This window comes from Uloborus diversus, chromosome 3 (genome assembly GCF_026930045.1).
Source record: "Uloborus diversus isolate 005 chromosome 3, Udiv.v.3.1, whole genome shotgun sequence".
Classification (NCBI taxonomy): Eukaryota; Metazoa; Arthropoda; class Arachnida; order Araneae; family Uloboridae; genus Uloborus; species Uloborus diversus.
Window position 1 is genome coordinate 147,370,993 of NC_072733.1, and position 144,179 is coordinate 147,515,171.

Consider the following 144,179-nt stretch of genomic DNA (forward strand, 5'->3'; position numbering starts at 1 on the left):
ATAACACATAAGTTTTATTGTTGAAGAGTTCAGAAACTCAGGCGCGAATCTATGTACCCGCAGGCTCCACAGCACTCTCGTATGGGATGGTAAAGGACTTCTGCTCTAAAAATAATACGCTTGATGAAAACACATGCTATGGTACTGTGGCTCCACTGCAATTGATTTCATTAAAATTTAACAATTGTGGACATTTAGAAAAAGATCCGCATTAACTTCATCACCCTCTGAAATAGATATTTCTTTTCTTATGCTGGGTTTTTGCTCAAGGACTAAATTTTGGATAAAAATGATGTCTGTTGAATATGTGTTTTGCGGTATCCAATTTGCTGTCCCCAACTTGCATTGATAATATCCTTGTTGCTTCATTAACGTTGGTCAATGTATCAGTGAATTTGATTCATTACGGCAAATGGTGATGCTGCTTGATTTCACCAAGTCACAGTAAAAGTGTTTGGATAACTTCGCTAATTTTACCTCTCACTTTAAAGAGGAATTCAAAAACATGAGCTGATTAACTTACTGCACTGTCATGTGAGTCATCCTGTGTTTCATACAAGTTTCTGCCGCCCCTTTTAAAGTCATGCCGAATATATAGAATGGAAAGTATTTTGTAGTATCTACAAATGAATCAAAAGTTAGATGTACATTACAGAACTTTAAAAATCGAAAGATCAACGCATATTTTGTTTAAAGATTTTTTTTAAAGTTATGAAACATGTAATTTATTTACCTAATGTATCAGTGACAACAATTATAGAAACAGGACAAGTAGGTTTTAAAAAATCATTATGTTTTCGATTTTAGACACTTCTTCTGGTTTAATGCATTTAGGAATACAATTTTTTTTATCCAAGAAAAAAAATTAAAAGCCTTAGTTAGAAAATACTCTTTTGAGATATTTTACTAACGTTTATTAATTCCTGCACCATTCATACATGAGACTTATTTTATTATATTGGGACTAAAAAAGTTCTTTGAAAGGTGAAAATTTGGCATTCACTCTTTTTTTTTTTTTTAATAAGAGCACTGAGTTACATATATATTTTCTGTTTTCATAATTTTAAATATTTTCTTTTCTTGCTCTGACTGTGTGTGTGCATCGTCTATCAGGGATGCAAAAAGTCTGCAGGTATAAGTGCAATTTTATGCTTACTCTAAGTGTACTTGGACGTAAGCTATTTTTTTTTCTCTTGTGATTTAAATATTCTAGCGTTAAAATTTATATACACTATGCATCATTTCAATGGTACATAATCTATCTCAATAAATCTTAAGTAATCAAGCAAATTAGGTTGTAAATGAAATTTTATTGAAATATGCTCTTTGAACTATTTTGAAACACAAAAGACTGAAAAATAATGATAATTGAATTAATAAAAAAAGAGAGCTACTTGGATTTTATCTCCATGTAATTTTAGAAAAACGTAGCTGGTTTGCCTTGTATAAAGATGAACCTATTAGTAAAACTGCATTGATTTTAAATAAACGAGCTGATGTGTGCCTCACATGACTTCCTTTTACTCCATTTTAATGTCATTTTCCCATTATTGGCAATTTTAATGTGATTCAATAGTTTAATCTCTAAATATTAAAAACGATGGCCAAATTAAAACCAGATAAAAAAAAATCGCCAAATTTTCCGCCAAGTTGGCGACAAAACTTGGCGACCAAAAGACTGGCGATATATCGCCAAGTGTCCGCCAAATTGTAACACCACTTAAGTTTGCATTGATATTAACAATGATTTCCCCCCAAAAAGGTGCAAAAGACCCCCTTAGGAACATCCGAAAGCAACCAAAAGGGGAGGTGCACAACTAGACCCCACTACGAGTCTATGTACCAAATTTCAACTTTCTAGGACATACCATTTTTGAGTTATGCGAGATACATACGCACATACGCACATACGCACATACATACAGACGTCACGAGAAAAGTCGTTGTAATTACCTCGGTGATGGTCAAAATGGATATTTCGCGTGTCTATACATTCTTAGGCACTTTTCCGCATGTGGTCGAATCGAAAAAAAAACTCAACATTCATTTGGGGGTGAGCAAAATGGAAATTAAGGGCGATTTTTGAGTGAAAATTTTTTCGCGAATACAATACTTCCTTTTTTGTAAAAGGAAGTAAAAAGAAAACACAAGAAAAACTATTTAGCAAACTTGCATTACCTTAAAAAATTTAAGTTTCTAAATTTATGAAATCTAATTTATCTATAAAGCTTTAATACAGGGTGGCGACAGGAATTGTGAAAAAAAGTTCCCTGACTTTTCCCTGATTTCCCTGATTAAGTTCACCAAATTTCCCTGATTTACGTTACCAACGATAATGGTTTTCTTTCTTTGCTCTACTTGAAATTCATTGTATGTTTGTATAAAATGCAGTATTTTAAACGTTTTAAGTTGTGTAAAAATGTTGAACAAAAGATATATTTTAAAAAGATGCTACTTTTTTAATAAAATGGTAAAAAAAAAACCCAAGACAATTTTTTTTGGGAAGGGGGGGGGGGAACCTACAAAACAGTATATTAATTTTTTATACATGGAAAAATTATAGAAATTAAAAAAAAAACTTTACTTCCAGAAACCACTTAGAATAAGAATTTTAAGAAACTATTAAAATTACTCTTAAAAACATATGTGTATTTATGATAGAACTAAAAAGTAATCGAAATTATTTTGAACTAAGTTTTCAAACAGTATAATAATTGTTGCTAGAATAACAAGCAATAGTGAAAGAATAGAAGTAATGTAGTTATTCTTACATAACTAATTGACATATTTATGCAAAACAGATGAAACCATTTGACATTCATTCACAGGGAGCTTTTCTCTAATCAAGAACATAGGTTTTAATGAATGATACAGCATTTTAACAATAAAAAAATAAAGATATTTGCTTAAGTACACAAGTTAATTCTATTTCAAAATGATTTCAGTATGTAACGAAAAAAATTCTTAGATTGCTTTTGTAACAAACAACTTTGAAATGCAAGAAAAAAAAAAGTAAAAAAAAAAAAGCAATTAGTTAATTTTAAAATATATAAAAGAAGAATACAAATTGGTTATAAAATTAAAGAATCACTTAAGTCTGAAGAAAAGAAAACCTTTACAATCTGCGGTGACAACAAACAGTATAACGGCAAAAAACAAAGCTTTTTTTTAAATTGAAAGTTCAACTTTAGCAATTAAATTAAAAACGCGAAGAAGTAATAACTTTTAAGCTTTTATGGTATTAATTCAAAAACCAAAGATTTCTTCTTGAAATCGTGATTACAGTAAGCTAATTACTTCGAGACAATGGAATAAAGGCAAAGGAGCTAAGGCATTAATGAAGGCTAACCTCTTTGCCTGTATGGTTGTTTATTTTACGTAGCATTGAAAGCGTAAAAGGAAATTTCAAGCTAGGTAAAATAAAAACCTAACAGACATAGAAACAATCTTAGGAAGTACATCCTGTGGTTAATAAGTAAGACTCAATACTTTGACGTTGAGGAAAAAAGATGCACAAATATGCGGCAGTGTATAATCGCACCTCATTAATTTACTTTTTTTTTTTTTTTTGAACAGATAATTGGCAGAAAATGAGTAGGGAATTAGAGTACTTTATTTTGTAAAGCAAAAAAAAATTTTGTTTCTTCATAAAATCAATTTTCCCTGATTTTTTCGTTATTTTTTTCAAAATTCCCTGATACTTCCCTGACTTTTCCCTGATTAATAAAGTTCCCTGACTTTTCCCTGATCTCCCTGATCTGTCGCCACCCTGTAATAGTTACTTTGCATCAATTAGATTTTATTCTTTGGTATAATATGTAAAATTTATGAAACCATTTGAGAGAAAATGAATATTTAAAAAAAAAACATTTTTGAAAAAAAACCACATTTTTTTTTTTTTTTACCATTGTTTAAACTGTGGTTTAAACCAAGGTTCCTGATTTAAAAAAAATAAAAAAAGTCGGATTTTTTAAATTTAAATCGGATTTTTTTGATTTAATCAGATTTTTTTTTAAATGTTGAAAAATTTGTAGATATTAATTACTTTACATTTATAAACATAATATATTTCATACAATAAATGAATCCATTCATAATACTTTTAAAATTAAGATAAGTTCTCTAACTATTCAATAATATTGTAAGATTAATAAATACTTTATAATTCTTAGATGTGATTTTGTTTTATGCTTTGCTTAAAGATAAGGTTTCCATTATCATGTATGATTTTAGAATAAAAAAATATGTTGAACAATTACTTTTCTGAACGCTATTAGTCATGGTGTATAAGAAAAACTCCTAATTTTAATTTTGTACTAAACTGTAATTTTGGAGTAAAAGCAATAGAGTGAAAATCTGTTACACAACAGAAAGAGGGATTTACAGTGCGACGCAAAAGTTTAGACAATGAGCAAATTCACAGGTTTTGAAATCTATTTATTCAGTTTTCGTAAGACTACTTCAGTCTAAGGTGCTATGCATACTATATAATATTTATAGCAATGAAAAGTTGACTTGTGCATTTTACAAGTTTTTACATTGTAACAAAAAATTAACATTGTCTCAAAAGTTTAGACACAAACAAAATAAAAATTAAATAAAAGTTTTAAAACCTGCTTGTGCATCCATTCTTCTTTATTAGTTCATAAATACGAGTTTCCATCGAAGAAACTAAAGCTTGCATGGTTTGGGGCTCAATTTCGTACCTTACTTCCTCAATAGATCTCTTAAGTTCCGATACAGAAGTGTATTGTCTACCATTGCCGTAAATTTTGCGACACATGATGCTCTAAAGATTATCTATAGGGTTGAGGTCTGGGCTACACGCTGGTCAATTGAGAATTTTTATATTTGAATTTAACCAAGATTTTGTGTTTCCTGCAGTGTGAATCGTAGCATTGTCTTGCTGAAATTCCCACTGAGGGCTCCCTATAAGCTTAGCAAATGGTAGGAGATTATCCTCTAGCAGGGTTCATACACTTTTGTTTAAAAAAAGTTCCCTGACTTTTCCAGGTTTTCCAGGTGGTTTTTTAGAAAATTCCAGGTAACTTGCTTCATTCAAAATTTAAGTTTAAATAGTAATATTTTCAAAATAATTAAAATTATTTAGAGTAGCAATGCAGAAGAACTGAAACTTCTCCCCTTAGATTAAAAGAAAAAAAAAAAAAAAAAAAAACTTGGATTTTTTCCCCCTTTGTTTTCTCTGTCAAAATGTTAAGTTTTTTTTAAACATTTTGTTCAAAATTGTTTTAATTTGTTTACTATTTGTTGAAAACAGAGTACTTTCAACTTATTTTAGCGTTTCTTTGATGTCACGCGTAATATTATAGCGTTTTGCTGTAGTCCTGCAGCAACTTTTTAGCATCCACTTTTGGTTTACAATACTTTTTTATTTTCTTATAAGTAGGTTACACAAAACATATTGAGAAAAATGCAAAGCTAAATTTCAGTATAAATACGATTAACTTGTTGCATCAATCGGCATACCATGTAATGCATAGTAACAAAAATCAACATCCGCCGATCATAGGTCAATGCCAATAATCTCTTTTTTTTTTCTTTTTCACATATTAAAGGACGCTTACATTAAAATTTCAAATTTTCTTTTCCAGAAAGTAATAGTTAATTTTCAAAAATTCATAACTTTTTGCACATTTAATGTTATTTTCAATATTACGCATTGATATAAACATCCAATTCTGTTTCTGGAAGTTTAAGTCTACTTCCATAGTGCAAACGATCAAATATGGTGACAAAGTGAAAAATTTAAAATAATAAGTAGATTTCTGGATTTGTAGTATAAAAGTAGTAATAAATAATTAATAATCCTTAAAAAACTACAATAAAAGCAAAATAGTCAGTATTTAGCACATAAGAGTCTAAATCAATTAAAACAAAAAAATGTTATGAAGATTAAATTTTGCATTTTTCCAGAAAATAATTATAAATTATCCGAAAAAAAGGCACAATTTGTGTTGTTTTCAATAGTTTGCATTGCAATTAACATCCAATGCCGTTTTCGGGAACTTAGGCACTTAAAAAGTCTTGCGTACTTCCATCTTGGGAATGACCGAATATGGCGACTATGCCCAAAAATAAGAAATAACTTTTTTGTCACATGAAGACAATTAAAAAATAATAAATCTTCATGAAACTGCAATTCATTGAAAAGTTTCTATCACATTTGCGTCCGAGGCAGTGAGGATAAGATTAAGTTTTAAGAACAAAATTTTTCATTTCTCAAGAAAATTATTTTAAATATTAATAGAAAAACAATTTGCAGACCATTTTTTGTTATTTTCATCAGTTTTCAATTAAAGAAAACATCCAATTCTACTTTGTTTTTAGAAACTTAGGCATTTTAGGATCGTATCTACTTCCATCTTGTGAATGACCAAAGATGGCGACTCCGTTTCACACGTAGCTGAAATGATTTTCCGATCAAAAAAAAAAAGATTTTCCCCGATCGACCCTCCCATCTACAGGTTGTGCTTTCGAAGCAGTAAATTGTCTTCTCTCCTGTTGAGTTTGCGCATAATAGCTGTTCACCTGATTTTTTTTCCTTGGGAACTACTGAGAGCCAAAAATGGCGACTGCTGAAGACGTTTTGGGTCGCCACTTTTGTCATTGCTTTAAAATTGTTACAATTTTTTATAAATACATCGATAAAAATGAAGATTAGATCTCATAAAACAAAATTCCCTGGGAAAATTTGGGAAAAGAAAAGTTTTGGGAACACATTTGGAAATTTCCCTGACATTTTTGACTAAGCTATTTTCCTTGATAATTCCAAGTTTTCCCGGAGCGTATGAACCCTGAACCCTGAACCGAACAGAATGTTGTGGCAACCCATCTAAAACTTTAGGTAGTAGAAAGAAATGCGTTCCCCTCACTGACTCCATGCAAGAAAATCTTCGCTCTTTTGGCGCATCTTTCGTTGTGAAAAAAAACGTTCATTTTTCGATCGCCGTTTTTAAGTGCCAGCGTCGGTTTCGATAAAAATTTACAATTTTTTTCGTGAAATCACAATAAAAACGAAGACTAGATCTCATGGTACTTAATTCCTTGGGGAAAAAATGGGAAAAAAATTTTTGGAGGACAAAATTTGAAAACTCCCTGACTTTTCCCTGACATTTTTGACAGTGTCATTTTCCCTGACAATTCCCGGTTTTCCCGGAGCGTACGAACTCTGTCTAGTGTCTTAGTGCAGTGGTTCCCAACCTTTTCAGTAGCGCGGCCCACTAATTTCGTCAGAAAAATTTGGAGGCCCACTAACTGCTTTGTATAACTTCTAATGGTAAACAGCATATGTATTTGTGTGTATGTATATATATAATGCATTTTTCAGCAGTAAGTAAAAGATAATGTACCAGAAGAATTTTAAGATTTTTTTTTTAACGAAAATAATTTTATTATTATCCACGTAGCTGACAAAATTGTAAAAAAGTCAAAAACAAGTATTAAAAGTCAAAAGATTCTTAATGGGTTTTTTGACACTGTTTGTCTTCCACCAGCGATTCAATGTCTGGATTAAAACCAGACAGTTTTAATCTCAAATCGCTCTCAACATTCAGCTTGTTTTTGTATTTATTCTTCAAAAATACTAAAGTTGAAAAAGCTCGTTCACAAAGATAAGTTGTAGAAAACCCCATCAAGTGTGAGAGTGCAATTTTGGCAATAACTGGATATTCTTGCCGAGCGTTTATCCAAAACGGGACCAATGGTGTTGTTTTGAAAAGCGATTTTAAAGATTGGTCACATGATAATTCAATTAATGAATCTTCTTCACTTGAAGATAATTTCAGTTTGGAAAGGTAGTTCTCTTCAAAGGGATTTCTGATCCACTGAATTTCATCCTCAATTTTAGGGAAGTGCCTAAGAAATATGAAAAATCTTAATACTGCTTCAGTTACTAAAAGCCTCATTCATATGAATGAATATTCACTCACACTATATTATACAAAATAGTTATCATTTGTTAATATTAGTTTTAAAATCGCATCATTTGAAATATTTAATTTTTAAAGAAGTTCTTAAGAAAATTAATGTCTTTAATAATAAGACGTATTAAAATACTGGCAAAAAATTAAGGAGAATAAAATTTTCAGCTTACCTGAGGCTAGAGGCCATAGCGTTGAGGTGATCTTTTATGGTTGCAGCTGTTTTTCTATCGACTTTAATTTCGTTGGTCTCAATAAAGTTATGCAAAGTAGGAAACGCATCAAAAGAATCTTGGTCTACTTTTCGAGCCCATCTCTGAAGTTTAATTATCATAGCTTCGATTTTGTCTTGCACAAAAAACTTATGACAATCCTTGCCCTGCAGAGTTAAATTCAGAACATTGAGGGAATTGAAAATATCTGCCGAATAGGCCAATCGTTTTAACCAATTTTCATCAGTTATGCAGTCTAAATGGGAACTTGCTATTTTTCCATCATTTACTCCATCCGTTAGGAAAATCAAGAGTTCATCGCGGAGTTCGAATAACCTTGTCAAAACTTTTCCTCTCGAGAGCCATCGAACTTCACAATGAAGCAAAAGTTGCTTGTGCTCACCGCCCATTTCATCGCACAAAACACTAAACAGTCTGGAGTTTTTAGGTCTTGCTTTGATAAAGTTCACGATTTTCACTGCGTCGTCAAGAGTTTTTTTTAAAGACGCGTTCAAGCCTTTTACTGCAAGAGCTTCTCTATGTATGCTACAATGCGTCCATTGAACCAAGGGAGCAACTGTCTTAACTTTGGCGACCAAACCAATATGAATGCCTGACATTGCTCGTTCTCCATCAGTTGTCAATCCTACACATTTCTTCCAATCTATTTCATTTTCTTTCATGAAATTGTCAGCAGCTTTGAAAATCTCCTCTCCAGTTTTTCTTGTTGGCAAAGACTGACAAAACAACATTTCTTCTTGAATATTTCCATTCCATTCAAAACGACAGAAAGCTAATAAATTAGCCTGGTCAGCAATGTTCGTACTTTCGTCAAATTGGAGCGAAAAATATTCACTTTTTCTCAGAAAAGTAACGAGATCTTCTTTTACGTTTTCTGACATTTCATCTATTCTTCTTTTCACTGTTGTATTTGATAACGGAATTTCATTAATTTGTTTTGTACATTTTTCATCAAACAAAGCATTACTTATAATTTTTGCGGCGGGTATGATAAGTTCTTCTCCCACGGTGTGAGCTGAACCCTTTTTTGCAATTAACAAAGCTAGTTCATAAGAAACTCTGGTGCTTAGAGTGCTTTGCTTTGAGGATTTTTCCATGGTGGATTTTGTCATAGAAAAATTTCTTTTCTTCGTTTGAAAGAAATCCAAAGACTTTCCCACACATTCAGGATGCTTAGTCGAAAGATGTCTTTCAAGTTTTGAGACTTTCATACATTCGTTTGAGAAAGTTTCAAAGCAAATCACGCATTGAGGCATGGGATCTTCTTCGGAACCAGAAGAAATAAAGCCGAATTTTATAAAATCTGGGTTGTATTTTCTAAAGTATGATTTACTTCCTGAATGAACAAGGTGCCAGGGAAGCTTTTGAGCGATGACTCATCTCACTAGCGAATCGTCCCGAGAAACTGGTATCCCAAGATTTGTCTTGGAATGCTTGGAATAGACTTTCTGTACTCAGCGTCCGCGGCCCAGTTCCATGCTGCCCGCGGTCCAAGTGGGCCGCGGTCCACGGGTTGGGAACCGCTGGATGCTGTGATGTTTGGCGACCACTGGTAAAAGTCAAAGACACTTGTCTATTGTAGCAAAACACTGCCTAAACCATCACAGAGCCACCACCTTGTCGGCGACTAAAAAAAACATCTGTGTTCCTTCCGTAAGTTATGCCAGTACGATGTCCAGCCATCTGGACCATCCAGATTCCACTTTTTTTCGTCGCTAAATATTACTGATATCCATTTCGATCCATATGACATATGATTTCGAGCCCACAAAATTCGTTGTGATTTATGATGTGGCTTTAGAGCTGGTTTCTTTTTCATTTTGCAATGAACCATTGTCCCTGTTTCCAAAATTCATCTACGAATCGTATCCTTTGATACCGAAAGCCCCAAGGAGCTTTAAACTTCACAAACAGTCCTTTGTTGGGTACTTGCTAGTCTTTGGATCTGACGATTATCCCGTTTATTCTTCACACGCGGCGTCCCAGATCTGCGTTTTGCTTTATAATTGCAGTGACTTAATAAAAGTCGATAAATAGATTTCTTTGATCTATTAATAATAGCCGAAATTTCAGGAACAAGCTTACCTTCAGCTTTGAATTGCCAAATCTTAGTTACCTCATCCGCTTTAATCTGCTCAGCTCACGGCATCTTGGCTACCAAGTGTTACCGTTGGCAGACCTTAAGTACAAGAGGTCTGTGATGTCGTCTCTTTTAAATTTGCATATACGAAAAAAAATTCACAGAAACTCGTAATAGTGTCTAAACTTTTGCAACAAGCAAATTTCTATTTTTATCCGAAACAGTATTGTTAAAGCATATCACACAATTGTATTTTGGTTATAGTATTTCAAAAGAGTTTTTGAATATGTTTGCAGACTTTTGTATTTCTACTATCGCAATTCTAAATTCTATAGCTGAAGAACGTCATTGTCTAAATTTTTGCATTGCAGTGTATGTAGTTTTGCCTGTTGAAGTTAAGATAATATAATGCAGTGTAGTTAAATTTAGAGTAATACATTCTAAAAATGCAAAATTTATTTATAAAAGTAAAATCAACTGATTTTAATTAATGATTTTGTTAAAAAAACTCACTTAATTCAAATCAATTGATTTAAATCAATGATTTTTTAAAAAATCACTTGATTTGAATCAAGCTGATTTAAATCAACAAACCCTGGTTTAAACCAAACAAACCTGTAAATTAGTATTTTTTTTATGTCCTCTGAAAATAAATCTCCCATACAAAAGAAAATGACATGTTACAAATACTGTAAATAGTAATTATTGTAGTAACGTAACCTGTAAATAGTTTCCCGTAATGAATATACAACCCCTTAACATATGGCTAAAGTATACGACCCCCTATTTCTTTTTCTGTTCATTGATAAAATTTGATAACGGTCTACTATTTTCCAGTAGCGTTTGGAATATTTGAGAGATTTCTTTCGGTGTGTATATAAACCGTTACGCTGGATAAAGAGTGAGTTTCGATTGAGATTTCGAACGGAGAGCGTATTTGCTCTGTTTATAGCGAGGCATTTCGCTGTGTTGTTTTCGTATTTGGAAGTAAATACGTGTGTAACCGTTAAGTTTACGGTGTTGAGTGATATTTGCTTAATTGCTGATGATTAATTTAGCAGTTGTTAACGATTTCTCCTGTACATAGTGTAAATAAAGCTCCTGTGTTTTTATCAAGAACTGTGTCTTCATTTCAAGAAAGTGGAAGTCGCACCGAATCCGTTACAATTGGCGCCCAACGTGGGGCTACTTCAGGACTTTCTTGCAGTAAGTGTGACTTTGGACATTTTCATAAAGACTTTTTAAATTTGGACTTTATTTTTATGGTGATTACTCGCGCAATGGATGAACAATTAAAACAACTGCTTGATGCAATCAACTCTGTGAAGAGTGATATGGCGGCTAATCAAGAACAATTAAAAAATGATATGGCGGCTAATCAAGAACAATGGAAAAGTGATTTAATGGTGCTGAAAAATGATTTAGCTTCTAACCAAGAGGAAATTAAAAACGACCTTACTTCGGTAAAAACTGATGGAAAATAAATTTAATGAGATAGAGCATCGAGTTGATGCTTTTGATGAAAAATTTGAAACAGTAGAAAACCGTATCGCAACAGTTGAGAATCATGTGCATGAGAAAATTAAAAACATGGAAAGGAGATTGGCGACCGCGGAAAGCAGCTCTGTACAGTTTGGCGCTCCTACATCGGTTGCTCGACCGTCCATTAAACTTGCCACATTTGATGGGAAAACTTCGTGGCAGGTTTACAAAACTCAGTTCATGATAGTGGCGGAAGCGAACGGATGGGACTCTGCTACCAAGGCCTGCCATCTTGCAGCATCCCTGAGAGGTGACTCAGCGGACATTCTTCAGACCCTTCCGGACAGCCAGCGCCTGGATTTCGCCGCCCTCACAGCTGCGTTGGAGCTTCGCTTCGGTGAGAAGTGCCAGAAAGATTTCAGCCAACTCCAGTTGAATTCCCGTTTCCAGAAAACCGGGGAAACCCTGCAAGAGCTAGCGGCGGACATCGAGAGACTGTCTCATCTTGCTTTTTGCGACTGTCCTGCGGATGTTCGAGACAAACTGGCACTCAACTATTACATCGACGGGGTTCGAGATCCGGAAATCCAGAAAGCTCTACGGATGGCGGATGTCAAAGACCTGAATTCTGCTGTTGTGTATGCGATGAGATACGAGGCCGCCCAAGAAGCAACCCGTGTGGATCGCCATCTAATCCGGACTCAGGAAGCTGATGAGTCTTATTCCAGGTCGTCCCACCTCGCTGAACTTGAGAGACAACTCGGTGACTTGACAAGACATCTGAGCAGCATAACAGCCCAAAAGAAACAAGAGTAGAAGTGCTGGAAATGCGGTAGTGAAGGACACCTGCGAAGGAATTGTCCGGCTCGCCAAGCTACGCGAGGGAAGGAAATCACCACCACCAGAGCTCGGCAGATTTCCTCTTCTAGTAGTGGCAGTGATGGACTTTTCATTTACGCACATGTAAATGGGAACCCCTGCAGACTGATTGTCGACACTGGAGAAAACGTGACAATCATTAGGACAGATGTGGCTCGTGAATTTGGATTGAAACTGCAATGGACATCGCCACGCGTAAGTCTCCAGACTGTGACAGGTGACAAAATCGAGATTGACGGTAAAGTGGACTTGGAAATAGTGTTTGGGAATGCCACCTACCATCATACGGCATTCGTCGCTGATATCACGGACCCCTTCATTCTCGGATTTGACTTTTTGAAGAAATATGACTTCACTCTCGACTTCAAGACTAATGAGCTGCACACGATGAGAGAAGACATAGCCGTTTTCCCTGCAGAAAGTGATGTAAAATCCGCTCATCAAATAATAGCCCAAACAGATTTATCGATTCCCTCAAGGTCAGAATCATTAATACCTGGCTCCCTTGAAGAAAGCAATAGTTTTCGATTTGGACTCATTGAATACCCTAACCTAAGCAATAACCTAAAAGGAGTGCTGGTAGCATCTACGCTTGTGGATCTTTCTAAGGATGTAATTCCTGTGAGAGTCGCCAACGTGAGTGAAAGGCCAAGGAATATCCGGAAAGGTGAAGTGTTAGCAACTTGTACTCCAGTAAACTGCATCATTAGAAGAATCAATTCCCCCGAGACTGTGTCTTCTGAGTCCTTGACATTGAAGTTAATTGGGAGTGCACCGTTAACAAAAGATCAAAGAACTGCTGCGGAACAATTGGTGGACGACTTCAAGCATCTGTTTTCATCTACATCGGAGGATGTGGGCCGGACGAATTTAACGCAGCACAGGATCTACACTGGAGAACACCCCCCTATTAAACAGCATCCAAGACGACTACCGTTTGCCAAGAAGGAAGAGGTAGAGACCCTCCTGAAAGAGATAAAGGAGAATGATGTAATCGAACCCTCATCCAGTCCTTGGGCCTCTCCCATCGTCTTGGTCCGAAAGAAAGATGGCTCCACCAGATTTTGTGTCGATTACCGACGACTGAATGAAATCACCAAGAAGGACAGTTACCCTCTTCCACAGATAGACGACACCTTGGACACTCTTTCCGGACACAAGTGGTTTTCGACCCTGGACTTGAAGAGCGGCTACTGGCAGGTTGAGATACACCCTGATGACCGAGAAAAGACAGCGTTTACAACTGGACAAGGCTTATGGCAGTTTAAAGTGATGCCCTTCGGCCTCTGCAATGCACCAGCTACGTTCGAGCATCTTATGGAGACAGTGTTAAGAGGACTTTCCTACGAATCCTGTCTGGTCTACTTAGACGATATCATCATCGTGGGACGCAGTTTCGAAGAACATCTGGCAAACCTTAGGAAGGTGCTGCAAAAGCTTAAGGAAGCCAATCTAAAGTTAAGCCCGTCCAAATGTAATTTGTTCCGCCGGGAAGTGAACTACCTTGGTCACATCATCTCTTCTGAAGGTGTACAAACCAATCCAGAAAAGGTATCTGCGGTCAAGAGTTGGAGTCGTCCCGAAAACATCCATCAGCTGCGAAGTTTCTTGGGGCTCTGCACGTACTACAGGAAGTTTGTAAAGGGTTTTTCCAACATTGCACGACCTTTGCATAAGCTGACAGAGAGCAAGCAAAAGTTTGAATGGTCCAAGGAATGCGAAAATGCATTTCTACGACTGAAGGAGGCTTTAACATCAACGCCTATCCTCAGCCTGAAAAATCCTTTATCCTGGACACTGATGCGAGCAACGAGGGCATCGGAGCTGTTTTATCCCAAGAAATTGACGGAAATGAACATGTCATCGCTTACTGGTGCAAATGCTTATCAAAGTCGGAGCGAAATTACTGCGTCACCAGAAAGGAGTTACAGGCCATAGTGAAAGCTGTAGAACACTTCCATCATTACCTCTACGGCCGAAAATTTCTGCTTCGGACAGATCATGCCTCGTTAACTTGGCTTTTGAACTTCAAGAATTCAGAAGGCCAGATAGCCAGGTGGATACAGCGGCTCCAGGAATATGACATGGAGATCAAGCACCGAAAAGGGTTGTCTCACGGTAATGCAGACGCTTTATCAAGGAGACCCTGTCCTGAGAACTGCAATTATTGTTCCCGAATCGAGAAACAGTATGGAACGACTAGCCCTACTGCCTATCAGGTGACAGTGACTCCAACATCATCAGAACCTGATGCATGGAGTGATGACCAAGTTCAAAAAGATCAACTTGAAGACCCCGACATAAAACCAATTTTGGAGTTCATGGAAAGTGACAGTCGACGCCCTAGCTGGCAGGACGTTTCCATCTTCAGTCCAGCAACAAAAAGATACTGGGCTTTATGGAACTCACTCCATTTACGGAACGGCGTACTGTACCGAAAATGGGAATCTGATGACGGCAAAACATCTAGGTGGCAGTTACTACTTCCCCGATCAAGGATTTCAGATGTTTTGAAAGAAATACATAGTAGTGCGACTGGAGGACATTTTGGTGTCTTGAAAACCCTCAATAAAGTTCGGGAGCGCTTCTTCTGGAGCAAGGCGAAGGATGACGTGGAGAAGTGGTGCCATTCTTGTGACACCTGTGCTGCTCGTAAAGGACCGAAGAAGAGAAGCAGAGGGAAGCTACATCTGTACAACGTTGGAGCTCCTTTCGAACGAATTGGGATCGACATCCTGGGTCCTCTACCAAGAACTGCTGATGGGAACAAATACATTCTTGTTTCCATTGACTACTTCACCAAATGGCCGGAAGCATATCCCATTCCAGATCAAGAGGCTACCACCGTAGCAGAGACTCTAGTCCAACATTGGATCTCGAGATACGGAACACCTTTGCAAATTCATTCCGATCAAGGGAGGAATTTCATCTCTGCTGTGTTTAAGGGCCTATGTCACATTTTCGGAATTGAGAAAACTAGGACAACACCACTAAACCCACAATCGGACGGCATGGTGGAGAGATTTAACCGCACAATCCTGAATAATCTCTCGCTTATGGTATCCAGAAATCAACAGGATTGGGACAAGAAGCTACCTTTGTTCCTGCTGGCCTACCGCAGTGCTGTCCACGAGACTACCGGATATGCCCCATCTCAGATGCTCTTCGGACGAGAGCTAAGGCTACCTTGTGATCTCGTCTTCGGTCATCCTCCAGATGCGCCTGCATCGCCTGAGGAGTAGTACATCCAGGATCTCCAGGCTCGGTTGGAAAACGTTCATAACTTCGCACGAGAGCGAATCAACATCGCGGCGGAGAAGATGAAGACCCGATACGACACAAGGTCTACTGGATATGAATTCAACGAAGGCGACAAGGTTTGGTTATGGAATCCCATCCGACGGAAAGGTCTTTCACCCAAGTTGCAGTCGCATTGGGATGGACCCTACAAAGTCCTTAACCGACTGAATGACGTAGTAGTGAGGATCCAAAAATCACCTAATGCAAAACCTAGGGTTGTACATTATGATCGGTTAGCCCCATACTATGGCCATAGTTCATGAGTATTACGTAAACAACCATGGTTGATAACATAAAAGTTGTAGATAATTTTTTTTGTTTTTAATGTTTAGTAATATTTCTTGTTATTATTGTGTTTCCTATGCATTATTGGTTATTATTTAATGTGTGTATTTGTGAACTTGTGATAGAAGTTTGGCACCCTTTCTGGGGATTGTACTGCCCGGGACGTGCAGGTCTTAGGAAGGGGGCAATGTTACAAATCCTGTAAATAGTAATTATTGTAGTAACGTAACCTGTAAATAGTTTCCCGTAATGAATATACAACCCCTTAACATATAGCTAAAGTAAACGACCCCCCTATTTCTTTTTTTGTTCATTGATAAAATTTGATAACGGTCTACTATTTTCCAGTAGCGTTTGGAATATTTGAGAGATTTCTTTCGGTGTGTATATAAACCGTTACGCTGGATAAAGAGTGAGTTTCGATTGAGATTTCGAACGGAGAGCGTATATGCTCTGTTTATAGCGAGGCATTTCGCTGTGTTGTTTTCGTATTTGGAAGTAAATACGTGTGTAACCGTTAAGTTTACGGTGTTGAGTGATATTTGCTTAATTGCTGATGATTAATTTAGCAGTTGTTAACGATTTCTCCTGTACATAGTGTAAATAAAGCTCCTGTGTTTTTATCAAGAACTGTGTCTTCATTTCAAGAAAGTGGAAGTCGCACCGAATCCGTTACAGACACTTTTTGTGAAGAAGACCAATGAATAAACATGAGGATTCAATTTTCCTCTTTGTTTTTTCAGAATAAATAATGTGTGTAAATATGTTTTAGATCTTTAGTAATGGTAAATGTTGCACATTTAATCGATTAGAAAAATGTAGATTCACAAAATTAACACTTTTACAAAAATAAAGTTTTAAGGCGATTCCGTTATAAACAAAAAATTTTATCGGCCCCTTGGAGTTTGTTGCAACAATATTTCACTGTATTTTAAAATATTTTTATTTATTGTTTTCATTATTTGTGTTATTTGGAATAGAAACTCAAACATTTTTACTTCATAAACGTTTTAAAACTACTTTGTGTTATTAAATTACACTAGCTTCTGAGCATTGCAGTCCAGCAGAACTTGCTTGTAAGCAGTTTTGTCACTTAACTTGTTAAAGAAAAAGCTGAATAATAAAAAAAAGTCATTTTAATTCCATCAGATATACAATGTAACGTATGAGTTAGTAAAACTATAACGTGTCCACTTTACAATAAAAACAAAATCTAAGTTGAAACATAATATGTGCTTTATGCTTTAAAATTTGATGGAGAGACGCATATTGAAGTTATACAAAAATTGCATGAATTATTTAGTTCACCACTGTCCGCCTTGGTATCCTCCATTTCCAAATCCACCTCCAGGATTATATCCTCCTCTGTTTCCACCAAAACCTCCTCTGTTATATCCTTCACCGCCACCTCTGTTTCCATAACCTCCGTGGCCTCTTAAAGCCATCATTTCCATAACCTCCTCTACCATAATGTCCTCCCCCACCATAACCTCCTCTATTTCCATAGCCACCAGAATTCTGTCCATATCCGCCTCCTCTTCCACGGAATCCTCCACCACGACTTCCATAACCACTGCTGGAAGTGAAACGGCCACTTGCACTATAGCCTCTAGGTAATCTGCCACCGCTTAGACGAGGCAATTTCCTTGGTGGTCTATAAAGTAAAGAAAAATTATGTGTAATTTAATGGATGGAAATATCTACTTTTGAAAATTATTAAGGCACATTAGAACTCAACATTAAACGAATAAATGATTACATAGAATGATTAACTGGTAAATAATACAAAGGAATCTAAGTGAAAAAAGAAAAAAAAAAATTAAATAATTTGCATTTAAATTTTTTACATCATTGCTCATAAACTTAAAATTGCTAGTAATCCAGAAAGTTAAGTTCCTTTCCAATTTTCACTATGCAATAGCTGTGCTTCTTGTCTCAAACACATGTTCTTTCAGCTAAGAAATAGACAAGGGAGGAAAGACTCTTTTAGATCGCTGACTAATACAATGCTTGTTAATTGGGAGTTTAAAAAACCTAATGAATGGTCACTGAAAAGTCACAGGTAACATCAATGATATTATCATAAATTCTTGAATTGACATTTTGGATTTTTCTGGCTAATACGTGACATAAAAAAGATACCACATCAATTTAATTGGAATTTAAAAGGAAAATGAAAAAAAAAAAACTTTAAAAACAGCTCAATTGTTTTTTTTTTTAATCTGCAATTAGTATGACAACATTAAAAAAAATAATAATAATAAACCCACAAAGGAAAATTAAGTCTCCTATAGAAATTTAAATGAACAATGATTTTTTTGGTTCACTCTTGTCAAGTTTTTAAAAATGGATAAAGCTGGTTGTGATACTAAATCAACGTGCAAAATATATGAACAGAGTGAAGACCATAATGTAGTTGCCAACTCTCCTGATTCGTTCAGGAGCCTTTTAATTTTGGTGCCATTTTCTGAACTCTAATGAATTAAATCTCCCTAACTTTCATCAAAGCAACAAAATTCTCTGAAATATGGATTTTTCAATCAATTTTTTCCGAATTTCGGAAGAAATCCCTAAACAACAAATAATGAAACCTTTTCAAACACTAGTATGAAAATTGTACATATCTGATAATTTTTTAACACGTTAATTTTGTTTTCCTTTTTATTTACCAAGAAATTTGGTTAATTGAGGCAGTGAGAAGCAAAGGGATGCAAGTGGGCGTTTTCAAGTTTTGAGTAAAACGAGTATAAAGATAACATCCTAGGTAGGCTTTCATTGATTCCCCCCCCCCCCTCCTAAATCATGCTGCACAGCATGGCTACTGCTGCTACCAGGGCTACTACTACTACTGATACAAGGGTTCAGCCATAGTTGAGTTGTGAGATTTTTGGCGAAAAACAAGGAGATAGATTTTGCTGTAAAAATTTAATGTGGTTATTCTGACTTCTCACCTCTGTGAACTCAAATTTCAGGGATGTGAATTATTGTAAAAAAAGAAGAGAATATGTTTTTATATGCTTGATATGTGCAGATTGTAGCAACAAAGAAAAACACATTTCTCTGAAAAATGTATCCATTAGGCCTAAATTAATGGAAAATTCCTTACCTCCGTGACAGACCATATCAATTTCATTATTTGTGAGGTGAAAATAAATTATGTAGGTTAAATACACCAATCTTAGGCATTCTACCACAATTATAAATTGCCAGTATATTCTCAAATTTACTAAGTACTATTTTTAACACACATTTGAACTAATATGATAACTACTAATTAAGCTGTATTTTAATTAAGAGAGCTTAATATTAAATTCCCACTAATCATTAAAATAGCTCATTGTTTGCACCAATTAACAAAATTACTACTTTGATATTAAATTGACCTCAATTTTTAAACATTAAAATTTTTTTTTAAAGTCCCTGAACAAGGCATTTTTATTTTTTTTAATTTGTGAGTAAAATAATTGGAACTATGCTGGGCCATTGTTTATCGTTACTTCTAGTAGGTAACACTTTCATGTAAGAATTTAAAAAAAAGAAAACAAAAGGTTTCAAAATTTAAAAGTATTTGTGTTCAAAAGTTGCGTTTTCTGGAGAATGACCATATGTTAAAATCAGAGCTGCCAACTTTTGAAAATCCAAAATCGCAGCAGCATTTTGCAGTGGGGGGGGGGGGGGTGCTTCCGAAACAGTAATGAATTGTCAACAGCATAAACAACAAAAAATAAAATGATACTTAACGAATCTGAAATATGATACAGAAAATATTAATACAGAATTCGAAGAAAAAAAATATTCTTCCCGGAATTTTTGGCAGTTTTTCCGCACTTTTGCCGAAGATTCAATAACTGGCGTTACGCAGCAATGCTTGTTGCGCAGAGGCCGTCAGCACACGTTCAGAAGTTTGATATTCTGAACTTAAGGCTCTTCTATACCGTCCATCTTGGTTTTAGACGCTAATGCTTTCTCTACGGGAAAATCTGCTACCTATTCCAAGCATAACACGAGAAATTACTGGAATATTTTCATGCGGTTTGTTTTAAACGATGGCTATGACACAGAGCTAGAGATGTGCTTCTTTATTTTTTCTGTGGTTATTTTGAAATTTTTTTATAAAATTTTAAATTTTTAATCGACAATTTTCACACGTTTGAAAAATGATATGGAAAAAGTGAAAAAGGCGTGATGGAGATAAAATACGTTTTTAAAGAGAAATGTTCTAAGTTTGTTTCTGAGACAATTTTTTCGTTTAATATTTTCCACTTAGTAAAGCCCTGTTTTCGAAAAACTATGAAAAACTGTCAAAATCGCACCTTCCACCAGCCCACACCCATTTCATTCTACTTTGAGGGACTCTCTTCTCCCCTTCGCCTGAAGTGACAGGACAGGCAATAAACTACTGGATCTCTAATGAGCCTTCATCCCCCCTGCTTCGTCGAAAATGCTGACTAAAATGTAAACACTCCTAATAAGAAATGCGAATTGAGATGAGAGAAAGCTTTGATTTGGGGGACCGGAAAGTAATGTCGTTTTATTTAAACTTTTTTTTTTTTTTTTGAAGTTTCTATTAGTTTGAAATCTTTCATGTAATGACAAATTAATGGCGGAAAAAAAAAAGAATTATATATTTTATATATTTTGGAAGAAAAAAAAAAGCAACTCTGATCATTTGAGGCTTGTTACATAGTCGCGGCAACATCTTGAACTTTATCTGACTTCTTTTACTACATCGAACCAAACGCACATTCTTTAATTTTTTTTTTTTTCGAATTCTATTTGATAATTTTCCGAAGTTATTTTATAAACTTTTATTAATTTATTAATTTTTTAATACTTTCTTAAAATTAGTATTGAAAATGCTAACACATAAGATTACATGCTCAATGATGTGATTTTAAAGACATTTTTAACCTGGTTCAAAGTTATCCTGACGGAAAGAGTAACTTTGAGCCATGTGAGATAAATTATTTCAATAAAAGTAGTGCTACTTTACACCAGAAGAATAAAATTGTTAAAATATAAAGGCGTCAATGAATTAAATCAATTTATGAAATTGGTGGTTTTAATCCTGAATGATTTTCTTTTTACATTACTTTACTTTTCCTTTTTTTTTTGCTTTTTTTTCGTTTTTTTTTAATTCAAATTTTTTTTAAACAAGTCATTATATGGTCTGTCAATTCTGCTATGCACCACAAGTCATCCACCCCAGACAAAACACTTCATAACGATTATAATTGTATGCAGGGACGTAACTAGAGGGGGGCAGACGGGGCTCGCGCGCCAGATTTCAGGGGCGCAAAACTGACGAAGTAAATGCATGAATATATATATTTTTACCCAGGGAAAAAGTGAAACAAAGAAACAACTTAGAAGAAATTAAAAATAAAAACCCCTCAGAACAGGCACAGGCTGATAATGAAAAAGATAGACGGAAAGCAGTTGGGCGCAGTAAATGGCATAAATGTATTTTCTTAGAGTGACCAGTTCTTATTACATCTCATCTAAGAATCACCCAAAAGCAGCGGAAATGCTTAAATCTGCTTCATCCACAATGAAACCATAATAAAACTGTCAACGTGATGTCCCTTTACTACATAAGAACGAGAGCTAGTCTACTCTACTGGCCTCAGGTAAAACCGTTTTACAGCGTTCCCTCGGACGTAGCCCCTTTTTAAAAATTGGAGCGAGTTTTCACCCCCACAATCTTGCTCCTATAGAATAATTCTCTAAAGAGTTTCTCTGTGGTACGATGTTAGACCACTATTTTCACAGCTCCATCCTAATTTAATTTACATTTGTTATATAGCCAAAGAGTGGCAACACTATTTTACTCTTTATTTAAATTTTATGTAAATTACCTTTTTTTTATATATGTTGAAATAAAATAGAGGTCGTCTCTTGACTCAGAAAATTGGTTCATGTCTATTACTTATTAGACGTAAGTGTTGGCCTAGCGCTCCTTTTATAATAATTAACGAATTCATCTCACCACTTATCCCACCATAATATCAGTCACTTGCCTAATCATTGAGAAATTTTCAACGATGTTTTTCTTTCTTCTCATGCGGACGCCTGAAGACGTATCTCGCACGTGCAGTCGCCGATCTATGACGTCACGACCTTCACGTAATCGGTGATGCATCGTAACAGATCGGCACGTGCCTGATGCTCATTGGCCAGGTGCTATGCTGGCGTGTATCATAAGGTGATTTGGCGTCCGCATGCAAATGAGTTCACTTACGATAAGAGGAAATGTTTCGAGTAGAAAGGGGACTTCTTCGGTGTTTTCTCTCTGGCAGGTTGACTTGAGCGTTCGTTTGCTTTTATGCAACGATGCGGGTTCTTTTTAATAGATATATAATAGATTGATATAGCTCAGCTCTAGTTCGCGTTGTTTCAAATGTTTTTAATTTTATTTAACTAACTTCACTAAATTACCAAATAAATTTGGTTTTTATTTTTAAGCTGTCTTCAACTATTTTTAATCATGCATTTCTAGTCATACATTTAATTAGGTTATTGCATTTGGAGATTATTAGTCTTGAGCATTCTCTTGCTCATTAAAAGGTTATGGGCTACCTGGACTCTGTTTTCGATAGCCTATATTTTCAGTAGGACTGGAGATGGAAATGATGTTTTTGACGTCTGTGATAATTTTCGATGGGGGGGCCGTATAGAAGATTTTTTTTCGACAAGAGCATACTGATGATAATTAGATTATTAGTGCTCATTGATATTGTCTTCCGAATTTCTGTCGAAATAATGGCGAATCCCCAGATAACTATTGAGAAATTAAATGGCACAAATTATGTGTCATGGGCAGCAGACATGAAATTTATCCTGATGGAGAAAAACGCCTGGGACATTGTAACTGGTAAGGAAACAGTGCCAGTAGTCTCTAAAGATTCAGGATTTACTGAGAGAGACGTTCGTGAGTTTTTGGCCAGAGAACGAGCGGCATTATCTTTAATATATTTGTTTGTAGACAACGAATTCAAAAGGATAATAGAGCATTGTGAGTCGCCAGAAAAATCGTGGGAATGTTTAAAAGCACACTTTTATCCTGATAACAGGTGTGTGCATATGAGAACTTTTACTGAGTTAACAAACTGTCGAATTGAGCAAGGCGAATCCATAAATCTCTTCGCATCAAGAATTCGTCTAATTTATGACAGGATAAAGGGAATCGACAAGAATTTTTCGGAGTCATACTTAAATTTTCAAGTTTTGAGATATCTTCCATCGGAATATGACAGCATTTGCCAATCAATTTTGAGAAAGAAACCCGAGGATTTTTCTTTTGATGCGATAGTACAGGACTTAATTCTGAAGAGAGCAGATTAAAGCTGAAGGACGAGGATAATATTAGCGCCAACTACGTTGCTCCAAAAGAAAAAAGATCGTGTTATAATTGCGGACGTACAGGCCACATCCGCAAAGATTGTTGTTTTCCAGAGAGGAACCGCGGAGGAAGTCCATCCACAAGCTCCAAGAAGTCAAGTTATGGCCAGAGGAGGTCAAGAGGAAGAAACAGGAACCAGTTCACCAGAAGAGGCAGCTCCTCATCGCCGAAAAAGTGTGAGTACCCTTCCAAAACATTTTTTATTTCGGAAGCGAACTTTAACGAGATAGACTGTAATCCTTCATCATGGGCATTTGATTCGGCGGCCAGCCATCACTTTGCAAATAATAAGAACTTTTTCCATAAATATGAACCTGTAAATGATCGAAAGATGGCCGTAGCAGTCCAAAATCATGTTTTTCCAATTGAGGGGGTTGGAGAGATAAAGTTAAAGTTCGGTCCTAAGACCATTAATTTGGTAAATGTAATGTATTCGCCGCATTTGCGAAGAAATTTACTGTCTGGTCCCAGATTTGACCAAGCGGGAGCATGTTTTAAAGGGGGAAAAGGTTTGGTAACTGTATCGGATAATGGTGAAACAATTTTTAAAGCTAAACTATCTAATGGCCTTTATTTTGTTAACCCAAAGGTAATTTCAGAAAATGTACATAAAAATGTTAATTATGAAGCTTGTAGTACTGAAAGCTTAGAATTATGGCACAAAAGATTTGCTCATGTAAATGTCGATAATATAAAGAAAACAGTTGAATATAAATGTACTAGGGGTCTACCAGTTTTTAAAAATGATAAAGTAAATTGTGAAGATTGTAAATTAGGAAAGTTCAGACGCGTATCTTTCAAACCAATGGACGAAATTCGATCAAAGAAACCTTTAGAATTAATTTATAGTGACATTTGGGGGCCATCGAGTATTGAAGGTAGAAAAGGTGAACGATACTTTCTTTCAGTTGTTGACGATTATTCCCGTAGAACGTCATTGTACCCATTGAAAAATAAAAATCAGGCAGCAGAAATTCTCATTAATCATATTAAAAGGGCAGAGAGATTTCTGGGAACAAAGCTGAAAGCAATAAGAACTGACAATGGAGGGGAATTTTCAAATACAATTTTAAGTAAATTTTGTCAAAATGAAGGAATAAAACATGAATTCACTAATAGTTATACCCCTGAGCAAAACGGGGCGGCTGAAGTATTTAACAGAACTGTGGCAGATGGTACTAGGGTAATTTTAGAAGAGAGTGGTATAGGTAAAAACTTTTGGCCTGAAGCCATGTTGTATTTCACGTACACGTGGAACCGCGTATGTCATAGAGATCAAAAACTAACTCCTTTTGAGCTATATGGGAGAAAATCACCCTCAATCAGACATTTGAAACCATTTGGATGCGTAGCCTACGTTGGTGTGCCGAAGCAACGTCGGCAAAAGCTTGATCTTAAAGCCCAAAAAGGGATTTTAATTGGGTATGCATTTCGGACAAAAGGGTATCGAATCTGGATTCCAGAAAATGATAAAATTATAGAGACCATAAATGTCAGATTTAATGAGGGAAAATTTTTCAAAGACGAATTAGAGTCTAAACGCAGTGAAGTCGTGATGGGCACCATAGAATGGTTAAATGTACCAAAATCAGATGAAGATGAAATTCCTGATGAGGAAATCTTAAAAATTCCCGAACTACCACCTGTTCATTCAGAAACGGAAGAATCAGATGGGGGGGGGGACTGAATCATCAGATGATGAAAGTGATAAATGTTTAAAATTAGCAAAATGGGAAAGAAAAGTCGTACCAAGACCCGATGGGTCTCGTAACGATATCTATTATTTTGAAAAAGGAAGCAACAAACGATTGAGATCAATTTATGATAGAAAGAAATATTGCAGAAAAAATAATATTGTTTATCAGCCAGATATATTTTGCTTTAAAGGTAAAAATACTACTGAAGGAGAGATTGATAAGTCTGTAAACAGCAACGTAATTAATGAATTTTCTCAAGCATGACTAGGACATCAAATCATTATTCCTAACACTTACAAACAAGCCCTTAAATCGCGGGAAAAAGACAATTGGATAAGTTCAATGCGGGAAGAATTAAAAGTGATGCAAGATCGCAAAGTGTGGAATCTTGTCGAATTACCGCCTGATTCTACTCCAATTGGTTCTCGCTGGGTTTTTACAGTCAAAAGAAATGAAAATGGGGAAATTTTGAGATACAAAAGTCGCCTAGTAGCTTTAGGGAGTTCTCAATTGAAATATGAGAGTTATGATCTTACGTACTCGCCAGTTGTAAATTTCAGCATTATAAGATTTTTCTTTTCTCTTTTGGTGGTAAAATTAAACTGGGTAAACATCCAATGTGATGTGAAAAATGCTTACCTTTATGCACCTATTTCAGAACCTATATATATGAAACAACCACCTGGTTTTGTAGAAAAGGGGATGGAAAATTTATATTGTAAACTAAATAAAGCAATTTATGGACTCCACCAAAGTGGACGATTGTGGTTTTACGGAAATAGAAGAAAAATTGATTTCAATAGGTTTTTGTAAATTTGAATGGTGTAACTGTGTCTATATTTATAAATCTTCTGTAATTTTACTTTTGTATGTAGATGACATTGTTTTATTTGGAAAGAGTCAAAATGATATACAAACTGTTTTAGAAATGTTACAAAAATACTTTGTTTTAAAAATTTTAGGTAAAACTAAAAAATTACTAGGCGTAGAATTTGAGGAGGATTTGAATTGTTTTTCATTAAGTCAAATTGGCTATATTGAAGAAATTTATGAACGTTTTGAGAAATTCAATATCCCTATCTCCTCATTGCCGATAAGTAAAGGTATTATATACACTAAACTAGATTGTCCAAATAACGATCAAGAGGTACAAGATATGTCAAAAATACCGTACAGGAATTTGTTAGGTTGTCTTTCGTTTCTAGCAAACAGAACAAGACCAGACATTAGTTACGCTACAAATATTTTTAGCCAATTCCAAAATAACCCCGGTATAAAGCATTGGGATGGTTTATTAAAATTATTAGGCTATGTTTCTAAAACTAGAAATTACAAACTTAAATTACAATGCAATGAAATTCAAGTTGTAACATATTCTGATGCAGATTTCGCCTCTAACAGAGACGATAGAACTTCATTCGGAGGTCAGATTGTTTTCATTAACAAATCGCCGATTTCATGGCGAACATTTAAACAAAAGTGCATTAGTTTATCAACGATGGAATCAGAGTTTATTGCAATGACAGAGGCCGGCAAAGAACTTCTTTGGTTTGATAGAATCATTGATGAATGTGTTAATAAGGGGGTAATTAATAAGGAGCACAAAATTAAATCTGTGTTAAAAGTTGATAATCAAGCTACAATAGATTTTGTGAGATCACCGATCGAAAATTATAGGACAAAACATATTGATGTAAAGCTTTTTTATATACGCGATTTAATTTATAAAGATATATTTGATGTTGAATTTGTTAGAAGTAAAAATAACATGTCTGATGTATTTACTAAGCCTTTGTCTCGATCTGAACTAATAAAGTTCAATGAAAATCTTTTTGTAATGTAATTGTTTTTGTGATATTTTTAGTAATTTAATTTTTTGAAAATGTAGTAATGTGGGAAAAGTAAACTATTTTTAACTATTGGGAACGGGTTAAAGTTATATGTATATTTTTTGCGTTTTACAGTTTATATTTGTACTGTTCAAATGTGTTTATACCAAGTATTTGTATACTCGCCAAGGTTTTTCAATTTTTGCAGATTGAATGTGTTTATATGACATTGGACTGATTTTTTTTCGAACTTGTTACTGACTTGGAAAATGGAACAGTTTGAACGGACTGGAATCGGATTGAGTGATATTTTGTTATAAAAGAATTTGCTTGTTGTTGTATTTAACTAATCTACTAATCATGTTTATATTCAAAATCTTTTTGTAAAACTAGAGCTGGTATTGAGATTTGTTAGGAAATGAATTATCTTTAAATGTATAAGAAAATAATGTTCATAAGATGGTGAGAGGGGGGGGGGATTGTTGGCCTAGCGCCCCTTATATAATAATTAACGAATTCATCTCACCACTTATCCCACCATAATATCAGTCACTTGCCTAATCATTGAGAAATTTTCAACGATGTTTTTCTTTCTTCTCATGCGGACGCCTGAAGACGTATCTCGCACGTGCAGTCGCCGATCTATGACGTCACGACCTTCACGTAATCGGTGATACATCGTAACAGATCGGCACGTGCCTGATGCTCATTGGCCAGGTGCTATGCTGGCGTGTATCATAAGGTGATTTGGCGTCCGCATGCAAATGAGTTCACTTACGATAAAAGGAAATGTTTCGAGTAGAAAGGGGACTTCTTCGGTGTTTTCTCTCTGGCAGGTTGACTTGAGCGTTCGTTTGCTTTTATGCAACGATGCGGGTTCTTTTTAATAGATATATAATAGATTGATATAGCTCAGCTCTAGTTCGCGTTGTTTCAAATGTTTTTAATTTTATTTAACTAACTTCACTAAATTACCAAATAAATTTGGTTTTTATTTTTAAGTTGTCTTCAACTATTTTTAATCATGCATTTCTAGTCATACATTTAATTAGGTTATTGCATTTGGAGATTATTAGTCTTGAGCATTCTCTTGCTCATTAGTAAGATCCACAGAAAAATACTGCGCATAGCTTTTAAAGCTAACAAAATGGCAGCAGAGTGTTGTTTAAACCTAAAATGTTTGAGTTTGGAAATAGCGCAGTGAGAAATAACTTCTATCCATTACTGGGTAACAATGGCGCACGCTGAGGAAAGTGGCGTATTTAAGTTTCAGAAGCTAAACAGAGACAACTATAAAAGTTGGAAGTTCAATGTTAAGATGTTATTAACGAACTATGATGTGTTTAGCGTAGTAGACGGTACGGAGACTCTGGCAGAAGGTGCTGACGAAAAAGAAACGAAATCTTGGAAAAGACGCGATTCTAAAGCAATGTCAACAATTTGCCTGCTTGTGGACGAAGAACTGAAAATTTGGTCATAGACTCGACTAGTGCAAAAGAAGCATGGGACTCGTTATGCAAAGTGTTTGAACCTACAACTCGAGCTCGAATTGCCGCTTTGCGTTCGGAATTTACGAAACTAAATTTAAAAGACGAAAATATTTCTGTTTTTATCGGCCGCATTTTTCGAGCTGCAAAAGACTTGGAATGTGCCGGAAGAAAAGTGGAAGATGACGAAATAGCGTATCAGATGCTGTGTAATTTACCTCCGAAGTATGACAATGTTGTAATTCAACTGTATCAACTGAGTGATGAAAGTTTTACCTCTGAAAATGTGCGAAAAGCCTTAATATCTGAATTTGATAGACTTCAGCATAGGGAGAATCCAAAAGAAACTTCAACATTCCCGCAAACTGCATTTGTTTTCGACAGACACAGAAAAAATATGTGTATCGCTTGCGGAGAAGAAGGGCACTACTCTAGGAACAGTCCGAAAAGGAAAAATAATTCTAACTACAACAACTGGAAGCGTGAACAACGTAAAGGTCAACAAGATATGGTTACGGAAAATCGCGGAAAACTAAAGAAAGTCCAAAATTCCAATTTCCGAAAGAAGGACGGAGATGCAAGTTCTTTTCTCGCCGGAGCAATGACAGCAAATACAAAAACTGTTGAATTCGCGGTAGATTCTGCCGCAACAGAACATTTCTGTGCTGATTTAGAACTATTTCAAGACTGAAAAGTTTTCCTAACTCAAAAGCTGTAATTGCGGAAGGAACAACGAAAATTTGTGGTTCGGGTGACATTTCTTTGGAGATTATACAAAAGTCAGGTAAAAAAACTCTTTTACTGAAAAATGTAATGTACACTCCAAATATGTCGCGAAACTTGATTTCTGGTAGATTAATTGACAAAGCTGGTTTTTCATTAAAAATTAAAAACAGTAAAGCTGTAATAAGAAAACCGAACGGTCAATTTTTCGTAGAAGCACCTTTGGTAAACAATTTTTACATTTTTAAAGCAAATTGAAGTGTAAAAACTTCTGAAATTTGTATTACTGAGAAAAACTCAATTATGTTAATGCATAAGAGATATGGGCATCAAAATGCTCAAGCTTTAAAGAGCTTCAGTAAATCTGAAAATGTTTACGGTTTAGAAAACTTAAGTGGTAAGATTGAAATTTGTGACACTTGTCCAATTTCAAAGTCCACTAGAGCTAGTTTTAAAAGTATAAATAAAATTACTACTAATAGTGTTTTGGAACTACTTCATTTAGATTTATTTGGCCCAACTGCGGTAAAATCTTTAGCAGGTTCGCGTTATTTTTTAAGTATTGTAGATGATTATTCTCGATATGCCAATATTTATTTCCTTAAGCATAAAAATGAAGCGTTTAAATATTTTAAAATATTTCAAGCAGAAGCGGAAAGACAGTTTGACAAAAGGATTAAGCGCATTAGAACTGATAATGGGCTTGAGTTTTGTGCTAAATATTTTGAAGATCATTTAAAGTCGGAAGGTATTAAAATTGAACGAACTAATATTTATTCCGCAGAAATGAACGGAACAGCGGAACGTCTGAACAGGTCAATTACTGAAGGTGTTAGAGCAGTGTTAAGTGAAACTAATTTACCAAAATCATTGTGGGCAGAATTAGCTCATACGCAAAACTATTTGAAAAATAGGTTTCCGCATAAAAGTTTAGGAAATGTAGCACCACTAAACATTTGGGGCAATAAAAAGTTCTCGGTAAGACACTTGAAAAGTATAGGAAGCGTTGTTTTACTGAAAAAAAAAAAAAAAGAAAAGAAACTGCAGGCACAGATACGTGTTTCCGTGTTACAAGGAACTCTTTTTTCAAAAGCTGATTCCTTTAGACTGAGAAATGACCCTGCTCTTGTAGTCCCCAAAATATGTGTTTTTTTAAAACAAGTTTTGCGGTATGCTGGAGACAAAATGCTTTCCTATTACTATAAAATGCAGGAATTCTGGTGCCTCTCCCCCACCCCCGCTCCTGTTTTTTTTTCTTTTACTCTTTTATCAGTTCTATGGAAACATCAAGTTCATGCAATTTCAGGAACAACACGCATTTGTTTTTGTAGAGTAACAAAAGTTACTCGTACATTACAAGATAAGCATTGAAAATTAATTTTGAATGCATTTTATGTAAATTTTACGCTTGATTCATATGTAACTGCATCATCTGCACAATAGTGTTCTCTATTTATATTTGATAGATAAAATATAGATTAAACTGCTAGGGGTCTGCCGCCATCTGCTCGCTAATGTTCACCTATCCCCCATTATTGCTTTGAAATCTTATTTGGCTCTCGATGATTTAAATTGTCTGTTAGGAAGAATTAGATTAAAATATGTGTTACAGTTAAAGCAAAATGAAATTCCCGCTCCCCCTCTTGTAGAAAATAGAATTTAAGTTAAGGGCTCATTATAATTACTAACAACTTAATAGCTCATTATAATTGGAACAATAATAAAATCCCGCTCCTACACAACGAAAAAAAAGAACTTGATAAAAATACGCATAATAAAATTAATTTTAAAACAAAAACGCTTCAAAGAATAACCCTATCCCGGGGTTGAAACTAAATTGCACAAACTTTCCCAGCTATAGGGGCTAAAGGGCTCTTGACCAGTTTTGTACGGTTGAAAAAACGTTTTCAAATTCATCTTCTCCAATAACATTTCCCTCTTTAGCTCCAGGCTTGAATTGAGTTTATCCAATGACTTCCGATGAAATAGAAACTCCTATAATTATTCATTTACTGTTCTAATTAAATGAGAAAATTGGATCAAGCTTCACCTGATACAGTGAAAAACTTTTTTTGGACTGACATAAAAGAGGTTGTGAATTACATAAAACGGCTGTGAGAAATCTTTCATCCCCTTAAAAGTATGCATGGGAAGTTTTAGATTAAAAAATGAATTTCAAAAAAGAAAAGAAAAAATACCTTTAATTCGAAAAAAAAAAAAACCCCCCCGAGGTACAAACCATGGGGATCCGAAGTAATTGTGTCCGAAATTTCAAAGATGAGGTGGTTATGGGGTCTCCTGGGCGTGGGACAGCCACAAACCCAATTTCTTTGACGTTACGATTTTAAAAATACGTATAGAGAGGTTTTGGAGAATTTTTCAGAATTAAAATATTAATATTTTTATAAAACTTAAAAATCCACCTTTTGTTTTACCATTGAGATGGGTATCACCTCGGGATGAATCCCCCTCCCCCCCCCCCCCCCTCCGTCGTAGTGACGCTACTGATAATTATGTATGTTTGTTGGAGTGTTTTCAGCGTATTTTCTGTGTAATATATATTGAAAGGTCTGATGCTGACTTTATGAAAGGGTTTTTTTTTTCAAAGGGGGGGGGGGCGCCAAAAAGAAGTCTTGCCCCTGTTTGAAAATGACCTAGTTACGTCCCTGATTGTATGCTAAAAATATATTTTATTTACAGCCTTACGTTTTCAGCTGTAGGGTCAGGCGAGGATGTAGGGAATTATGGGTCAAAAAACCATAATTTCTTATTTTTTCTAAAGTATATAAGAAAAAATGATTTGATTTGACATGGAGTAAGCTTAAATAATTTAGAAACTTGTCAAATAATCCCTTTACCTAAAATTGCATTAATATTTTATTTAAATTATTGAGAGACCAAGAACTACCCCGAATTTGGGAAATTACTGGTCACACATGGGGTAAATATGGATGACTTTTTTAAAAAAATGATATATGCGTCAAAAGTAACTGAATATTCTGAATTATTATTTATTAGCTCACAAAGCGATTTCTTATTGATAAAAAGTGTCGAAATAACTCATTATAATTGAAATAGTTTGATGTTTCTCTTACAAGTTGAATACAATTAGTCTTCGCTCTAAGCACACTATTCCGGAAAGAAATTTCTTTAATATTTGTATACTTTCATCATGTTACTATCAACTACAAGGTCTTTTTTTTATTAATATTTCAGTTAACTCGGGAATTCTTATACTTTTCCGATCTGCAGCACTCTTTGAAGAATTAGAATTTTCTCACGGCACCCTAGTCCCTCTGTAGTTTTTAAAATAAATGCTGAAGTTTCAAATAAGTGCCCATTTAAGGCTACCCTAAAGTTCAAAACCTAATGTATCGCTCATGATTCAATTGCTCCGGCTTTTACATATTCATTACATGGCTCATACAGACCCCAAAGTGGTTTTTTGAGGGGAAAAAGTAGGAAATAAGGAATCAAAAATTAAAAAAGTAGGAAAAAAATCACTTAAAAAAGTAGGAAAAAATAGAAAGAGATAGGACTACACACACGTCAAGACGACTGACAATCATTAGTATGAAAAATAAACTGGTGGAAACAAAGATATTAATTACAAAAATATGAAAATAAAATCTAAACAAAGAAACACCTTTTAATAATACAGCAATAAAAAATTTTAAATGTGAAAGAATAAAATGCAATATAGCGATCGCAAAAAAAAAAAAAAAAAAAAAAAAGAAAAAAAAAAAAAAAGAAACTCCTATTTTGGTGCAATAAAACCATATTTGTTAAAGATTTGTTTTGTCAAAAATGAAAACATTCCTTTGAGAGCATCCATCTATCATTTAAAAATACTAACACAGGGTGGCGACAGAATCTGTGAAAAAAAGTTCCTTGACTTTTCCCTGTTTAAGTTCACCAAATTTCCCTGATTTACGTTACCAATGATAATGGTTTCCTTGCTTTGTCCTACTTGAAAACCTTTGCATTTTAAATAAAATGCAGTGTTTATAATATTTTAAGCTGTTAAATAAAAATATATTTTTAAAAAGATGCTCCTTTTTTTTAATAAAAAACGTACATTAAATTATCTACAGGGATATATAGGAAATCTAAAACAAATACTTCACTTCCAATAACCAGTTAACATAAGAATTCTAAGAAATTATTACAAACACGCTTAAAGAAATATCTAATCATGATACAACTAAAAAGTTTATATGGAAATAATTTTGAACTAAATTTTCAAGCAGTATAATTATTACTGCAAAAATAACAAGTAATAGTGGAAGTATAGAAGTAATGAGCTTTACTTACATAAATAATAGACACATTTATGTAAAACAAATTGAAACCTTTTAACAAACAGTCATATTGAGCTATTCTGTAATCAAGAACTTAGGTTTCAATGAATGAATACAGCACTTTAACTGTTAAAAAACAATAAAAATACTTACTTATGCACACAAGGTAACTCAATTTTAAATGATTTCCTTACTTGTCGGGAAAAAAATCTTAGATTGCTTTTGTAACAAACAACATTGAAATGCAAAGAACAATCAATTAATTTCAAAATATATTGTATATATAACACGGTTTTAAAATAAAATAATTTTAAAGTCTGAAAAAAAAACCCCTTTGCATGAGTTAAGGCGACAGCAAATGATACGATGGCAAAAAAAAAATAAATAAAAAAAATAAATAAAAAATAAATAAATAAAAATGCAAAGATGAAATCATTTTTAAGCTTCTATTTGTATTAATTTAAAAAACAAAGATTTTTTCTTGAAATAGTGATTACAGTACGCTAATTACTTTAAGACAATGAGTAAAGGCAAGGGTGCCGAGGTATTGACGAAGGCTTTCTCTTTGCTTGTAGGGTTGTTTACTTTACGTAACATGGAACGAGTGAAAGGTAAATTTCAGCTACATAAAATAAACAACTTCACAGACACAGAAGCAATCATGGGAAGTTCATCCTGTATTTCATTCGTTAAGATTCAATACTTTGACATTGAGAAAAAAAGATGCACAAATATGCGGCAGTGTATAATCGCACCTCATTAATTTTACATTTTTCTAAACAGACAATTGGCAGAAGATGCGTAGGAACTAGGGTACTTAATTTTGCAAAGCAAAAAAAGAACATTTTTTTCCTTCATTTAATCCATTTTCCCTGAATTTTTGTTATTTTTTCGAAATTCCCTGATTTTTCCCTGATCAATAAAGTTCCCTGACTTTTCCCTGATCTCCCGCCACCCTGTAACACTTTCAGCTCCCGTTATCATTTTTCCGGTTTTTGTTGTTTTCAGATAAAATTTGCATTTAGTATACATCCTTCACTAGTCACCTCCGGGGGGGGGGGGGGGGGCTCCAAGTGACGGGCCAGTTCTAATTTTCATCATGCAATAAAAATGAATATTGTTTTAATGGTTTGATGATGTTTACCTCCTTCTTGTTCCAAAATTTTTGTCACGAAAAAAAAAAAAAAAGGAAACATCCATGCATGGTAAACATAACTTTTTTATCAAAGACAAAGAGTAGTTACTGTTTCTTTGTGCATAAAAGGGAAGGCATGTAGTTTCTCTCAATCTTCACCATACAGCAAAAATATTCATTCGGAAATTGTTCACGAAATTGAGAGTAAGTGGGGAGCACATGGCATCAAATGCCTGCATATATCTCTTTCTCCTCCCTCCCTTTGATCAGGCGCACTAAGTACAATAACTTACAGTAGATACACCGCATCAGTATAACAGGGTGGCGACAGGAACTGTGAAAAAAAGTTCCCCGACTTTTCCCTGATTTCCCTGATTAAGTTCACCAAATTTCCCTGATTTACGTTACTGATGATAATGGTTTTCTTTCCTTGCTCTACTTGAAATCCATTGTATGTTTGTATAAAATGCAGTATTTTAAACGTTTTAAGTTGTGTAAATTTGTTGAACTAAAGATATAATTTTAAAATGATGCCGTTTTTTTAATAAAATGTTTAAAAAAAACATATCAAGTCAATTTTTTTGGAAAAAACCCCTACAAAACAGTATATTAAATTTTTCTATATGGAAAGTTATATAAATTTTTTAAAACATACTTTAATTCCAGTAACCACTTAGCATAAGATTTTTAAGAAACTATTAAAATCACTCTTAAAAACATATGTGCATTTATGATAGAACTAAAAAGCAACTGAAATTATTTTGAACTAAATTTTCAAACAGTATAATAATTGTTTGCAAGAAAAACAAGTAATAGTGAAATAATAGAAGTAATGTAGTTATTCTTATAAAACTAATTGACATATTTATGCAAAGCAGATGAAACCTTTTGACATCCATTCATAGGGAGCTTTTCTCTAATCAACAACATAGGTTTTAATGAATAATTACAGCATTTTAACAATAAAAAATATTTACTTAAGTGCACAAGTTAACTCTATTTTAAACGATTTCTGTATGTATCGAAAAAAATCTTAGATTGCTTTTGTAACAAACAGCTTTAAAATGCAAGGGGAAAAAAAGCAATTGGTTAATTTCAAAATATATAAAAGAAAGCAACTTGGTTTTAAAATAAAAGAATCATTTGAGCCTGAAAAAAAGAAAACCTTTCTAATCTATGGTGACAGCAAATAGTATAACGGCAAAAACAAAGTTTTTTTTTAATTCAAAGTTCAATTTCAGCAGTTACATTAAAAACGCAAAGAAGTAATAACTTTTAAGCTTTTATCAGTATTTATTCAAAAAACAAAGATTTCTTCTTGAAATCTTGATTACAATACGCTTATTACTTTGAGACAATGGAATAAAGGCAAAGGAGCTAAGGCATTACTGACGTTTCCTCTTTGCCTGTAGGGTTGTTAATTTTATATAGTATTGAAAGCGTGAAAGCAAACTTTAACCTAGGTAAAACAAATAACTTTACAGACACAGAAGCAATCTTAGGAAGTTCATCTTGTGGTTAATAAGTAAGATGCAATACTTTGACGTTGAGGAAAAAAGATGTACAAATATGCGGCAGGTGTATAATCGCACTTCATTAATTTTAACTTTTTTTTGAACAGATTATTGGCGGAAAATACGTAAAGAATTAAGGTACTTAATTTTTCAAAGCAAAAAAAAAATTTTTTTTCATAAAATCAATTTTCCCTGATTTTTTGTTATTTTTTCAAAATTCCCTGATATTTCCCTGATTAATAAAGTTCCCTGACTTTTCCCTGATCTCCCTGATTTCCCTGATCTGTCGCCACCCTGTATAATTGCCGCACCCCAAAAAGTGTAGCAGTCTCAAAAAAAATTAAATGCTCAGAAATGTCACATTGTCATAAACACAGCATATAAAAATGATGAGCAACTCCTCGATATTGATGATAAATCAGAGTAGAAAATGTCCATTAAAAAGAAAAAAAAATTCATATTTGTTTGTGGCTCTATCCCCCAACTTTAAAAAATGTGAAGAAATAAAAACGAAATATCGCATTTAAATTGATTTCCGATTTTTCTCCAAAAATTGGGAGCGTTTTGCCCATCCAGGTTTTGCGGCTTTTTTTTTTTTTTTTTTTTTTTCGCAAATCTCTCAAGGAAGGCAAGGAAAAAAAAAATGAAATTTTATACATTTTATAATCATGTTTACGATTTAGAATGAACAATAATCATATTTATGTACAAAAAAAATTGTTTCCGCGATTATTTTTGAAGTGATCCGTTTTTGCGAATTTCTGTTATGTATATGTTGCTTTTATCTTGTAGTAGTGGTATCCGCACGGCTTTGCCTGTCGTTGGAAATTAAAAGGTCATTCTGTTCGCCTTGTATATTTACAAATAATGGATGACGAATTTCTCGCCATTTGGCTATGTTCATTCGCTCTCCCATTCCACGTCATGATAACTTCGTGATTTACTTGTCCATCTTATGATAATTTTGTTCCGGAAAGTGTTCTTAAAATTGAAATAGAAAGAACAAAATTGAATTTTCGAAAAATCGCTTCGAGGTGTTTCATTCTACAAACTAACTTTGTGCCAAATTTCATAAAAATCGGCCGAAGGGTCTAGGCCAGTGGTTCCCCAACCTTTTTTGGTCCATCGCCCCTTTCGGAAGTTAAATCATGCCTATCGCCCCCCCCCTCCCGCGTTATTCCCTTAAAAACAAATTAGATGGCGCTAATTTTAGTGAAGATTAACGTTACTGAACGCCTAATTTTAGTTTAAAGCTTCAAAAAGCGCATGATAAGCAATAATTAGCTTTAAAACTGAATTTTTTTATTCTTAACCCCTTCTCCTCCCCCCCCCCAAAAAAAGAAAAAAAAAAAAAAAAGAGAAAAAACGTAATTTGAAGTGCTTTAATTAACCAACAACATTTACATACTTAGCAAAAATTAGAACATTTTTCAGTAACATGCTTTTTTTTTTTAATTGAAATCCGAAAAAAATTGAAAATTTTAACTGTTAAGATTTGTTCTTTTTTACTTTTTTAATGGCTGCCTTGTGCTTGATGGAACTCCGTTAAAGCTTTGATGTCTGTCTTTATATTAGTGAGATTTAATCTGAGGTCTGAGGCAGATGTTCTATTTCTTTGCTTCGTGAGAAGCTACACTACAGAGCTAAATCCTCTTTCAACTAAATATGTTGAGGGGAATGAGATGAGGAGCTGTTCAACTTTTTCCCAAAGTTGTAGGTAAGTACCCATAAGCTTCATCCAGGCAAGTTCGTAACTGTATTGCTTGAAAGTAATTTTTGATTCACAATCAAATTTCAAATCCATAAACTCTGTCTGCAAAGAGTTTTCCAGTTCATCCACATCTTCAAAACTAAATGGGTATAAAATCCAGTCAGGAATTTGTAAGTTGATCAAATCTGCAAACCTTGATTCCATGTTCTTTTTTAACTAATCAAGGTGATCAATAAAAATTAAAATTTTTTTCTTCAGGAAGTTCATCATCCATGATTAAACTTTTTTATTTGGGTCGGAAACAGGATAAATTCTTTATGGACAATATTTGCCTTGTGGATTTCGAATTTGGCAATGAATGCTGAAATTATGCTTTTGGCCTTGATGAGGCTCATCTTGTTTCCTTGAAGCTTAATGTTGACTTCGTTAATTTTTTCAAAAATATCTGTGAGATACGCAAGTTCCAATTTGCGCTGTTTCGAATCCTCACTTAAAGCAGGATCATGCAAGTCGAGAAACTCAGCTACAGAGTCGAATAATTCAAAGAAATGGCGTAAACAGTTTCCTTTGGAAAGCCATCTCACAGACGTATGTAAAAGCAAGCGTTCGAATTTTTTATTATTTTCATGGCAAAGCTGTCAAAACAGGCGATCATCGAGAAAATTAGATTTGATCTTGTTAATACCAGTAATAACTAATTGTAAGGTTTCATGTAAAACACCACTGAATTTTTTTGAAGTTTTTTTGTGTTGACGATAAATGACACAATGAATGGTAATCACTTCTGGCACTTCTTTTTTAAGGTGTGCAAGAAACCCAATATGACAACCCGCTATGGCAGGGGCACCATCTGCTGCGCAAGCACTTACATTTGTCAATGGAATTTCTTTTTCTTCAAAATAATCCTTCACCACTTTAAAAATCGACGATCCCTTTGTATCAGTAATTAAAGTTCTGGCGAACAACATTTCCTCAGTTATCTCTTTCAGCTCATTAATAAGCCTCACGTAAGCTAATAAAATAGCATAGCTCTGTTATCTGTTACAGTTGATTCATCAATCTGTAGTGCAAATTTACTTTGTTTCAAAACATTTATGTTGTTTCAAAACATTCATGAGTTTGCACTCAACGTCAGCAGCCATTTCATCTATTCTCCTGGAAACTGTGTTGTTACTCAGGGGGAGAGATTGACTTATCTTTTTACTGGAGCCCTCACCAAGACTATTTTTTTGGCAGCCAGTAGAATAAGAGATTCGCCAATCGTATGAAGCAAGAAGCCCTTTGTAAAGCTCTGTTGCTTGTCTTCTAAGTAATTCACCCACCTTTGGCCGTTTATCCGCTTTTTTTTTGGAGGTCTTGAGAATAACTAAGAGGTTTATTTACTTTGTCACCATGTACTCTTGGCAAATGCTCTTTCATTCGCGAGGGCTTCATTGCTAGAAAATGTTTTATCGCACAAAAGACAATGTGGAAACTGCACATTTTGCGGTGATGTGAGAAAACCAAATTTTAAATACTCTGCTGAATATTGCCGGCACTTTTTCGAATTCATATTGAACTTTCACACTACGAAAAAACAGAATTAAACAGAACTACAATTAAACAGAAATTCACTAAATTAAATCAAACAATAGAAACTACGTAAGGAGGTTTATGCGCTGATTGCAAGATTCTGAATGACAACTGATAAGTAAATGCAAAAATCCATTCCTACACATATCCATCCACTTTTCAGGCGTTAAATATATGCTGGCGCCAACAGTCAGACAGTGCTTACAAGATTTTTTTTGCTTCCTTGTGAAAACGGCAATAAAATAAAAGATATTATTTTTCGCTTTTGGGATTTTTTTTATCCGAACAGATTTGAATGAGCTGTAAATCATACATGCCTTATTTTCTGGGAACATCTTTCTTTGATTTGATGTGCCATATGCTTGTTTCAGTATTACACAACAAAGGTATTCCGAAAGGTCAAGAATTTCCCATTAGCAGGTATCCGAATACCGGTCGCCCCCCAGAAATTTATCGCCCCTAGAAGAGTTTGTTTGTAATGAGCAAGAGAATGCTCAAGACTAATAACCTCCAAATGCAGTAACCTAATTAAATGTATGACTAGAAATGCATGATTAAAAAATAGTTGAAGACAAACTTAAAAATAAAAACCAAATTTATTTGGCAATTTTAGTAAAGTTAGTTAAATAAAATTAAAAACATTTGAAACAACGCGAACTAGAGCTGAGCTATATCAATCTATTATCTATCTATTAAAAATAAAACCCGCGTCGTTGTCTAAAAGCAAACGAGCGCTCAAGTCAACTAGCCAGAGAGAAAACACCGAAGAAGTCCATTTTCTACTCGAAACATTTCTTTTTATCCTAAGTGAACTCATTAGCATGCGGACGCCAAATCACCTTCTGATACACGCCAGCATAGCACCTGGCCAATGAGCATCGGGCACGTGCCGATCTGTTACGATACTTCGTCGATTACGTAAAGGTCGTGACGTCATAGATCGGCGACTGCACGTGCGAGATACGTCTTCAGGCATCCGCATTAGAAGGTAGAAAAGCATTGTTGAAAATTTCTCCCATACTAGTATTAGGCAAGTGACTGATATTATGGTGAGATAAGTGGTGAGATGAATTAGTTAAGACTTGTTGATTATTATATAAGGGGCGCTAGGCCAACAGTTTGCCCCCAGGTTGAGAATCACTGGTCTAGGCGCTATGCGCGTCACAGACATCCAGACAAAAAAACTTTGAGCTTTAGTATTAGTAAAGACTAACATCACTGAAATACGTACAGTGTACAAGTTTTTCATTTTTTGCTTCCTTATGTTCCTTTTAAGGTTTTACATTGCCTTTCTGTAGTTCTTTAAATAGGGCTCCATTTCACTTGTAATCATACAAAAAATTGGCGAATAGAAAATTCGGTTTTTCCCGCATTTTTTGAACTATCGCCGTTTACTTTTAATTAAAGCTTCTAATTGACGGGTAAATAATATATAATTGCATCAGAATGTGCCAGTATCTATTTTTTTTTATTAGTTTCCTTAATACAGTATTACTGAAGTCGAAGCAATAAAAAGAAAAGTCGATCATAAACGCCGCAACGGCAAAAAAGTCACTTACAAAAATTTAACTTTTATACACGCAAACGCCGCTGCGTTCGTTTCAGAAATTAATGTAGTCAGTCAATGAAAAGCTCAGGATTTGCTTGCTTCTTTTGCTTTTCAAAATTGAAACATGAAGAAAATTATCGGTGCGGCATTGTAAAAATAAGAATCAATGCACAATTAGAAGTGCTATACTAAAGAAAGAAAAAGTAGGAAAAAAAAAGAAAAAAGTAGGAAAAAAAAAAAGAAAAAAATAGGAAAATAAAGAGAGCTCTAAAAAGTAGGAAAAATAGGAACTCTTCGGAGTCTGCTCATAAAATTAAGAAAAATATAAAAACCAAGGTAAATTTCAAGTTTTAACTATGTTTTTCAGCAGTTTTAGCAAAGAAAAGCGATTTGGCCTCATTAGGAACATGGGCCCTACGCCCTAACAAGGAAAAATCTGGGCAAGGATTACTTCACACAGAAAACGCCAAAAAGTACTATCAAACTAAAACAAATTGAAAGTGTCTTTAATATCAATACATATTAAACTACATTTGATAGCCTCTAAAACATTACCAAAAATCCAATGTTTACTTCCTTGGAAAAGAAATAAGATCAATCGTTATGTTCGTCTCTCAAGCGTACGATTCGTGAATATATGGGCAGCAAATGAGCACATGATCATATCCCGCCTCGATACTAAATACAACATTGCTCTTCGTGAATTCGACAACTACATAAATTAGGCTACAAGAACAATAAACGACTTTTTTACACTAGAAACCTACGGTTTTTCAAGTCGCACATCCTCCTATATTTTTCCTTTTAGATCAAAATAACTGTAAAAAAAAGTTTCATATAATTTAATACCATGGCCGTATAGTTAACTGAACCTCAAACGTGAATTTTTGGTTCAGCTTTAGAAACCTTAACGCAGTTTTGGTTTTCGGTTTCTGTTGGAAAGATAAAAAAAAACAATTTTAATTTTGATTTGGACTTAAGACTGGGTTGGAAAAAAATCAAAACTCAAAATCATTCATTTTCAGACAGTAAAGTTACATTGCAAGGGAGGGAAACCATACTTATTTTTCTTTCAAACAATGTAAATCATGTTTGAATGTCAATGATTGCTATTATTATTTCAAGTGCCAACGACAATCTAAAACAGAAAACCTAATTGTTATGAGTAGACACACCTTACCCAATATTATTGGTTGAACCACGATTTGACTTATTTCTCGTGTTTGACCAAGAAAGCTTTCGGTTATAAAACAAAAAGGCTATTTTTTTTCTAATGAAACTTACCTTTATGTGTATTTCTGTCAAGCAGGAAAAGAAGATGCCTGGATTGCATATGTTTTTTAATGCTTCCCTTTATATGTTCCAAGAAAAATTAAGAAACCCTATTTTTATTCATAAAATAATCAAATTTTCCTTTTTTTTCCAGAAAAAACCGTAAAAAAAAACCATTTTTTTTACCACTGAAAATTTCTGGAAATTTTATACATCTCTACCCTTCAGTAATAACTTTTGCTACACGTTTGCCTGGTTATTAAAAACTGCATGTTGATAACGCTTTATCATCAGTTTCTGATAACGAGGAAGTCATAATCTAGCGAATTTTTTCTATACTACATCAAAAATGTAGGATGACTTTAATAGTATGTATGATCTTATTGGGCTAAACCACTTAGCATATATTATTGATTACATGGACACTTCGTGGCACCCCTGGGAATCGCGACACCCAGTTTGAGAACACCTGAGCTAACTTAGGCTGTAAAACATGCACATCTTTCAAATTACTTCAAAAAGTGTCTCTCTTGAACAAGCAAAAATTTCCTACACCTTGTTCCAGAAATTTATTTATTATTTTTTTCCTTGTCCAAAATTTAAGTTTCTTTCCGATTGTAGAATGGAACGCTATTGTCATACACATCAAAATATTTCTGATGTTCAAGTACAGAATAAACTCCGTCGTAACACCATCTTTAAACAGTTTCAGAAATGTTTTTGCAATTGTTTTATTGAAAATTCTTCCATCTTTTTTTCTTCTTGTCTCATTTGATACTCGAGGGATTGCTATTAATTTAATTATTACTTTGTCACTTTATGTGTGCCCTAATTGCATATTGGCATAGTTTATCTTCAAAGCTGGACTTGATTTGCCAAGGCAAACGGACGTGATACTTCAGCAGTAATTAGAGATGATCAGGGGTGGATACAGAAATAAAATTTGGGGGGGGGGGGAGGAGGCAAGAAATCGAAAAGCTCCCCCCATTTCAATTTTTTTATAGCAAAGTTTTCATGACTTTATTTTGAAATTTTTCTTTTTTTTTTCTTTCTTTTTTTCAGCATCCGTTGAGGTGAATTAATATTTTTTAAATACATAAATACTATACACTCTTCTACTGTGCATGTAGGAGTAAAATATGTTTAACATTTCAAGCCAATTAATTATTAAACACTAAACGCTATATAATTTCACCGAGATGCAGAAAAATGAGTGGTTTTATTATGAACATTTTCATAATGATTATGACACGAGAACCAGGTCATTAAATAAACCCATGCCTCACTTGAGTTTTTTAAATGAATTTATATTTTAACAATAAAATATTATGTAGATAAGAAAAATTATAGCTTTATAATATGTAGGTTTTATAGAATTCAGAAGCTACTTCTTTACGAATTTCAAAGCAGTTTCAAATTTTTCCTTAAAAAAATTTAGACACTACATGCCGTTTAAATTAATAATATGGTTTGGTCATGTGATTTATTTTATTTTGCATTTTTTATAAGCTGAAAAAAAAAATCAATTATTTCGCAAATAGCTTCCTGGTTTGAAATGACTTTTCTAGGTACATTTTCACACATTTTTTAAAAAATGTTAATTACCGATTCCATCAAAGAAGAATTAATGGACGAATGGCGGTATTGTGCTCCTTTGAGTTCGAAACCAGTAAACTAAGTTGCCGCTCTGATCTCTGACTCTTTTTCTGCTTTGGTCTTCGACTCCAGTATTACTTCTTTAACAAACAAAAATGCTTTTATTCAAATACGATTTGTGTCTTTTGTGCTCTTTTAAATAACTATAAACATTTCTTCATTTTATATAGAGAAGTCAATTAAAAAAAAATAGTTAAATCAATTATCCCTTTTATGCCCGGGCCTCCTGGCACCTGCCTTCCCCCCCAAAATCCGCTACCGGAGATGATATATCATCCAATGCTGCACTTGAAGTATTAACATTTCTTTTTGAGAGAGAGAGTTTCGCACAGGAAAGGATCAGCTAAAGTCAATACAGTTTTATGTTTTACATAAAAATAGACAAGAAAAATATCCGAAAATAAACTGATCCTGATTTACCCCGGTGACCAAGAATTACCCCCAGTAAACTAGGGTATAAAACAATACACTTTTAATACTCACTTTTAAATATTAAAAAGAAGAAAAAACATATGTAGGTATGAAAAGTTGAGAATACTTGCTATTAAAAAAAACATCAACAAACTTGTTCCTTCAAAAGTGTTTCACGTTTTTCCGAGACACTATTTTTTGAAGATATTTTTATAGAAGTGTGATAATTTTTGTTTTCCCTCTGTTGTAATATTGTTGCTCTGAATGATACCTCCTGGAAGGTTAGACCAATATTTGTTTAATAGTTTTAGAAAAATACAAGCGCTTCAACTCGGATTTTTTTCACAACATAAATTGCTGTTTTAGTTATATTTAATCTATCAAACACAGTAGCAGCAGGGCGGGGGGAGGGAGGGATTTTTATCAACGAATAAACGCATACCTTTCGGGGGGGGGAGGGGAGAGGCCTAAAACATCTCCCCCTTGCTCCTCCGTATGAGCTGTCTATGCAAAATTAGATATGATTCGAAAAAGAAATAATTCTGTGCACTACATGACTTCTTCGTATGCTATTTGTGCAAAAATATTGAAATTCTCTCGCAGCTTTGTAAATTCCAGCTTTGTACAACAGAATTATTATGGAACAACGGTTCTAAAACTATATTGGGATGTGTCATTATTTGTTTTTTTTTTTCTTTCTTTCTTTTTTCTGTCCCTGCTTTCTAAGGAGTTTTAATCTTGCTTTTTGAGAAGAAGATTGATTTTCCACGTTTTATAATTTTTTATCAGAGCAAAAACTCCGACATGGTGGGGGCGGATATTGCGTTTTCCAAATGTCTCAAACATGCTTTGTGCGAGTTAAGCACTCTCCCAGAAGGTAAAGAATAAAAATATATGATATGATAAAATGAGCAGAATATCAAATGTTCCAAAAAATATTCAGTGTCCTGGGAAAGAAGTGAGTTGCTGCTGACTGGATTTTAGAAAAGTTGGTCGAATGTTTCAGAATTTGAGAACATTGCTCCTTTTTGTGGTTTCGGTTGTTGAATAGTGTGTCAATAAGTGACTGGATATTCTTTTGATAAAGGTTGAAAAGGATAGCGAAACTACCGTATATAGTGTATACATAAAATAATATAGAATTGAGAAAAAATATACTATATATATATATATATATATATAGTTTGCAATTTAACTGCAAGTTTAAAGGAAAAAAGAATTTTTCAACTGCAAGGAAGTTGTTCAAGAAACAATTTGTCCTGCAGAGCAGAAAGTGAAGGAGCAGAGCGGATGAATAGATTCTAAGAAGCTCGTAAGTTTTTCCCTGTGCATGCCCTGTGAGTTCGTTCGGCACTCTTTTTTCACGGGCGACCCACCCCCGTCAGAGCCCGGTCGCTCTCTTTCGGAAAAATTTATGACTGTTCCATTGAAGTACTCGGTGATTGACGCTGTCCATCATGAAATCAGACCAATTAGAAGTGCAAAAAAAAAAAAAATCAAGTGAGAACCTCCCAGGTACACCCTTTTTGTTGCCACCGATACTTCGATTTCGCCGAGTAAGATTTTATGGAGAGGTTTAAAAGAGCCTTAACAGTTTAGTTTTCATGCAGTTTCTTTTTTTGCACTTTTGGGATTAAAAATTAAAACAGAAAATCGTAACTTTTAAAGCTTCGTAGTTTATTCATAGAAACTACGATTTTTTCGTAGCAGTTGGCAAATCTGGTTAAAATACAAATAAAACTTCGCAATACGTACTCTTGTCCATCTACAATGGGGCTTTCTTCAGAACTTTCTATTCCATATTTCGCTGCATTTATATCACACAATCATTTTACAATTTCAATAATCTTTAGATTGACAGGAATAGGCTCTGCAACAGATTCTGGACCAACAGCAGCTTGAATGATTAAGTCCTCAATCACAGGTTGTAATGCTACAATGACTGAAGCATCTCTAGGAGGCATTTTAAAATTGATCCTGAAAAAGATTAAAGGTTTAACTGATGAAAAACGTCATTTCACTCATATTTCAAAAGCTATATAGCAAACAACCGCTTTAATAAAAGACAAAGAAAAAAGTGCCTATTTTTTTTAATATTAAGTGAATACATAGGCATTTTACATGTTTACATGTTAGTACCTGTACAACTCCAAGTGAAATTGTGAAATTGTAAAATAGTGCAATTTTTATCTGAAAACTTTTGACATTCTTTATGTGAAACAAATATGAATATTACTTCAAAAACATGTTTTAATTTGAAAAAGAAATTTATGTTACGCAAACATTTGATGTCGAAACAAAATTTTTCTCACATTATAATTGACCCACCAAATTCTTTAGTATGGTTTTAGCAGTTATTTAAAATCATTCCCAATATCTTTTTTCCTCTTCTCTTGTAAAACTTTTCTTTTTGTCAGTGTCAGCTCAATTATATGGTTGATTCTCTCAAAATAGGCCAAATTAGTATCCCAAGCTTGTATCACAATCATATTAAAAAAGTAAAAAATATATAGCTCACAATCAGTACACTAAGTGCAGGGTTGCCACTGAAGTTCAAGAATGAAATTCCCTGGCATTTCCAGGTTTTCCAGGTGGTTTTGAGAAAAATTCCAGGTTATCGATCTCCACCTTCATTTTGCAACATTAATATATACATCTCAAATTTTGATAAAACTTACCTCATTTTCAAACTTTGCAAACAATGGTTACCAAATTTAATTTACTCAAGCTGAAATAATCAAAAATATGTACTAAGGGTGGTTCAAATTTTTTTTTCTCTCAGGTCGAGTCCAAGACACCCCTTATCTTTTTAAAACTTACCAATAGTATTGTGCTGTAAAAGTTTTAGCTTCTTACTCAAATTTTAAGAGGTTGCTCAATGACCCCTTAATTTAACATTAGTCCTAGAATAGAAAAAGTCACAAATTTAGAAACATTTAATTTCCCCAGCTGTTTTTTTATGTAAGTAATTATTTTATTGCAATGAATATGCATATAACTCGTGTAGATTTTAGTGTGTAACATTGTTTTTTTAGTTCAATGTATTTTTTTAACCCCCTCCCTATACTTATGAAGTTTGGGGAGGGGGTCGAGCACCGTCTTTCAGTTGGGATAGGAAGTTAAAATTCTTCCAGTATTTTACTATCCACAAGTCTAAAAACATTGAGTGGTGTCATGTTTTCTAGGAGAAACTTTTTTTAAGTGTATTTTTGAACTACCCTAATGTACTAACACAAGTGAAACAAATAACTGTAATAAAGAATTAATGTAAATGTAGCATATCTAATTTTCAATGGCGAGGAGCCACTGCCTAACATCAAGTGAAAGAACTGCGAAATTAACAATTGTGACATCTGTATCACAAAAATAAAGTTAATTGCTAAAATAATCTGAACTAAAAAAATATGAAACCTAAACTTTTTCAATTAATTGCCTTCCACCCCTCCAATCCATTGAATTCACAGCGCTTTTAGACTTTGGGCTGTAAAAAAATCATGATCTTTTAGCTTCACATATTTCCCCTGTTTGTTGCTCATAAAACAGGGGTGCTCCGGAGCCATCGTGAAGTCAGTCGGTTTCCCTCTTTCTACCGGGCCTGCTTCAAGCGAGCGAATTCCTGGGATCCCATGGTCCCAACCCTATGGCCAGCGGCTATCGACAGAACGGCGTTTGCTTACAAAGAGCATTTATTTCGAGTCGAGTTTGCTGTCCGTTACAGACATGCAGACTTGGATGAGAATTAGAAAATTCAAAATTCTAACAGGAGATAATGCCTTAAAAATTGAGTAAGTAATATTTTTCTTTTTATAGTATTATTTAATTTATTTATTCTATATTTCGTAAAAAACGTGTGAGGGTATCTGCCTGTTAATAAAAGAGCAATTTAAGTTTAGTCTGAATCACAAAAAAGTGACTACATTTACATGTACTAAAAATCGTTCAGAATTCTGATTATTATCATTTGTTAATAAAATTAATGTTGTGATTTAGTTAATTTTCGTTGACAGGAAAGAAAGTTAACAATAAAAATTGACAGTTCTAAAGGTTAATATGTTTGAAAATGTAAGATTTAGGTCATTTTTAAAGATGAGTCTAATTGAATTTATTTCAACTAATTTTATGCGGAAAGATTTTAAAAAAGGTACCTGTGTGACACGATGTGTAAATAGTATACATTAAAGCACAAGTATGTTTAAATAGACCTTTTCAGTTTCAATAGTTTTAAAGTACTGTGTTGAATGTACGAAATCGATAGGGGGTGATTTTGAAATATATTCATAAAAAAAAAGTCCTAATAGATATCAAATATTTTAAACTGATCAAAATGCGTTTTCTAATTTTTCTGAGTTTACTATGAAATATGAACATATACAATGGTTATATATTTATTAAATATATAATCATAATAAGCCAACAGGTTTACACAGCATAATTTTTCAAACAATGTACTGTGTATCGCAAATAATTTCATCCAAGTGTTTGCTATTAAAAACTTAAAAGTACTTTAAAGACAAAAATACGAATTTCATTCTTAACAACTTTCAAGTATCATAGTGACTGTCTCAAGTGTCATATTAAGGATTTGAATTGGTTAATTAGAAACCTCATGTGATTACATTTCTAATTTCTCATGAATTTTTTTTTTTCCATGAAATAGTTAAAGAGGCAGTTATATCTCAGATTTCATATGAAACTTGGCTGAAATTCACAGAAACAACCATTATTGCAATTAATAAATGTGTTAGGGAATTATGTTCAAACTCCTCTGAACTTGCATTTTTACGATCATTGTTATTGTTTTTTAATATTCAAATTTTTGAAAACTTGAGAACACAAACCCTTAGTTTGTAGCTTATGGGTACATTAGTAACTTTTGTGCTTATTAGTTTTGTCACATAGTTAGTAACAGATTATCACTGAATTTGTTCAATTTTAAAGCTGTTTTATGCTATTTTTTATGTTTGTAAATAAAGTGTGTACTCTCGAAATGTGTTATGTATTATTTGAAAAAAAAATTTCTCACTGAATTTTACTCTATTCTTGAACGTTCTGGTTGAAATTTTCAGATTATTTCGACCAAATAAGATTAACATAATCATAAGCAAAAAGACGAAATTTTGTAAAATCAGGATCTTACTTCTAAAATGTTAATAAATTTTAAAAGGTCTGAGAATTTTCGAAGTTGGTCATTTTAAACACCAAATTTAAACTGATCAACTACCAAAAGATTTATTTTCAGATTATTGTATCTCACAAATTTCAAAAATGTAATGAATAATCTGTTTTCTTTATTTAAGTTTTGACGGCAGTAATCTGAACTTACAGCATTTTTGTCGCACTCAATTAAAATTTAAAAGAATAATTACAATTCAAAACATAAAAAGTACATATGTTAAATACTTAAATGTATGATAATCAAAAATACCATTGCACTATTTATATTGCTTTCTGATCTTTTTTTGAATGAAATATGTATGAGAACTATTGTTTGCTGTGTATATGTCAAAATCAACTGAAGATACTGAAGTTTTAAGACTTTCGTGCTCCATATCGAATTGTAAGTTTGAAGAGAAGGGATGAAGCACTTAAAAGTATGGGATCACGTGGATTGCGCAATTAAATCTTGAAGCAGGCCCGGTAGAAAGAGGGAAACCGACTGACTTCACGATGGCCCCGGGTGCTCCCCCCCCAAGTTCAATGGCACAACCCTCCCCCCCCCCCCAAATATTTCTGAATGCCTTAGCGCTTTTTTTATTTTTAAACCTCTTTTTTAATTTTTTTCCTATTCATTTATTTTAAATTATTATTGCTTTGAAAGAAAAGTGTGCTCGCTCCTCCGCAATAAAATACACACACACAGATGAAAATAATAAAGTAAAATAATATGAGTAAATAGTTTGAATAAAAATCAAGTAAAATAAATAATTAAAAAATCCCTCCCCCCCCCCCCAAAAAAAAAAATGATGGCGCAACTTGCGCCATAATCACTCCTGTGGGCACCCTGTCATAAAGTTAAATTTTGAGCAATGATCAGAAACTTCTCTGATGTGCAGATTTCTTTTTAATCGGATTTCTTTTATTTTGAAAGAAAGAAGCGCATTGAAAGTCTTTAAAGATCACTACTAAAATACTAAAAGATAATGATACTTCTGTAAAAAAGAAACTTTCTAAGTTCAAAATTGTCTAATGAACTAAATTTACAGAACAAAATTGTTTAGAAGAATACGATTTCATTAATCAATTTAAAGAAATAATATAAAATATGAAAAGATTATTGCAGCTCATTAAGAACTTCAGTCGCACTCGCAGACAAACAACGTGCTGTGTATCATAACTTCAGAACTGCTGACTTAAACAAGCAGCGTTTAAACAGAGCCCGCTCAAACTAGGAAGAAAAGAAGAACCTTCTGCGCATGTCCGCCACCGACTGCTATGGCGTACGCGCCAATGGCAGAGAGTTGATAAAAAGAACTGCAGGAGGAAGAAGAAAGAGGGGAATGACAAAACGACGAATGGGAATGGCGGCGAAAAAAACAAGGTTGAAAGATTTTTTTTTGACGTCATATACCGCAGGCCGCGCTAAGAACGATCAAGATCGATCGGAAATATGCAATTTTTCATTTTCCCTGATTTTTGGCCATTTTCATTTTCCCTGACAATTCCAGGTTTTCCCGGTGCATGGCAACCCTGTAAGTGGCTTAAATAGAGCAAGTTGGCAGTTAACAGGGATGGAAATTTTGTGGGGCTACCCTTGTAATTCCATTCTCCCTGTTAAGTGTTTAATCTAGTAAAGAAATACTTTTGAATTACAGTGAAGCATCGTTTATACGTTTTTCTATTATACGTTTTTATCAATTATACATTTTTTAATTTGGTCTCTGCAGAGTTTAATCCATATTAACGTATATACCTATTATAAGTTTTTTCGTTTGTATGCTTTTTTCATATAGTCCCTTCAGAAACGTATAAACAGTGCTTCACTGTATAGTTTGTTAATGGACAACCAAATTAGAATTCTTAAAAACGTAGTTTAATACCTTTAATAATGCAGCACCCTATAGCAGAAACAATGCAGCACTGCGACAAGTGTTGCAGATTCTAGAGAAAGTCTGCAGACTATTTTTTAGTCAGGGGAGGAAGAAAGTCTTAAGTATTAAAGAAAAAAATCTTAAAATGTAGCTCATAGAGATTTGATATTTTCTGAGATATGATACACAAGTAGTGAGAACTTGTATTAGCAAACATTTCTTGGTGCTGATTTAAGTTTTACTATTTATCTAATATCAGTTTATGTTGTAGACTAATTTTTTATCTGTATCGCTGGCTGAAACTACTTCTGATAACCGAATGCAGCAAAGGATTATTAATTCTAACTCTTTCCAGTAGATATTCATGTTTCTTTTTAAGGGATAGTGCTAAGAGAAATAAAAAAGAGTAAACTTAACTGATGTAGCCCTGACCATTTAAGCATGAATGTTATCACACTTTTTCAAAAAAAATATAATGCAATAATATTTACCATTTGTCTACTGTTACATAGCCATTAGAATATTCCACTTTCTTGCAGCTAAACAACAAAAGATGAAGTGGTGTAATCATTGTCATTTGTTTGCATGACACAACCCTTGTTCGAATCTAAAAGTGAAAAAAAAAAAAAAAAAAGATTCATTTCTATTAAAAAAAATATTTTACTATTGATGTGAATTTTCTATTTAAAAAGAAAAAAACAATCTAAAAGCAACCTTTTCACCAAAGACGAAAAATGGAGAGGGAAATTTTGGAGGCAAATTAGTACAATTCACTGATGATTTATTGATCAAAGCAGCTTTTCCTTCAGTGGTGATCACTTTTCGCTTTTCCCTATGGAAACAAACATTGGGATAAAATACCATTGCAAGTAGTGCAACAACCTATAAAAACCAAAAAAAAGATATGAAATAAAACGGAAATATTTTTTGAACAATTATAGTGCACAAGGAATTATAAAGAACCAAATGAGGATATTGTAACCTTTTATTTTATACCCATATTAAATACTCTAAATACTGCAAAACATGTAATGTCAATCCTCTTTACATCAGAAATAAAAGAAAGCTTGGATAAGCATGAAATATTTTTCAATACTGAACATGAGTATTAACATGAGTTCTCAATCGAAAAACTTTCAATTCACACAGCAACAAAGCATTTGAGGCGTACAGTAAAATCCAGATTATCTGCGGGTCTTTTCTCTTTTTTTTTTTAAACTTATGATTGAGTTATTGTTCGATTTTATACATTCCTTTTTAATATTCAATATTAATAAATGCAATGTAGCAATGTTTCTAGTTATAATTTAAATGTGTGGGAGAGGTAGCTTAATATTTTTAGGCTATTGAATACACTAAGTATTGTGTTTTACCTATTATTCAGATTATCCGTGATTTTCGCTTATCCGCGGTTACTGTGCCACCCTATTTCGCGGATAATCGGGAGTTTACTGTATTCACAAAAAATAAAGCTCTTAGATTATCGGTCGTCAGATGCCAACAGGCGACCATTTCATTGAAAATGGCTACTGAAATATCAAGTCCTAGTCACGAAAAGTGACAAGCAAGCATTACCTTGATTTTCTATTTTTTTTTTTTTTTTGTTTTTCATTTTAAACTGAATAATTTGAATTAAAGTAACTAAATCAATTACTCCTGACGTTTTTACATCTACTCCTGTTTAAATATGCTCTGACACCGATTTTTTCCTTCTTTTATTGGTACAGGTTTCGTTTTTGCATTGACAACCTTTTGCAATTCTGAATTTCCTGACAAATAATTGTGCCAGGCGACAGATATTTTCTGACTAATCAATGAACCAAAGCTTGTATGAGTTCTCACATATGCTTTCATTGAGTTGTAATTGCCAACATTTGTAATATATTCAAAAATTTAAAATATTACCTTTTGTTGATTGCTTATGTCCTTTTATTTAAAGAATATCCAGTGAAACTGTTATTTTTGCAAAGTATCAATCTCTTAGTTATTAATATTACTTTTTGCGGCGTGTGCATACTAAAATAAAAAGGCTTCCAAAAGTGCCAAAGTGGCTACCATTTTTTGCAACTGCGGTTGCCAGTGGCTACTATTCAGAAATCCAAGTCTAGAACAACTACAAAAGTAAAAAAATATAAAAAGATATATAGATAAAAAATGCACTTTAATCTAGGATAACTATTAAAATAAAAAAACCCCTCTGATTATGTATTCACTTACAATATCCAATCTAGAGTCTGGACCTTCAAAGTAATATGACTGAGATGCTAAGCTTGGTTCTGGAAACCCAGCCATGATTAATAAATCCTTCAACTGGTTCTATAATAAACATAAAACATTTAAAGTAACTCACATTTTAAAAATACCACTTTTACAATTAAATTATACATTTTTTGTATCACAAAAATTCAAAATTTATGTTTAAATTGTAGGAAAATAATAATAAAAAAAGAAATCCTGATTTTTCCAGATGCACTTTGTAACCTCCGCAGGTATATTCAGTGGATAGGTTAAATTTTCAATGAGATTAAGTTTTTTCCTTTCAATTATTTATCCAAGAAAGCAAGAGGTGAATTTTTGTAATTATCTACAGATTCTGATGATAGCCCATGCTGGAGATTGATATTATTAATTAATAATTACTGGATTATGCACCTATCTCCACTAAATGTACTGGCACAGCAGTTAATGTATCTGCTCACAGCATGTGCATCTATAGTAACAGCATCTAACTTCTTCTAAGCACTTGGTTAACACTTCTAATTTTCATCCAAAATCAGTCAATGAGGGGATAGAAAGAAAGCCTAATCAGTAAAGTGTCCCAAGAGGTTAATATTGGTCAGAGAAAATACAATGAGCTACATTAAATAAAGTTATGTGTCTAGAACAGAAGATAAAATAACAACCAATGAGAGGGTTAGAATCACAAAAGAGAAGAATCAATAAGGAACATGGACAACTTCCCGAATGCTGAAATCATGAGTAAGAGCTATCGGGGTTGTAGTGGGGACTAAAAAGAGTTAAGAAACAAATTTCCATAAAATTTTAAAACATTAAATATCAACACAAATGAACATCAATATTGTGAGCATGTGCTTCATTTCTGTTAACTTCCTTCCAGATTGCAACTTCCCTTCATCATCTGAATAAAAACCTTCATATGAAGCAATGAGAAGCAAAGGGTTGTAAGTGCTAAAATTTAAAATTTGGAGATAATCTGTACAAATGAAAGGTGAATCCCTCCTCTCTTTTGGGGTAAGAGATAGCACTAGTAGCCTTAGTAGGTGCTGCTACACATCATGATCAAGAAACTTTTTTCCAGTGAAAACCTGCCTAAGACTGAAACTTAAAATGTATTTTACTCAAAACTTGAAAACTTGGTGGAAAAAAGAACACATAATGAAAGTTCTGGTTTCTAATTTTCATTATGAAAAGGTACAAAATGCCAAACTTGAATCTGACTAGATGGAAAATAAAAAAGAAAATTCAATTGCTCTGGGCACAAAGAATGTAAAAGCTGCTGTAGCTCATAGCGCAGATTTAAATTGTTTAAAATAATCGTTAGTTTAAACTAATTGTTAGTTAATTTAATTGTGCTAAAGTGTAAATGCTTTGATGGTCGGAAATTCAGCTCTATCTACTTCATCTACAATGAAATTGTTTGAACATTTTTTACCAAGAAAAGATGATTACTCATTGATCAAAAGAACAAACACCAAGATGAAAATCAGTACAAATAATGTAATTTGATGTTTTCATTGTCAATGTACGAACGATGGAAAGAGCAGCATGGGTTTTGAACAACTTTATTGGAAAGAGAAAACATCTACATTGAAGCTTACATCAATGTTGCTAGTTACGCGTGTGCAATGTTGCATAGTTGCGCACTCTGGTGGTGGGTTGAATGAATTTAGGGCTGAACATTAGGGTGGGCCGAAAAAACTTTTTTTGGAAATCTGTTTTTGGATAGTGCGGAAAAGTTGCTATATGGGAACGTTATTACCCATAAAAAATTTCGCTAAATTTGTTTAATATTTAGCCGACGCTATTTAACCTTGAAAAACTGAAAAAAAGGGCAAAAATGCACTTTTTTCAAAAAAAAAAGGGGGGGGGGGGTCGAAAATAAAAGTTTGAAGCTAGTTTCAGCAAACATTAGAAGTATCTGTCAGTGAATTAGTTGATATCCTCAGACTTTTATACATTTCGTAGAATATTTAGCTACGCTCCTTTAAGACTGAAACATTAGAAAAATGAAAAAAATAAATAAATAAATAAAAGTAGTTTCGAAATAAGTAAGTACTGAAATGTTACGCAATACGTTACTTAGAAAAACCAGTGAAAATTTAATCAATTTTATGCGACATTTGTACGCCAATTTTAAAAAATGCACACACTCAAATAAAAAATAGTTACATAAGATGCTAATTTTTCAATCTTCGGTTCCAATTGTTTCTCGTGGATAATAAACGGCGCTCAACTACTTCTATTATTCCTAAGATTATTTTATAACTATTTTACATATATTTGACAAATAGAGCCCTTGAGTATTAAAAAAATGTGAATCCTCTGAAGTCCTTTAAACTGATTAATGAATTGAACGCAAGTATTTTTCTTTTTCTCAAGCCATTTCTTCCTCTCTACTTTATAATCCACTTAAGAGACAACCCCCCCCCCGACAAGAAATGCTGTAATTCTACACCTCCACAGCTGGGAATTAAGCAATTAAAGGGGTCCGCTCTTGTGTCCAATGTCTACATTGAGTTGCCACTGAGGCATCTTATACTGGAATTGGATGGTTGCACAAAGTGGCCACATTCATATTCTGGAGCTATCGAACAACTTCTTAGAGATTGTTAAAAAAAATCCGGTGGTCAAATTTGATAAAATTGACTGCAATCTTCTGGTTTTGGACATGGAAGATATAAAAAATTTAAGTACTGAACAACAATATTTGTATAGAATCTGTCTTGCCGTAAAAGATGGTAGTTGTCCTTCAAGCGTAGCTGACAGTAGCCCAGGCAAACTCAGTCAGTCATGCGCGATGGCTGACAACCACAAACCGTTTGTTACGCTTGTATATAGACACTCCAACTCCATCAGAAAACCTTACAATGCTTGTAAAGTATGTAATTTTAGTTTATGCTCCAATGTGGTTTGAAATAAAAATGAAACCGAACTGCAAGTACCACGCCCAACATTTTTGGAAAATGATTTTTCTTGCAAGGCAGTTTCCAGACAACGTTAAGGAGATAATTTTCAAAGTTCTCTCAAGTAATGCATATTTCGTTCATCCTGAGCAGTTACTGTTGACAATGTTGTTTGACTCAAGAAAATACATTCGGGAATTAGCTGTTAGGCGCATTCTGAACTCTAGAAATAAGAAGACGAAGAGCTCGGATGGTGTACGATTTTTTGAGCGTCCTAAACTCAATTTTGAAGCTGTTGATTTAGTTGATTGGGCAAACTGAATTGTAACAGAGCCACCTCTTACAATGCATCTAAAAGACCAACAATGGAAAGAAATGTGCAAAGAACATTCTACAGAATTTACTTTCGAGAAATTTCCCTGTGAAACGTTGTGTGAAACTAATAACCGAAGCTGCAATAAAAGTTCGTGGTAAAACTGGACGAGATGGATACATTCGTGCTAAACTTCAAGTTAGGAAAGAACTTCCATCATTTGATAACAAGGGACAATATTATTCCAAAAAATAATATTCATTATGCATGAGGTATTATAAATCAAATTTGAAGATTTCTTTTTTTTAATTTTATTATCTATATATGTAGTTCTCGAAAATGTATGATACTACTGAGTGATAATAATTACTATGATTAATGGCACTATTTAATTAATTAGTCTGATTTAATTTTGAAAAATAATTTTCACATTGGTTTTTAAAAGAAATTCAATAATTTTTCATTTTTCTCCAATTTTTGATGTCGGAAAGGAGCGGTTAAATGCTCATTAAAATCAATGAAACATTTTATGGGCTCGAACTGGCTCATTATATAACATTTTCGGTGCATTCCAGCAAAATATTTGGAATTTAGTTTTTTAAAAAAAATTTCGACAAAAATTCATTTTTCTCTTTTTTTTCGGTTTTTCAGTGTCAAATAGCGCCGGCTAAATATTTTTTAATATCAAAGAAATTTTTTGTGAGTGCTAACTAGCTCACTACGCAACTTTTGCGTGCTATCCAAAAATTGATTTCGAAAAAAAAAAAATTTTCGGCTTATTTCGGCCCACCCTACTGAACATGCCGCCCACCTTGAAATATTATTTCAACATATGCAAAGAATAACAACTGGACATTTGAAACATGGATTAGAGCAAATGAATTACTTACATTGAATAAATTGTTTACTGTAAATACTAGATGATGATACATATAACTTGACAACAAACATTGACAAAGATACATTACTAGAATGAATATACATGCATACAATATGGATTAAACTTATGCTTGAATTAGTGTTTAGATAGGTAAGAGACATAATTTTGTGATGTTTCTCTTGAATACACCATCTGATGTTTTCACAGTGACTACCCTAACTATATTGTCATTGCCAGGGTGTAACTGAGTCACCCGGCACATTTTCCATCTAGTAGGAGGCAAATTGTCTTCTTTCAAAAGACACAGATCATTTATTTGAAGATTTTTTGTTGGTAATAACCATTTTGGCCTCTGTTGTAATCTACATAAATATTCCTTATGCCACCGTTTCCAAAATTGTTGAACCATTTTCTGAATAATTTGCCACCTGGTTAAATGCGAAATGTTGGAGTCAATATAACTTGGTTCAGGAATACTTACTAATGGCCTACCAATAATGAAATGACCAGGCGTTAATGCTGACAGGTCATTGGGATCACTAGACAAAGCTGTTAATGGTCTAGAATTAAGACAAGCTTCAATTTGGGTTAAAAGTGTTTCAAAATCTTCATAGGTTAGTTTTATATCCCCAACAACACGTTTTAAATGAAATTTTGTAGATTTTATGCCTGCCTCCCAGAGACCACCCATGTGTGGAGCCCCTGGAACATTTAAATGCCAATTAATACCCTTTTCGGATAAAAAATTATTAACATTTTCATTGTAACTCTTAGTCTTAGCGAGTTTTTCAAATTCTATGAGTTTACGTTTTGCACCAACAAAGTTAGAACCACAATCACTATATATGTCACTGCATTTCCCTCTGCGAGAAATAAAACGTTTCAGAGCTGCAATGAACGCGTCTGCTGAAAGATCAGTAACTAACTTTAAGTGAATAGCTCTAGTGATAAAACAAACAAAAAGAGCAATGTATGTCTTGAATGTTTTAGAGCCTCGTCCTTTAGCAGCTTTGATTTGGAACGGGCCTGTATAATCTACTCCACAACGAGAAAATGTAGGAGCAGGAGAAATGCGTGTGGGTGGCAAATCACTCATCATTTGATTGGTTACAGTTGCTCGAATTCTGCAACATTTAACACACTTTCTTATAAAACGCCTAATGATATCCTTAGCACCAATAATCCAGAACTGTTCTTGAATACATGATAGTAAAAGTTGTGTACCAGCATGCAGTAGATTTAGATGATAGTGTTTAATAATGAGATCAGTTAAAATATGTTTCTTAGGAAGTAAGATGGGACGTTTTTGGCTGTATGCGACGTTTGCATGTCGCAAGCGGCCGCCCACCCTCAAAATTCCTGAAGCATCGAGATAAGGGTTGAGAGCTAAAATTTTGCTTCTACAAGATAAAGTTTGATTTTTGTTAAGTGCATTGATCTCATTAATAAACTCTGAATTTTGTACAAGTTTAATTAAAACACACATAACATTATTAATTTCTATTGTCTTTAAAAATCCAGAAATCTTATTACGTGAATTTTTACAGTTGTGAATGAATCTTAAGCAAAGAGCTACAACACGTTTAAGGGTAGAGAGGGATGAATAACGGTTAAACAAAGTATTAACTTCTGATGTATTATTGGTTGCTGTTGTTGATTGTATCGTATGCAAACGCTCCTCTGGCACAGGCTCTGGGATTGGAGGTGTTGGTGCACTTACCTGTAGAGGCATAGGTTTATGTAAAAAACTTGGTCCTGTAAACCATGATGAACTCAGTAGCGCTGATGATGACATGCCACGGCTGGCGTGATCAGCTGGGTTTGATTCACTACTTACGAAGAACCACTGGCTCGGTGATGAGAGATTTTGGATTTTAGCCACCCTGTTGGCTACAAAGGTTTTCCACTTGCTTGGATGAGATGCTAGCCAAGAAAGAACAATAGTAGAGTCTGTATAGAACTGCGTGTGTGCTATGTTGGTACTCAATGCTTTGCAGGTAAAATCCATTAATTTTGTGAGTAATAGAGCACCGCAAAGTTCCAACCTTGGAATGGAAACGGTTTTGAGTGGAGCTATTCTGGTTTTTGATATTACGAGCTGCACATTTGTTTTTTCATTCTCTTCAGTAGAACAGGAGTAAATAACTGCTGCGTATGCTTTTTCCGATGCATCACTGAAGCCTAATAATTTGAGTTCATTGCTATCACCAGTTGACAAAAATCTTGGAATTTTGATGTCTTTCACAGACATCATGTCTTCAGCAAGTTCTGTCCATTCGTGTGCGATGTCTGGGGGAACGTTTTCATCCCATTGCACTTCATATTTCCACATTTTTTGCATCATGATTTTAGATTTGATTGTGATGGGTGACAACCATCCAAGAGGGTCAAATGTTCTGGCGATGGTTGAAAGAAGTGTTCGTTTTGTCAAAGTACTTTCTAGAGGTGTGGTGTTTACTTTGAACCGGAATGTGTCTGATGCTGGATGCCACAGGACACCTAATGTTTTGACAGTCTCATCACTGTCTATGTTCAACGCGCTCTTTGAAGAACGTAAATCTGAATCAATCGAATTTATGAGCTCCTCACTGTTGGATGCCCATTTTCGTAGAGTGAAGCCTGCACTTGATAGCATGTGCATCAATTGTTTCTGCAATTCAATAGCTTCTGAGATTGACTTGGCTCCAGACATTAAATCGTCAACGTAGAAGTCCATGATGGCTGCTTTGGAGGCCATTGGAAATTGATCTGCTTCTTCCACTGCCAATTGTAGTAGACATCTAACAGCAAGGTACGGTGCTGAAGCTGTGCCATATGCTATTCTTGTTAGACGAAAATCTTGAATTGGTTCCGACCCCCAATGAATTGCGCCAGACTATTCTCTGAAAGTCTGCGTCTTGTAGGATAATTTGTCTGTACATTTTTTCTATGTCCGCAGTCATTGCTATTTTGTAAGTTCGAAAGCGATGAAGTAATGTAGTGAGATCACTTGTAGCTGTGGTCCCACCATTAATTTGTCGTTAAGAGATACACCGCTGGATGATTTTGCAGAACTATCAAAAACAACACGAAATTTATTTCCGGTTTTATTGGGAACTGCGTGGTGAGGGAGATAAAAGCTGGAAGTTACCGGAACATCAGTTTCGTTGTCTGGAATTAGTTCCATATGCTTTAAGTCCTGATAATCTTGCATGAATTTGTGGTAATGTTTTGAAAGGGATTGATTTTTAACAAACCTATGTTCTACTTGTTGTAGCCTATGCACGGCTATGTCTCGAGATGATCCGAGTTCATTGATTGTTTCACGGAACGGTAGTTTCACCATAAATTTGCCAGTAGAATCACGGGAGAATGTTTGTTTAAAATACTTTTCACATGCGGCTTCCTCTTCTGTATAAGGATTTGTTTCTGAAATTTCTTCCAATTTCCAGAACTTGTGTAGCTCATACTCAATGGCATTATACTCGAAACTTGCATGATTGGAAATTACAGTTTGTGATTTGGAATTTGACTTGCTTTCAGTTTTTCCTAGAATCACCCATCCAAATATGGATTCTAAAGCGACTAATGATTGTCCTGGGACTTTTGTCTGTCCGCTAAGCATTATTTCATTAAATACATCTGCACCTAGCAGTATGTCTATAGGGCCCGGTTGATGGCAATTTTTGTCTGCCAGTTGTAAGTGTTTGAAATTACTTTAGACGGATGCATCCACTTGATATTGGGGAAGGTCACAAGTTATTTTAGGAATAATGAACGCTTCTGCTGTGATAGTAGCATTTTTGTAAAATAGTGATGTGATTTGTATTTGAACTGAACCTGTAACTTTGCCCACTTTCTGTGAACTCAAGCCATCTACGCTTATGTTTATTCGATTGCGTTTTAATCCCAGAAAATTTACACAACTTTCCCGGATAAATGCGCCTTGACTAGCAGAATCGATCAGCAGCCTGAAAAAGTGTGAAATGCCATTGATGTCTTTGACATAAACAACTGCAGTAGGTAATAGCACACATTGTGTGTTTGGAACAACTGTGCTATTACTACTAATAGTTGAAAGCATTTCATTTTCTGTTTGTGTTTGAAATTTTGTTTCATTTGTGTTTTTCGCGCACAATAATGCGTTATGTGGCTGAGAACAATTTTTGCAATTTCCCGCTCGACATTTTTCAATTCAATGAGTTTTATTTGATTTCAGACAATTAGCACATAAGTTATTTCTTTTCACTACGTTCCATTTTTCCTTCAAGGGCAGCTCCAAAAAAGTAGTGCACTTAAATAATCCGAAATGAGACTCACTTTTACAGAAAACGCATATGTTAGCAACCACTTGAGCTGAATGAACTGATTTATGGGTTTTCTGACTTCGAAAGGATCCCCCGCTCTCATAGTTTACATTGGATTTCTCCTTTCTGGCCTCCCTTAACGCTAAAGATGCTAAAGCATCTGCTCTGCTTAGTGTGAGATTTGAACTCATCGAATGAAGGAAATTTTTTCGCATGTTCTAGCTTCCAAACGCGAAGTGTTTCTGAATCTAGTTTTCCTTTTAATAGGAAAATAATAATTGCATCCCAATGCTCTACAGGCTGTTTTAGGACTTTTAATGTATCTATGCATTGTGATGTAGTGTCAATTAATTTCCGTAACCCTGAGGCTGATTCCTGTTTTAATATAGGTTGAGAAATTAATTTGTTTAAAGCTGCATTTGTGATTTCTGATTCGTTTTCATAACGATCAGTAAGCGCCAATCCAATCAAGATAATTAGAAGTAAACACTGGTAACTCTACACGCGGAAGTTTTAAGCTATTGACATCTGAATTTACTGTGTTTTGAGATGTATTTAAATTAATGTCGTTAACAGTGTTATCGTTTACACATTTCTTTTGTTCATTTTTTAAAGTGATTTTTAACTCATCTAATTTTGAAAGCAATTCATGCTTTTCTTGTTCATATTTATCAAATTCTGTGTCTAAACAAGTTGTTAGAATTTCGTCATTTAAAGTATTTCTCACTATCTAAAGAAATAGCACTATTTTCGAATACTTCTATATCAGACAGAGAAATACGCTTGACTTGCGAATTCTTTACTTGGGTAGTTAATCTAGTTAGCTTACCTTTTGTTACTTTTTTTTCTTTAAGAGGGGCTCCATGTTAAGGACGTGACCTTCCTCAATGAGTGGGATGCTTGTTTCGTCTTTTGCTTTACTCATTCAAGAGTGATGAATATGAACTGGTTGTTTTATAACTGTTTGCACGTTGACTGCTACACATCATCCTAAACTTGATTGACTATTGATCCGGCTCGACGGACCATGTACGAACGATGGAAAGAGCAGCACGGGTTTTGAACAACTTTATTGGAAAGAAAAAACATCTACACTGAAGGTTACCTCAATGTTGCTAGTTACGCGTGCGCAATGTTGTGTAGTTGCGCACTCTGGTGGTGGGTTGAATGAATTTAGGGCTGAACAGTCAATAAGGCTGATTTCGAACGCTATAGAAACTACACAGAAGCATCAGAATTAGAAGCCAAGTTTTTGTTAAAATAATTCAGTACTAAAAAGTTTCGAAACTAGTGGCTGAGTGAAACTCAACTGTAAAACATTTGTTTCTTTATAAGAAAATTATGCTTATCACCCTCAAATATTTATAATCAGTGAGAATAAATATATTTTAATTTTGAGATAAGGCACTTGGCGACTGAAAATATTTTATTCGCATTTATTTTTTCCCTATGAAAAATGATGTTGATTCAAATACAGTTAAATTCTGTTGCAACAAACATCAAGGGACAGCAAATTATGTTTGTCATAACGATAATTGCGATGTAATGGAAATTGAATCAGAACTGTATAATTTATTTCATTGAAATAGATATTTTATTGTATTGGTATTCGTTGTAACGGGATTTCACTGTATGTAATTTTAAAAAAAGGTTGATTAGCAATTCTTCTTTTAATTCAAAACCATCATTTAAAGTTTTTAAAAAATCAATAAGCATGTACTTTTCAATTATCTAAACCAAGTTTAAAATCAGACTTAAAAAAAAAATTATAATTTTATTTATTTTCTTCTGTTTCAATTTGGGCATGTTTCTATTAATAGAACACTAATATGAGAAAGCAAAAGATCTTGCCTATTTAAAATAATATTTAGAAAGAAAACTAGGAACAAAAATAAATTTTTAAGTGCTTACCTGTGCATCGTGAGTTATTCTTAACGTGGGCAGACTTAATGAAAAGTGTTCACAAAATGATTGCTCAACAACTTCTATTTGTATGTGAGCATCCTCCCACTGCACAAATGCATTCAACATAGTTAGATGATCACTGTATCTACTGCCACAGAACTTTCTATGTACATATGCTAGTCTTTTTGGAAATGGTGTATCAAAGGGCTCAGGTGAGCTGCCATTGTGCACAGTGGATCCCCACAGCTGTTTCAAAAGAAACAAAAGGAAATAAAACATGAAAATTTCTATGTACATTTACATAGACAATCATACTGGTTTTAGAAAGATATGACATGTTCAGGCGTGGGAAATCAAAAATACAGTTGCATTACAGTGAAATATGTTTGACACGAAAATGCTTTAACATGAAAAAATGGCCAACACAAAATGATAACGCAGGACATATTATTTTTTTAACATCAAAAAAATTTTTAGCCAAGAGGGTTTGGACAGTTTTAACAAGAGTTTTTTACATATCCAGGGGTCTGGCCAGAGGATATTTGGGTCCGTTAACGGACCCTTCACAAAAATCCGATCAACCAAAACGGACCTTTCACAAAATCCCAGTCAAACAAAACGGACCTTTCACAAAATCCCGATCAAACAAAACGGACCCTTCACAAAATTCTAATAAACAAGATCGGATCTTTCAAATTGTTTATTGAAAGAGCAAATGAAATCTGAAAGCTAAATAACGCATATTTCTGTGTATAAACCGATAGTTTTTGGAACCTTTTTTTAAGTCAAATTAGAGGGATCAGCTTTTACAAAATCGGCTAATTTTGAAAAAAAAAAAAAAAAAAATCGGCACTCTTGCGATGTTCCTGCAAGCGATAAATAATTGCTACTGCCAAATAAATATAATGGTTGTTTGTTTTGTCACAGCTAATTAGCAGCGGTGTTGTTGTAAACTTTTCTGAAAAGGCATTGGTAAGCACTTTTCTCCCCGTTCATGATTTAATAAACAATAATAATATATATCTGCGAAATGAACTTAGAACTGCAAAGGGATAGTAAGGGTGGGGGAAAAATATGATCGCTTCAGATAGGGTTACCAACTTCAAAATTATCACCACTTAGCGTCTGGCATTGAACCTTTATAATGACTTGACTCGAAAATATTCTCATCATTTTACCAGCTTGTCAATATTTGCGTTTTTACGGGTGCGGTGTGGTGTTTAATTGTTATTTTGGGAGAAAATTATATGGGTTTTGATTTTTCGATGCTAACAAGGATGATTAACTTTAAATAAACTCTTTTAATTACCGTTTTTTTTTTCTTTAGATGTCTACATTTTGAAAAATGCAATCTTTTAACATCCGATATGAGAATCATATTTTGTTCTTTTTTCAAGCTAACTTCGCTTTATTAGGATGCAAATAAATGAAAAGTCTCTTTATTTCTGTTAGAACTCTCATTCTAAGTTTTTAAAGCAAAATTCCATTTTCTGTTAGGAGTCAAAAATTAAAATGCTGAATAGATGGTTTATTTTATTTATTTATATATTTTATTTTTTTGGCGTCAACTGTGTCCACAGATATTAATGAAATGTTTATCATAGGACTCTAAAATGCAATTTTAAAATAATTTTATCAAAAATATTTTTTTTACAAGCCGTTTTTATACTTTTGATGCCTTCACTTTGAGAAAGGCGATCTCTTTGCATCCGCTATGGGAATCCGATTTTTCGAAATTTTGATGATTACTACGCTTTGTTAAGAGGTAAACAATTAAAATATCCTTTTATTTTTGTTAAAATCACAGAATTTATAAGTTTTAAATGAAATTCTGTGCTTTTTAAGAGTGTCTTGGGTCAAAAAGTTAAATGCTGAACTCCCTATTCTGAATTTTAAGTTATTTATTTTTTTGTTAATTATTTTAAATGCTGTACAGAAATATTTCTAGCATAATTTAACATAATATAGAAGGGTAGATAAATATTGATACTTGAGAGGGCGATGCCCCCCCCCCCCCCCGGGCCAAATATCGGAAAAACACTCATTTTTAAGTTTAATTGATGCAGTTCGTGCCATCTCTAAATTCTAAAATTTCGTTTTAACAATTTTTTTTTTTTGCAAAGTTATTTGATTTTTCACAAAATTCATTCATTTTTCACAAAATTATTTGATTTTTCACAAAAAACGGACCCTGTGAAAAATCCTGGACAGACCCCTGATATCATTTTCTTATGTTACGACATTGTAAATTTCAGAACAATAATTTAAGACATTTTAACTTGTTTAAAAACTATATATATGGTGGTAACACTTACAATGTTAGTTTTAAAAACTATTAGAATAGCGACAAATATGCGGTGGGATATGCGTTTGAAAGTAAAAACATAGGCATTATTTTGAAAAATATTAAGTATAATGACTAAGACAATGCATCATTCATGTAATAAGTTGCATATAATATTGATAAAGTATATTTTACCAAACATTATCCATAAATAATAAGTGGTCATCAAAGAGAATTATTGCCCCGCTACCAACCATTTTTAATGGGGCAACTCTGCAATAATATTTGTTTTTTCAAAAAATAGTCTGATCAAGCATAGCTATTCAGCCTCAGTTATTTAAGGGAGGGATTTAACTTTCTTGAACCACAGGCCCATCACTGCTTCTATACAGCATTTCAATAAAATGGCTCATTACTAGAAGCATGCTATATTTTAGGTGTAACTTAAGGTTTGTATTTTTATAAAAGTTACATTATCAAAATCAAATGTATATAACAGAAAATGCAATTATGTTCATGTTGATAAATGTGATCAAAACTGAAAAAGATGTTGGTATTTACTTTTGGTGATGTGAACCATCTCTGTAATTTTACAGAACCCTGCAGCTACAATGATTTACTGCATGGAATATGGCGCTAAGATTGTTCCATGCGGTGAAGTAGCCGGAAATTAATAACAATTTTTATTTTATGCATAATTCTAGATGCTCCATACCCTCAAATCTCTCGAGTTGTGGATAGCAACCATTATGGGTCTAGTAATAAATTACCTAATTAAAGAACTGTAATGGTAACAGCACATTGAAGGTTTCAATAATTATTGAGTTCATGAGAAATGCCTTAAAATATGTACTTTGAACTTCCTTTGAATTGTTATGCCATACAACAACGGTTATGCTATGCCAGTACTTCGTTGTACTTTTTCTCTCAAGCAAAAATATTTTTATATCTTTTTTTTTTTAAACCCATTAAAATATTTTATACAACATAACATGTTTTTCAAAATAAAATTAATTGATTTTGAACAACTTATGGGTGATTCTCCAAAATCCAAACAATATCATGTCCCAGAAGCATAACACAAGTTGTTTGAGCTAGAAAGTTTTTTCTTTTTTTAAATAGTTAGAAATAACTTTTCTGATGTTATTCTATTCTTATTAAAACAATAATGCAGTTATTTTTTTCCTACAAATACTTTTGATTAACTACAAAGTTACTCTCCAGGCTGGTCCTAGTTTCTCAAATGTACTTAAAATTATTTGCAAATTTTATAACAACATTTCAAAAAATTTAATTTGTAGTACTAAATTAGGCATAATTAAAGGTGTGAAATGGAATTCTTTTACTCACTGGTCTGGATTTGACTGTATTAAATGTCTATGCTCTTCGCTTTAACGATATCCTTGATTTAATATTAACTTTTTCCATTCCCGTGACAATTGCCAAATCGAGGTCATAATGTACATTATTTTAAAATTTGTCCCAAGATTTTCAAGGCACTCTCCTGGCCCAGGAGTGAGTTCAATTTTTATAGATAAAAAAAGGAATTTTTAACCTGCAGCAGAACAACACTGTTTAATCTCGCCATTTTGTTGTATTCTTAGACTATTTTGTTTACATGATTTGCCTTTTATTCTTATGATGTTGTTATTAGAGGTTAAGTTAAGGTAAGTTATTCAGGGGAATAATATGGAAAAATCTGTATAAAGGGACTGGGGATTGATGCTCTTTGGAAGTGTCTGTTAAGGGAAATTTTACATAGATTTTGTTTTGATATATATATATATATATTATTTAGGCCACAATAATTTCTTTATTACTATAGTTAAATTTCTGATAATCTTTGATGAAACTCACTCTCTTGGTGTGTGAAAATTTGACCCCTCTTTTGAGGGGATTAGCAAAGCTCTAAATTGAGTTTCCTCCCTATTCTCTTAGAAAGTTCCTAACATAAAGTATAATATTTTTCAGATTTTTTAAAGCATTTTTATTTAAAAAAAACTGCGATTGGAAAATGTCAGGTTTTTTGAGAATCACCTTTATAATATTTATAGTAAGGAACAAGGTTACTTACGAAAACACACAAGCTAGAACAAGCATTTTTCCGAGTCTCGGTTCAACTGGTAATCTTGCAAGAATTTTTCCTAGAGGTGTAAGCTCACTATAATGATCTAGTGCACCCATTTCTATTTTTTGAAAAAGAAGAGAAATTTTTTTCCAAAATTATAAAGAAGAGACTTTGAAAAATATAAATAACAAACAAATTAAAATAGCTTTGAAAGGTTTCTAATGCGGATTTTTATTAGTATCTGTAAAAAGGTACAAGGGCTATTAAAACAATATGGTTAAGACAAAATTTCCCACTTTATTTATTGATCCTATTTGTTATTTATAGAGGGTGTTATAACATTTAAATTAAAAATTCAAATGCAAGTGTGTTTCAGAATGCAGGATGGAAAATTGCATACTGCATAGAAGCAATACATTAGAAATTATCTAATGATCTATTATTTTCTGATGCAGTATTGATAGCTGCTATTTTATGACACTATAAATTCGAAATTCTAAAGCATCAGTATTAACAAAAAAAAAAAACATATTAAGCACTAATGAGCATCCAACACACATCTTAATTCAGCAAAAAAAAAAAAAAAAGAAAGAATAAGCCACAGAAAATGGCTTTTGTATATTAACATTGATCACTAAAATTAGCCTAACTACATAGTCCAGTCACATTAATGTGACCATCTGTCAAAAGCCAGAATAACCACCTTTCGCAGAGCGGACTGCTGCGAGACGTGCAGGAAGAGAGTCACTTAGTGATAACTTACGATGTTTAAACGAAAAGCCGAAAGGCTAAATTCCGTAAATCAGTCAACAATGTTACTTGCTTATACAAGCAGAGATAATACCACACAGTGGAAGATGCAGAATCAAATGTTAATGTGAAGAAATGAACATTGGAAACTGATGGGGATTAAGAGAGCTGTTTAATATTTAGGGGGCTCTAACTATGTTAAAACCTATTTAAATTGTCGTAAGTTGGTTTTATGCACTCTAATTAGGAAAAAAAAACATTTGGTTTATAAATAAATCCTACTTCGCGGAAATTCAGTTATTGCAGTAAAGTCTGAAGCGAATTGACCACGATAAACGAAGGTTGACTGTACAACAAAATATTACCAAATGAGTACCAATTTCTCAAAACTGCTTGTATTTATTAGCTTACGCTTTGACCTTCAGAGATAACTTTTTCTGACTCGAGAAGCCTAAATGTATTTTAAAATACGCAGTGGTTGCGGCACCGACCGTCGGAGCTGGATTCGGAATCCGACCTAGAAACTTGCGCATGCGCAAATCTGACACTTTCAACGGATTGACACGCCTCCTTCGCCTCGCGTGGCGCGGCGGTTCCATCCAGCTAGCGACGTCAGTAGTTCCAACTACTTCCGACCATGTGCGTGCGTGCTCTTGGTTCGTGTAAAAATGGCTAGCATCATGGAACGCGGTGCGAGTTTCAAAGCGTACATTGAATATTCGAAAACTGTTTAAAAGAGTTCAAAATGAATAGCTCTACGGATTTCCTCCCTAGAATTTCGCACTCGAGGGCATGAGTCAGAGTTCGGAAAAGAATTCCTGCCGTATTATACGACCGGCGGTGACACCATCGGTTAGTCGCCGTAAATCTACCTTAATTCTTATTAAATTATCGCTAAATATAGTATTTCACTGGAAATTCATATTAAGTCTCATATTATACATCCGACCTCCATAGAAGGCATCTTATTTTGTTCTTAAAGGCTGCAAAAAAAAGTTGCTTTAAACTAAAAGATAAATAAGAAATAAATACCTTTGTGCAGGGAAGTAAATAGTAATGAACAACGTTTTAATGCACAAAAATAGCAGACAACTGCATACCCGTGTTTTGGGTCTTTACATACAAAAGCTCACCACTTTACATTGAAAAAGAGTTCCTGTAACTCCAAAACACGTGTATGCAGTAACCCGATGATTTTGTTCATTAAAACTTTGTTCATTACTATTTAAAAGATAAATAATACAATGTATAGCTTGAGTAGAGCATTAATACTAATTCCGTGTAATTATATTTTCTTGAAAGTTTTATTTCCTAAATTAAAAGATCTTACTAAATATATTTTTTAATAACTTGAGGGTTATTTTAGAATATTCATTATTTTTAAAATTCAACACAAAGCCTAGCTAGTCTTTTTAAAAAATTACGCACGAAAACTGTCAAGAATTGCTAAGGAAAATTTAGGAAATAGCTACCCTTTAAAAGTCAAAATGATTAATCTTTAAATTAAGTAGTTACTAAGAAAAAAAATCTTAACATGTTTCGTAAATTATAAAACTCAAACCATTAAGTCATTGAAACATTCCATTTTGGCAGAAAACTGGTTGACTGAAAGAACTAAATTTTCAATTTTAATACAGTATTTTACTTGTGTACGGTACTTACATATTTTAAATGGTTACTGCATTTTTCATATCTAAATATCAACAATACAAATTTTTATTTTCCTTACCCCTTTCCTTATGATTCACTATAATGTGCAAGTGCCAAATCTCAGTTTGTCCGTACTAAAAAGCATAGGTGCACCGAATAACATATTTTACCCAATATCTAATATTATTTATTTTGTGATTTCAACATCTGTATTTTATACCAATTTAATGTAAGGAAGGTTAATCTATTTTTCCTTTTTTATGAAATAAAAATTAATTTTCATTTAACATCCTAAATGCATCTATATTTAGTGCAATTATAAATTTAAAAAAAAAAACTGTTCTAGTAAAGGACTAATGGTTTATATTTATCTGCAATTCTTTTCGAATAATATTTGATGTAGCTAATATAATCATGGTAGTATGTTACATTATAAATAAAGGATCTTGCAATTACCTTACATACAAATACAAAACAAAGTTGCTAGCCGACTGTACATAATTATGTATATTCCATATTATCCAAGTTTTTTTTTTCTTTTCTGCTTACTGTTTCATAGTTAATTGAATTTGAAAAAGTAAGATTAATTAAAATATCTGTAGCTCAGAGCTATAATACTGACATAAGTCCAAAAACTGTGATTTTCAGTTTATTAGTGTATTGTCATGTAGAATCTTATTCTGTATCGAGTCATGTGAATATAATTCTAAAAAAAACTTTGTAATTACTTACCAGGTGCATTCCATCTTTGACAACCATTTTAGCTGTCTCCTCACGATATTGTGAGTTACCTTGTTCTGACTCTCAGATATAGACATGTCATAAAAATTACGAAAAATTGAAAATAATAAAATTTGAAATTACCACCTGAGTGTTTTCTCTTACGTTAAAATTGTTTTGAATATGATAGCACATTTGAAACTCGTTAAAACAATATCAGAGGGACCTTTAAAACCATATTGTTTAAAGCAGATCATCTTATTTGGAAAATCATCAACAGTAGGACCGGGATTAGGGATCTCAAATGCAGTTTGTCCAAGCAGAAATTAATTTTAAGTGCTTTCTTATAAACCAGGTTTGACAGTATTAGACGGCAACAACTCAAACTAATTTTTAACTACGTTAAAACTTTCATTCATTATATGAAAAAATATGTTTACTAAGTGTTGAAAATAAATTTGCTACGCATTGCGTCACTGAATTATTAAAGTATTCAATCAAACCAAATATTCTGTTTGTCTGCCAAATATGCAGTATATTGAAAGATTAACCAACTATTCAGTGAATCCTAACTAAGAAGCGTCTTGACAAAAGTTAATTCTGTCCTGGATAAATTTCAATTTTAAGCTGTTGATTTTTGGTCTACGACGAAGCAAAAATATGTTCAGAAGTTAAATTTCAAAATTACTGGTAAATTATTATACATGAAGTAAACATATATGGAAGTTTCTAACTAAAGCTAATCTAAAACTTTTAAGAGTCTAACCTTATACTTGTTATAAAGTTGTACTGATGCTGCTGATGAACTGATGCATCTTAATCTTGCTTTAATTTGTTTTAATCATAAAATAAAATCAAGATTTTTAATGAATTTAAAAACGAAAAACTAAAGAAGAAATTTCTAGCAACGTGATTGAATATCCAATATAGGACTCTAATGCCTATATTAAGTAAAGGCAGCTTACATAACTACGTTATGGATTACAATAACTTTCTGATCCAAAATATGATTTTAAAAAAAATAGCATCGACACTTTTCAGTAAAATAGTGACACTTTTCAGTAAATAGCGCCGTACTACAAGATGAAACAAAACAACTCGTTAGATTGTCCGAACTCAAGGAAACAAACATTTTTGCTACAATGCTTTGCTTACAACGTAAAATAGTTTGATAAGATACTTGAGTTTGCATAAAAAACAATTACAAGCACAAACAAGTATTACAATATTAAGTTAAATTTCAAAAACAGGTTTAAAAGAATACTTATCTCAGCGCAAATTTCCTCCTGTGCACAAAATAAACATGCTGATGCGGCGGGCATAAATCCACATCCTAGAGCTTTCGCGAACTGCTTTTCCCTGATTGGCTATCCGCTGGTGAAGTCATCCAGTGACGTTTAACATAAAACCGAAAATGTCACTTCCGGGCTGCGGACATTCTGTTTCTGTTTTAAATGTTATCTCTACGAAGAGGAAAGTGAGGTCTATATGTGTGGAATTTGAAAAGGTTTAATCCATTTATGCGGTTTAAAAAGCACTTATTTCAATACCAGGTTAGTTGAAGTATCAAATGCATTCAGTGTTATGTTCATTTTAGGTACAGATTTTATTGGAGAATTAGATAAAGTTTTGTTTACGTTCGCGTAGTGTATCATTGAGCTACATTGCATGTGTTGTTACTGTTATTCACTATTTGAATTAATGAAACTATTTCGATATTAGATGAGTAAAAGTCACCAAAAAATCCGTATTTCACGAAATTTATGGGGTTTTTTTTTGGTTTTTCAGAACAATACAAATGTTTGTTTACATTCGTTAAGGTGTAGTGTTGGTGTTAATTCTGCCTCTTTTTTAAAAAAAATTCTGCATATTTCAACTTAGTTATGAAGCTTTTCATGACATTTCATAGTATGTTAAAGCATATGCAATGCGTATATTATAAAATTTTGTTTATAATCACTGATTGAACCACCCTGTTCCACGTTGTGTTGTTACTATTTCTCTCGTGAAACAAATTCATTACACATTTTTCACTTAAAAAAGCTATTCACTTTGAGATTAAGTATACCTTTTTCTCTAATTTTAATGTTTTTTATTTTTTAAACGAGATAATGTTTGTTTATGTTTGTAGTACAGATAACATCCTTCTACGTTATAACGTTTGCTGGTACCGTTTATTCTACTGGTATTAAATTCTTTCTGGAATTTATTCGTCTTTAATTTTATTCTTATGGTTCAAAGTAAGTTTAAATAACAAATGCAAGCTATTGTCTATGTTCACTGAAATACCATATTCGGTGTTGTGACGCATCAATTTTCACTAAGTACAGCAGGTTTACCTTACATTAAAATCCATTTGCATTGGTAATCAGTCAGTCAGAGTCAACAAAGTGAACTGCATTTCATTCATTCTATGTACTTCTTTTGTTTTTGAGAGTAAGACAAGTGTTTGCATTTGTTGAACCGATATCTGCCTGTCCTGTGTTATTTCATTTATCACCTTATTTTCTGCTGTGATTTTATAGTATTTTTTAGACATTAATTCCACTACCTCTTGAACAAAGTTAAAGCCTGGGCTCAAAAATCATATGTGTGACTTGTTCATGCTCATAGCATGTAAAATTTTAAATTGAGACGTTTAATAAATATCAATAAAGGAAAAGTTGTTGTTGGAGCTACCCATAGTTAATGATACGCAAGAGCAGTACATGGATTCAGAAAGGTTAAAAACCTCAGTTCTAGATTACCTCCTCTTAATTTAATTTAAGAAAACTTTTAATTAGGTGGAAGATGTTCACATAAAAGTTACTGATACCCGTTTCCAAAAGTTGGCACATATGCTAATAATATTTTCCCCCATGAGCAGCATTAGAAATCACTGGTTGTCCGCTGGTCCAACGCCAGTGAAAACTGTGTCAAACCTAAGCCCTGATTACCGAAGTGGCAAACTAGGCTGTTGCCTAGGACACCCAAAAGCCCTTAACTATTTTGGCTAATTGTTAAAATTGTAAGGATTGACTCCAGAGGAGCCCTGACGACCTAGGCCCCCCCCTATGTCTTAATTAGGGGTCTTGGTCCCTGGTCCGACCACCATGGAATAGAGTTGAAGTCCGTGAGACTAAAGTCGGAGCAAACCTATCCTGGCAGCATTGTGAAGCCTACCTAATCATAGCATTGCGATGCTGTCGGGTTAGGCTTGCCTAACAATAGTATTTGATGATCATCCGTAATTCAGAAATTTCATATTATTTACAGCTTTAATGTTTTATTTTTAAATTTGCAATAATGTCATTTGATTAAATTTAGGTAATTTTTTCTCAGATGAATTTTTAATTAAGCCAATCATAACTACATTTTGAAGATTTTACGAAAAATCAAAATTTAAGTAAAATGGTTGCAGTTAGGGATGCACCGGATATCCAATAGCTGTCCGACTCATTTTTCTACTCTCCGATATCCGGCGATATCCAATCCGGCCGATCCTCTCGGGATAGGATATCCGGCAGATTTTTGCAGGATATCCGGCTGGTCATACGGTACTGTTGGGGTGGTTATCCGGTGTTGATGTGGGGGTTATCTGGTTTATATAAGTGGGGTTTAATTATAGATTTTCAATTTTTGTTAAACCTTTTGGATTATGTAATAACTTTCCATTTTTTCCTCCATTAATTTCTGCTAAAGCAAAATTAGCATATCCATCAATCCTGAGAATTCCAGCAAACTAGTAGTAAACAGTTTTTTGGCCCTCTCAGATTCAATGAGATGACATATGTCTCCAGCTTGGATATTCACTATTCCAGACTGATGAGTTAATAACAAGGACAAAACTGCACTCGATGTGCATAATAACTAGTTTGTCAGTGTATTGCATGTATTTCTGACTTTGAGGTGATAACTTACTGTTTAACATTACCAATGTTTGTTTTTCACAGAAAAACTGTCTTTGTACCAAACGCCACTTCTTTGAGGGTCATGGATCTGGACAAATTCTGGATTTTAGGGAATTCGCCTTAGTTATGAGCCCAGATAGAGTGATTTGTTTGCATAGGCCCAAGTTCAGATGCAATGGGGGTCCAAAGTTGCTAATTTGGTTCCAGAAACTCAATGGTATTTTCTTTGGAATCATTTGTTTTTTAAAACCACTAGTAAACATTAAATTCAGTACATTCAAACATGTTTTTGTGTAGTGAATGTTGATTGCATGAAAACAATTCTAATAAAATAATTGTCTGCAACTTCATGAGTAGCTGTAAAAAGTTTTTGCAACAAAAACTACTGCTAAATTGTACAAAAAAGACCGCACAAAAACAAGTTTAAGTGTAAAGTTCTGTTTTGTTTTGTAATTTTTTGCTTCAAAATATTAAAAATGAATTTTTGAATTTCTGGAATGTATTAAATGTGTTTTTCATGAGCCCTTTTTAAGTTCACCAAATTTGGCTACAATCTGATGTAGGAACACATTTCAAGTTTAACTACATTTGGTGTTTAGTCGACCAGTCATTTTGTTTACGGACTAGTTACTTTTTCTAAGGATTTCTAAACATTGCTATTAGCATTCATTGAATAATTTTGGATTTTTGTTTCATATCTGATTATATGTAAATATTTATGATTTTCTATTCTATATTCAACATTTAACAACATAACTGTCAAAAATTAATTACAGTTATTAAAACTTAAAACATTGTGTGCAATTGGTTTTTGTGAGTGGTGGCACTAGCCAGACATTTAAAAATGTACCTCATTTTCATACCGTTTACACGTTTTTAATACGTCACAAAATATCACAGTGCAGATTTACAAATTGTTATTCAATGTTTCGTGTACAAATTTTCTGAAGTTGAATTCATGGAAAAGTTGTGAATTTTTTTCCAACTTTAGAAAAGCTTTCGTTACAATAATTTTACAATTAGTTCTCTGTTGCAGCATTCTTAATTTATTTTCAATTATTTACAGCTCATAATGATCATTTAATTTTACTTCTGTCATTTTCTGAAGTATTTTTAAAGAAAACAAATTAGCCTAGGTCGAAAGAAATTAAACCTATAATGTTATGTGTATGTATTTTTTATTATTCAGTGTTCTAGAACTTGTACTTATTTTATTTCCTCACATATTGATTTTACCCCCTTTTTCAATCAAAAATACTTAACTGAAAGTAACTGCTTTATGTATGAAATGAAATTGTAAGGGAATGTCTTACATTTTAAAAACCACCAGAAAGAAAGCTTTGTAGTGAAATCTGTCCGACAATCAGTATAAATTCTAGCATGAAATAATTATGATAGACTTATTAAAACAGTGTTTGGAATTTAACTTCAATAAAAAAATTTATTCCATTTTTTAAACATTTAACTTTTTATCATTAATTTTAAATATTGGCTATATTTCAAATTCCAACCCTATATTTTAGTGTAAATTTCATTGTTTTGATCTGAAATATTGTGCAAATTTTAGACTGTTGAAACTGAGAAGCAAAGGGATGTAAATGGACATTTTCAAGTTTTAAGTAAAAAATGTTTGAAGTTGCCATCATAGGCTTTCATTAACCTTTTACAAGCCCCCTCCAAATTGTTTACACCTACGGCTCTACACATATTTTCCCCCTCATTTTAAAAAAAATCTTGGGCCCCCTTCAGGCTCGAGCCAACAGGTGTCCTTTCTCCACCCCCCTGCTACTATCTTTTGCCCCAAAACAGAGGAGAGGTTCAACTACCTTTTGTCCCAGTTATCTCTAATTTAATTTTGGCACCTGCATCCCTTTGCTTCTCACTGCCTCAATTGCAAATTTCAGGTCAGTGGGTTTGAGAATAGACTGTGTACATTACAAGACATATTTTTTATTTATATTTTTAAAATGCACTTTATGATATAATTATTATTATTATTTTTTTTTTTTTTTTCAGATTTTCTTGAATGAAAATAGTGAAATAGTTTAAATATCCCTACTGTTACCGTTTTTTTGGAAGATTGGCAAAACTTTTCAGATAAAAATTTTAGGTACAGATTCCGAATTCTTAAAATATCTTTGGAATCAGTAGCATTCGTTATTTGTTACATTTAAAAAACAGCTGATTTTTATCTGTATCATTCACAACAACTGCATCACCATGGTTTTAAATTTCTAAAATCTTAGTTCCATACTATGACTTTTTTCTTCAAGTTACTTGATATGTATGTAGTTAGATTTATTAACAGAAAATGAACCTTGTCTTTTTTGTTTCCCATATTTCTACAATTCTTATCATCATAATGTCTTATGTATAAATTTTTGGTACTTCCTATAAATGTGAATATATTCGTTCCTTTTACAGATGGCATTGTTAAATGGTTTGATTTGTCACACCTGAGTTCAGAATAATACGCAGCTACATTTGATGTATTCCAGTTTCATGGTTATGAGGAGCCCTTTTCTTCAATGCAAAAGAAGTGAGCTTATCGATGACATCTGGCAGAACACAGAATGTTGACACAAAAAAAAAAACTGCAATAAATGCAGCGGCTTACCGCAATGCAAATTTATAAGTCTTTGTCATCTTTTAAGGGATTCCAGAAAATCATTGGCACCTGGTGCACTACAAAGGTCAAAAGAAGTGAGGAGGCTTCGGTGCCTCCAAAGCTGAATTTGTATTTTAAAATTTGGCTTACATTATTAGTTTTTAACATTACGGGTTAAAAGGCCTCTATATATATGGAACATAGCATGAAAAATTACATTGGATAACCATTGTAAACTGCCCATTTCCAATTAAAAAGTTCTATAATTATGAAATATGAGAAAAGTCTATTTATTTGTAAATTTTGTTTTCATGAAATAAATTAATCCACCCTGTAAAAGTAGAGGAGCAGTTTTCCCTCCTGCACGAGAAGCCTATGCTGAAAACTATATTGGAAGCTGGTAAACTATTCGGGGAAATATTCCCTTTATTCTTCCTACATTAACAATGTACAGTAAAACTTGTAAGTTGACCACCTGTCTAAGTTGACCGCCAAAGTACTGCACCGCGAGTGGTCAACTTACACAGGTTTCACTGTATCTCCATCTGCTGCATTGCATTAAATTACTCAAATTGTGTAAACATTCATGATAATAAAAAAATATTAAATCAACACATTTAAAAATTAATTAAACAGTACTGAAGAAATTTTTTTTAAGTCCATCCCATTTAGTTTTGTTTTTTAAAAGTTTCTGCCGAAAAACTTATGCTTAAATAATCCACTTTAAGAATAACTACATTTCCAGGAAATGAATATTTGTTATTTCTCTGACATTTCTTGAATTCAATACCCATTAAAAAGAAAAGCAAGACAAATATATACTTTTAAAAAGATTTATTCTTTTGAATGTTAGCTATTTTTTTTACATGCATTCATAATATGTACCAATCCAACAATCAATACAAACACCTTAAGCTGTAAGCAAATATCAGTTCATATGAAAAACGTATTGCTAGGCTAATGACTCCAGACACTCCAGTTTTGATGACCATAGTTCGAGTCTTGGAAACCCTGGAAATTCACCGAAAAAGAATTAACGAATTTTTTTCAGACCTGGAAAAGTCATGGAAAAATGTCCTAGACAAAGAGAAAGTAATATTAACTAAAGCAGCATTAGAAATCTTAAGTGATTTAACAGAATAGCACACAAAAGCTATTAAAAGTGGAAAATTCAATGATCCCTAAATCAAATCTGAACTTCGAAATCTAATTGCATTCACTTATGTCGCAGCCGCTTGCCTTTTTTTTGCGATGTGATTTTACTGCTTGGGCATCACTTATTTTGAATTCACTGTCATTTTCAACACCTCTTATGATTCATATTCCGTAGTAGCAAAATTTCTCGTTCTTAGTTTTGCCACGCCCACTCAAAAAAAGTGATTTAATTGCATCCGAGTTCTATTCCATCACTCGTAAGAACTTTATTATTAAATTTATCAGAGTTTATCTTAATTTGTTGAAGGTTTTAGAAAATAAAGATCTTTAGTCAGGCAATAGAATACAGTAAAAGAGGAATTCTTATACTCTAAAACAGTAGTGCCCAACATATGGCCCTCAAAATTAATCCATGCTACCCACTGCTACGTTCAATGTCAGGAATCAAACATGTTTTAAAATTTCTGAACTTATTAATCAATATGCATTTGAAAATGTTCAAATAAGTAAACAAAACAAGTATACTTTTGAATCAGAAGATTGATTCATTACTGAATTTTTTTTCAAAAAAAGATTTGGTTTAGAAACATAAAAAACTAAACTATGTGGCTTTACTTTAAAGAACCAAAATACTATTAGAGGTTGGCTATACAGGGTCGAAAAAAGGTGACGTTTTCAAAATCATCTGAATACCCCCTATATTTGTTCTACTCATCACCCTGATTATTTTGGTGTATTACATGTCATGGTGCAGGCCGATTTCAGATGGTGCAGGCCGATTTAGTAGTAGTAACGTAACTCTTCTATTTTTAAAGCATGATATTGATACTTAGTATTTTGTGTTTTCGGCCATAACTGAACCAATTTTTGAGCTAGGATTATGATTTTGGTGTCTTTGCATATGTTTTCATGGCCAATGAATTCAATAAAATTATAATATAAAAGTTCTAAACATATTTTAATATCAAAATTTGCGATTACACAATTTACTTTACATATTTATTTCTTAAGAAAAACTTTGAATAGACTGTCAATAACATGGCAGTTATCCAAAATAAAAGAAGAATTACGACTGCATACCTCCCATGAGCCTATTACATTGCATGGGATAATTTGCTCAATCACTACATTTAGAACTTCTGCTTTCTGTGGATAACGCCATCTCAAATGGTGGCTCTCACCCTGTTTTGGCCAACGTTCTAAATGTTCAATCCTGTACTTATTGATTTGTTCTTCAACAATATGTTCTAAACAAATTCCCACATACCACTCCCTGTTGCCATTTTTGTTATCCCAAATTACAATACAAGGCTCATTAATAATAATATTAACTGAAGCGTCAGGAACAATAGCTGTGATTTCACTGGTAGAACTATCATTTGATATAGGTTCAGTTAAAATTCTCAATGTATCTTCTTCAGAATACATGTCAGGAATTTGAGAAATGTCATTTTCTTCATCATTTGTCAGTAATATTGTCAAATTCATTTTCAAATTTGCAACTTCCATTTGATTCACCCTGTATAAGTAGGGACGGAATTGGAGATCACGAGGCGATGTATGGCGACGAAAGCATAATTCTGTCCTGAGTATGTGTTTTACTCTATTCTTATTTTCAGCATTGGCTTCAAGGCATTGTTCAAGATCTCTTATTGCTGTAAATGGACCATTCCATGATTTACATTTTTGAAGAAGGATATTTCCTGCTTCAACATACTTTTGAGCACTCTCTACACATTTCTGAAGTTTATCCGCCCACATCTTGTTTTGTTCTTGAACCCATTTCTGCTCTTGTTCATCTAAAATTCGAGCAATATTTTTTGTTGTTTTAGATATAGATTGATTGGCAGATTTGAATAGAGTCATATCATCTCGAATTCCCTTCCCTGTAAATTTGTAATTAGAACATGCAGCTGAACGAGCTGCTAATTTGTCGAATTTCGCTAAATCTTTTTCACATTCCAAATTATTTGTTGGCAATCCAACAAGTAATGCTTCGTCCAATTTGTGAAGCCTAGTTGCTCTTTCATTATCACCAGTGATTACAGAAAATCCATACTCCTTACCACGTTGAACAGCAAGATCTTTACTGGCTTGCATGCAAAATTTATTTAAGAGAAGCGACTCGATTGGTGAACAATTTTGATCAGGCTCAAATGAGTATTTTACTTCATACTTGTTCAGAGTGTTCAAGGAATTAGACATCAAATCTGTGTGCAACTTTGGTAGAATATCTAATAAATCTTTTTGCGAAACCTGCTCAACCATATTTAGGAATGGCATAGTAACCTTATAAGTGAAAATTGAAAGGGCTTTCAAACCAGACAAAATGAAATCGCAGTCAAGATACATTTGACATGCCTGTACTAGTTGGTTGTTACACTTAGTTTCATGTAAAAGTGACTTATACTCATCCATATGGAAAATAATGCAAGCTGCTGTATACCCTAACAAGCCAAAACGGCGTTCTTTAAATTGAGAGTGTTTCTTTTTCTTTCTAGCATCTATAACATGCTTCTCAAATGACTCCCATAAAGAAGACTTGTGACCATCATTTGATACAAGCTTTGTAAGAGCTTCCAGAGCCACCTGCACAATGCATTTCGTCGGTGACAAAAATGACTTTATATTTGGCATCCTTGCTATTATTTTTTCACGCAAAGCCAGTTTTTTTTCACAGTCTTTTAGCACAGTTATATTTCCTCGGTCAAATACTTCACATGTGTGGGAAACACAAAGCAGATGTAGTGGTATATGTGCAGATAAAAGAGTCATAGCTACGGACTCTTCAATATATAGATTTTTAGAAGCAGAATCAGTCATCAAAGCTGAGATTTTTTCCCACAAAGTCTTTGATGTTGTATTACCTGCTACAGCCAAACGACTGAATTCTTCTACCAACAATTTTGATATATTTTCACGGTTTTCAACTGCTAAAGACAATGGTCTCAAGCGAAAAGTTCTTCCTTCTTTTAGCCTAACAACAATGGATGTCCATTCTCCATGGATTCGTCTCCTTGTAGTGAAGTCATAATGAACTGTTATATTGTCGCTTCGCTCAGTGTCAAGAATAGCAAGAGCACAGTTTCGTTCCTCTTCAATTGCTAGTAAGTGTTTCACTCGCTCAATGACACGTGATGAAGGTATGACATTTTTGTATAATTCATAATCATCTGCCAGTCTTGGCTTTTTTATTCGCTTCGGTGTTTCAGCTACATAATTAGGAACATCTTCAACTGTTAAGTAATAGCACTCATCTGTTAGAGATTCAAGTATTGCTTTGAAAGCTTTGCGGGATTGTTCAATAGTAATCCCTGCTTTGCTACTACATACTGCGAGAGACATTTTAATTTTAGGATTTACATTTCTAATTTTTCGTAATGGTGGTATTATTTCGTTCCATGTTTCAGAACTTTCAGTCTGTGTTGAAGTGTCTATTAATGTCTTGGTAAAACGGACCAATCCTGATCTGTTCTGAGCTTGAACTAGAGCTAAATCAAACTGAGAAGTACTGCAAGCTGGCTGTTCATTTGCTATGTCTGTGTTGTCTTCTATTTCTAACTCAGATGTTTCATCCTGTAACCTAATACGTTCTTCATATTCAATATCAATTTGGTCACTAAGATGTCCTTGACGTAGAGCCTTTTGATCAAAGTAGAATGCCTTCTCATCAGAATCAAATTTATTTGGATCTAAAGCAATGTAAAAACAATAATTATAATTTATATACCATACCAACCAAGAAAAAAAACAATAGCAATAAAATAATAAATTAAATATAATTATTTACCTGATGTTGGCTTTAGAAGGTCCAATAAGTCACTTGCATGGTTGGCACGCCAATTTCTTACGTTAGCTCTGCGATTTCCTCGTTTTTTTTGCACATTTGTCCGAAATAACTTTAGATGTTGATTAATCTTCTTTTTTATAGTAGTTAAGCAAATTACATGTTCCTTTGTAAAAGCTTTGTGCCACAATATTTCCAATTCAACAGCAAAAGTATGAACTGCTAAATTTTGCTTGGAACTTCCATACGATGGAGCACAACTAGTAATAGCCAACACACATTCACTAATAAGAGGAAATTTGTCCATGAAAACAAATCTCAACTCCTTGCCACTCATGATTTTGGTTAATAAAAGTGCACAGATTTGTTCTGCTTGCTTTTAAACATGAAAAATTTAAATTCAAAAAAGAATTAAGGAAAACATAAAAAGTTTACTGGTCATTTTAACATTAACAAACATGCATGTGGAGATGTTTACATTTTTCCATGGGTGAGGTTACAGTTAAAAACAGGGTTAGTCATAATTGTAAAAATTAAGACCTAAAAGAATATAGGTGGCGCTATGAAAAATTGTTATAATAATTTCATTTAGGCTTTAAATAAAAAAAATGTAAACATCTCTACATGCATGATTGTTAAAGTGATCAGGATACTTTTTACGCTTTTCCTAATTAATAATATTAATTAAATTTGTGCATATGGTGACATTTTAGGCAGAGATTAACAGTTAACATTGTAATTGCATTTATTATTTATTAAAGGTGCTCAGGAGTGAAGTCTTAAGCTTAATTCTTCTATTGTTATGTTAATCAATGGGAAATCGTAGTGTCGCCTTTAATTATTCTTTTTTTTTTAATTATAAAGAAGAATTAGGTTTAAGATTTCACTCCTGATGCCTCTTAATTATGAAAACATATGTAGAGACATCAAAATCATTGTCTTAGCTGAAAAATTGATAAAGTTATGGCCTAAAACATATAAATTATTGCCGCAATACAAAAAATGACAGTTTTCTTCACTAAATTGGCCTGCACCATCTGAAATTCCAACCAAACATGACATGTAATACACCAAAGTAATCAGGGTGATGAGTAGAACAAATATAGGGGGTGTTCAGATGATTTTGAAATATGTCATTTTTATAGCCAACCTTACTATCAAGTTATGTGGATGATTAAATACACTGTTGACACTAAGGCAACTTTTGAGGCAAATTTATTCAAACTTAGTGATGACTCATTCAATCTTTGTCTCATTCATTATCATTCTGCCAGTTTACAAAAAAACATCAGACATTTAAGCATCATACTCGTTTCACTGCATTTGTACTTCACTTAAATTTATATGATGAAGACAAATAAGAATAGTCTGGTTTTTTAAGTGTACAATTATAATTTTTCCATTATGAGTAAGTGCTTCTATGAGGCTGTGGCATTCATGTAGACGTTTTGCTAATTCTCATTTCCAAAAATTAACAAATTTGAGATTAAATAGTGCTATTCTCTTCATATAACAAGGTCATGAAAATTTTCATTGAAGTCATGAACAAGTCATGTAATTTTTTCATCTAAATAGAGTATGAACACTGGATGACCTAGGAAAAAATGCTGCACACAAATCCTTTTTGAGTATGAAAGGTTTAAAACAGAGGTTTGCCACTCCATTTTGTGAGAAAAACTGTTTTCTCTACTGCATTAAACAATAAGTAGGCAGATTGTAGTATAGAACATTAATAATCCCATCACAGAAAAATAAATAAAAAAAGGTGAAGTAAAAAAGAAATAATTAAAGCTGAAGTAATAATGTGGTGACAAAACATTTATATTAAAAAAAAAATTATCTTTAACATAAAATATGCAAAAGTTTAGCAGAACAATAGTTATGACTAATCTGATGTTTTCTAAATAAAATTTACATAAAATATGAATGACAGTTTACCATGAAATAATTTGTGTCTTTATGATAGATATTCGTTAAGTCATTTAAATTAATTCTTTCATTAAAAAAGGAATGAAGCTGTGGCATGGCAAGCGTACCTAGGACAGGGTGTAATTTTTAAAGAACAAATGTAGCTCTGTAATCATTAGGACAAAATTTAATGTGTTAATAGTCTGCATTCCATTTAATACATGAAACTTTCCTAACATCTTTTCTTCTCTACTCGTCTGCCATGTTTTACATTTGATATTCATCACTTTTTACTTTCGTCTGAAATGTGTATATTTCTTAGTATTATTTAATTTAATTACTGAATGCGCTATTTATTGTGTGGTCAACAAAAGAAATTAGATAGAACAGAGAATGTTTTTGGATGGGGAAAAAAGTTTTTTCTCACCCGTTGATGGCGAAATATATATATATAATTTTTTTTTTGTATCAACAATTCTTACTTATTCATTTCTAATTTATTCAAAAATAAAGGATACATATTTATGATTACTTAGTAGTAATGTATGTAAAAGGTAATAAATATGTCAGGTTCTTGAATGATCCAACAGACTAACTAAATATATTTTTAATTCTTACTGTCTAAAATTATTTAAATGATTATACATAGATATTAACATAACAAAACTGAATTATACCTTATATTTCTGGTCCAATTTTCTCCTGCTTCTCATCTTTTGAGAATCTGAGCCATCACGCCCACTGAAGTGATTGCAAAACGTGAACAAAAAAATTCAGGGTTCTAAAAGAAAAAAGGAATATATCAAAAGATAAACACATAACATACATGTATATATAATATATGTATATATAAATATACATAAACACAACTAAGCAGATAAAATGTTCTCATCAAAATATTCAAAAATCATCAGATTTATAAGTAAATAACACATTTCAATTAAGCAATTTTCAGCATATATTCTTAGAAATCATGTTTGAATGATATTGAAAAATGAGTGTCGGCTAAAAGCAAGCACTGAAGGTATTACACACCTAAACAAAATACTTGGAATTTTGATAGTAAAAGTCACAGTGTAGAACAGCTTAAAGACCAAAACTTTTCCTAGACTACCCCGGAATTCCATTGTTTTCTGATGCAAGATGCAGATTTGCCCTTTCTCTTACCTTGTCTCCTTTGGGTATTGTCACGATCATATAACTTTCTTGAAGAAAAATATTTTTTACAAAAATTTGTTGCTTTTGACAACATAGTTTTAAAGTTTAAACTATGTCTAGAAAATCTTTGCATCACAGCTCAAAATGTTCTGTTTGAAATGCTTTAGACATTTAGACAAATTTTTTTTAAATGTAAAGCTATGAATAAAATTTTAAGAAAAAATTAATAAAAGCAGAAAATAACACCAACACTACATAGCAAATGACATTATAGGTGGATATAGGTTCAACAAATGTGGACAAACGTCTAAATCTGAAGAACAAAAAACGGTATATGAAATGTATGAAATACATATATGTATTTTGTAACTTTAGTTTAAAACTTTTACCTATGCAAATGGTTTGTAATCCAAGAAAAACCTGCAGAAAATTAAGGCTAATAAGTTCTAGGAAGAAATTAATATCTGCAGAATAAACAGAATCGTCAAACGATATAACGTATGCTATCGGTGCGACGAATTGTAAACAAGCATTCATTTTATTTTCGAAAAAAAGGAAAAAAACACATAAAATTAAAGAAATGCCGCTTATTTGGTGACTTTAACTCATTTAATCTCAATGTAACTTGTTTTTAATGAGAGAAAAATGTGTAACGCATTTGTTTAGAGTTTAAAATAGTAGCAACACAACGTAGAAAAGGCTGGTTCATTCAGTGATTATAAACAAAATTTTATGATATACGCCTTGCATATAATGCTTTAACAGACTATAAAATGTCATAAAAAGCTTCATAACTGAGTTGAAATAAGCAGAATTTTTTTAACAAGAGGCAAAATTAACAACACTTCACCTCAACGAATGTAAACAAACATTTATGTTATTCTGAAAAATCGAAGAAAAAACCAATAAATTTCATGAAATACGGATTTTTTGGTGACTTTTACTCATCTAATATGAAAATAGTTTCATCAATTCAAGTAGTTTTCGATGGAAGAAAAATGTACGACTATATAATAACACCACTTGCAGAATGGTGGCTCAATGGTTCACTACGCGAACGTAAACAAAACTTTATCTATCTCTCAAATAAAATCTGTATTTAAAATGAACATAAGACTGATTGCATTTGATGCTTCGACTTACCTGGTATTGAAATAAGTGCTTTTGAAACCGAAGAAGTAGATAAAACCTTTCCTAATTTCCCAAATATTATACCTCACTCAGCATTCTCGTAGGATTAACATGGTAAAGTAGAGCTGGTATGTAAGGGAGTGACGTCACACGCATACACTTCATTTCCGGTTAAACGGTAGACGTCACGCCAGCATGGTAGCCAATCAGGGAAAAGCCCTTCGCGAAAGCTCTAGGATGTGGATTTATGCGCCAGGCATGGTTGCGTTGCTTGGCTTGGGAAGTCGGTTGTTGCAGCAACTGAGAATCACATGTTTGGCGCATGCGCACGCAAAATGAGTATAAAAGCAAAGGAAGGTCAAATAGTTTTTGCGCCATCTGTCGGAAACAAATTTAACTAAAACTAATAATATTTTTAAAATCATTTTTGTTAAAATACTGGAAGAACTTTCGGCTAATAAACGTCTTTAAATTGGCAAAATTCCAGAATTTTAGTAGAAATTAAATTTTAGAATCTTAAGTCATACGAATCAAAATTTCGCTGGGTTCAATGGCAAGAAATTAAAGAGAGAGCAAGAATTAAATTATTATTTCCATACCATAAAAATATGAAAAAGAATTCCAGTTCCAAATGTATGAAAATTTATAATTTTTAATGCAAATTTTAAAAATTATTAAAATTTAAACTATGGAGCATAGTTAAAGTCTGAAGTAAAATTAATTTAGGCATAAAAGAATGAATATAATAATTACTATTTCTCTCGGAAATTATTCATATTATCTACAAAAAATCGAGTTTTGAAAATTGTGTTTTGCATTGAATTTTAATTACATACACTTCACATTTGAAGCTATGCTTTTCCCCCCGAACAACACGCGCTATATTTCTTATCAACTTTAATAGACTTAAATATTTGTGGATAAAAAATTAATTTTATCATAGTTTAAATTAAAATGCAATGTTGTAATGAAAAATTTACTCCATGGTAGAAGAAAATGAGATGAAATAATTTTATTCGTATTAGTAGATTCAAAAGTAGTAGTTATGTGTTTAATGAGGAATCAGCTGGTTTTTAATCATCAAAAGCGTATATGTGGCCAGAAGATAAAAATAGATAAATCAACAGGTTTAACTCATTTATTGAAAAAAACAAAACAAAAAAAAAAAAAAAACAATTGCCTTAAATTCTATTACAAATAAAAAATTAATATAAGTTTTTTAACACATACATCTAAAAAGTATTAATAAGAAATATTTCATCATTTAACAATCAACTTTTTTTTATTAAATTTTAACAATAGAATCAGGAAATCAACTTTCTAAACAATTTATATTTGGTCAAAAAAACATTCTCGTTCGTTCCTGATTTTTTTCTTATTCAAATTTAAAGTGCCAAGTACTATACAGTAGGGTGGTTCGAAAAAAACGTTTTTTCGAATTTGGTATCCGATTACCCCTCAAAAGTTGCAGTTTTGTACCCTGAATTCGGGAAAAATAATAAAAAAATTCTAAATTCTCATCTATAGTTCGCGCATGTCGCCTAAAGTTACGAAAAAATCAATTTTTTTCAAAAATTTTCATAATGTTGAAAAAAAATTCTATTATGTTTTTTTTATCCAACACCAAAAAAACAACAGTATGTAACATATATTTGATTTTAAAAATGGTTTTATTGCTGTTTTAAAATAATTTTGGTTCGCAAAAAAAGTTATAAAATGGTAATAAATCGGTGAATTCGGACATTTTTGACTATATATAAATCACATCGTTGTACCAAAATTAATAGTTAAAAGGTTTTAACTACACTTAAAAATGAAAGTGTGATCGATGCATGTATGTTTCTATAAAAGTCAAAAATAAACTAAATTATTCGCCAAGGCCGTGATCCACGCACTAAGCCACCGCGGCACGGCGCCTACTTGTCGCGACATGCAGCACACTGGCCGAGCTTGTGCTGACATGAAACCATACCGCACCCGTTCCTCACCTCACAGTCAGTCAGTCCTAAACAATCAACATGGCGTCTACCAAAACTTCTAAGCGTTTGAGTCTTTGTCCAATTCTTGGTAAGTCAAAACCTTTTAGTGAAAGTGTTTTACCCACACATAAAGATGTTTTGTTAGCATGCATTGAGGAAACATCAAATTCTGCGAAAAATGTACCCTTTTCCGAGATATCTCATTGTGTTGGTAATCAAATAGAAAAAAATTTACAGTAAAGCTTCTATACCAACTGTAAGTCATCAACGTGTTGTAAAATTAATTAAAGATTTGCATGACAAGTATTTTACTTTGAAAAAATCATTCAATCGTGATAAACAAAAACCTAACTTTAAGAAAAAGCTTAACGAGTTTGTCAGTGAAGCCAATAACAAACTTTTTGACATTGCTTTCTGCAAATGTGTTATGCATTTTACGTGTTCATGTGGTAAGAGGCCAAACTCTTGTAATTGTAAAATAGTTATGGATTGTAGGTGTGATAAGGAAAAGAAAATCCCTATTATTGAGAGAGAATTTATCTAAGACCAACGAAATATGAGGTTAAGGTATATTGGTTCCTTGGACAGAGTAGAGACAAATAAGTTAATTAAAAGAGATCAACGATTACAAATCTGTAAGAAACCTAAAATTGATGAATCTGATGTTAATGCCAGTAAAACAGATATTACAATTGAACCTTTACATGACATTCTAATCGAGAATTGCGGAGATGACAGTGACAGTTTACCATCGACCTCTCAAATGCGAATTAAACTTCCTGCGACTGCATTGATGAGTGATAGATACGGGATATCAGATAGAGCCACTGCCGCCGTGAAAAACATAAAGTTCGAAAGTCCTTACAAGCCGAAAATAACAGTGCTAAGATATATGGGGTATATTTTGATGGGAGGAAGGACAATGTTTATTTCCAAGAAAAAATTGGTAATAAAATGTATCGGAGACTGAAGAAGGAAGAGCACATAAGTTTAGTACAAGACCCTGGTGGAAAGTACATAGGCCATTTGACACCAGTAAGTGGCACAGGAAGCGAAATTGCATCAACCATTTTGAGTTTTTTAGAAAGTAAGGAATTTGACCATAATGAGCTTGTTGCTGTTGGATGTGACGGCACAGCAACAAATACAGGTTGGAAAAACGGTGCAATACGTAATCTTGAGATTAAACTTGCCCGCCCAGTGCAATGGTTCATATGCTTGCTTCATTTCAATGAACTGCCGCTGAGACATTTGTTTGAAAGTGTAGATGGTGAGACTTCAGGGCCAACAAGTTTCTCGGGAACAATTGGCAGACTTTTGTTGAACTGTGAAAAACGCCCGGTTGTTAATTTTGAAACAATCACTGGTGAAGATATAAACATAACAAAAACTGACTTGAGCAAGGACCAAAAGTACTTACTTGACATATATCAAGCAGTGAAGACAGGAGAGTGTCCTTCAGATCTTGCTGTGAAAGATCCTGGTCCTCTTAGTCATTCTAGGTGGTTGACATGTGCAAATAGGACACTAAGGCTATACATATCTGAAGTGACACCCTCTGAAGGACTTAAGATGCTTGTAGACTACATTATGAAAGTATACGCCCCAGTTTGGTTTGACATCAAAAGGCATCCATCAGTGAAGCTTGGACCCAAGCACATCTTCAAAGCTATTCAGTCGTCACGTCAGCTACCCGATAGTGTAAAGCATATCATTGATCCTGTGATGCAGAGGAATGCTTTCTTTTGTCATCCGGAAAATATGTTAATATCAATGGCAGTAGACGAAAGAATCCATGTTCGGCAGTTAGCTTTTCGAAGGTTGCTAAAAGCTAGAAATCAAGAGCCCAAAGGGAAATCCGTGCGTACATTTCAACCTCCGACCATCAATTTTGCTGCTTCAGATTACATTGAACTGATTGACTGGTCTCAGTGTAAACTTTCACCTCCTCCAGCAATGAACCATGTGTCAAATGAGAGCTTAGAACAACTGATTGGTAGTAATGTTTTGCCGGAGTTTGACCCGATGAAATTTCCTTGCCATACTCAAAGTGTGGAAAGAATAGTAAAACTGGTAACAGAGTCTTGTACAAAAGTTTGCGGGGAAGAAAATAGAGATGGTTTCATAAGAGCAACACTGCTCTCAAGATCAGTCATGCCATGGTTTAACTTTAAAAGTGAATTCAAGACAATGTCTAAAGATGATAAGTAAACTTAAATTCACTATCATGCTAGCCAAGAATTGGTGAATGTAAATATGTAAATATTGTAAAAAACACCCCTACATTTGGATGGATGGTTGGGTAGGGAGTGGGTGGAACTCGAAGTGCAGCCACCTCCCCGTGGTGAGTTCTGGGTAGTTTCAATGTCTTTGAGACGAGCTAAGAGCTGCACACATACATGCATCGATCACACTTTCATTTTTAAGTGTAGTTAAAACCTTTTAACTATTAATTTTGGTACAACGATGTGATTTAAATATAGTCAAAAATGTCCGATTTCACCGATTTATTACCATTTTATAACTTTTTTTGCGAACCAAAATTATTTTAAAACAGCAATAAAACCATTTTTAAGATCAAATGTATGTTACATACTGTTGTTTTTTTGGTGTTGGATAAAAAAAACATAATTAGAATTTTTTTTCAACATTATGAAAATTTTTGAAAAAAAATTGATTTTTTCGTAACTTTAGGCGACATGCGCGAACTATAGATGATAATTTAGAATTTTTTTATTATTGTTCCCGAATTCAGGGTACAAAACTGCAACTTTTGAGGGGTAATCGGATACCAAATTTGAAAAAAACGTTTTTTTCGAACCACCCTACTATACAGTAACATAAATTTTTATACCAATTGCAGAAATTCGTTCACATTAAAAAATGACACTGAAACATTTTTACAGTAAAAAATTTACTTTTATGTTATTTACAAGTGAAAAATCAATATCAGCTTTTTTAATACACTTGAACAAAACATATTAATCAATAAGAATTATTTGATCATTTGACAGTCAACTTTTCTCTCTATATTTTCTTATTCTTGAACAATAAATTCAGAAAATGAAGTTTCTAGATAACTTATTTTGGTAGAAATCTATTCTTGTTGTTCCTGAATTTCTGCCTTAATTTTTTTTAAAAACTTTTACACACATGGGTGATTTTTCAAAAACCAGACATTTTCCAATCACATTTTTTTTTAAAATAAAAATGCTTAAAAAAATCTGGGAAAAAAAGATACTCGATGTTAAGAACTAAAAATGGAAAGATAGAGGGGACTCACTTTAACTATGCTACACCCCTCAAAACTGGGGGTCAAATTTTCACACACCGGAAGAATGACAAGCAGTAAGTTTCATGAAAGGTTACCAAAAAAATTATTATAGTGATAAATAAATAACTGTAACCTAAATCAAAAAATATGTTATTCCATGACAAAACAAAACATTGGTAAAACATTGATTCTCCTTACAAATTGCCTGTTAAGCATTCCAGGGATAATAATTAAGGTAAAGAATTTTTTTCTGTTCTTACCTCTTAATTCAACTACACACTATGAGCAGAGTTAAAAGTTTTCTTCTATTTAAATCAAAAATAATGTTGTCCAGGAGTGTGACAGCAAAAGTGTTATATGTACTCCATTTTTGAACCTCAAATTTTTAATGAGAACAGCAGACAAATCATATAAACAAAATACTCAAGGAATTCAAAGATTAAAAATTCCTTTTTTTCTTAAATCTATAATAATTTACTCATTTTTATGACATTAGAATGCCTTCAAAACCGGTTGACAAATTTGAAAATGATGTACCTTGATTATTTAAATAATTAAATTTATTTAAATGATGTTACTTTACACCTTTAAGAATATGTAATTTAGCAGTTCAAATTAAATTTGTGGAATGTTGTTATAAAATTTTAAAATAATTTAAGAAAATTTAAGAAACGAATGGGAACACGCTGAAAGAGTGACTTTCTAGTTATTCAAAAATTTTTGCAGGAAAAAATAGAGGAGTTATTGTTTTTATAAGAACGGAATAACATTGGAAAAATTTATTTCAACTAATAAAGAACAAAAAAAGTTCTAGGTCAAACAATCCTTGTGTCAAGCTCCTGGGACATAATACTGTTAGGATTTTGGAGAATAACCCATACATTTCAATAATACATATCATTAGTGTTTCTTATTTAAATTCTGATTATTTAGTAGAACAACAGAATAGAAATATTTACAGCAATTTAAGATATTTGATTACATTAGAACAAGACACTGCAACACTTATGCATTAAAACAAGAATCTGAAATACTTTTGCATTTAAATATGATAGGAACTGAAACATTTTCGCATTAAAATATGATTACTGAAATACTTTTCACATTAAAAAATTGCAGTTAACAATGGTTTCAACTTCTATTGTGCATGGAATGTCAAAATGTACCTTCTATAATTATATCATTTACTGACTCACATTTGTTTTGGTTTGACATCAGATTGAATTCTTTATTATAATTTCTGGATAGACGTTTTTTCTTAAAGGAAGAGCAAGATTTCTTATGTTCTCTGTATTTTTTTCAGAATGTTTGCATCTTTTTCGTTTACTGCTTTGCTTAACGCCTGTGTTTTGAGCTACAGTAAGTCCTTGTTGCTTAACAGTCTTTGTTGTGACGTATTTTAGGACTGGTTCCACCAAATTAATTAACCCATCCATCGTTTCTTGATCATTTATTTCGAACGACAGGGTCCGAATTTGAGCCAACATTTCTCTGACTTTGGCGCCTTTAATATTTACAGATCTTCCTTGCTGTTCTTGTTCATCTACAGTTATTTCATTTGAAACATCGTCATCTTTTTTATTTTCTATATTATTTTCTTTTGTTGGTGATGCGGCTTCATTGACATATCCATCATCAGATACTCCGTTTGCATTTCCTAATTCTGTGTTAACTTTTAAATTTTCTTTTGAATGTGTGCCAACATATACACCCTTAACAGACATATCCAAGTTAAGGTATGGGCTGTGTCTAAATTTTGGTGATAAATTATCCCATGTTATGTTGGTATAGTTAAATACAGAAAAAAAAATGCTTGCAAAGCCACTTCCTCCTTTGCCAGTCATAACACTGACAAGAAGGCATCAGATTATCATCACCAAAATTAACAATGTAAAATGAGTCTATATTTGTCTGGCTGCGTATTTGAAAACAAATTCTAGAACTTGATATACGTTTAACATCATGTGATACAATGCTTTTAGCCAAAGATATTCTTTCCATACAGTGTAAGATAAACGGCCTTGACCTATTAATTAGGTACTGTGGAATATCTGCAGAATATTTTCTATAACCAGAGGAGTATTTAATATTTAATTCCTCATATGATCGATAACTATCGGGTATAAACTTTGTAATTATTAATTTTAACATACTGTGTAGAGGCATTGAAATTTTGTTGAATAAATAATCATATTTTAGACGTCTGTTTTGACGCTCAACTCCATTGTTGGTATTGATTGGCAGCTCCATTTCATCCTTCCGAAAGGCCCACACCCATCTCTTACGAACAGAAAGCCATTCTTTCTCAAACCAATTTTGCATTTTTCGGTTTGTTATCCAAAAATTTCTGTTTTTTAGTACCTCCACAGCTTTGTCGAAAGCTTCCACTGATTCTGCATTTGCTATGTCCCTTAAATGTTTCAAAACATAGTCTCTCTCTCTACTTGATTGACTCCATTTACTGATTTTTTTATCCAGCGCTCCCAGGCTTGCTCCCGATGAAAATCGCATAGAAACACAAAAGTCTCAGGAAAAACAGCTTCAACAGCATTAATTTCCTGTTCACAGAAGTCCGTCATAAAATTTTTAGGGTTCCAAGTTAGGTTTGCCTCTTTTATTACATTTATTTCTTCTTTAATGCTAGCAGTTGTTTCATCTTGGGTAATAAATATAGCAACAACTTGATAATTTATATTCGTTTTGACACATATGAAAAACAAGGGCAAAGTATATTTTGTCGTCCGATAAGTAGCATCTAAAAGACACATCATGTTTCCGTAGGTCTGGAGCAAATACTTTTGTTTTGAAGACTGATATACTATCAACATATTTTTTGTAGTTTTATCTTCAATATTGTTGCCTTCAGTTTCATGGTGAGATCTAAAGAAGAAGAAGTCATCAGGATATTTCTCCAAATAGTCATCTACCATATGTTGAATATTTTCCCGCTCATCGGTTGAATACGATAACTTTTGTAATGTTCTTTTTACAATGTTACGAATGTCTTCGGATGAGGGATAAAATCTTCTGTCTGATTTTGAGGGAAATAATGGTGTTTCAGGAAAAAGTTGCTTTGTCTCGTACTAGTGTAGATGACGTTTTATTTCCCCAGTATCTGTCACTGATTCAGTAACAAGATCTTTAATTTTCAATTTCACTTTTTCATCCATTGACTGATGGATTTCTGCTGCTTCTCCAACAGGATGCATTTCGTGTTCTGATTCATCAGGTAAGGCCAATATGAATTTTTTTACTGCTCTGACATCTTTTTCCTGCAGAGATGCTCGTAGTTCTTTGGATGCCTTTATTCGATTATATCTGTTATTCGTCAAAATTGTATATTCTGGAAAAGTAAATACTTCTTTTAACGATATTTTAGCAGGGCAGCCTAATTTCCTGGAACACTGGACTAGTTTTTTTGTCTTAGTACCTTGTGTGTGATCTTTTCTGCTTTTTTCTTCATTTCTTTGACATAAATCTGTTTTGAATGAAGTATGACGATCTGGGCCGTATTTACGATCATATAGAAGCTGATTTACATATATGTAGGGTAATGTGCCAAACCACAAAACGTTACTGTTCCCCTTTTTAGAATGTAATTCTGCATCTCCGAAATCCTTGGAACGTACGGTACGAACATAGAAATTGGAGAATGTTTCATTCTCATATTCTTTGATTTTTCTGTGGCTTTCTTCAACGGAATCCACTAAGAGAAGATTCATTATCTGTGTCCTGTGAGTTAGGTTTATGCTAAGGAAATGATATGCTTATTAAAATATTTTGCATCAGCTGGCGTTGTATTCCGTCTTTGTCCAGATACAATAGACAAAAATTAGATTTGAAGTCAATTCGCCCAGACGCGCATGCGCGGGATTTGTGATTCTCAGAAATAATAATTTAATTTCTTGCCATTGAGCCCAGCGAAAATTTTAATTCGTATGACTTAAGATTTTAAAATTTAATTTCTACTAAAATTTTGGAATTTTACCAATTTAAAGACGTTTATTAGCCGAAAGTTCTTCTCCATTTTTGTTAAAATATAACAAAAATGATTTTAAAAATATTATTAGTTTTAGTTAAATTTGTTGCCGACAGATGGCGGCAAAACTATTTGACCTTCCTTTGCTTTTATACTCATCTTGCGTGCGCATGCGCCAAATATGTGATTCTCAGTTGCTGCAACAACCGACTTCCTGTTGCTTGTGGGTATGTGGGTGCCAGTGACGGCTGTGCGGGGCGGAGTGTTGCATTGGAAAGGAGGAACCTGTATAAGGTTGCGTACGGAGGTGTTATATTTTTGTCTGCACGTTCGACACGTGCGGAGGTAACTGTACTGATTTATTTCTTACTTGAACCACATTCGGTAAGTCCCGTTTTTCTTTTATTATGAGAGTTCAACATGAAAAACTCGACCAAAAGGAAAGTAGAGAATGTTGAATCTGCAAGTAGCAGAGAAAAAGAAATAAAAACTGACAATAACGTTTATGAACCGGCAATAAATATAGTAAAAAAAGCCAAAATGGCATTCAAAAATGGTTGTGAAACAATAAAACTGATAATAACAGGCGTTGTCGACAAAATCCCCACAAATAACACTAAAACCCTCAATGAGCAACTAGATAAGATAATTGCCGTGGATGACATCATCAATCTTACAGGCAAACAAAACCTAGTAATCACAACTAAGAATTTAAATACAGTGATTAATATTTCTAAAACCAAAGAGATTTGCAACACGGAAATCATTACCAGAATAATTGACGAGACTGTAACCTCAAAGTACATAATCAAAAATGTCGACACAGAAATAAAATTGGAAGAAATAGCGGAATACTTGACACAGGACAAAGTTCAAATAGCACAAATAATAAGATTCAACAGGAAAGGATCCAAAGAACCGATACCAGTTATTCTAGTCAAAGAGCTTGGGAAAACTGACAGAAAAGAAGTAAAAATCGGGAGGATCATATACAAAACGCAAAAATACATTGAGCAACCGAAAGTTTGCTATAACTGTCTAAAATTGGGACATCAAAAGAAAGACTGCAAGGGAAAAACAAAATGCATGACATGCGGAGGGGATCATGCCAACTGCGAAAATGACCCCAAATGTATAAGATGCGAAGGCAATCACCTATCAACAGACAAAAACTGCCCAGTATACAAAGAAAAAATCAAAAAAGCCACCCAAACACAATTAAAAACCGACACCCCTGATAAATCTTGGGCCAGCGTTGCCAAGGCAGAAGAACCTGCGAAGGAGCACAACAAGGTAGAAAGAAAAAACAAAGCAAATATCACTATAACGGAACTTAGCGACAAATTAGCAGAGATAAGAAAATCTGAAACTGCGAGCTGAAATCGAAAAAATTAAAAGTTTTGATAACATCAACCAATCAAATTAAATCACATCAATGCGAAAGCTGCAACCTAAAAAGCGCGGAAATAGAGAAATTAAAAATAGAAATCTTCAAACTGAATAACTCAGTGACAAGCGAGGGATCACTCACCGAACTACCTTACTCGAGCCCATTCGAACAAAACGAATTTCACACAGAAGAGATTGAATTAGATACGGGAGATATTTAGTCTCGCTGTTTTGTGTTCTGTTGTTTTTGCTGTCGTTATTATGTCGTCGTGGTCTAATTTTCTTCTTTGTTGGAATTTACGAGGACTTCTCGCCAACATTGATTTTCTCAAATTCATTGTCGCTTGGTCCAACCCCCCCATCATCTGCATTCAAGAGACATGGTTACCCGACAGCAAAATACCCGGACTTAAAGGATACACAATTTACAGTAAGGAAAAGGACTTTCCCCATAAAGGTGGAGGAGTGTGTACATATGTCAAAGACAATTTACCCTCTTATAGGATTCCTTGCGATATCCATGGCATGGAATCCTTGATGTAGTTCTCCACAAAAGGACCTTTAAAATAATTAATCGCTATAGACCTCCAGGAGCATTCAATGACACGACGATCGGGGAGCTCAACAATATAACCGACAAATTTTCAACTTTCGTCGGAGATTTTAATAGCAGAGCGCAAAGCTTGGGAGACAGGCTTACCACCCCTAGTGGGAAAAAACTAGAAAATTGGGTCCTAGACAATAATCTACATATATTGAACGAAAATATACCAACCAGAATAAATAAAGGCAAAGAAGATGGCATATAGCAATAATAGAAAACAGTAATAGTAAAATTTTCTCATGGATACGCCTGGATGAACATGGAAGCAGCGACCATTACCCATTCTTAATAAAAACAAACATAGAAAAGAAAGGTGAAACCTACATCATTAAATCGTACAAAAACTGGAAAAACATCACAGAGGATCTAAAAAACAAATTTCCCACGAACTCTCCACTAAATTCCATAGACACTCAATACAACCACATAACCAAAAATATAAAAGAAACGATCAGACAACATTCTGTCAGCATAAGTTACAGAATAATGAACAACAACTTTTGGTGGAACCCAAAATGCGCCAAATTAAAAACAGACAGAGATAGGAAGAGAAACAAAGCAAAAAGATCCTCCTCTTTGGAGGACTGGATTAGCTACAAGAAAGCTAACGCCGTACTCAAACACCATATCAAAAAAGCAAGAAGAGAATACTGGAGAAAACAAAATTATAAAATAAACAGCCCCCAAGAGCTTTACAATACAGTTAACAATAGAAATGAATGGAACCAAGGTAACAGATATTCAAGAACAGGCAAATCTATTTGCGAGACATTTCTCTAACAGTGACAATACAGAAAAAACGGCCGACACAGTCAACATTTCTCAACAAGAAGGAGAAATTAAAATGTCAGAGAAAATTACCATCAACGAAATAAAAAAAGCCTTAAAAACAACAAGAGATAAAGCCCCAGGCCAGCCCCAGGCCCCAGACCAAATCTCAGACAAAGTTCTTAAAATTCTACCAGATGAGGGATTGGAAGTGTTAAGAAACATCTTTAATCAAAGCATACAAACTGCCAAAATTCCCGAAGACTGGAAAATTTCAAAAATAGTCCCAATTAAGAAACCTGGGAAAAACCCCAATCAGATCAACAATTATAGACCTATTGCACTAACCCAAAATACCAGTAAACTAATAGAGAAAATAATATTACACTGAATCAACAGAAGAAAAACTAAAGTGTTCCCAAACTACATATATGGCTTCGTCAAAGAAAGAGGCACGGAAGACTATCTTTATGACCTTTACAACTTAATTTATTACTTAAGGGGAAAAAAAAGATTTGTGTACGCCATCGCCATATACATTAAAGGAGCTTATGACAACGTTTGGATACCAAAGCTGATACAAAAACTCATACAATTCAAAATAGACTACAAAATTATCAAATGGATTCAAAATTTCCTCCACAATAGAAAGATAATAATAAGCTGGAACAACAGGAATTCAGAAAAAGCCATAATTAACCAAGGAATAACCCAAGGGTCAATTTTATCACCATTTCTATTTAACTGTTTTATTTCCGACATTGGAAATTATATAAAGAAAGGTAGAATATTTTGCTATGCAGATGACATGACAATCATTGTATCCGGGAAGAACAAAAACGAAGCAGAGGAAAAGCTAAACCAAAACTTATTATCCCTGGAACAATGGAGTAAGGAAAACAAAATAACTATCTCAACAGAAAAAACCGTCTTAATTGACTTCTCCCCAAAAAACGAGAAAAACTCCACAAAATTTAACTTACAGGGAACAAGCATCAAGTGGACAACAAATCACAAAATCCTAGGAGCATATTTTCAAAACAACCTAAAGTGGAATGTACATACGAATTACCTAAATGGAAAAATGAAGAAAATGCTGCATGTAATAAATTGGCTTGGAAGCATTCAATCTGGCGCTAATATTCTCAACGCTAATATTCTCAACGTCACAAAGCAAACAATTATAGCTAAAGCCAATTACGGAATTGCGATCAGAGTCAAAGATACAAAAGCGAATCAAAAACAAATTGAGACAACAGAAAATAAAGCTTTACGGAAAGCACTAGGGGCTAATACCTTCGCTCCAAATAAATTAATCAGGATCATTACAGATACAGAAAGCATAGAAACTCGCATCAAATGGAATTACATAAAATACATCAGCAAACAAAAATTTAAAAAGAATAAAAAATATATCACTCCAATCAAAAATTTCCAAAAAAACCCACCACACATGTTTGAAACAGTCACTAATCTTGAAAAAATAGAAAGAGAAACCAGGGCGAACGAAAACTGCATATGTAAAGAATACATAAAATCGGAAACAGACATCAGCAACATCGAATACATCCTGAAGAACGAAGAATTTCAAAAACCAAACCCAGACTACATCATCAGGCAGACCTTTGAAGAATTCAAAACACAACACCCCAATTATAACATCTGGGCCACTGATGGTTCAAAGTCAAATAATACAGCATTCTCTATCTATAACAAAAAGGAAGGATTAAAAAGGAAAATAAAAATCCCACCCATCTGTTCAGTTTACACGGCGGAACTAGGGGCTATCTGGTACGCTGCAAAATTCCTTATTAAAAATGACTCCCCAAATATGATTTTATCCGATTCCCTAAGTGCCATTACAGCACTAAAAGAAGAAAACGAAAACGAAGACCTACTGGTATACAACACAAGACACCACTTATCGGAACTCTCAAAAAAGAACAAAATCAAAATAGTATGGGTCCCTGGGCATAAGGGAATTCCAGACAACGAAGAAGCAGACAAACTAGCCAAAGAAGCAGAATCATGCTCCCAAACACCTATGTCTCCTATCTGTACATGGAATGACACGCGAAATTATATAAAAAAAGAGAGGAATAAAGAGTTGCAAATCACATGGGAGAGATCAAAATATTTCTCCAAATACAAAAACATTGTAAACTCGATCAATGAAAATTATAAGTGGATCAAGAACAGAAGCGAAGAAACAAAATTGAATAGAATCCTAACCGATTCCTTCTTAACTAAAGAAAAACTATTTAAACTAAGGAAATCAAATACCCCCATCTGCGAGACCTGCCAAAAATTTGAAAATACCCAGCACGTAATATGGAATTGTAGTAAAAACATTGAACAAAGGAACTTTATTATAAAAACTATAAAGGCTAATAACTTATGTTCAAATGACATTTTTAGTCTGGATTTGCTTAAGGATCCAAGATACGGAAGGGCTATCCTCGCCCTCTTCTGATCCCGTCCTGTCTTTGCTCTACTTTTATACTGTCAGATTACTTCAGTTATTTGCATATTATACTCATATTAATTCAGTTGCCTCATCCCCTCATCCATCAAAAATAAATAAATAAATATATATTTATATAATTCTAAACAATTTTCAATATATTTATGACGGCTATAAAAAGACACAACTGTTTTTAATTCAAAATAACATACGAAAGAGAGGCAAAGCGCTCTGTACGCAGTCCTCAACATTAATTTCTTCCGGGAACTCCGAAAGAAGAAGAAGAAGAAGAATGTTGCTTGTTCTACAATGTGTGTTCACGGAATTTAATGCTGCAGGTTTGAGAGCTCTCTCTCTCTTTCCCATATTTTTGTTGTGTGCAATGTCTGCATGTTCGTGTTGTCCTATCCAGTTCAAATGAAAATGGCGTAATTATATTGAATGTTATTTTGTGTAGATGCACCTATTCTAAAGTGATTCAAAATAAGTTCTTAGCCATTTTTGATGAGATGTTGTTCGTGTTAGTATAACGTTATATTTTTAATGTTCCCGTTGAACTGGATTCAATGTAAGTCAAATACATTGTCTAAGTATTAGCTCATTCAACATGCTAAAATAAAAAGGACATTCTTTTTCTTCAGGACTTTGTTCGTCAAGTTCTTATTTCAACTGCTACTCTGCTAATTATTTCCGAGGTCTGAAATGCTTCCTTCAGGCCTACAGCAAGAAGGCACTGGAGACAAGGGCGTGTGTTACCCTCATAGCACTATGGCACTCCTAACGAAATCCTCATGCAAGGAATGGGATAAAATATCAACGAGTGAGTCGCGGCCCGGAGCCGAAAATTGTAGGACACGTTTAGAGCTCTGTATTAAGGCTAAAGGTAGTTACTCTGAAAATGTGTAAATATGTTAGACTTAATAACGTATTCATATTAATTTTGATGTTTTGTTCATGAAATTTTCATTAGCATGAAAATTATAACGTACCATGTGAGTCCAAGGATATGTCATTTGACAATGGGCCAAGTTAAGTTGATTTCATCTGAATGAATCCAGCAGGGGATAAGGAAAAATAGTGATAGGGTTTTGATGCACGCGTTTCATAATTTAACTAGGGCCTTATTTATTGTCTTCATTGAGGTGAAAATGAGTGGAAACAAAATGAGTTTCAATGGAAACAACAAAAAGAAATAAAAATGTTTTCATTTCATTCAGATACAAGCAAAATCGTAAGCTCAAAATTATATTGTAAACAAAATAAATCAATTAATTTTTGAGTGTGAATATCACTTGAATACAGTTTTGATTTAAAAATTATTGCAGTGTCATTTTTTAAAAAACTGGGTCGAAATAATCAAGAGACAAATATGCACATCTGTATCGGAAAAACTACTATCCTTGAAAGAAAATAGGGGCGTCCATTTCCACCTGTAAACCAGATATTAGACTTTCCAGATAATCAGTGGTCTGACAGTATTCGCAGGCATAACAGTGTGCATTCTATGGCGATAAAATCCAGTTTTTTCTGGTTTCTACCAGGAGCATGGCCAAAATCGGTTTCGTCCCGCCAAATCTACGACTCTGGCGAAGAAAAAAAGATCAAACGGGACTGAGAGAAGGAAAAGGAAGTTTACCCCGTTGCTCCTCGCAGAGGGTCGTCTTCCCTTCCAGCAAACTACGGAGTTTCGCATTTTCCAGCTCTTCCTCGAGCAACTTCTCTCGCGTAGCCCTGTAATCTTCCTCGAAGAAGTCTCCCACGATTTCCGGGGTCGAGCATTCTGGAAAAAAGACGTAAACAACGATATTGACAAACATGCAATTAAAGAAAAAAACAGGTGATGGAGTCTAAGTTCTAAAGGAAGAAAACATGCTAATGTAAGCATAACATGACTTCCTTTTACGCCAATTTAATGATAATAGCGCCTTGGAATAAGCAAGGAAACACTAAATATTTTCACCCCTAGTTTCTTGCGAACCGAAGCAAAAAAAAGTTTTAAACCGATTTATTTCTCCATTATTGGCAATTTTAAAGTGATTCAGTGGTTAACTCTTTAAATATTACCAACATTGGCAGAGTTAAAACCAGACTTAATTTTTTTTTAAAAACGAAATCGCCAAAATTTTTCTCCAAATTGGCGACTAAATTTGGCGGCCAAACGCTTGCCGATATATCATCAAGTGTTTGACAAATTATAACATCACTTGAGTTAGTATTGAAATGAACAATGATTTCCCCCAAAAAAGGTGTAAAAGTCCCCCTTTGGAACATCCGAATGCAACCAAAAGGGAAGGTGCACAACGAGACCTCACGTACCAAACTTCACCTTACTACGACATACCGTTTTTGAGTTATGCGAGATACTTACGCACATACATATGTACATATGGTTGTCATGGGAAATCCTATTGTCATTAACTCGGGGGATGTCAAAATGGATATTTCGGGTGTCTATACGTTCTTCGGCACTTATCCACAAGTGGTCGAGTCGGGGAAAAAACGAACTCAACATTCATTTGGGGGTGAGCAAAATGGAAATTAAAGTAGATTTTTGAGTGAAATTTTTTTTGAGAATACAATACTTTTTTTTTTTGTAAAAGGAAGTAAAAAGGAGATTTTAAATAAACAGAATACCCTCCATCTCAGAGCTTTTAAAAAATTCCTTCAACAATAGCACACAAGTGACATATATGTTTTATCAAACACGTTTGATCATCACAAAAAATACTAACACAATTTATATGAGTGTCATTAGCAACCAAGACACTCGCGTCGACTGAACTATGATTGTAATTGTTAGTAAGATGAACAAATCGTTCAGCATTTTTCTATTAACAATATCTTCTGTACCATAATGCCGACGAATGGGGCAAATGGGATTTTTTAACTCCCATTTCGGAAGAATGTCTCGTTATTTGGAGGCACAGAAATTAAATGTGCCGGTTCACCTACGGCACAATGATTCCAGGGTTCGTACTCAATTTAGTACTCAACTGAGATTTTGATGGAATACTTTTGGGCTATCCTTAAATGTTCTCACACTTCGTTTTCGACAGATTTAACCCCCTTTGTCACTTTACCTTACTCTATCCCTTGTCACGTCATATTTTTCATAAACATATTGTTATAATAACTGTGTAATGTCACTTTTTGGCACCCTCTCTCTTCCCCTTGTCACAATTTCATGAATCTGTCTCCCCCTCAAGGCACAGGCCCAACGAGAGGCAATGTCAGCCTAGGGGAAATGATATTGCGGTTTATTAAATTTGTACAAAATAGAGGACATTTTCTAAGCATGTAATCACTAACAAGTATTTTCAACTATTCATGTGATTAATTTCTCAAATGCATAAAAATCGTAATATACTTACATCACTCTTCTTTAATATTTGCAAATAATCATCTTTATCACTTTCCATGTACATGAGCCACATTTTTTTTTTTTTTTTTTTGCAATCAGAACAAATAGTCATAGTTTTATTTCCGCATTATTTTATTTGACATTGGTTTGGTTTTTTCTCTCAGGTAGAAACATTATCATCTTTTTGTGCAATGCTGGGTTTCGAAAAATTATCGCAATCAACTGATGAAAGTATATTATTTTCATCGCTAGGAATGCATTCCTCCTCAGATATTTTAGACTACACATCCAAACCAGAATCAATTTCAGGCAAATCCTGCAACAGTTGCAGGAATTCATTTTTTTATAAGTTTTGCTTTCCAACAATCTTTCGCGACATCATAAAGAGAATAATTAGACTGGAACTTTCAAGAACATCAAAGGAAACAAACGCCTATGTTTCAAGCCAAACACATGTTTTGGTGCACAAAATAAATCCAGCACAAGTTTTTAGAATCCACCTGTTATAAATTAATCCCTTTTCAAAACTAAAAGAATATTATGTGTCCGGTCCCATGCTTTTCAAAGTCACCTTTCAAATTTGCCCCCTGCTTCAACTGCAGAAAAAAAAGAAGTATGTGACCAACAGGGGTTTCGCATTTTCCTAACGGTTCAAAGAACTGCATCTGACCAGCAGATGCTACTCAAACCCACTAATTACAAAATAATGCTATTCACCCTGACAACTAATAAAAAATCCATAGTGCATATATTTGATAAGAGCAAAGTGAACAAAGTCGGAAGCATAAATAACAGCGGTCAAAATGATCGCCGTCAGTCTTTCTAGGTATAAACACTTATAGCGACTGTAAAAATGGGCCTAAAGAAATAAAATTTACTTTTGTGAGATCTTAATAACTAGTTAGGAAAAGTCAATAAAGGGAAAAGAATTTGAAAATAAAACTCAGCAAATATGAGCGTTTGAAAATCGTTTGCGATCAAAATGACCCCTTCCGTCTTTCTAGTGTTAATACAATCACTTAATATCTGCTTATGTATTTTTAAATATTTAAGCATTAAATAGACACAACTTTTGCTGCTGAGAGTGTGGTGGAGGAAAAAGCAATATTCATAAAAGTCAAGTTGTTGATTGAAGTACAGTCGGACCTCCATATATTGAAGTAGCAAATTGATGGGAAAAAATTCGATATATAGAAATTTCGATACATAGAAACAATCTTATTTTGTCATAAAAATCTCTTAAAACATTAAAATTAAAGCTAATTTTCATGCATGAAACCCAATTTCTAATTTATACGAGCATCGGATTAAACGAAAGTTAATAACTGAAAAATTAACAGAAATTACATTTTTGTGCCTTCATACATCTTCATTCTTTGGCAGTTCAACTTGATTTGCAACACGAGGGGATTTTCGTTTTGAGAATATAATCGAGAGAAAAGTAAAAAATCAATCTACTTAACTTGAATGATTTTTACTGAAGCTAAAAAGACTAGGAATGATAATCAACAGACAAAAGGGATAGCTTGAAACTGATTTTACAGTGTTACTAGTTACAAATAAGGTATTTGATATAAATTTGATAGAGTTTAAGAACTCCAGAACGGAACAACGACCTATCAACACTCCCCTCAAACCCAGATTTCTTATGAGTTTCTTAGCAACCTTTAGCAAACATAATTTTCTCCCCCAACCTTCATTTTTCATTTGCCAAAGTCTAAAGTGGAAAAAAAAATCTACAAATGTCTCGAAAAAAATTGATATATAGAGCTTTTTTTGATATATAGAAACAATTTTTCTATGTAATGAACACTAAACTTTGCTCAGATTTCAATATATAGAAAATTTCGATATGTGGAGGCTCAACTATTTTAAATTACTGTCATAGAAGACGATTATGTAGTCTTGAACTAAGAAAGAAGGAGTTTTGAAGGAGGTAAAACCAAAATGAAGGAGTTTGAAAAGCCCTTCAAAAAAATTTCCTAAATGAAGGAGTATAGGAGGAGTTTTGAAGGAGCGTACGAACGCTGTGATTCTTTAGAAAATTGGAGGGCCAGGCCGGAGAATTCTAAGGCATTCGAGACACAATCAATTTTTCCATACTTCTCTATTGGGTCATTTTATAGTGACTAACGTAACATTCGCAGCTGATTTTCAAATTCTTTTTACTTACACCGGGAGTAAAAATAAATGTGTTTTGGTTTAATATGCATATTTAAAATGTACAAGGGGACTATTTTTCATTTCTACCAAGAATTTGAAGCAAAATACGAGCTGGCAGGTGTTTTTTCACCAAAAAAGGCATCGTGACTAACGTAACATTTTTGCAACCCTGAGAAACAATGCTTATGTACGAGGCAAATTTTGCTGAAACTTACGCAGACATTTAAAATTGGCGGATATATTTGTAAGAGGTAAACAATCTATTTTTAAAATTGTACTACAGATTTGTTACAGATGAATCTTTTTTGGCCCTAAATGGTACTTTTCCGAAAAACTGTGTGTGACTAACGTAACGTGACTAACGTAACCATCGAATAACAAGCAATGAATGCATATAAAAAACTTTTTACAATTAATTTCTTGCTCTTATATTACTTTTACACTTTTTAGGAACCTTCTTTGTGTTCTATTATGGTTCTTTCTTTACTTTTCTATATTAATGCAAGAAATTGAATAGAAGGATTCAGTTCAATTAACTCAATTTGAATGTGCGAAAAAAAAATAAACAAATAAAAAAACTGCTTTTACAAACTGAATAACATCATTCTCGGGTTAATTAAATCCTAAATATATCTCTTTTAAAAAATTAACTTTTTGCAAGTTGGTAGTTTCACTGAATTCTAGTATTCTGCTGATATACTAGTTATAGTCATAAGAAATTCCGTAGTACTTTTCAATGGCATATTATTTTTTAAGGTTTACTGATTCATCGAACGAATAATGTTGTGCATCCTTTTGAATTAAAATGTAATATTGAAAAAAAAAAATATTCGAACGTTTTTGCAGAATGCATTTTAATTCCAGATATCACCGCAAATTTTTGAATTTCAAAATGATCATTCTTGCATTTTCTGAAATATATGGCAGCAGTGCTTGTTGTCACTGTATCATGTAACATCTTCAAATGTTTTCCAACGAGCAGCCGTTACTTCATCTTAATAATAGGTGGCGATGTATTTTCTAAAATATAGAGACGTTCTTCTTTGTTAAGACTGTATTTCTATTATCTGAATTCTGAAGTTTGGATTCTTGTGTTAAATGCACATTCAGTAGAGTACTCATTTTGCTTCACTCACCTTTTTTCTTTTTCAATGATTCTTTAAATTGGAAGTATCTTTATAAAGACGTTTAAAAAAGTATTTTTCTAAGTAAACAGAAGGTCTACAATGTAATATTACTGGTATTTTTCACCCGTTATATTTTTAATCAATGTAGAATGTCTACATATTCAAATTTGTTTATGAAAATGTACATTAAATTAAATAAGTTTTAAATATTAGCAGTCATTTTTAAAATGTTACGTTAGTCACATGCAAACTGTTACGTTAGTCACATGCAAACTGTTACGTTAGTCACATGCAAACTGTTACGTTAGTCACAGTTCAAATGTTACGTTAGTCACACTAATTACTTTATATCTACTGATACTAAAATAAATATTTTGCACTTTTTAAGTAGATATGACACAGATGTAAGAAAATAAAAAGTTCTGTTTGGTTCAATCATCTGGTTTAGTTTTTAAGTAGAAAATAGTACATTTTCGTGACTAACGTAACGTAAATATTTTCAGTGAAATAACCAAACTAATTAAAATACTTATCTTATAATGCATGCAAAAAGAACTGTCAATTTTATTGGGCCAACATTTAATCATTTAGAATAAACATAGTTCTTTTAAAAATTTGCAAAAATTTTTACATTACACAAGAAAATGTAGACACGTGTTTTTTGCACATGCTAAGCCTTTTCTACAACCTCGCACGTTTAGAGCCAGAAGAAAAACACCGAATGAAATTTTTGCGAACTGTTACTGGATTTATGTACTAGAAAGTATGCTAGTAGCTAGAAAAGGACAGTTCTGCAACAGCCGGCGGCTCTCCGGCTCATAGCCGCCGTCCATTGCCCCTGTGATCTCCTCCACCGCATGTGACCTCGCCTGTGACCTCAGGGTTGCGCCTGTGACCTCCTCCACCGCCTGTGACCTCGCCTGTGACCTTGGGTTGAGCCGCCTCCCAGGGCCGCCGCGAGGACTCCTAGAAGGTTACGGGGTTTTTTCCCGCGTTTTTGAATATTTTCGCGCCTTTTTGGACTTCGTCGTTTTTTCTTCTAACCTTATACGAAGGTTTTCGCACGACCACGTGTTCGCGCTTCGTCATGAAAGGTTACAATAGTATTTTTCGCAAAAATAAATTTTGTTTTAAGTTGATGGTCCCACCAACCAGCCCGGTGTATCAAATACACCCCATCAACTTTTTTTTTTCATCTGCCGATGCAATTCGCATACCAATGCAAATTAATTTTGAATATGCCAAATAAAATTTCCTGAAATAAAATTTTATGAAAACAATCAATGAAGAATCACTTCTACAATCCCTTAAAACGTTCTCACCAACAGACGACTTCTTCTTCACAATCTTCGCTTTCTCACCTTCTTCTTCGCATTATTTCTTAGCATCACTAAGTTTCTTCATATCACTAAGTTCTGAAATGAAACATTTCTAACAACGTATACAATTTTAGTGCACATGAACATATGTGAGAATATCAAACACTCACATTCAATTCATCACACACATATATTTTATGTACAATAATATGTAAGGTTATCAAACACTTACATTCAATTTATGGCAGATACATTTTATACAGTGGGACTTTTAGCGGATCATAATTAAGAGTTTCAAGCAATTCACTCATTAAATAATCATTTCCGGACACCTGGAGATTTCATTCAGGGCGTCATAGACCGAGGGGTTTTTTGATATCCAGGTATCAGTCCCCTTCCTCAGCTCAGCCAGGAAATCATAAATCACATACAAATCCATTCATTCAAAGTCATTCATTCAAAATCATTCATTCAAAATCTTCATATCTTCAATATCCAATCTTATATTTTCAAATCTACATTTCTTCAAATATTTTTACTTCCATTATTTTTCATATTGTTTCATTTTTCAAAATTTTCTTGTCTTCATATTGTATTTTCAATCTTCTCATTGCAATACTTAATTTTCATTTTCTTCAATATTCATTTTTTTTTCTCAAACATTTTTTTTTCTATTTTCATTTCTTTTTCTTTTTTTTTTCTTTCTTCCAATTTTTCATTCTTCCAATTTTTTCTTAATTTTGTAATGGCCATATGCGAAGGTGTTTATATGATCATCCAGTATGTACCGTTTATCATCGAATGGGGAGAGAGCCGTTTTATTGATCTGTACAGTGTAAATTTGATGATTTTCACTTCCGATTTTTAATGATCGTTCACGTGTTGATTTTACATTTTGCAAGCATCTTTTATAATCCTCATGTCGGATTCTCTGCTTCACAACACGTCGTGCAACACCTTTTGCAGTCTTTTTCTCACCGCTCGTTGATTTAATAGAATACATCTTTGCTCTAAGACCTACAAATTCTTCGATTATTTCCCCATTTAGCTCGTCTTTAAAACATCCAATTTTTTTTTTCTTTGTCGAGTAGAGTGGATGTGAAGGAGGATAGTCAGATGTGTCGTAAAGATGCAGATGTCGTGACATATCACTGAATTTACATTGTGTCTGAAATTCATAAATAAAGCTGTCCGTGTCGGTAAATAAAAGTTGGGCCCTCTCCCCATATTTCTTCATAATATGGTTAAAATGAAAACTGTACATATGATATTTACTAACCTCCAAAATTACATAGCCCACATAAAGAGGCCGACTCAATAAAATTGATGTAATCGTTCTTTCTACACCCACCAGCGCGTCGGAGAAGATTTTATAGTTGCGAAAGCTGGGATCAGCTACGACTTTGAGAGCCCTTCGCTCTGTGTTGACTAGGTCTATCTTGACTCGATTTCGCAAATTCTCCATCTTTTTCCGTACACCGAGTTATTCATAAGCTTAAAGAAGTCATTTTCAAATGAATTGGAAGCATCTTTTCGCTTCGAGGTGTTCGGTTTCAGCCAGGGTTTCTGCTTGAATGCGAGCATTTTATGAACGTGTTTTAGTTTTAAACCCAATGACAGATATAATTGCAAGTTTTTATAGTATGTGATGTAATGACTTTTATCTTGCAAATTGGGTACTAATTTTTCACATGGTGTAAATTTATTTCCAAGATCTTCTAAAATGTCCTTTGCAGAAGGAGAGAGCATTTCTTCAACAATTTTCATCTTCTCGACGGCTAGTGGGTATAAATTGTGCTCATCATGCAGCTCAGCCCCGTATTCAAGATCCACCTCTAAAATATAGCCAACGTCACTATCTGATGGTATAGAAGCAATCCATGCTTCACCCACCTGGCTGACATCAGTCTATTTAAAAGCACCATAGGGCAAGGGTTGCGACATCGCCCACCCGTAGAGATTGTTGGCATCTAAATACATGATGTATTTGGATGAGGATGTCGGGTCGTAGTTTGCCACGTATTTATTATTGGCTACAGCATGGCTTTTTGAAATGACTGAAATACCCCCACGAATGTCACGTTCAACGAACAAATGCATGTCGATATCCGTGAGCAATTCGAGGGGTTGCTCGGTCATCTTAAGACATGCCTGCCATGCCAGACCAGGGGCAGTGTACGTATGGCAGGGGTCAATTTTGTAGTATATCAGGCAAATTTATCGAAATTTTTGGAAGATATCTCCCAGCTGGAAAACGTCAGAGGCGACATATAAGTCGTGATAGTCCCCCAACGATTTAATACCAAACTCTTTCCATACAGTCTGTGCATGGGTGTAGGCTTCATCACTAATTCCTTCCTCCGTCAGACTGCTGTAGAATGCTGACTTCGGTGGGAGATTTTTTTTCTTCAATTTTTTCAAAGCCTGTCATATACTCATATGGATAGACCCCTTTTTGCAATAGAAGGTGGACCTTGTTTGATAGGGGCAGATTTCCTACTAGTTTTTCCAGCGAAGTTGGCAGAAATTGAAAACTATCCAAAAATACCAATGACACTCGCTCCCCTCGTTTTTCTTCTCTATTTGATATGGAGAAAGAAATGTATTTTTCCATGTTGGTTGGAATTATTTGATATTCATATCCCGGGAAATCCCCCAGTGTCTTTATGATGTGATGGGCATCATAATTTTTCAAATTATGAAAGATCACTGGGATCATCTTTCGCACGCGATATTTTAAATTGCAGAGACGATGGGCAGAACCACGATATTTCCCTGTTAGATGATCATGATCTCTGACTCTATCACTACCCAATCTTACATTACAAATGTGGCATTGTGCTGCTCCTTTGAAATTCATTTCTTCTTGAGGGGAGAGTGCCATTGGGACAATTTCATTTAACTTCTCCGCAATTTCTTCACGATCCTCCAACAATTTCTCAATGAAATGTTTTGCTGCATCCACTCCACGATAAACAACAATAGGCTTTGTCTGCCTCCCATCCGGACCGACGATGAGATACGCATACCCGCAGGCCTCATGCTTAGCAACTTTCTCCGTGTAGGAGTGGGAAGGGGGTGGTTGAGAAGATTGAATGGGAACGATGAGGGATTCGAAATCAGCATATATACAGTAAGAAACAGGATGCTGAAAATGCTCTTTGTCGAACCTCAAAATATTTTCCCCCTGCTTTGGAAGCTTCACTCGTTGCGGAGCAACATGCTTGCAATATTGTAGATGCTCCTTTAGTAGTGACTCAGCCGAGAAACGTTGGAGGCATCTGTAGCAATAGAAACGTCTACCGTCATGATCCGTCAGATCTCCCAACAATCTGCTCATGTTTCTTATAAGACAGTAATGCTGTCTTTCTTCATTTGCGAAAGAAGGTTGACGACATCACTGTCTTCACGCTCCGAAACATACAGGGGGAATATTTCATCGTTCTCGCATCCGAAAACGCTGATTCTCAAATTATTCATCTTCTCAACGGCTCCGATTTTGCTAACAGGAACCGGATATTCCACCCCCGCCATCTTGATTTCTTGTTCTTGAGGTGTGTAGTGGGATACACGATGAGGTTGATCCTCTCGACAAATATTCATTTTATGGGCTAGCAAGCACCACAACAGACATTTGGCATCCTCGTTTTGGATGTTCAAAACAGCTTTCTTGGCTTGAATTTTCTTTGAAAGGGGGATATAACTTTTCCCCGCAAGTGGAGCATATTTAGCCATCTGAACTTCCACTGAAAGAACTTTATCGAATATCCATCCTGAACCAAGTCGTTGAAATGCCTCCACACATCCTTCAACTTTGGCAATGGCCTCTTCAATGTGGTCAGGAATGGTATATTCCATCATTTCCACTTGTGTGATGCTTCCATAAAAAGATGTTATTTCCACTTCCCCATTTATTGCAAGGCGAGTGTATTGTGCCTTCAATACAATGCGCCATTTCAGGGCGCGCTTCTCCCTCATTTCTTCAACAAGGAGGTCGTGGATTTGAGGCCTCAATTCATTAAAGGATAATTTTATGTCTCCTTCATATTCTTCACTAGGCGTGAGAAATTCCGATGTGAAGACGCCTAAGGCCGCCGAACGTTTGGTATTCCTTACGCGCTTGGCCGGGGCGGTTGCTTCATCTGTAACCTTGCGTTTTAAGGGACCTGCGGTATGCGAAACCCTAATATGTTGTTTGAGATTCGAATTTTTTCGAAACAACTGGTTCCAATGTGGGCATTGCAAATGGGGCTGAGCGTGCGCCGTGCGAACATGGGCTCTTAGAGTGTCCTTTCGAGCAAAATGTTTGCCACATTCTTGGCATGCAATCGGAGTCTGAGTAGGTGCGGGGGCATGAGTCATCTTATGTCGAGTTAGATCCGAGTTACGGGAGAATCCTTTACCGCATTCATCACAGGCGAAAGATGGCTTCACACTCAAATGTGTCTTCATATGTCGAGTCAAATTAGGCTTCGATGCAAATATCTTGCCACATGTCGAACACACCTATCAAAAAAAAAAAAAAAAAAAAATCTCTTTTAGAATCATGCTTCAAAAAGCAAAGTTTTCCCTCAAAATCTATTCTTAACAATAGTCTAACAAATGTCTAACGAAAGTTCTGCCTCGACGAAAACCTATTCCCATCGAAAGTTGATAATCATCTTCAACAAAAACATATTCTCATCACAATAAACACTTACCAACAAATCTAGACCTGAAAATCCTAACAAAAATACATTCTCAACACTAAATCCAAATCGCGAATCTGAAATTACCCACTTCCAAAACATGCTATGTAATCGCGCATTACACAATATCAACAAAGCAAGAAATCGAAGAGAGAAGAAATTTACGCTTCATTACATTCGAAAGTCTGATACATTTCACACGTCAGTGAACCTAAATGTATGAGAGGGGAAACGGCTATCTAACTTTTCGCAGTGTGTCATAGGACGAATTTCGTCGCAATATCAGCACACATTGAAGAAAGGGTTTTTGAAAAGAAAATAATTTCTCTCTTTTGCAAAACCAAATAAATTGTTTCTTAAGTACAATAATTTTCAAACTATCAAAATAACTTCATAATCAAATAATTTTTTTCTTTTTTTAATATAAATTTTCATACAAATAAATTTTTAAACAAATAAATTTTTTCTCAACTTTATAAAAAGTATAAAAATAATTTTTTTTCTAACGAAAAAAATTTTTCTAGCACATAAAATTATTTCTCACAACTTCTTAAAGTGAACATGTAAAGTTTTCAAACTTGTAATCAAATAAATTTTTTCTCACTTTCAAAAAGTAATTTTCCTCTCATCAATTTCTCAAACATTCAAAAGTACACATATACAATTTTTTTTCCCATTAATCGCGCACCTGAAAACACATAAATACAATCCCCCTCCAAAATGGATTCCTCTCTTATAATCTTGAAAAATTACTAACATATAAATTGCGAGAGAAAGAGATTTGAAAAAAGAACGATACCAATTTCAGACTTTTTTTTTTCTATTTCACATCTTATAAACAGTCAAAAAGATTTTAACTTATACCGAAAAATTTTCTTTTTACTAGATTTTACATATATTTATAAACAATCAAAAAGATTTTTGCTTGTTTCAGAAAATCAAAAAGAGTTTTCATGTTATGAAAAAAAAAATTGTATGTTACGGTAAATCAAAAGATTTTCTTACTGTCTGAAATGTAATATCATTGAAATATAAAATGATACTTACATGCGACGTCTTTGATGGAGTAGACTTCGATGAGGATGGTACAACGGTAGTCGGGACAGCGGGAGAGGGCACTGCACCCGAAACATCAGGGGGCATCAGGGTAGCGGGCTGCGCAACAAGAGGTGTCGCTGTACTAGGGCCGGCCTGTTTTCAAAATAATAAAATAATGAATACATATTCGACAAAAATATGGTTACATATATGATTACAAAACAACAATAAGAAATAATACTTACAATTGGTGCAAATCCAGGAGGAGGCATTACAACTGATGGCAATGCCATCGCAGCTTCTGGGACTTCAGCCATAATCGCGTCCCACTCTGTCTCGTCGAATCCAAAATCGATGAATTGTGAAAAGAATACATTGTAAGCGAGTGATAAATGAAGAACAATTAAAAAGTCAAAATGACTTATAAAACTAAATTAAATTAATTACAAAATTGAATTAAAAATTGGATTAAAATTAAAATTAAATCTGAAGAGTTAAAAAATAATTACAAATCTGAAAAATAAATTCAATTACTTCTAAAGTAAAAAGTTAAAATTAAATTAATTGCGAGATTAAAATTGCAAAGTTAAATGAAGTTTTAGAATTAAAAATTAAAATTAATTGTAAAACCATATTAAGAATCAAAAGATACTTACAGAAGAAGAAGAGGTTAAAGCAGTGTTTTCCATCCTAAACTATAAACAGAGTAAACCAAAGACTAAAATACGAAAATATGAAATTCGCAAAAATAGCTAAAAACAGCTTAAACTCTTAAAAAGCAAAAATAAGAGCAAAGGCAAGAGCACAAAGCTATATCGTAAGGCAAGAGCCAAAGAAAGAGAGAACGTCTGGCTAACACAAGGTAAAACTCAGAAGTGACTAATTTTGTAATCAAGACCCTTTTATACTCGCGATGACGTCCATTCATTGACCAATGAACCTAAATTCATTAATCTAGACTGTGTGACGTTGTTCGAGCCAACCAATAAAGTACCTTAAAAGTGACATCACTTCTAACCAATTAAAATTAGTTCACGTTTCTCAAACGTCACAGCAGATCTCAATCATAGATCGACCCCACCCGAAACAATCATGATTCATCAATATAAACAATGATTTCACCCTTCCACCCTACTCTAAAAACCGCGTGACGGTAAGTTATCACAGCAACCGATGTTAACGCGTCACATCTCTGATAAGGACCGCCGATCAGAAACGTTAAGATCATGCCTTGTTCGTTCCATGGGAATATGCAACAAAGCTACAGTTTTTATAAATTAAGATCGAATAATTTATTTTTAAAAACCTATAGATGAAATTAAATAACTTACCACTTTCCGACACCTTTCGTAAAAACACATTTTATTTCCTAATCCCATTTTACACTTCATTGAATTTTACACCTCGTTTTGAATGGGTTGGGGAAAACGTTTAACAAAGCGATTGACTTTTCTATGCTTGACTTGTTCCCACATCTCCGAGGTGAAAGAAAAAAATGTCTCTGTGTTGTGCTATTATTCAAACCCTAAAAACTCCGTTCACAAAAGAAAGGGTGTACGCCGGTAGAAATTCTTCGAATGAATGATATTATTTTATTGCGTACGAATATAAAACTGTGGTACATTTAAAAGCTCGAATGGATGATTTGTAAGTAGTTTTTGTATATACTATTTACATTATTCTCTTTGTTCCAATTTAATTTCTTTGTTTTCATGTACATGCGATCAGTTAAAAATAACGAAACAGAATTAATGAATTGAAATATTTTTTATTGATACATTGTATCCCATACAAAATCGGGCTGTCTTTTTGCCCTTCTTTTTCTAGGTGTTTTAACAATTTCAGGTGAAATATTATCTTTGGGTACAAAGATTGGAGTAACATCAGACAAATACTTATTTTTCACAAAATGTTTGGGTACATTTATTTCGTTTAACGTATGTAAAAATTCATCTTTCCATGGTACATGAACATTTTTTCTATTGCTGAAAATTAAATTCATCAGGTTTGCAATATTACTATTCGGAATGTTTTGTTCTTTATAAATAATTTGTCCTTTTTCATTCCATGATAAAAGATCGGAATGTTTCTTCAGGAGATCCAACAGATTTCTTGCTTGATGCAGGTAATTCTTTGAAATACTTTTCAGTATCGTAGGTTCATAATTTTCAGTTTTTGTTATTTTTCTTTCTTCTTCTTCTTCTTTTTCAATAACTTTATTTTCTTGAGGTTGGGTCCATCTTGGGTTGAATTCTGTCATGTTCAACTTTCTTTGTAGCAATTCTGTATGTTCCGATAACTTTTCATAATCCGCTAACTTGCTCTGTAAAATTTTTAACATTTCACGATCCAACTCACTCAATTGATTGGATGTGACTGTATGTTTTTGAAATATTTCCTCGGGAACCAAGGAATATTTCTTAGCGTGTTCCATTTCCTAGTATAGTTGATAGTACGCTTACAGCTGCGGGGATTAAAAAATTCAAAAATCCACCTTTTTGAACAACCAACTTTCGCTTTTTCGACAAAGCCAATTTTCGATTTGCTAATTTGCGCAGAGTTGTCTTGTGCTTTGACAAGTTCGTCTTTTGATGTTTCGATAGAGGAATATTACCTTTCAGTGTGTTGTGACAGCACTCACAAATTGCTTTGATACATTTCACATCAATCTTTTTCAATAACTCTTTTTGAAGTTTTGCTGGACAAATCTGCAGAAGGTGCAGCTCGTTCAGTTGTTGCTTGGTAATTGCCATGATGACAAATGAATGTTATTATTTATACCCATTCATTTTTATAGTATTTTTCTCTGATATATGTACTGTGTTTGATTGGGTAGAATATTTGTGCGCAGACGCAATTCCTCGGGTGTATCATTTTTCAAATCAATTAATAGATATGAAAATTTCCCCTTCGTTGCATCCTCATACACTTCTTGAAAAAATTTTAAATGTCTGGGAAAAATCTGTTTTCCTAAATGAGTCACTTGACTCAAATTTCTTCTATTTTTGAAAAGTAGAATATAATGTGCATTTAAAGTAATTTCACGCATTTCTTTCCCTTTGTGAAAAAAATTCTGTGTGATGAAAATCACAGATACATTCAAATGGTGACATCCACGTGTGAAAAGTTTAGTGATGACGTCATTTTTTCCACACTCTGCCATCTGGTCATCTAAGATGAACAAGGTGGAAATTCCTAAGTATTCTTTATAATTTGAAGGAAATCCTTCCACAAATGTCACGTCGGGAATAGTATCGTATAATTCTTGATAGATTCCATAGAACCAAACAATTTTATCGGGAACAATCGAAAACATTTCTTGTTTATGCTTGATGAGATCGGCTACGAAAAATGATTTTCCCGAAGATGTGGGGCCTGCGGCCACCATTGTGAAGCTGACTTGTAACTTTGGAAACTCCATGGTGAATGAGAGACAAACAACGATGATATTCATTTAAATATATTTATTGATTGAAATTAGGAAATACATGAAAATGTTTTGCTATAAAATTGTAAACAATTTTATCATTACATACATGTGTATTTATAAAAGAAGACAATATATTTTTCAATGAATGACCGCGACATTTTGAATACAAATAATAAATACAATATTGACCACATACTGCCGTGACATTACTTTGCAATGTCATGGGATTAAAGTTTACATTTGAAAATCGAGATACAAAATCATCAATAGGTCCTTTGAAAAAAGAGGGTGGATTTCCATAAGAATCAAAAAATTCCAATTGTTTTCCATCAACATAAAAAGCCACCCAATGGCTTCCAGATTCCGTCGAAGTGTCCACGTTTGCGATAAAACAGGAGGGCGTCGTATCGATGACAATGTCTGCCAGATGATCACTTGGAAACACATCCATGAAATATTTTTTAGTGATTGAATCTTGCTGTAAAATTGTTCGAAGTTGATTCGAATCCATTCTAATTTGCAAAATCACACAAGACGTGGCGAGATTTCGTAATTTCAATCACGTTTTGAAATTCGACGTAGATTAATAATGAGAGTGTTTCTTCGATGGCTTTGCTAAATTTAATTTCAACTCTCAAATTTCCTTGATGCTGTAAATTTAAATGGGGACCATTGCATAGGTCTGCTGAGAGATCGAAATTGTAAAGTGTCGTGCCTCGTGCGAACTGTTCACGTGATAAATAGATATCCTTATCACTATTAAATCCATTAAACAAACTGTGATAAGCACGAATATAATTATTATTTTCAAAATCCAATTCCAAGGGTTTGCATGGCACGGATTGACTGTCAACATATATAGAGATGAAATTCACATTATGATGCGAAAATAGAAAGGGATTCTTTGAATAATGACCGTTCATAGCAGCATTTTCGATGCAGGCAATCACTACTCTTTTAGGCATTACACCTAAAAATACATTGTCTTGCATGAAGGAAAAACTTCCTTTCGAAATAGAATAGGTTTTGCATAAAACTCTGTCGATGGGGTACTTGGCAGAACTTTTTTCCAAAGCTTTTGCATGACCTAGTGAAACTCCCGGGCTCACTTGCACTTTCCGTATGAATAACGAGGCATGTTCTAATACCACTTTGTATGCTGCATCCGCTTTCGGTGATAGAAGACAAAACGCTGCATTGCTTCGAGTCATTTTAATTTTAATATCGACCAAATTCAACATGAGACGGTTCTGTAAAAAATATCCGAGTGTAATTGTCCAATCATATCAAATGTTTTACTGTGTTTACTGAGTTCATATCTTGATTTCAATCATGGGCCAGCGTTCTCGGCCGTGGGGTCGATTTCAGAGGGATCATCGTCTTTGTAAAACATCGCACAGGTAAGTTGACTTTTCTGGGCATCTTCTCCATAATTTAGATGCGTTTCGATGTATGCACGATAAGGGTATGTATAACTTGCAGATGAAATATTTCGTTCATTCAAACTGACATCGATTTGCGAGAAAAGAGAATGGAGGAATAGGTTGGTTGGGGCAACGGCTTCTTCGACTTCCGTTCCATCGGGTTTGGTGATTTTCGCTGATAAGTAGGATCCATCCGCTTTGACGATTTTTGCTTTCACGTAAATGTATGATGCGTTGAGATCTGTATATTCCACGCCGCTTCCAGATATTGAAAATTCGAGAGGCTATCCGTCTCGAATGCTTGCGATGGGATGATATTCGACAAATTGTCCTTTTTCAATAGCAGCTTGAGTGGGAGGCAGTGTGAATAAGTCCAGTTCTGATTTCACACACACTGGAGAATCGCGATGAATGAGAGAAGACATTTTTTAAGAGAAAATATCGTGATGTGTTTTCACTCTCTTGGTTTTACGAACACTGACTTGTTTCTTGGGAAGTTTGTGCTTTTTATTCCTTCTGCCGGAGCCGATCATGGTCTTTAATTTAACTGCAGCTTTATCCGTCAAGTTTTTTCCGGCTTCCTTCAAACGTCGTTTAGCAGCCACTTTTAGATTTTCACCACGTGTCACGTCGTTGAATACATCTACACCGCTGTTCAAAATTTGTTTACCGACCGCTTTGGCTCCCGACTTGAAAAGTGGGACCGCAGCTCTGAAGAAAGATTTAAAGAGTCCTCCAAAACCGTAGCCTCTTTGATAGGGTGCACCTTGATAATAATTAAGACCATTTCCAGATTGATAAGTGTAGTAATCCTCAAAGGATTTTTGACAGCATTGATATGGAATATACATCACGAGGGGAATTTCTGACGAAAATGAAGTTTCACGTACGACCTTCCACGCTCGAATGGCACTAACATTCCTGTGTTGGTTCTTATAACGATTTCGATAGTGTCGATAATTTTTCGACTCACGGGCAAATAATGAGGTCTTTCATATTCCACGCTGACCATTTCACCGTCTGAACCGCTCACTTTAATTGTGCGCAAGAGCGGAGCATACACATCGCCTATGATTTGAGGTTCGATAATATCTGTATAAACCATTAGCACTCTGAAATGGGCATTAGGATCTGCGATCTGCGGGCTGAACACGGTCTGTTCAATATTTTTGTCGCTATCGCCCCCTATAACCATCGGTGGAAATCCTAACATCTGTGATAATCCTTCGTGAAAGACGACGCGTGCATTGTTTTTCACTTTAACACGAACGCGTTTCGTGACGTGATTGTAATTGAAGGAAATCTTATTATCGTGATCAGGTATGCTTATCGCCTTCAAAATGTCGGATACATTTTCGTAACATCCGGGTGGAATATTTCTTCCTAATTCTTTTCCATCACCTAGATCGAATCCAATTAAATTATTCTCTCGATTTACATTATACCAAGTATGCGGGTAAATGACTTCTACCAGCGCACAATCCCAATGTCCAGTCAATTCGATTGGGATCGGTAGACGTGTAATAAAATGAGATATTTTATTATCTGGGAAATAGTTTAATAAGCTGTCGCTGGGCAAAGTCACATAGAACGAGCCCATCTTGTAGAGTGAGCAAATGATATCGTGTCTCAAGTATTTATAGGTTGGATAAATGAGAGGCCGGAATCCATTGGTTAAATTTTTCCGGATAACCACGAAACTTGACAAAATATTCAGTTTTGTTTTCCTTTTTTCTCTTTCGTAATATTTTTTCGACAGTATAATCTTCTTTCAGTTTGACTTTTTGTAATTCTTGAAGATAAAAAGTTCCTTGGATGGGTTCACCCATTAAATCTTTCACACGGTACACGGGAATAGCTCTTTTGACACATTCGGTGACGATAAATAATTCCTCCGTCCAATTCGTCTCGTATCCTTTTTCAAAAGTGAGTTTTTGTTTATAAATACGAACTACATCACCAACGTTGTAAACACACGGTTTCCTTTCCGCATCTTGATTATCTCCGTAGATCGCGAAATACACTTGTCCTTCATTATTCGCATTCACTTCAACAGGTGCCCTCTTGATGGTGGAATGGTAAGTAGTATTATAACTCTTTATCAAATCATCTAACACGTCAATATAGTTGTAAATGTTTTGACTCGTGAAATATTTCCACATTTTAATTTTCAAAGTACGATTGAATCTTTCCACTACCGAAGCTTTCGTTGCGTTGAAAGTTGTGAAGAACTTGACTTGATTGTCTCGTAGAAACTTTTGAAATAGTGCATTTTTAAATTCACCACCTTGATCCGTTTGGAGTAACTTGGGTTTTTCTCTCTGTAAAAATAGATTGGAAAGCGTCGACAATCTCTCGGCCCTACTTCGTTTTTAAAGGCTTCGCCCATGCATATTTTGAAAAAATATCGATACATGTTAATATATACCGATAACCACGATTATGTTTTTGCAAGTTTGTCAAATCGGCGAGGTCTGCTTGCCATTGGAAATCTTTATGATGAACGAATACGCGATTTGTCGGGAATTTCTTTCTCACAGGTTTGTGCAGAGTGTACGCATCGACTCCCGCTAGAAAATTCTGAATGTCTTTCTTGCTTTCTTCTTCTTCCAAAGCACGAACTAATGCATTGACACCGCCATAACTTGCTTCTTGAGCCGGTTCCAGGTAAGCCTTCTTCATTGCAGCATGAAAAATGATTATTCGACACGTTGAAATGAATCATCCTCGGAATGTAATGAGAGAATTAGAGGTATCATTCGGTTTAAGTAGAAAATCGACGGCAAAATCTGATTTCCCTGTCAGAATATAAATGATACCCATCACACAACATAAACTGAGATAAAGGACCGTAATCCATACAACCTCCTCTCTGGATGCCATATCGGAAAATAACATACTATGTAAAATAAATGGTTTTTTTATATTCTCCTGATTGACAAAATCTTTAAAGTCACAACAGATGGCGCCACGAGCATTTGCTTCATGTAAAAATTACATTCAGATGCAAAATAATATGTATACAGTTAGGTGTTAGTAGCTTGGTCAGTTTGCGCGTGTCTAAATCTGACAGCTACTAAGACCTTTTAGAGATTGCAGGTACGATTCCCAACCCTAGCACTCTGTAAAAATAAAAATAATGAAATTCGTAGAAATATTCAAAGTCCGGAAAAAAATAATCAAAGTCCCGATAGATGGCGCCACGAACGTTCTTAAAAGTAAAAATCGAAAAGTTAAAACATAGCAACAAGTGTTGCCACCTGAAAACTTTGGTTGTCATGACAACAAGTAAAAAAAGAAAAACTTCCTAATATTCTACAAAGTGTTGCCATTCCCTAAAAAACGACAAAGTCCAAAAACGTAGGCGCGCGAAAACGTGGTCGTGCGAAAACGCGGTCGTGCGAAAACCTTCGTATAAGGTTAGAAGAAAAAACGACAAAGTCCAAAAAGACGCGAAAATATTCAAAAACGCGGGAAAAAACCCCGTAACCTTCTAGGAGTCCTCGCGGCGGCCCTGGGAGGCGGTTCAACCCAAGGTCACAGGCGAGGTCACAGGCGGTGGAGGAGGTCACAGGCGCAACCCTGAGGTCACAGGCGAGGTCACATGCGGTGGAGGAGGTCACAGGGGCAATGGACGGCGGCTATGAGCCGTAGAGCCGCCGGCTGTTGCAGAACTGTCCTTTTCTTGCTACTTATGCTGAATGAAATAATAGGTCACAATTAAGGCTTTGTGGTAAAAAAATTTCTGAGGTCGAGGTTGACATTTCTATGGAATGACCCTATTTTCAAAATTCTTTGCAAGGAAAAATCGGCAAACGGAGGATCAACGGCAGCCTTCATCTCCAAAAAAACGAGACATTTTTTAAAAATGGAACACACAAATTGCCATCACGAGCAAGTGGTTATAAAAAAAGGGAGAAATTAAATCTCATAGTAAATACTGTTAACCCTCTGCGTACGCCTCGGTTTTTACACTTTAAAGTTCTGAATATACGGGTCGATTTTCTTATATTTTCTCTTAATGTACATATATTACAATTTACATCTTTATCAGTTCTTTTAAAATATTACAAGAATTTCATTAGTTTTTACGGTCGCAAAAAATACATAATACTGCGCCCACTATTTCAACGGGCAGGTTTTATAAGCTTAAAAAATCTCGTGATATTTTTATTTTCAGATAGTTGAATAGACTTATTATTGAATAGACTAACTTATTTTAGCGCTTTTTTGATGTCATGCGTCATCCATAATATTGGAGTTTTGCCGTAATTGCAAGTTTACAATATTTCTTTTAATTCTCTTATTAGTATATAACACAAAATATATTGAGCAAAATTCAAAGCTATTTTTTAGTATAAATAAGTGTAACTTGTTGCATCGATCAGCACACCATATAATGCATAATAACAAAAATCAACATCCGGCGATCATAGGCCAACGCCAATAATCATCACTTTTTTTTCTTTCACATACTATCGGTGCTTATTTCTTTTAAATGGCTGGTAATTATAAAATAAACAACAAACACCATTCGAAATGTGATTTTTTTCCATCATAGAAGCGGAAAATCAGTTCGAAATACCACTAAATTAGTTCATTTATACTACAGAGAAATCCCGTTACAACGAACTTTAAGGGACTGCAAATTTTATTCGATGTAACGGGAATTTCGTTGTAATGGAATTCAAATAATCTAGTAGTAGTTATGTAGGGACTGAAAATGTAGTTCGTTGAAACGGAAATTTCGTTGTATTGGTATTCGTTGTAACGGAATTTCACTGTATTCTATAGTGAAATTCGGGATAAAATGCTTCGAAGAAAATTATCGGATCGAAAACAAGGTAAGAAAAGATCAACTGGCAAAGTTAACAAAACGTGATCAGAGATTTAGAGTTAAAAAATGTATGAAAAATACACATTTGAGTACTGTAAAAGTTTCTGTAGAGATAAATGAAAATTTTTGCATTTTAATTTAACGTTAAATTGTTTGCCGAGTTCTCCGAGGAGCTAGATTAGAGGTCTGAGCTCCTCCTGCAGAAAATGTTTTGTTTGAGTGAGAAACAGAAAGCTTCCGATGATAATAAGCTCGAAACGTTGGAATAAAGTCTTATTTACAGATGAAAGGAAATTCAACATTTTCGGTTCCAAAGTTGTACAATTTGTAAGGAGAAGATAAAATGAGGAATTTAATCTAAAGAATTTACTTGGGTTAGTTAATCAGGACGGTGAAGGTGCTCTTGTGTGAGGGTGCACATTAGCATCAAGACTTGATATTTTGGAATTTATTGATAAAATAATGAATCATGCATTTCATTTGAATATTTTAAAATTTTAGTCAAAAATTTGGCTATCGGAAACAACTTTGTTTCTTTATCAAGATAAGACGCTCATGGTTTCCAACGTTTGGGTCTGGTGCCTCAAAAATTGTACTCAAGCTTAGACAATATCTGCTCAATGGCCCAGATTTGAACTTAATGTAGCATATTTAGAGAGAGATATCTGGAGGCTAGATTAAGAAAATACGGCATTGAAACGAAAAGCGAATTAGAAACAGTAAGGCTCGAGGTGTGGTTGAACGCAAAAAAAAAAGTGAAAACTATTTTCAGACGTTTAAAAGCTGTTGTGTATTTGTGTGTGTTGAATGATATTCTACTAAATAATAACTTAATAAAAAGTTAGATTATTTACTAACATATAGATATTTTTTTAAAGTGGAAAAAGACTTTTGTGAGATAAATTTTCTGGCATTTTTGATTATTAATTTCTTAAAAATCAAGTTTCATTACGTGATTAAAGACTTTTACTTAGTTTTCTTACTAGCTTACTACCCGGCGTTGCCCGGGTGTTTTTCAATGCAACATATCTTTTGGATTATCAAATGAATGAATTCTATCTAAATGAGGATAAAAAATTCATTCACACCGCTTTCTAGGCTCAAATCTTCAAAATACTTAAAATAACATAGAAAATCAATCATTTTCCGAAAAAATAACATCAACTTAAAACGAAAAAGTATGAGGAATATTGTTTGGGCTCTGTAGTGTCCACTGTTACATTGTCTGAGGTTGAATCAGACGGGCGGTACATAAATTGTCTTAATACAACGACAAATGATTGTCTTTTGCACGTCTTGTGGGATAACCTTTTACGTGATGCTTCGAAACAAAAGCGTTGTGCTGCCTTTGTAGGTTTTGCCTTCCCCAAGACTAAAAAAAAAAAAACAAAAGCAACCGTACTTTTCATGTACATTTTTTTCGGAAATAAATCATTGAATGTTTCCTTAGAAAGAGTCGTGAGCTTACCAAAAAAAAAAGAGTCAATCCCTATTGTCAGGCACAAATATATACAAAATAATCTTTTTGGTCACAGTCATAATATTTTCAGATTAATTTAAAACCATCCTCAATATTCAAAAGCTAAACAGATAGTCCAGCGTACAGAAAATAAAGAATTCAGTCAATGTTGTTAATAGACGATAACACTCCGTTTTACGGATTTTTTGGCGGTGTTTTTCGAATGAAGGTATCAAGTGATAGGTTATTTTGTATGTTTTCAGGCAAGCACATTTCGCAGAGAAAGTTTGCTTAGTATAAAAAAAACTTTACAAAATGTGTCTGCTTGCTCTTTCCAAGGTTATTTAGTAACATGCCATAGAATAAAATTGGATAAGTGTAACTTGCCTCAAAAGGCGCACGTCAGCTACATTTTATTTTCTTATACTGACGTCAAATTTCTATTTTTGTGGGTAAAAATGACAGTTAGACAGTAATATTAATGTCTTGTAACGATTTGAAATTTGTCGAGATTTAAGTTCTAGTTCAAATTTTTCAAACGTAATATTTGCCGCAAATGTTATACATGATATCGCACACTGGTGCAGGTAGAGAGAGCACGTATTTAAGTTTGTTGCTTTAGACAGAGTATTCTTTTGAGAACATCAAAATTTTAATTTATAGAGACACAGTCGTTGTGAGAGGTGGGAGTGGGTACACTGACTACATTGCAGTCATTATTTTAAGTTATGTAAAACATTAAAAATGGGAATGGGTGCACGTGAACTTATTGAACACACTATTTAAAAACCTTCAATTAAACTGCGTTATAGAGAAAGAAGTAAGCGTGCGCATTTTGGTCACTATCCGTGTTAGATTTTGATTTTTAATTATTTGCAGCCCGTGAATTTTTTTGAAAAATAAATGTCTTGTTTGTACTTAACTCTGGATAACAGACAAATCTTTTGTTTGTATTTTACAGAATCTTGTTGCATATTTTGTTCTCCTTATCCACAGCTTAAAAGCAAACGAAATGTATTTCACGTTTCGAAACGTAGTTTAAAAATTTAAAGCTTAAATGATTCAAATTATTCTAATCCATAAATTTAATTCAAAACTTTCTCCTAAATATTGTTCTTAGTCCCCCTCCCAGCAGCAAGAAGAATTTCATTTGTGAGTGAAACCAACCTTAAGCAAGTGACATAAAGCTATCTATATCGAAAATAGTTACATCTCAAATACATTTACAGCACTTAATAGTCCAATATGGTTACACATGAGATACAAAGTATTTCACCTTATCCCTATACTGTTAAAGAGAGTTTAAGCTATTACAGTGATAATTTTTCATTCATATTACCATTTTTTTGCAGTTTAAAACAGTTTAAATTTAAAGTAATACTTATTTGCATTTTTTCCAAATTTAAAAATCCAACCTTCCCAAACTGTATGAATTCCGCCAAATTATATTTCCGTGTGGTTTTGCGGGTAAAAAAGGTGCAAAAAAGAGTTCAAAATAGGTTCAAAATATGAATTTAGACCACCTTGGGTCTTTTTAAAATTCCAAAAACCCGCCTATATAAATTCCTAATTAACAATTTACCTTTGTGACAAATTTGGAAGAAATCCGACGAAAAATGTGGATTTATAGAAGGAACATACACACACACAAACATACATCCATTTTTATATACATAGATACATGTAGGGAAAACCTGGACTACATCCCTCCCCTTTAAAAGATAAATTCCGAATGCGCTTTTATGCATTACTATGATTATTTTGCAATTTATTTGCTTTATTAATACTTTTACTTCAGTTTTTTGACAGCCTGGAGCGACTTCTATTAAACCGAATTAGGTTATTGGTTATAGTTGAACCGAATTACTTAAAGATTCGACGTAAATCAAGGAATAGTATAAAGAAAATTTATACATTGCAAATTGGTTTCATAAGGATCATAGAACATTAAATAAAATTTCTGTTGCAAGAATGAAATAGATGAGGTTTTAATAAAAGTATTCTAATGCTGAAACAGTCGAAGATTGTACGTCAATATTGAATGCAATATTATTACCTTATTCATGTTTGTACTTTCTCTGCTATTAATGGGAAAAACACTGATCAAAAATTACACGCAACCCTTACTGTTGTGGATTTTATAAGTAAACAATATTTAAAAATTATAATTTAACTGTAGCATTCAAATTAAGTAGAACCATGAGTAGCATCAATGGATCCCTGGGGCTTCGTAGGTTGCAGTTTAAGAAACGATGTACACAGCATCATTTCTTACATCTACGGCGTTCTCGCCAAACATGCTTTAACGCTCATCGCTAAGCGGCATTAACGGGCATCGTTCAGGATACGTTTTGTGTTGATTGCATTTGAAATAGCTCCTGGTGGTTATATGCTGATAACCGTTTTCATTTGGTTTGAACCAAGGTTCACAAACTTAACGATTAAAGTTAATCTTTGAAGAAACTTCATTTAGGGCAGTTTTTTACGGACTTTTCATTTAGACTAAATTTATAACTATACAAAAATTCGTTCGTGCAGAAAAGAACAATTTTATGACTCAAAATATGAAATTAGACCTGTGTGGGTCTTTTTAAAATTCCAAAAACCCGCCTATATGAATTCCTGAGCAACAATTTACCTTTGTGCCAAATTTGGAAGAAATCCGACGAAAACTGTGGATTTGTATAAGGAACATACACACATACCCACACACCCACAAACATACATCCATTTTTATATATATAGATAAATAGATCGTAGATCTTATAATTAAATAACTATTCAGAAATATTTATTTTAATCAATGGATAGGGGCTTATTTCATTGAAAATCGTAAGTTCATGAACACTTTTGGGAACCACTTTATATTCAGTAAAAGCAGCTTAAGACTGCCCCCCCCCCGGAGTAATCCAGTTAATTGGGGAGCCCATGATGCTAAATGTGGGTTTACTCGAGGGTCGCGGGGACTTTTTGGATTTTGTAGTTTAGGTTATAAGAAGAATAAAATGTTACATAATGTTCAACTTCAGTGGTGGGTAAAGTGTCTACTGATATTCACAAATGTAAAAAAAACTTTTACATGGACATACTCGAGCGCGTCAGATATTGATAGTTTTGATGCTCCAACGTGTCTCTAATTCTCAAGGTACGTTTATCTGCCGACTTGCGTGGTGGGAGTGGCCATCCGGAAGGATAGAAAATGAAAATAATTTTTTTTTCTCGAGCGTGTCAAATATTCAGAGGGGAGGTTAAGTCACCTTTAAAAATGTTATCATTTAAAAGACTGAGGTTTTGGAAGTGACGCAAGCTCGTAGCAAATTTTAAAAATGCAAAAAAAAAAAAAAAAAAACGTCATATGGATTTACTCGAGTGCGTCAGATTTTTGTACAGAAGTTCAGCTTGATGCTCCAGTAATGGTAGCCTAAAATATCTGACGGTTATTTTGAGGGGTATTCTTAATCTGACAGCTATAGAAGGGAAAGAAATTACTTTTCTTTTTTTGCAATTTTGTAACCCTCCCACACCCTTGCGTTACTCTCAAATTTTTTAAGTGTACACTCTTTAGCAAGTAATTATCCCACCTTATCTTAATCTGATGTGCATCTTTTAATCTGATGATAATTTTTTTTACTAATCTGAAGGGCTGCAAAAAAAAAAAAAAAAAAAAAATCATATTGAAACATTCAAGCGTGTCGGATTTTCATACAGAAGATTTAGCTTGATGGTCCAGTCATGGTAGCCTAAAAGCTGACGATTATTTTCAGGGGTATTCTTACTCTGACAGCTGGGGGGGAAAATCGATTTTTTTTTGCAACTTTGTAACTCTCCAACATGTTTGCGTTACGCTCAAATCATCAGATTTTTTAAATACATACTTTTTAGATTGTAATTAACCCACCGTATCTTAATCAGACGCGATTCAATAACTCTGATGATCATTTTTTTTTTTGCTAATCTGACCACTGCAAAAAAAAAAAAAAAAAAAAAAAGTCATATTGAAATACTCGACTGTCAGATTTCTATACAGAAGGTTTAGCTTGATGGTCCAGTCATGGTAGCCTAAAATCTAAAGAATATTTTGAGGGGTATTCTTAATCGGACAGCTAGGGGGAAAAAATTACCTTTTTTTGTAACTTTATAACCCTCTAAAGACCTTGCGTTACGCTCAAATCGTCAGATTTTTTTAAATGTACACTCTTTAGCTTGTAATTAACCCGCCTTATCTTTATCTGACGCGCCTTCAATAAATCCAATGATCATTTTCTTTTACTAATCTGACAAGCTGTCCTAGACGCATTAAACCAACAAAAAAGACCAACATTTAGTGTAAATACTCGACAGGATGTAAGGTATCTCCCCTATGATGTGTATCTGACGCGCTCGAGTAAATCCCCAAAAACTCATACCAATCTCCCCTTTTACCAATCTTTGTAGTCGATTTGTGATAGTTAGTCATGTCGAAATAGGCAGATTATAAGTTTTTCGTGATTCCTGCATTATTCCCTTTAACATAAAAAAAAATTAACCGTACTCGAGAAAATCCACACAACGTTTTTTTTTTTTTTACAACTTTATAACCCTCCCACACCCTTGCGTTACACTCAAAACGTCAGATTTTCTAAATGTAAACTCTTTAGCTTGTAATTAACCCACCTTATCTTAATCTGACACGCTTCAATAAATCCAATGATCTTTTTTTTAAAACTAATCTGACAGGCGGTCCTAGACGCATCCACCTGCCTTAAAAGACCAGCATTCGGTGTAGGTACTTGACAGGATGTAAGGTATCTGCTTTATGTTTATCTGACGCGCTCGAGAAAATGTTATTCTATTTTTGAAACCTCTTGTTTTTAATCATTATGACAGTGATTCGAAGCAATACCATGCGTTATTACACCTTTTTGGTGAAATTATGAGGGATTTAGTAGTTTATTGGCTTAAATGTTAAAAAATATATTTTAGCACCACGTCTAAAGTAAATTATATTTCTGTATTCTGAGGTAAAAAAACCCCATGGAAACTTTTTTTAATAAAAAACTACAGTGGATTCTCGATAAATCGAAGATTCTTTTTTATCGAAGCTTTCATTCAGTCCTAAAATGATTTAATGTTTTCAATGCAAAGTTGTCTCTATATTTCGAAGTTTTTACGAAAGTTTCGTTCGCACTTTATGCACAAACATGCAGCCCCCCAAAAAGGTGTCCCCCCCCCTTTTAACACATTGCTTTGCTTATCATATTGTGTGAGGGGGATACTTTATTTACAATAAGGCTCCTTAATATGCACTGTGTTAAAAGATTACTTGAAAAGTAGCAGGCAGGCCTGACGTTGCTTTTGACGTGACTGATGACCCAAAATTTCATTGGTGGAATCTTTGAGAGACTCAAAGTTTTGTCAAAAATTTAAAACAGTAGCCTTTATTTTCTGGATGATTCAAATAATCATGCTTCAAAGACAAAGACTGACTACCACCGAAACAGTACTTAAAGCTGTTTTTTTCTTGAGATGGGCAATGTAGTAGTTCTTTTTAATGATCCGTTCATCAGAGGATCTTTCAATTTTTTAACCCGTTCGTTGGACACGTTCATTTGAACGACTTCGTTCATAAAAAAATGCAGGCGACCTCTTCACGAGAGAGAGAGTTACTCATCACGTACATTAAAAGTGTTTCATTGGATCAGTAATTTTAAGGGAAAGCAAGAAAAGTTTCCAAACAGTAAGAAAATATGCCAACAAAAGCTAAATCAAAAAACAGTTCATCTAAGTTAAAATGTATAAAGCAATTATTGTCCATTTTGTAGGATATTTCTCGGTGACTAAGTGGCGGTTAAGTAAGACTTGACATCTGTTTTACATTCCAAAAGTTTGTTTCCAGCAGTGTACAAAATTAGATAATAAAATTTTATTTGCTTAAAGAAAATAATCAAGTTGCCATTACATCATAAAATTTCTTTAAAATAAAATCACTGAATATCGTCCTATAAAGCATTTTTGCAAAGAAAAACAAAAAATAAACTTGAAACAGTGCATTATTTCTAAATAGAAATATCTTATTTCTAAGAACAGTTGGATCCCGATTTAACGAATTCATCGGGGCCTAAACTTTTATATGGGTTATTCGTAAAATCGGGGTGTGAAAAAAAATTTAAAAAACTGCACTTACCTTATCTAAAACCCCTAATAAGCAACTGCACAAAAATATCCATAATTAGAAAGTGTACACTTTTTATTCAGCATTTCACGACATATTATACACTAGTTTATTCGGAATTTTAAACTACTGAGTAATTGATGTTTGACAATTTCCTTGATACTTGACTCGAAACAGTTCTCTTTCGACTTTATGGAGAGAAGAAAATACTGTGTAATTTGCAGCCTGCTGCATGAGATATGTTTTTAGTTTCCAGGCCATGTAAAGCATTTGAAAAAAGTAACAGTTTTAACGGGAGTTTCATTATCGCTTTGTGCACGAAAATTAATATTCGTTGATTGCCCTCTCGCCCGTCAAAAATTTCTGATTCCAAGAAAAGTCTTTTTTTATTTCGGACAATACGGATATAACATTTGGAAAACAATCCAATATTTCCTAACAAAAAAAAAAAAAAAAGAGCTGTTAAAATAATTCGTTAATTCGGGGTTTATTGTTCGGTAAAATAGGGGTTTTTGTCTTCATTTTAGTCGGGGATAGAGAAAAATATTCGTTTAATAGGGAAGTTCGTTAAATAGAGGTTCGTTAAATCGGGGTCCGACTGTGATTGCTTTAGATTAAAAGAAATAACAATAAACTATATTGAATGTGTATAAAATGAAAGTTATATCAAAAGGCATTAAAAATGTATTAAAAATATTAAATCATTGAGAGAGAACTCTAAAGTAAATAGCATCGTTCAAGATACGTCCATTTTAAGGAGTCGATCTTTTGGACCTGTTCGTACGTGTACCAGTAGTAGGAAAATGAAACATGTTGTTAAAACCTCTACAAATGTTTGCAACATTCGACCTATACTTAGGTACACTATTAAATACAAGTACTTAGGTTGTACTATTAAATACAAGTACTTAGGTACTTGTATTTAATCATTGATGTCAAGGTTGCGACCACAATGTGAGCCACATTACAACAGTAAATACGTTAAAGATTTAACATTAAAAAAGATGAAATCATTTAAGTTGAAGGATATAAGAAAAACAAAACTGCACACTAGCAACAAAAATATCAAACTATACACCAAGTTTGAAAGAAAGAAGAAGAAAAAAAATAAACAAAATAACAACCAAACACACACACACACACAACACACCAAAGAAAATGAGAAAACCTCTCATCCACCTCTACTCCAATACACAATGACTTTCAGAAGATACGATGTCTTTCTCAAGATATACATCCGTCACTGAGCCAAAATTACTCGTGTATCTATTACTTGTTGGTTCCAGAGACCTTCCAACTTTTGTTGTTGATCATCGTAAAGGTCATGCAACGGGTATATTTGGACTATGTAGAGTGTTGTGCCCAACAGTTGAAACGTCTATTCAAATGAAATTGCCCTACAGTAAATATACATCTTTCGAAAACACTTGATCAAGAAAAGGTCCACGTGCCTTCAATCTTTATTTTTCTCATCTTAGCTATAATTTAAACAAGAGAATTAAAAAATATTTTCTTTATGAATGAAAGCATACTCACTTTTATAAAATAAAATAGCGTGTTAAACTAATTTAGATATAAAAAAACCGTGCATGAAAAAACAAATATATACATAATCTAATTTATAGTTTATTAATTTATCTTAAACTACTGTTAGTTTCCACGCTAGATAATACCATTTTCCCTTTTCCGATTTTGACAGATTTTCGCATCATGTCTAGTATATTTTTGACTTTCCCATACACGAAATTGGTCATAATTTACATTGAAGTAAGGATCAACTTATTCATATGCAAAGAGACATAATGTGTTTTGCTGCGATCAGAAAGTTAATATGTTTATCAGCAAATATTATTTTTAGGAGTCACATTTTAATTTAGAAAAACCGTATTCTGTCGTGTGGAAACGTGAAAGCTATTTCTATCTCGATGTATAATAAGCTAATGGTAAAAGTCTTCGAGAGTAAATGAGATGGAAAACGATGAGACTGGTTCTGGACTATTAGATTCACTAATTACAATTTCATGCTAAGTGAGCATTGAAATCCAACGCAAAGATCTTAGTTTTATATGTCGAGAAATCACTTTTTGTTATCAAATCACTTGATGCATCTCACGCTCCAAATTTTTAGATGTATCAAAGAATATCCATGTAAAAGAAGTGAAAAACAAATAAATAACTGAAAAAAAAAGAAAACCTCTTGTTTGATGGGCTACAATAAAATTGTCTTGAACTTATCATACGTTTTGTGATAACAGTCGGTTTGCCGATGCAACAACGGCAAGTAAAAGTCACATTCAAGCTAAGAAAAGTATTAAAAAATAATGTAAGTGAGTCAAAGATGGTCACAACTAAAATGTGATGATTTTTCATTATTGTCTCGTTAGGTGAACTTACTGATTTTATTACGTTTAATTTTACACTTGTCTGTAGCACAGATAACGTGCAATTTTTTCGAAACATCTAGTTCAACTGTTTTTTGCAATACATTGTGAAAATTGTAGCTTGTGGGCGATCTTTAGAGAGCATAGTGCTTTAAAGGAAAGGTCTAAAAACTTGAATAACTTGACGGTATACCGCTTTTGCTTTAGAAAAGTTACATAATATTCAATTAAAGGAAAAAGTAATTACTAGAAAATTACGGAAAAAAATATGATAAATTTTTTTTTCGATCTTACACTGTCATAGCTTCACTTTATCTGGAAAAATTTAAAGTAATGATAGCAGAACAATGTGTAATGTTAAAAAAAATTATAACACTGTTGTTATTTTTATGTTGTGCCAACTAGGCTGGTAATTTGGGATGCGCTGCTTCAATTTTCCTACTGTACTCTAATTTGGCTCCGACTTCCACAGTACACACATGTCATAAGGACCCGTTTATAGGGTAGGTAACCATTCACAGCACAAAAACACATTCACACAAATAAAGGACAAGGGAGAGAAAGTGTATCCATGCCCGAACCAGGATTCGAACCCAGAATCTCCCCAGAGTTCTGTGACCACTAAGAACCTTACCACATCAATTTAGACATTTCTTTTCTTAAGGTGGTTCCCTTAAGAACATACATATGGTCCCAATTCGCACTACGTAAGATATTAAACATTTTAGAATAAAAGTGAATGCTGCTAAAGAGATTTGTAAGTTAAAATATATTCTTACCTGAAAAGTAGAGCTACTTCTCCTCAAAAGTGAAATTACTGCTTATAATGATGTGCGATCATTGTAATCTCATTAAATTCAGCCATTTACCTTGCATATACATATTTCACGAAGCAGTTCTGCTGTTTTGTGATTAAAATGAAATTAATTCTAATTTTTGCGCGGGTGTCCATTTAAGGCCTGGTAACACTGGCCACCTTTGCTTCACTTAACTCATTGCACAAGTGTTTATATTAATTTGTTGACAGAACGTTTATTTGATATTTCTCAAGCTTCAATTTGTACTAATTGCTTCAGCTGAAAGTTTCCACTTTTTCTTTTAGAAAGTGTAGGAGAAAGTGGTTGAATTCTGCGCACTTAACTTCACAGAGCATTGATATCTTAAATACATATCCACGACCTCTCAGATACAACCTCTCTGATCAACATAAGATATCAAAATCATCAACACCCAAAGCATCTGAGTAATTACGCTCTTTAAAATAAAACTAGAGGAAAAAATCAAAAATCGCAGGATTGCCCGATTGAGTAAGGAAATTCAGCGCACCACACCTGTCAGCGAAGAAAAGATATGAAACTGAAATGTAATTGTAATTATCAAATAACAAATGCGAAACTTTACTCTTCAGTCTTTTTCATACAGTTGAAACGCCTTATAACATACTCGCAGCCTGTCCCGAACTTGTTCGGGTTAAAAAAACTATCTTAAATAAATATTATGTAGTTACTTTTGAGTCTTAAATTTAATAATAAGCAGTATTTTTTATTTCGTTTTTATGAGATTTGAAACAAATTCATTTACCTCATTTCCTGTGATCAAGAGAGACCAATATATAATCCCCATAGAACAATACAATCTTCTCGAATGTAACGTTGTACTATTTGAACTTCAGATTTGATGATGGTGATGGTATAAGGAATTTTCATTGGAAATTGTGATCACTTAAATTGGAAAATTAATTATGCAGGGACTACGGGGATAAAGCGAAAATGAGCCAACTGATATGCTGCTGGTGATGTAAGAACAATAATCTCAATAATATTATTCCGTAGTGATTTAATTGTGGTGCAATTCCATTGCATAGATTATGCAAATTAAAGTTGCGCACTGAAATTTATTTGGATATCGCTTTAATTTTAATAGTATGAAGAGAAATCCTCTGGAGTTAAGGAATTCATGTGCAAAATGCACAGCGTTGTTGGCAAAAACTATTGTCTTCTCGCACATCCACGTGTAATTTTTTTGACAAAGAATCTTGGTTTCAGAATAAACATTCAGGATCAAATCATTTAGAGGGAATTTTTCAACTCATCTATTTTGATTAAATATCCTGTACCATGTGTACGCTTTCTACGTGTACCCACGTACTACCATGGGTTACTTTCTTGCAGTAAAATACTTAGTAATGCTTTCAACCATCTCTTAAAAGGGCTCTTATTGTTTTTCTTTAGATACAGAGATTGTAAAGAATTTTGTCGCAACACTTATGTTACGACTTGTTGCGTGTTTTCTTACAAGTCCAATAACTTCAACCAATTTCATTTTTTCCATTTTATTCACAATCACAACACTACTATTATATACCACCACAAACAATACTACTAACACATATATACAACTATTTACAAATGTTGGGTTTAGTTTCCATAATTCCACTCGGATCCTTATTTGATCCGAGCCAACACATACGCGTCTTAACTACACGCAGTGTCCGTTTCATCTGATTGGAATTCCCCTTCGGATAGGGAAGATGCCCTTCAAATCCCCTGCGTAGGGATTATCCCATTTCCTGTGGCTTAAGTTGCCACATCCTCCCGCCCCGAAATGAGGAATCCAGCCATTAAACAATACATGACGTATTTAAAATTTCAAAACCTTGAACATAAATTTCACAAATTAAATCACTTAATATATATTACCATTTTGAAAATACAACATTGACTATTTAACATTAAACTATCATTTACTAAACAACAACAATATTAAATTTAACACAACCACACAACCATTTACTCACAATGTATTCATTCATTGGCTTCGATTTCCAAATTATACAACAGTTGAATTGGGCGTCTGATTATTCCAGAAGATGTTTTTAAAGTTACTGATCTTACCTTCTTGTCACGCCCCTTGTGAACTTCAATGACCCTTCCAAGCTTCCATAACTGCCTGGGTGTTTTCTCTTCCCCTATTAACACTACATCATCAATATTAAATTCAGTTTTAACATTTATTGGTTTACAAACATTTGCACCCCTTAACTGAAGAAGATATTCCCTTTGAAATCTTTTCCAAAAGTTATTTAGTATTTTTTCTCTATATAGAAATCTTTTGATTAGCTCTTTTTTACCTTTAACTAATTCAAATTTTGCATTGCCGGACCAATCTGGCAATGCAGTCAATCTTCCTCCAGTTAAGAAGTTAGCAGGAGTGAGAGGGAATGGTTCATGAGGTTCGTTATAAACATATGTTAATGGTCTCGAATTAATTATAGATTCGATTTCTGCTAAAATAGTTTGCAATTCCTCGAATGAAACCAACGCTCTTCCCAAAATTTTTCTCAACGTGATCTTAGTGATACGAACCATTCTCTCCCAGTATCCTCCCCACCATGCAGCCCGTTCAACTATATATTGCCATGCGATTCCCTTTTTTCCAAAATAATTTTGCACCATAGGATCAGTAATGTTCGAATACAGTTTTTTCAGCTCTATTTCTGCACTCTTGAAAGTTAGTGCATTGTCCGAGTTCACAATTCTACATACGCCTCTTCGGGATATGAACCGTCTGAATGCGAGTAGAAAATGTTCCGTGCTTAAGCTAGACACTACTTCTAGGTGTATTGCTCGCGTAACAGCGCACGTGAATAAGGCAATGTAATTTTTATCATGGTCCTTTGTATACAGTGGTCCTGCGAAATCTATTCCCACGATTTCGAAGGCATTTGAGGCAATTGTTCGATTAAGTGGCAATGGAGCTGTTACCTGGTTACCTGGTTTGACTTTAAACCGTTTACACTTCATGCATTTATTCAAGGTAGATTTCACAGCTTGCCTTCCACGTAAAATCCAGAATCGCCTCTTATCTGTGTGAGCGTATCTGAAACACCAGAGTGAAACAAGTTTTTGTGCTCATTAAATATCAAAAGTTCCGTAAATTTGGTTTTGTTGGGAATAATTATGGGATGTCTTGACTGAAAATCAATGTCCGAGTTCTGAAGCCTACCTCTGACAGCGATTAAATCATCTGACGTCAAAATCGGATTAAAACTATATAGCTTGGAACTAGGACTAATCGGTTCTTTATTCTTTATCTGAGAATATTCTTTCTCAAATTCACTTTGCTGAACAGTTCGAATCCAATACCTTTCTGCGTTCGTCATTTCGTTGGCCGTAATACTTCCCGTTTTCATTTCGTTAGTAGCTCTACAGTTTTTGATGAATCTCATGACGTAACTTGTTATTCTTAATACTTTATTTAAGTTACTGTAATTTTCCAGATTCAGCAAAGGTTGAGAGGATTCAATGTTCGTTTGTAAGGTTACAACGCTTCGCTTCCTCTCTTCAGCACAATGAACATCAATGTCAACATTAGCACTTTCCATGTTACATGACATGTCTAGCTCACTGAGCCAAGCCGGTCCATAGAACCACACTTTATCATTGACTAAGGCTTGAACTCTGATTCCTCTCGTAAGTTTGTCAGATGGATTATCTTTTCCGTTGCAAAAAAACCAATTCGATGGATTTGTTTTCGTTTGAATCTCCTTTACACGGTTTCTAACAAACTGCTTCCACTCATCAGCATTTCCCTTGATTCAATGGAGACATATCTGCGAATCAGTCCAATAGAAAATCTTCTGTTTCTCTAGCTTGTGGAACGTATCTTGCAAGTAAGATCCCAACCTTGAAGAAATTAATGCACCCATTAATTCCAATCGTGGGAGAGTCAACCCTTTTAATGGGGCTACTCGAGATTTCGCTATCATAAATTTTGTTAAATATCCATCCCCGTGTTTCATTCGAAAATAAGCCACGCATCCATAGCACTTTGGGCTTGCGTCTGAAAATATATGAACTTCTGATGCTCCCCACTCAAAATCAGTGAAATATAACCTGGGAATTTTTATGTTTTCTATTTCGTCTATTTCACTTAGCCATTCCATAAACGTACACTTTATTTCAAAAGGAACGCTTTCATCCCATGATACACCACTTTCCCATATCGCTTGCAATAACAGCTTTATTCGTACTGTAAACGGATTCAACATGCCTATAGGATCAAAAAGCATACCACATGCTGCTAAAATGACTCGTTTTGTTATCCGTTTAGTGTCTTTAAATTTCTCAAATTGATGAATGTCTAATTTCAAATTATCTTCTATGTTGTTCCATATTAGACCCAGAATTTTAAGAGGTACTCCTCGTTCTTCGGAAGTATTTCGAAAGTCTATGTGGTCGTTTTTCCACGCTTCATTGAGAATTGACGAATTGGAAACCCATCTTCGTAAGTTCATGCTAGCTTGGCTAAGTATAAATATCATATCTTTACTTAATTTCAAAGCATCCTCTGGGTCTGAAGATCCGTTGATGAGATCGTCTACGTAAAGATTGCGGAGCATCTCACACGCGCGTGGGTACTCTTCTTCATATTTACGCAAGTGCAGCCGCAAAATTCCTGCCAACAAAAATGAACTGCACTTTACGACAAAGGTTACTCTTGCATATTTCAGAAACTCAATATTACTAGGGCTGAGATCGAGGATAGGACCATTTTTCTTTACCCATAAAAACTTTAAGAACTCCCTATCTTCCTCAGCTATTCCTATCTCTAAAAATGCGCGCTGAATGTCCGCACAAAATGCTATCTTGTGTAATCTAAATCTTAATATAATACTAAGCAAATCGGGATTTAAATCCGGCCCGCTTTCTAGACAATCATTCAACGATAACCTTGCGTTTAGACGAAGCGTCAAATACTATCCTAACCTTCGAAGTATCCTTCTGTTCGCGTACTACTGCGTGATGCGGAAGAAAATATCCTGTGCTTGTACTTTGATCTAAGTTCTTTTCTACGCGTTCAACGATACCGTCCCTTATGTGTTCTTCAATAATTTCATTGTACCTGGAACACAGTTCCTTATTTTTTCTTAATGTGTTTCCTAAACTAAAGAAACGACGTTTAGCAATTTCAAAATTACTGCTTAATTGTGTACAGTTCCCTTTCCATAACAGCCGAGTTTCATATCTTTTGTTTGTATAAGTCGTGTTTCGCTCAAATGATTCTAAAACGTCTTTATCCGACAGACTTGCCTCCTTTTCCATATTTATCCCAATTGCTTCCATTGACCATAATTTTTCAATTCTATCACTATCCAACTCATCATTTTTCGCGAATAAATGATTCACCATTGGTGTCTGACGATTTGATTCCTCATCTTTTCCCTGAAGCAAAAATCCAAAAATGCTATCAACCGCAATCAACCTCCTACTAATTCTTATGTTCCTTTCCCCCAAAATTTCAGCGATGTAATCCGAACCGATCAAAACATGAATTTTGTCATTTGGATAACTACTAATATCCGCTAACTCAATGCCTTTTGTCAAAGCGGCGTTCTTTGCCCATTGAGAAGGAATTTTAATATGTGCTAATGTAATGCAATCAATCACTACTGCTCTGATTTTTATTTTCCGATTATTATCCTTCGCGTTTCTCAAAGTTACTTCCACAATATCATAAATGCGCGTTTTCGAGTTTTCATTTCCAAATGTGTGAATGCTTAACGATTCTTTATTTACCGCCTTTAAACCCAATGCCCTCGTAACTTCACTCAAGATGAAGGACATATTAGCACCCGAGTCCGCCATACATCGTAATAAATGACTATTAGTTCCTGGTTCTGTTTTAACCAGAGCCGAAAAGGTCTGCAACAAGATCGAATTGCTAGTCTTTTTTATTTCGTTTTTACTAGACGAGAATGATACCATTGAGGCAATGTGGTTTTCCCCCTGTCCCTCTTGATGCGGCGGTACTTCTCCCGTTGACTGGGGTGATCTATCTATTATTCCATTTTGCTTCTCGCAGATGAGAGAGTTATGGTAAAAGGAATTACAGTGCTTACACTTCAGAAATTTACGATCGCAGAATCTTCTCAAGTGATTTTGAAAACAGATAAAACATAGACCCTTAGTCATTAATGCCTTTTTCTTCTCACTAACACCTAATGCGCAATCATGATTCATATGATTTTGAAGGCAGAATATACATTTCTGACTACACAAGTACCCATTAAACGATGATGAATTAAAGTTCCGTCTCTGATTGAAACTACCCCTGGTATCATGTTCGAATTTCCGAGGCCAAGGCTGATTATCATTAACATGAGTAGCTAAAACTTCAGCAGTAGATTTATGGGTAGAATATTCATTGCGTTTCGAATTCGAATAAAATGTCTTATTCGGAGAGCCTGTGTAGTTAATTTTGTTCTGTGATGGATATTCCTTCATATTGGCATTTTTTGGATTAGCTAATATTAGCGCAGTTTCCCTACATTCTACTTCCATTCTTATAAATTCCACTAAATCCGTAATGTCAAATAATTCGTTTGTTTTGCGATTCCTATTGTAACTTAAATTTAATTCTTCTGGCAATTTCTGCAGAATTACTGGACATAATAAATTCCCGTACGTTCCTGTAGCAACGCCTAACGATTTTAGTGATCTTATTTGCACTTCTATTGCGTCATACATTTTTCGCAACCCTATTACATTAGCACATGATTTAACTGAATCTACAAGCAAAAGCTTATGCATAGAGCGCCCAAACCGTTCCTTTAATAAGTTTATTGATTCATCGTAGTTTTGATCTGTCAGAGAAAAACCTGATACCGCACTACGCGCAACACCTCCCAAATACGATTTAAGATACGTAAATTTTTCCACCTTTGACAATGCGTCGTTATTATGAACCGCGACTTCAAAAGAATTCCAAAAATCTAGGAAATAACTACAATCTCCATAAAATGTTCGGATATTTAATTTCGGAAGTTTAACTACGTTTCTGGTTTCACTTCTGAACGACACATTATTAAGTGCCGCAGCCGCCGTTTGAACATTTTCCTCCGCATCAACAGTTACCTGTTCAATCCTCCTATTCATCTGAATTCCCACTCCCGCTCGTGGTCTATCACATAAAATGTCCAAGTGCCTTTCAATTTTAGATTTCATTTCGTTTACTTTATCTTTATATTCTTCGCTCGTCTCTATATCTGCTAGCATATCCTCAATTTCAATTTTTGATTGTATTTCTTCATCACGAGTAATTACAGCTTTTAATTTTTCTAAGAGCTGAGATTTTAGGCTCAAAAGCTCATCAATCTTATCTTCCTTCGAATAATCATCCGAAGTGATTTCTAATTCTAATGTGGTCTCTATTTTTGACAAATGTTTTGTTAAGGAAATTCTTAGCCCTTTACGGAGCTCTTTTAATCTAGCAAGATCCATGATAAATTTAAACAATATTAGCAATTTAAATTGGGAAAAAATGGGCCTACCTCAATCTCAGCGTATTCGTGTATCCAACTCGAATTTGTGGGAATCCAATTCTAAGTTTTGTCCTTTTATGTCCAAAATTACTTGTATAATCACGTCCGGGTCACCATAATTTTGTCGCAACACTTATGTTACGACTTGTTGCGTGTTTTCTGACAAGTCCAATAACTTCAACCAATTTAATTTTTTCCATTTTATTCACAATCATAACACTACTATTATATACCACCACAAACAATACTACTAACACATATATACAACTATTTACAAATGTTGGGTTTAGTTTCCATAATTCCACTCGGATCCTTATTTGATCCGAGCCAACACATACGCGTCTTAACTACACGCAGTGTCCGTTTCATCTGATTGGAATTCCCCTTCGGATAGGGAAGATGCCCTTCAAATCCCCTGCGTAGGGATTATCCCTTTTCCTGTGGCTTAAGTTGCCACAGGGCTCCCAAGAGGATACGACTTTAATCAGGCTTGAAGTATATCTGCGTGCGTTTCTCTAGGGCACCACATGAAGAGTTTGATGAAAGACATCGTCAAACACAATTGTAACACCTCTCATAGTTTAATCTGAACCTTTTTGGCCTTTTCAAGCTCTATCTATGCCTTCTATAGCCAAACGATGGCTCATCGAGCATTTCTCCTACATTATGAGACATCCTCTTGAAGAAGTTCTCCCAACTACCAGTTTTTTCTTGTGGAACATGCGAAGGCTTTCTGGAGGAGATATTCAAAGTAGTTTAAATGTGAAACGGCCAGTTTTTCCACCACTAAGTAAAGTCCCTGCAATTCCATAAGAAAAACATCGCAAAAGCCAGCTGATCGATTTTTTAATACTGTGGCATTTATAGAATTTTCCAGTTCCACCACGTATGCCGAGAA

General features: G+C 33.9%; 1 protein-coding gene and 1 long non-coding RNA gene across 4 annotated transcripts; both read right to left on the reverse strand.

Annotated features, from left to right (window-relative positions):
- Nucleotides 1-17,317: 17,317 nt before the first annotated feature.
- LOC129218710 (ATP-dependent RNA helicase A protein-like) lies at nucleotides 17,318-72,789 on the reverse strand. 3 transcript variants are annotated; one of them, XR_008580367.1, is made up of 7 exons: nucleotides 68,373-72,789; nucleotides 64,021-64,260; nucleotides 53,704-53,802; nucleotides 52,201-52,318; nucleotides 51,978-52,093; nucleotides 46,214-46,435; nucleotides 17,318-17,853 (listed from the first exon to the last, which is right to left on the reverse strand). XR_008580367.1 is itself a non-coding variant. In XM_054853033.1 (7 exons), exons 2-6 carry the CDS (start codon nucleotides 64,138-64,140, stop codon nucleotides 46,285-46,287), a joined length of 654 nt encoding a protein of 217 aa, XP_054709008.1. In that variant the 5' UTR covers nucleotides 64,141-64,260; nucleotides 68,373-72,789; the 3' UTR covers nucleotides 17,318-17,853; nucleotides 46,214-46,284. The 3 variants fall into 3 exon arrangements, 1 of the variants encoding a protein (XP_054709008.1); XM_054853033.1 differs by having other exon boundaries at nucleotides 52,201-52,368; XR_008580368.1 differs by lacking the exon at nucleotides 53,704-53,802.
- A 6,086-nt stretch (nucleotides 72,790-78,875) lies between these two features.
- LOC129218658 (uncharacterized) lies at nucleotides 78,876-87,235 on the reverse strand. The gene is made up of 3 exons (XR_008580355.1): nucleotides 87,136-87,235; nucleotides 85,512-85,615; nucleotides 78,876-79,061 (listed from the first exon to the last, which is right to left on the reverse strand). It is a non-coding gene; the product is annotated as an uncharacterized LOC129218658 (long non-coding RNA).
- Between the last annotated feature and the right edge of the window lie 56,944 nt (nucleotides 87,236-144,179).

Coding starts and splice junctions, on each gene's coding strand:
- LOC129218710 (XM_054853033.1), bottom strand. CDS start 64,140: ATGTTGAATGCATTTGTGCAGTGGGAGGATGCTCACATACAAATAGAA. Junction 52,094..52,200: donor TTTTCGTCTTTGGTGAAAAG/GTTGCTTTTAGA, acceptor TTTCACTTTTAG/ATTCGAACAAGGGTTGTGTC. Junction 46,436..51,977: donor TATGTAACAGTAGACAAATG/GTAAATATTATT, acceptor AATCTTTTTCAG/GATCAATTTTAAAATGCCTC.